Source organism: Mauremys reevesii, linkage group 5 (genome assembly GCF_016161935.1).
Source record: "Mauremys reevesii isolate NIE-2019 linkage group 5, ASM1616193v1, whole genome shotgun sequence".
Taxonomy (NCBI): domain Eukaryota; kingdom Metazoa; phylum Chordata; order Testudines; family Geoemydidae; genus Mauremys; species Mauremys reevesii.
The window spans coordinates 3,494,124-3,638,302 of NC_052627.1; the positions used below are offsets into that span (position 1 = coordinate 3,494,124).

The following is a 144,179-nucleotide window of genomic DNA, read 5'->3' on the forward strand; positions in this document are numbered from 1 at the left end:
CCCAGGCCATCACAGACCACCAGGTCAGCCAGCCAGCCAGAGCAGCGCGCTGCAGCTGCTCCAGCAGCAGGCCAGGCCCAGAGCGCGGCGAGGCCAGGCGCGGGCAGAGCAAGCTGGAGGAGGCTGCCGGGACGGAGGGGGGGGGGGCCAGGAGGGAGGCCAGGGGGGGAGGCAGGGGGCTGGGAGGGGGGGTCAGGGCTCTGCTCAGTGGCCACAGGCCGTGGGCTGTGGCAGCTAGGTCCTGGAGCTAGAGCAGCTCCCAAAAAAAGAGTTTAGATTTAAAAAAAATAAAAAATCTTTTTTTTTTCAAAAAAAGTCATTTAAAAAAAAGAAGCAAAATTTTTTCTTTTCATTGAAAATATATTCCCTGCTGAAGTTTCTCTCAATATTGGGCCAGTGTCTGAACAGTTTAACTCAGAAGTTTTTAAGCATTTGAAAATGGTAACCTATGAAAAAGTATGTCAGGAAATGTTAAATGTATATTATGTGGGAGTGCCAGGCAAAAGGAAACCTAAAACTTGCTGGCACCAATCTGGGACCTCTCCTGTTGGGGACCTCACCTCAGGCATAACCACCACTGACCAGGACAGTAGTGTCAACCTGATTTAACAAAGTCTCAGCCAGGTCAAAGGGCCTGACAGCAGCAGCAAGGGTCAAGGGGGGGCAAGCAGAAGTACAGCAAGGTACTGAGAGCCAGGAGAAAGGTCAAGTCAGGAGTAGGGTCAGGCTGGATCAGAGGAGGAGAGGTCCAAAGCAGGCAGGGAGGAGGGGGGAGGCAAGGTCCACAAGAGTTCAAGAGCGGGCAGGAGTTCAATAGTAGGTGTGGTTCAGGATCCAAGATCATCAGAGGGTTAATGGTTGTTTGGGAAACCAATTGTATGGTTTAGAAATCTCTCTGGGAATGCTGCAGAATGCTATGTATGTATGGTGGATCAGAATGGGAGGGTCTCTGTGGGTGCTGCTCTGAATGGGTTTGCAGGGGTTCAGTGTGGGTGGCAGTCCTGGGGTTCTGGAGGGCAGGTGTTTGAAGCTGATGCCTGGGGTGGGGGGTTTTGCTCAGGGGGCCCCAGGTAGGCTGCTGGAAAGCAGAGAGGCCAGGGTGGCTGGGTGGGCTGAGAAGGGAGACTGAGGGGGGTTGAGACACTTGGTCCCATGGTCCCAGTCAGGCCAGTGGTCTCCCAGTCTCCCAGGTCACAGAGGTCCAGTTGTCTGTGTTTCAGTCCAGTGTCTGACCAGGGATCTGTCTTGGTTGTTGTGGTTCCAGATTTGTGGTGTTGGTGGTGCATTGGCGTGGTGGGGTTGTGAGGCTAGGGTTGGCGACATAGGGTGTTGGCTGATCTGGGTAACACTTTCCTTATGGTGGGGGTCTGATTTTGCTTATGATGGGGGGGATATTAACTTATCTATGGAATTTGATTACCTGGCCAGTGTCATATGGTGAAATATATCAGTAAGTCAGTTATGGGCTGGGGATGGTGACGATGGTCCTTCTCAGCATTGGCTGTCAATGTCACCTTCCTTCTTCTTGGTCCTTTTGTTGTATTCTTCCTTTCCTTTGCTTGCCTTTATGTGCCTGTTGTCTTCCACCTCATGTATCTGGTATACTCTGGAGTACAGGTTGGTGGTGTGAGGGTGAAGCCACAGTTTGCATAAAACAGATTCTGCTCCATGAAGACATGATCAGCATTGCTGAATGCAAACTGTGCTTGGGGTAGGAGGCTCAACCAATTGTCTGGTTGGAAATTCATAAAGCAGCACAAGTATTGTTCTAACACTTGATTCTCTCACTTGGACTGACCATCAGTTTGTGGGTGATAGGCAGTGGATGTCTAAGGGCAGATTCCAAGCAATCATAGGGTTTCATTCCAAAACTGCAACACAAACTGATGACCCCAATCACTTGTGACTTGCTCTGGGAGTCCATGGAGACAGATGACATGAGTCAGCAGGAGCTGAGCCATTTCTTCTGCACAGCACAGGTGCTCCATGGGGACGAACTGGGCCATTTTTGTCAATTGTTCGACCATGGTGAGGACTCCAGTGTGCCTGGTAGATTTGGGGAATTCGACTATAAAGTCCAGGGTAAAGGCTGTCCAGGGTCTGGCTGGTGTCTCAGGAGGCATTATGGTGATGAGGGGTTTTGAGAGTGGCATCCTGGTGTGGGTGCATGTCTCACAGGAATCAACCTAAGAGTGGATTGTTGTGCACATTCGAGGCCATCAGAAGGAGCGAGTGGTCAAACTGAGGGTCTTGAGTGACCCATATGGCCTGCTAATGGTGGGTTGTGACAGAGCCACAGTACCTCTAATTGAGTGGGCCCCAGTGGAACATAGAAGTGGCTCCGCCATAGATCAAGTAATCCTGGACCTGGTGTTGGCCCTGGCAGGCTGCCTCAAGTTCCTTGGGAGGGGGCTCCTTCCCTGCAGCTGAGTGGATCAGTGATATGAGATCTTGGGGAATCGCAGTGTCCAGGAAATTCTGTGGCTTAAGAATTCATGGGGACTCCATATGGGGGGTAAGGGGGTTGCTCCTGGCTGGTGAGATATCCCGCTTTTCAGGACAAGGCATTGGCAGTTTTCTTCTGGGTCCCCGGGTGGTATGTGATCATAAAATTCAAGCATATGAAGAACAGGGGCCCTGCAAAATTGCCTCTGGTTCAGTGCTTTGGCTTGGCAGAGGTTCTCTTAAGTTTTTATGATCGATGTAGACCTGTACTGGGTATCAAGCATCCTCCAAATAGTGGAGCCACTTTTCAAAGGCTGCTTTGATGGCTAGAGGCTCCTTGTCTAGAATTCTGTTTGGCTGGAGTGAGCAACTGTGAGTAGAAAGCTGGAGTTGCTGGAGGTGCTGTTGGGGACCACATCTTTGGGAGAGTATAGCCTCATTTGCCACATTGGAGGTGTTGGTCTTGATGACAAAGGGTCATGGTGGGTCAAGATGGGCCAGAACTGGGCTCTGGTAAAGGTTATCTTGAGATGGGTCAAATGCTCATTGAGTCTCTGGAAACCAAGCAAAGGTGGTGCTTTTGCAGAGATGCACTGTCAGTGAGGCGATTTGGCCTCAAAACCGAGAGATGAAGGATCTTGTAGCTCCTTGATGTTTCAGGGTGATGGTGCCCAGGTCTGTAACACCTCCACCTTCTGGGGGTCTATTCAGAGGCTGTTGGGGGACAAGAAGAAGCACAGGAACTCCACAGAGTGGTGGTTGAAGCTGCTCTTTTCCAGCTTCGCATACAGGCCATGTTAATAGAGCCATTCCAGGACTGACCAGACGTGCTGAGTGTGTTGCTTGGGATCCTTAGAAAAGATGATATCATCCACGTAGACTACAATGTACTGGTCTAGGATATCATGGAAGACCTTGTTCATGAAGTGCTGGAATGGTGTCAGGACGTTCATAAGGCCAAACAGCATTACCAGGTATTTGTAGTGTCTATACCAAGTTTGAAAAGCTGTCTTCTACTTGTCCTCTGCTCAAATACAAGCCAGGTTGTAGCCCCATGCAGATCAAGTTTTGGGAATACCAGGGCTGACTGTATGTGGTCCAGTAGTTCCTGGATGAATGGTAGGGGGTATCAATTCCTGATGGTTACCTGATTGAGGGCCTAGTAATCCATGCATAGGTGCAGGGTTCCATCTTTCTTTTTGATTAAAAGAACCAGGGCCCTGGTGGGAGAGGTAGATGGTTAGCTGAAATCTTTGGCCAAATTCTCCTGGAATGCAGTCATTTCGGGTTCCAACATCACATAGATATGATCAAATGGCCCCTTGGCCCCTTGTTGCTGCTTGATTGGGCACTGATAATCCCAGTATGGTGGTAGGGCATTCTTCGTTTTGAAGATATCATTATAGTCAGTGTACTTCGGGGGGCAGGGAGGAAGAGGGCCAAAATCAGTTCTGGTGTTGATCCCACAGCCAGGGCCCAGGGTGGGGTGTCTACGTCCCAGGGTTCATCAGACAGTGAGCTTAGGGTGACTTGCTGGTGGAACTCAGAGTGGAAGGTAACCTGATGTTCACACCAAAAGATGTGAAGATCATGAGCTCCCAGTCACAAAATGCCGAGATTATGGGAAAGTCTGGTGAGCAAATTGTCCCAAACCAAAGACTTCTTGATGGCCCCAAGTGTCAACTTCCAGAGGCACCATCTCCTGTGTCATTGGCCCCAAGAACAGAAGTGAGCCATCTATAGTTTCCCCTAGGTTGGGGACAGTCCAGTTGTACCAGAATAACCAGGGGCAGCTCTAGCTTTTTTGCTGCCCCAGGCTGCCTTCGGCGGCTTGCCTGCAGGAGGTCCCCAGTCCCATGGATTCTGCGACTTGCCTTCGGGAGGTCCGCCGGTCCCGTGGCTTCGGCGTACTCACCGCCGAATTGCCACCGAATCTGCGGGACCGTAAGACCTCCCACAGGCAAGCCGCCGAAGGCTACCTGACTACCGCCCTCGCAGGGACTGGCAGGGCGCCCCCCATGGCTTGCTGCTCCAGGTACACACTTGGAGTGCTGGTGCCTGGAGCCACCACTGAGAATACCCAAGGCTTGGGCCATATCAGCATGTATGAAGTTATCTTCTGCCTATGAATCCACTAGTTCCCACTGTTGGGAAATTTGGTAAGACTCCCCTGGAACATAGAGGTAGAGACAGACATTGAAGTGGGGGAACCTGTGCCTGAGGCATGCCTCAGTGAAGAGTAGGGGAGTGTTACCGTATATTTGGGCATGCCCAGGCCAACTCCCTCTACTGGGCCTGGGACTCATAGTTTCCTGAACTGGATCATGCTGGAGCTCGTGATTGGCACTTGGTGAGAGTGTAGTTGGATCCTCCACAGTAGAAATACAGCCTGTGGCAGTGACAGCGCTCTTTTCCCTCAAGGCTGTGGGTGGTATCCAGCTGGATGGGTTTGGGGTTTGGGTTGGAGATGGGCATCAAGGGATGCAAGTTGGGTGGTGGCCTAGATCCCTTCCTTTCCTCACATTGCTCACAGAGTAGATGTGAATAATTAGGTTGACAAAGACATCTAGGTTGGTCAGGGCCTCCATATGAGCTAGCTCATCCATAATCTCTTCACATAGATCCCGCAGGAACTAGTAGAGCTTTGTTCAATGTGGTGTTGGAATCTAGCTACCAAAAGTAAGCGGAGTAGGAGGAGGCCAGTCCCTGCCACTGGTGGATTTTGTGCAGGCCAGCATATCCCTTGGCCCGTGCCGCTTCCCACAGCCCTCATTGGCTTGGAATGGCGAACCGTGGCCAGTGGGAGCTGCGATCGGCCAAATCTGCGGATGCTGCAGGTAAACAACTGTCCCGGCCCGCCGTCGGATTTCCCTGACGGGCCATGTGCCAAAGGTTGCCGATTTCTGTTATAGTCCATTCATCCAATCCATACTTTTTTTTAACTTGCTGGCAAGAATAATGTGGGAGACCATATCAGAAGCTTAACTAAAGTCAAGATATATCACGTCCACTGCTTTCCCCATATTCACAGAGCCAGTTATCACATCATAGAAGGCAATCAGGTTGGTCAGGCATGACTTGCCCTTGGTGAATCCATGTTGACTGTTCCTGATCACCTTCCTCTCCTCCAAGTGTTTTACCATACTGTGATTTCTGGGGGACTAATCACAGTGCATAAAGTTAAACACACACAAGTCTTTGCAAGATCAGGGCCTTATTGTGTGATTTCCTTAAACAGAAAAGTGATGAAAAACAATTTCTTTATGGTCAGGACAGTCCATTTTCTATAAGTAGGGCACTGATTGACAGTTATTTTCATGTAGTTTTAATGATTCAGCCTGTGCCAAAGCAAAAAACCAATGCAAAGAAAACCAACCCAACCATACAACCATAGTATAACCAGGGCAAGATTCCACTTTTCCCATCAAGTTTATGCACACTGTCAATAGCAATGATCATGTTCTCTTTATAGCCTGCTTTGCTTGGACTTAGCACTCTGGCACTCAATAGAAATCAGTTAATTATTTTCATCAAGAATCCCAACAATAAAATGAAGTTAAACTTTTAAGCAAAATTCATGCATAATGTAATGCAGAAAGGCAAGCTTAGCCTCTTTGGGAATTACTCAAGCATCGGACAGGAAAGCAGCAGTAATTAAAGACTTATCAGTAACACTTTCAATTGAGAGTCTAAAATATTCATTTAATTTAGAGTTAGATTTAATAGGAGAGCTTTTGTGTTCTCTGTTAAGTACTATCAATTCATTATTAAAGAAAATATTTGAGTATTAAGAGTGAGCAACTATGTCAGAAATGTGTAGAGAGTTGTTGATTGTTTTTCGTAAATCTTTAAATGAATGTTTGCACACAACAGACCACAGTCATCTGATATGTACGTTAACTGTCTTAACTCCCATATGTATGTTAGCTGACTTCAGCACATAAGTCGGAGATGGGGTTAGCCAGCTGTGAGAACACAGTGAGAGCAAGTGATTAAAAAAAGATACAAAACCTTTCACACCTAAGGAAAGGTTAGAAAAAAATTGATTCAGGAATTTGGGGCCAGACTATGTTTGTCACTGGGTCATGTCTCCAGATGGTATATGCTGGCATAGCTCCATTGAAGTCAGTGCAGCTACTTTGATTTACATCAGCTGAAGATCTGGCCCGATGGAAATATGTATGGAGTGCGACCAAGAGTATCAAAATCTGGCCCATAAAGATTTGACGTCTGATTCTCGATTGACTTGCACCATGTATGATCATTTGTGCCTGAGCAAAGCGGCTGCCAGCACCAGTTGTTCTGATCTGGCATTGTTTTCTATTTTGTGCAGGTATAAATAGACCATAGAAGGTGCAAGGCAGTGGAGAATCAGATCATAATTTTTGGAATTTTGCAGGATGAGAAAGCAAAATTTTGAAAAAAAAATTCTAAGCAAAATAAAAAAATCAAAAATATTTTTGGGCCTATTGAAATGTATTTCAATACATTTTGAAATGTTTTGTTTAGAATGTGATTCTTTTTATTTTAATTTTTTAAATATAAAGTGTAATGATTGATTTTCTATTTTGTTCTAATTTTATTTCAAAACAAAATTTCACTGAATTTTAAACTGATATTTTCACAATCAAAATGGCATTTTCAAGGGCCTTGTCTACACACGATTTGAGCACAGATTTATCTGAGAGGGTTTGAGTATGGACCAAGAGAGGAGAAGAGATGTTCAGAGAGGTGAGGGGAGGTTGTGAAGAGAGAGGGGAATGGAAAGGAGAACAAGGAGCTGAGAGGATGGGGACGAGCTGCAGAGAGGGAGAGCAATGAGCAAAGAGGCTCAAGAAACTGTGATTTGCAAACTAAAAAGCAGCCCTAATAAACTGTGAAGAGAGAGAGAGCAAGGTAGGCAAAAAGGAAATGTCAACAAACCAGAAATCTGGGTGGTAAATTTATGGCAGCGTTCAACCCCACATCACAACAGAGTAGCGTCCTCACTTAGCAACACAAAAGCACCTGCCGACACACAAAGCATGTGATGCTCTATTGACGCACACAAAGAAATACGAGGCTCTTTCAAAGACGTGACTTGTAAAGAAATTCAGTGAACCACTTAGAAGAATAATTTTTTACTGAACAAAAATGTTAGACAAGCCACTTTCTGGGCCCAACCATAGCATGCAAGAGAGGAGGTTTATGGCTGCATGGCTTAGTGCAGATGGAACCAGAGCAGATGGAAATAGAAGGGAGGGGAGCTCACCAATTGCAGTGGCTGCACATCATCCTGGGTGAATGTGAGGGAAGTGTCACTGCAGCATCTTGTGTGATGGGACATGGCACAGCGCAAGGAATGGGATCAAGGCCCCAGACCCTGTGAGGTCACTTAATCAACACCTCTAGCTTGCTGGTCTGATGTCAAGGGACAGGCCTGTGTTGTGTCACTGACTTATTAAACAACCCTTGAGTTCCCCACATGGAGAACAGGGAGGGGAAGGAAGCAGCCTGACAGGCTATCCTCCTGCCCTGGATCTTGGCTGGGGGAGGAGGGGTATGGTTCCCTTTTCCCCTGGAGGGGAGGGAGGGCTGGAAGTAGCAGGCTCCCCCCTTCTCTGCTCTGTCCCTGGGGGAGGGGTTCCAGAAGGGGACCGATCTCCCTGCAGGAGGGAGGAGGCCCGTACAGACTGCCCATGGGACAATTCTTCTCTGCCATACAGTGCTGCTCCCTCTGCTGGTAGGACAGGCTGGAGCCCCACGGACTTCCAGCCGGGCACCAGCACCTCTGACTTCCCCACTGAGTGCTCATTGGAGCAGCCCATGAGGAGGCCAGAAGGGGGGCTGCCCTTCGGGGGCTGAGCTCCCCCAGACCCAGGAGAGGAAGTGGAGCCCTCCCTCTGCTCAGAGCCCAGGAGTGGGAGTTGTGCTTTCTCTCACATAGCCCAACCCCTTACTCCAATGCCTGCTCCAGACTGCTGGGCTGATGCGAAGCCATGGGTCTCTATGAGACTACTGGCTCCCTCCCTGGGACAATCTCAGGACACAGGCTTTCCTGATGTCCTCGCTCAATACTTCTATCTTGTTGGGCTGACTCTGAGGTCAGTGGATCAGCACCTCTAGATTGCTGGGATGTAGTTACTGCCTGGCCCTCTATGAGGTCTCCAGCTCAGCACCTTTAGCACACTCTTCTGATGTTGATACAGGCCTCTGTGAGATTACCGGTTCAACACCTCTCGCTTGCTGGGTTGATGTCAAGGCCCAGGCTTCTGTGAGGTCACTAGCTCTAGCCTTCCTGGTTTATACTGACTGATATCAATGCAGACCCCTCTGAAGCTCCTGATTCAGGACCTCTTGTTTGCTTTTCTGATGCCAGGTCACAGGCCCCTGTGAAGTTATTGGCTCAGCACTTCTGGTTTGGTAAGAGTGTCTAGGAGCTGTGCGGTTACTAGCTCATAAAATCCACTTTTATTTCATACAGACGCTTTAGTAGGAACTATAGCTAATACTATTTGCAGTATTAAATAATAAATAGCAGAGATAAATCAAAGTGAGGAGGTCCCAGAGCTTCATGCAACACTTACTGTGACATCAGCAGGCAAAGTTTTATCTTCTTTTGTTACCTTTCATATTCTTGTGCTTCTATCTTTCCAGCTTTCACCTGGGAATGGAGGCAGAATTGCCAAACTGCTGCAGTGAAAGCTGTTTTCCTTCTATATTTACAGCCAAACTGGAAGAAAGAAGTAGTAGAACTCTCATGGGGAAGTTTGTTCTTTTGAGATTTCTCATCCAGTTCTGCAGCCCCAAGAGGCTGATATACTTCAGAAAAACTTTGGCTAAGTATCAAAGCTTTTGGTTTGTTATCTGAAGCAAGCTCAAACTCTGAACCACAGAGATTCACTCATCTTGTTAGATGTCTTCCTGTTAAAGAAATATATCAACAAGATGATGAAATCTTTGTGTGTAGTTTGTATGAAGTTAGGTATTTACTGCCATTGAGTTTTCATAGCGATTAATATAATCTTTCTCTGACTCAAAATATAAAACCCATTTTATCTAAGGAAAAGTGCCTCATTCTCACTGAATTTGTTAGTCCCTGTGGTCTGTAATGCTGCTATTGACTTGCACTGATGTATAGGACAGTGCTTGGTTTATGACAATTAGTGTCTTGTCTTAATCCCACAAAAGATGTGTTGCCAGAAAACTGTAAGATTTCTTTCCGAAAGGTGACAACCACACAAGGGAAATCATTCACTTCAATGGCAGCAAGATTTATAAGCTTCATCAGTTCTTCAGCACAACAAATTATAACAAAATACATAGCAAACAAGTGGAATGTAAATATCACTTAAGAACATATTCTTGTAAATGTCCATTCCATATTTAAAATAGTAGAATATTAACCAGCTATTTCCAAGCAGGACTAAACCGAGCTTCTGAAAGTGTGGAGTGCTGTTGCTACGGCTGGTTCAAGAACTGCAAAAGTCAGACATATTTTTAGTATTTTAAACAGGAGAAACCATGGCAATATTTGAACGCCTAAGACATTTTCTGTCATAAGAAATTATGAGACAAGTCCAATCAGCAGCCAATTTAAAACATTGAACAAAATTGAGTTAGTAATTTTTCCGTTTTCAAAGAGACAAAAATGCGGCTGGTTCTCCTTGGCATAGAAGCTACAGGAACGCCTCACTTAATGTTGTAGTTATGTTCTTGAAAAATGCAACTTTAAGCGAAATGATGTTAAGCGAATCCAATTTCCCCATAAGAATTAATGTAAATGAGGGGGTTAGGTTCCAGGGACATTTTTTTCACCAGACAAAAGACTATATTTCATATCTCTCTCTCTCTCTCTCTCTCTATATATATATATACACACACACAGTATAAGTTTTAAACAAACAATTTAATACCGGTACACAGCGATGATGATTGTGAAGCTTGGTTCAGGTGGAGGAGTCAGCAGGAGGGATATTTCCCAGGAAATGCCTTACTGCTAAATGAACTAGCAATTGACTGAGCCCTGAAGGGTTAACTCTCACAACACTCTACAAGGCAGCAGGAAAGGAGGGAGGGCAGACAGAGACACATACCCTGTGTGTGAGAGGAAAAAATGCGCATTTCCCCTTTAACTAGCTGACCCCAGGCTTAAGTACACTGCCTTGTTAATTAGATCAGCTTGCTGAGACCTGAGACAGCAGCAACTGCCTAGAAGCTCCCTCCCTCTGTCATGTGTCCCCCCCTGCTCTATGGAAGATGGTCTAAGTGGGGTGCAGGGGGAGACACCCTGATATTAGCCCCCGTTTTCCCCCCTCCCCCCATACAGCAAGCAGGAGTCTCTGGGAGCAGCTCCAAGACAGAGGGCAGGAGTAGCACATGGCAGTGGGAGGAGGGACAGCTGCTGCACAGGGAATTAAGGGGAGTGGGGAGCTGATAGAGGGGCTGCTGGTCCACCCTGGTTCCAACCACCCACCAGCTAGCTGCAACGGGCTGCTCTTCCTGCAAGCAGTGGACAAAACAGGCCGCTGCCAAACGACATTAGAAGGGAGCATCGCACAACTTTCAATGAGCATGTTCCCTAATTGATCAGCAACTTAACATTGAAACAACATTAACTGGGATGACTTTAAGTGAGGAATGCCTGTATTTGTCATATCTTATGTTCATTTAGATCCCCATACAGCAAAGTACTTAGAGGGGAGGGATAGCTCAGTGGTTTGAGCATTGACCTCCTAAACCCAGGGTTGTGAGTTCAATCCTTGAGGGGGCCACTTAGGGGTCTGGGGCAAAAATTGGTCCTGCTAGTGAAGGCAGGGGGCTGGACTCAACAACCTTTCAAGGTCCCTTCTAGTTCTAGGAGATTGGTATATCTCCTATTATTACCTTTTTTATTACATGTTTTACTTGGAACACACGCTTGAGTCCCATTGAAGTGAAAAGCAAAACTCCCATTGATTTCAGTGGTGTAGGACTGGGTGCAGAGACATTGCGGGAGGGGTTATGAATGATGTGTTTTCAAAGTAACTCTCCTGTGCAGTGGACACCACATTTGCTAAATGGAATCAGAAATAGTCTGTTTTAGCCACAGCTCCCTGGATTCATGCTTCAGCAAAATGCAGAATCGACTACTTAAGTTGTTGTGAGTGAATTCTCCCTCATGGAATTTGATCCCTTGATCCTTGCCAAGTCCTTTTGTCAATCTAAACCCATAAAGACAATTTAAGAGCTACACAAATCATTCTTGCTGCATTTCATTATTTCCCTCTGGTTCTAATTTCTTTGTCAGGGGCTTTGGTTGTCTAACAGAGTCTGGTCAGAATAGTCCCTTAGCATATGATATTACTTAGAAAATTGAATCCTGCACTTAGATCTGCAGCTCTTTTCCCTTCTCCACCCATTTGGATGAGGTGCTGGTTAATTTATGTGAGGATCTGTCCTCCCTGGTAATTCATTGCATGCTTAAATCCTAGTAGCAGTGTCTGACATTTGAGACACAATGAAATAAATTTTGCGTTGTCTGAGTCTAACCCTAAATTTTAAAGTGTCTTACCCTAACTATTCTATTTCCATGTTGGGAACTGAATTCTTCCCTAGATTTGGGCTGAGTTTTCAGGACAAACAGTAAAAGTGAGAGATGGGGCTAGCACACGATGAGAAAGGTTAGTCAGTCACCCTGCTTACTGCTACCGTACAGTATGTATGTAAAATGCACACACATCAGCTAAACTGCCTTGCTCATGTGCCGATCCACTCAGATAGAAACCTTGCAGGATGCCTGGCCAGACTTTTGCTGTCACAGTAGTCGATCATGCATATACTGCATAATATATTTTCATAAAAAACTCCATGAGAAGATTGGGAAGGCTTATGTGAGCAGAAGGATGGAAATTCATAGGTCACTTAAAAATATTTTGCTTACATCAATCATTGTTCGTAGCTTTTAAACTGAAGGGGCTGTTCCTCAGCTGGTGTAAATGAGCGTGGACTTCTATGGTGTCAAACTGACTTACAGCAGTATAGAATCTGACCCTAGATTGGGTTTTCCTGACAGAGGATGGCAAAAATAACCCATGAAAAGACAACCCAAATTATCATTTGTTCCTCAGGGAATTGTGATGAGATTCATTTGAATTTCCAGAGACAAACATTCGTTCCTAGACTGAAAGTAGGAGTTTATAATGGGAAAACTGCTTATTGATATAACATAACTCTATAACTCTAACAAAGCTCATGTGACTTGGAGGCATGCACTGTTGCACTTCTGCATTTGCAGTTACCACAACTGCACATGCAAATCAGGCAATTCTGGGCCCAAACAGGCATCTTGACACTGAAACCATTGTTAGTACATGCAACTGCCGTTTGTGAGATGTGTATGGGATGGTCTTCTCACATCCTTGCTTCGACATTTGGCCTTACATGCATAAATAATGTGGTTATTAAATTGTTTTAGAAAATCCTTAAGTGTTTTTAAAAGCACAAATTCCCTTCAGATTGGTGCATTGATTGTGTCTTCATTCGTTTTCCTGATGAAATTACCCATACATTACTAAGAACTCTGAACTGCGCAATGGTGCTAATTAACCATAGGGCTATCTGACTGATATACTCACTTGTACCTAAAGATTATTAAGTGCATTTTAGTGTATCTAACATAGTCAATGTAGCAAGAGAGAAATTAAAGCACACATCTATATGATGCTACAAAATCCCATTACATGATGGAGAGTGGGACATTCCAGAGGCTTTAATAGAGCTACTGTTGCTAGTCTGGACTGTGGCCCAGTGAACCTAATGAATCATTTGCCCTGTGCTCTTTATGTTAATGATAAGAAAAAATGCATAACTTCTTTCTATACAATTTCAGGAAATATCCTTCCCAAAACAGAACACCTGAGAAGAAAAACAGTGATGTTCTTATTCCTAGGTATTTTTTTGGCAGGGCAGGGGGGATTACAAATGGGAAAGGATTTCTTTTTCTAGTCTCCCTATCTCTCTTTTGCACAGCTTGAAGCATATACACAATAACTGGCTGTCCTAGTTGTAGACAGACAAAGTAGGTGATTTGCAAAGCAAGCACACCACATTTCGCAAAGTGGGTCACCCACTCCCATTATTGGAAACAGACTGCATATCTTGTGCTGTGCCTGGATCAGCCTAAGGCAGCTAAAGCAGAAGACATTTTGACTTAGGAAATGGCAATGCAGTTTTCAGATACAAGTTTGCCATTGTTTGGTGGGAAATATCTGCAATATCCACTGCCTCTATGCAAGTCCACTACTCACTTGCTCTATGTTCATAATGTCTTTAGCATACCTAGACTAGTCCATAATAATTAAAAAGAAGCTGGGTTCTAAGGACTACTCATTTGTATCAGATAGGGGTGTAAGTTAGCTAACACTATCACTGGAAGCTAATATATTATGGTCCCAGTTCAGAAAGGTTAAGCACATTTCTAGCTTTAAGTATGTGAATAGAGCCATTGACTTCAGTGGGACTGCTCACATGCTTGTGCTTAAATGGCTTGCTGAACTAGGAACTGAGTTCCACTAGGTTTTACTTAAGAGATAATGTAAAGCAGTGGGTATTTCTATTTCTTGTTTTGCAGAAGCATTTCTTGTTATTGATAGAATATTCACCAAATTCTTCTCTGCTGGAACTATTGCTCAAAAGAGGGCAGTATCTATGAATAAAGAGACAAATTAACTTAATACTTTCCCCCAGAACGAAACCCCACTTTACATTTGAAATTGTTATGTTTTGCAAAGCCCCTATTCAGAAGGACAGTAATGCTGCATTCAGAAGAATGTAATCCCCATACACAACATTTATAAGTAGGAAATATAAGCGCAGATGTGTTCTGTAATGGATTTTATGGTGCAGTGCTATCTGGCTGCCTCCACGGTAGCTGTGACTTAAAGCTGCACTAAAACAAGTTTATGAGACCTAGAGGCAAGCTCAGTGGAAAGATTACACTCAAATCTAGGGCTATATTACTGAGGTGTGGACACACATGAAAACTAACAATTGTAGAATACAGTCAGGATGCATGAAGAAATGCTTCCTTCTGGATCTCTTTGGATAATGTGTGTGCAGAATGTTTTAAGTGGACCACCTATTTGCAACCAGGTAGCATTAGTAGCCCAGCGCACAGTAGTGGCAATCAGTCTCAAAAGAAAAAAACAACAAGGAGTCACAAGGATGGGGGTTGCTTTACCAACTGTGAGTGGCTAAACATCCCCACTTTTAAAAAATTGATCCTTATTTCAAGTCTGAATTTGTATGTCCCATCGTATCTACAGTGCCCGAGAAAGAGCGTAATCAAATCAGGCTGCTTCCACTGAGAAACTAATTAAGTAAATCAGTTATTGTGTTGCTTTCATCATTAATTTGTCTATATTTTAATTGGCTGGACATTCTGCACCTTATTGTGGGTAGCCAAGAACTTTCTTTTTTTTTTAATGAAAAAGGACGAACCAATACAATTATAAAGCGCCGGGAAGGTCAGGTTGGTATCATACACCCCCAGCAGTCTTTCATAGAATGGCTGCATGATTAAAAACCCAGTTCTTGTGATCGAGATTATAACGAGAGCAAAAAATGAAGGCTGAGTACAATAAAATGAATACACAAATATAATGAACAAATGTCACAACATGAATAGTATCAGAGGGGGAGCCGTGTTAGTCTGCGTCTGTAAAAGCAGCAAAGAGTCCTGTGGCACCTTATAGACTAACAGACGTATTGGAGCATGAGCTTTCGTGGGTGAATACCCACTTTGTCGGATGAATATATTCTCATGGCATTGATTGCTAACCTAAAGCACAACCTAATGAATTATAATGACACACACCTAACAAGGCCTCTTTACAGTCTCACCACTGCCATCTTTTGTGATTATCTTGCGATGTCATTTGGCTGTCCTTTTTAAGGACCTGCCTTCCGTTTCATGCTCAGTGCTCCTTGCCAGAAACAAAGGACAATAAATCAGAACTTTGGTATACTTATTCTAAAGATTGAGGATAAGATTTTCAAAAGTCAGGGTCCTAAATCCTCATTCAGGCTATCAAACAAGAGATTTGATAGACTTCCTTGGGAGTCCCAGGTGCTCAGCACTCCTGACAGCCACATCACTTATTTAAGAGCCTAACTTTAGGCTTCTCTCTTTGACAATCTGGGCTAATGTCTACTGGAATGACACATCCTTTTCCAAGAATGGTTACACTCTGACTCCATTAAAGGATGCAACAGGTCAGCTGAGCTGATCCTGATTAGCAACTGTATAATAAAAATACTCTTGGAAATCCTAAAGCTTCCAAATTCTAGAATTTAAAGTGTTTGAAACCCTTTTTTCCAGTGAATCCCCAACCCTGTGTAAACCAAATAACCAGGAACCTTCACGCATGGAGTTCCTTCTCATCCCCAGGGCCGCCCAGAGGATTCAGGGGGCCTGGGGCAAAGCGGGGGGAGCTGTGGCACTTGTACTCACCCGGCAGCGGTCTGGGTCTTTGGCGGCATTTCGATGGTGGGGGGCCCTTCAGTCGCTCCACGTCTTCAGCAGCACTGAAGTGCCCCCTGCCGCCGAAATGCCGCCAAAGAACCAGACCGCCACCAGGCCAGGGCTCGCAGGGCCCCTGCGGGGCACAGGGCCTGGGGCAAATTGCCTCACTTGCCCCCCCTCTGGATGGCCCTGCTCTTCCCAAATAAATATCAGTGTTTACATTTTGAAGCGAGAAATGCTGTTGGTGAGCTATGGTTTCCTATGACACCTCGGTAAAATTATTGTGATGAATCACCATTGTCAATGATTTTTGAACGAGACAAATCCCAATCTAATCTGCTATCTCCAATCCAAATGTAGTGGTGTTATGGATCATAAAGCCTCAGAGAGAAAATATTCCTCCGTTCTGTAGCAGTCAATGAACAAAAGTGTTATTCATACTTTCCGCCACACAAGCAGTGGTGGAGAATATAATTAGAAGGTGGGGAAGGAACTGGCGAGAATGTAAAAAGCAAAGTGTATAATGTTTGGATTCAAATTCATTTCACAAAGGTGTCTGTTATTTTCATGTGACAGAAATCATTATGCACAGTAACTGCACCATTCAATTTCTTCAAATCCGTACTCTAACGCATTTACAGTGTATTTGAAGAGCATGCTGAGTTATGGATATAAGCACTAGAAAACCATGATGCACTGAAGAAAGTGTAATTTAATTGGAGCTGTAGCGCAAGTGTCAAATATCTGATGAGACAGTAATAAGTTAATGGTGAAAATGTAAGTGAAAGATCTGAGCCAATCAGAGTCCAGATAAACTAAAACTCATCGCCCTTAGAATATCCTTGTGGTTGATCTAAATTCCACTCAACTGTTTTTCAACACAAAAAAGTAAACAACAATTTAGGAGGTATTCTGTGAAGCAGGAAGATGTGATTGCTTCCAATGGGGATGGGTTGTTTCTGTCTTTCATACCCATACTTCCCTTGTCCTCTAACACTCGCAATCTCAGCACAGGGCTGAGTTGAACCAGGACTTATGCGTAGAGCTGGACGACATTTTTTGGACAAATAGTTATTTGCTGAAAAGTGCAGTTTCAGGTTGATTGAAATTATTTGTGAATTTGGATCAAATTCAAAAAATAGTTTCTGCTGGAAAAAAAATTGAAAAAGTTGAAATATTCTGCGCTGACATTTTTTAAACAAAAATTTTCAATTTTTCATTTTGAAACTATGTTTTATTTCAAAATTTAGCTACATTTATTTAAAAAACAAGCAAAAACAAACACAAAAACCAACAGCAAACAAAACTGGGGAGAGGGGATAAAAATACCCTAAAAATGAAATGAAAAATATTGAAAAAAAATCATTTGGGGTTGAACCAACTGAAAAAATCAATTATTCGCTCACCTCTATCTTTGAGCTTGATGCAAGAATCACTGTGTGTGGTTCTCTGGCTTGTGTTATGCAGGAGGTCAGACTAGGTGATCATAACTCACTTCTGGCCTTGAAATCTGTGAATTTGGGAAAGGAGAGGAGGTGAGGGAAATTTGTGGACAGTAGAAACACGGGCACAGCTGAGCTATTTGCATGTCCTTGGTACTCATGTCACTACCCTATTCTAAGAGTTTTTCTGCATTACAAAAATTACTCATTGCTGACAGCAGTGGATGCATTTGAACTGATGACGAGCAAGATTTAACTGCATTGGTAGACAAGGGAAAACTGAGTTCAGCTTTTTTTTTTCACTGTGGTTTCTGAGACAGCACTGAAAATGGCCTTCATTAGCAGCTAACCTGTGTTCAGCACCAAACAGTGCAGGTGCAATAACTGATGACAGCTGATGTCAGCAGCGGAGAGAACATTTGTAGTGGAGAGAAAATGTAAATGAAGGAGAACTGAGGACAAAAGGGTGTAATTAGACTGTGCAACTCACTGCCACTGGATGACACTGAGGCCAAGAATTTCACAAGATCCAAAGAGGGATTGGACATTTTTATGAATAACAATAATATGTAGAGCTATATCAGTTAATGCTAAACATTTTTGGGGGATTGGGATATGAAAACTCATGCTTCTGGGTTTGAACCAATGTCTGTCCATTAAGGATTAGGATGAAATTTTGTGGAGACTAAGATGGCCCTGTGCCCAGTGAGAATCCCTTCCCTGGCTAGAGGCGCCTTTTTAATTTTTACTCACCTGGCGGCGCTCTGGGTCCTCGGTGGCACTTCGGTGGCGGGTTCTTTGCTTGCTCTGGGTCTTCGGTGGCACTTCGGTGGCAGGTTCTTCACTCGCTCCGGGTCTTCAGTGGCACTTTGGTGGTGGGTCCTTCGCTTGCTCTGGGTCTTCGGCGGCGGGTCCTTCACTACCGCCGAGGACCTGGAGCGAGTGAAGGACCCGCCGCCGAAGATGTGGAGCGCCGCCTGGTGAGTACAAGCCCCACCATGTTTTTTTACATGGTTTTTTTTTTGTAGTTATCCCTGCCGGGGGCCCGTCGAAACTGTTTGAATTGGGCCCTGCACTTCCTAAAGCCAGCCCTGGCTGCAGGGATACATCACATCTCTCTATGTGAGACAGATGCATGTATATCTATTATTCTCTATAGCGCTAGAGAGAGAGTCATGTACCTTTATTTGCTATTTTTTTCACTGTCTCTGGGATAGTATTAAAATGGAAAAAAGTCAATGATGGTTATGAAGGAGATTAGAGAGACACAATGTCAGATAGGAAACAGTCAGTATGAAAGTTTTAGAGTTCACTTAAATAGCTGAAAGCTAAGAAATAAAAATGACACAAGATGACAAAGCGCCGGGTTTAATTTTTAAAGCAAATTTTACTTAACATTTTCTACTGATGCCCAGGCACATTTCCATCTATGCAGAGCCCATGTTAATGTCAGCTTTTGCCTTTTGGCCCAGCTCCCCTGGCCGGAGCCCCGCAACCCTGCTGCCCCGCTACACCAGCCAGAGCCCCGCAACCCCACAGTCCCGCTCTCCCGGCTGGAGCCCCGCAACCCCACGGTCCCGCTCTCCCGGCCGGAGCCCCGCAACCCCACGGTCCCACTCCCCCGGCTGGAGCCCCGCAACCCCACGGTCCCGCTCTCCCGGCCGGAGCCCCACAATCCCGTGGCCCTGCTCCCCCGGCCGGAGCCCCGCAACCCCACAGTCCCACTCCCCCGGCTGCAGCAAGGCAAGTCCCGCGGCTTCGCTATCCCAGCTGGAGCCCCGCAACCCTGCAGCCCCGCTCTCTGGGCCAGAGCCCCGCAATCCCATGGTCCCGCTCCTCTGGCCGGAGCCCCACAACCCTGCATCCCCGTTACCACCGCCAGAGCGTGGAAATCCGAAGTGCCGCCCGGAGAGTACATGCCCCACGAATCGGGCCCCGCACTGGCTAAAGCCGGCCCTGAGTGGGACAGTAGCATGTGGGATTTCATGTTTGTCTCTAAATGACTTCCTGAGTAAAAGGCCTTGCTATGACTTTTCCAATGACTAGATCTTTTTGCTAAGTTCTGGTCCTGCAAACACATCTTCAGAGCTGATAGTCAAGCTGGGGTTCCTCCTTTTTCACACATCACCTCCAGTAATTCAGGTTCTGCAGGCCAAGTTATGCCTTCAGTGACACGAGCACTGACTCGTTCCCTTCAGTGGGTCTGCAAGGGTGTAACTGACCATTCTGGTAATGAAGCACAAGAAGGAATAATTCCAGCCCACTTCCCCCATTGGTGTAATGGCTCTGCAGGGCAAACAAGAATATAAAAGGAGACCCCCCCAGGCACGAGGGTAGCCAATAACCCTGTGTTTAGGATAGTCATGGGAGATGGAGATTCAAGTACCTGCTTGGCACTGTTCAGAGAAGGGACTTGACCGTTGGTCTACGCTACTGGCTGTTGTTGGGTGGCTTGTGCTCTCTCTCTCACACTTTCATTTTCACTAGAAATTCCATCCTGGACCCAAGAAACCTTTTCAGACAAAATTTTCATTGAAACCGGTGCATTGTCACAAAAAGTTTCCCATGAATCAGCATTTTCTGATGAAAAAACATTTTAGCAAAAAATTCCTGACCAGCCCTTGATTTTACGGCTAAATGGAGCCAATTTGAGAAGGAAGATGCACAAGGATCAGAACAGCTGAGGAAGTAGGTGTCATTTTATGTACCTGCATTTTATTCCCTAACACAGTAATCATAGAATATTAGGTTGGAAGAGACCTCAGGAGATCCTCTAGTCCAATCCCCTGCTCAGAGCAGGACCAACACCAACTAAATCATCCTAGCCAGGGCTTAACAACCTCTAAGGATGGAGATTCCACCACCTCCTTAGGTAACCCATTCCAGTGCTTCACCCTTCTAGTGAAATAGTGGTTCCTAGTATCCAACTTAGATCTCCCCCATTCCAACTTGACACCATTGCTTCTTGTTTTGTCATCTGCCACCACTGAGAACAGCTGAGCTCCATCCTCTTTGGAACCCCCTTTCAGGTAGTTGAAGGCTGCTATCAAATCCCCCTTCACTCTTCTCTTCTGCAAACTAAATAACCCCACTTCCCTCAGCCTCTCCTCATAAGTCATGTGCCCCAGCCCCCTAATAATTTGTGTTGCCCTCTGCTGGACTCTCTCCCATTTGTCCACATTCCTTCTGTAGGGGGGGGACCAAAACTGGACGCAATACTCCAGTTGTGGCCTCACCAGTGTCTAATAGAGGGGAGTATCAGAGGGGTAGCCGTGTTAGTCTGGATTTGTAAAAGCAGCAAAGAATCCTGTGGCACCTTATAGACTAACAGACGTTTGGCAGCATGAGCTTTCGTGGGTGAATACCCACTTTGTCGGATGCAAGTAGTGGAAATTTCCAGGGGCAGGTATATATATGCAAGCAAGAAACAAGCTAGAGATAACGAGGTTAGTTCAATCAGGGAAGATGAGGCCCTGTTCTAGCAGTTGAGGTGTGAAAACCAAGGGAGGAGTGGGCAAGCCATTCACAGTCTTTGTTTAATCCTGATCTGATGGTGTCAAATTTGCAGATGAACTGAAGCTCAGCAGTTTCTCTTTGAAGTCTGGTCCTGAAGTTTTTTTGCTGCAGGATAGAGGGGAATAATCACTTCCTTCAATCTGCTGGAAATGCTCCTATTAATACAGCCCAATATGCCATTGGCTTCTTGGCAACAAGGGCACACTGCCCACTCTTATCCAGCGTCTCATCCACTGTAATCCCCAGGTCCTCTTCTGCAGAACTGCTGCTTAGCCAGTTGGTCTCCAGCCTGTAGCAGTGCATGGGATTCTTCTGTCCTAAGTGAAGGACTCTGCACTTGTCCTTGTTGAACCTCATCAGATATCTTTTGGCCCAATCCTACAATTTGTCTAGGTCACTCTGGATGCTATCCCTACCCTCCAGCGTATCTACCTCTCCCCTAAGCTTAGTGTCATCTGCGATCTTGCTGAGGGTGCAATTCATCCTATCATCCAAATCATTAATAAAGATATTGAACAAAACTGGTCCCAGGACCAACCCCAGGGGCACTCTGCTTGATACCGGCTGCCAACTAGACATTGAGCCATTGATCGCTACCCGTTGAGCCTGACAAACTAGCCAGATTTCTATCCACCTTATAGTCCATTCATCCAGCCCATACTTCTTTAACTTGCAGGCAAGAATACTGTGGGAAGCTGTATCAAAAGCTTTGTTAAAGTCAAGATATATCACATCCACTGCTTTTCCCATATCCACAGAGCCAGTTATCTAAACATAGAAGGCAATCAGGTTGGTCAGGCATGATTTGCCCTTGGTGAATCCATGTTGACTGTTTCTGATCACCGTCCTCTCCTCCAAGTACTTCAAAACGGATTCCTTGAGGACCTGCTCCATGATTTTGCTGGGGACTGAAGTAAGGCTGACCGGCCTGTAGATCCTTGGGTTCTATTTCTTCCCTTTTTAAAATATGGGCACTATATTTGCCTTTTTCCAATCGTTTGGGACCTCCCCTATTGCCATGAATTTTCAAAGATAATGGCCAATGGCTCTGCAATCGCATCAGCCAACTCCCTCAGATCCTTGGATGCATTAGATCTGGACCTATGGACTTGTGCATGTCCAGCTTTTCTAAATAGTCCTTAACCTGTTCTTTCATCACTGAGGGCCGCTTACCTCCTCCCCATACTGTGTTGCCCAGTGCAGCAGTCTGGGAGCTGACCTTTTCTGTGAAGACTGAGGCAAAAGAAGCATTGAGTACTCCAGCTTTTTCAACATCATCTATCATGTTGCCTCCCCCATTCAGTGAGGGTCCCACACTTTCCCTGACCTTCTTCATGTTGCTAACATACCTGTAGAAACCCTTCTTGTTGCCCTTCACATTCCTTGCTAGCTACAACTCCAATCGTGCCTTGGCCTTCCTGATTACACCCCTGCATGTTCAAGCAATATTTTTATACTCCTCCCTGGTGCCTGGTCATCTGTCCAAATTTCCAGTTTTTGTAAGCTTCCTTTTTGAGTTTAAGCTCACCAAAGATTTCACTGTTAAGCCCAGGGCCGCCCAGAGGATTCCAGGGGCCTGGGGTGTTCGGCGGTGGGGGGCCCCGGTTTGGCGGTAATTTGGAGGCAGGGAGTCCTTCCACTCCGGGATCCGCCGCTGAAGTGCCCCGAAGACCCGTAGCGGGGGCTCCCCACTGCCGAATTACCACAGAAGCGGGACCCACCGCCGAAGTGCATCCGGGTCTTCGGCGGTAATTCGTCGGTGGGGATCCCCGCCATGGGTCTTCTGGGCACTTTGGCAGCGGGTCCCACTTCCGCAGTAATTTGGCGGCGGGGGGTCCTTCCGCCCTGGAGAGGAAGGACCCCCCCCGCCGGCAAAGTCTGGGAGCGGAAGAAGCTCCAGGGGCCTGGGCCCCGTGAGAGTTTTCCGGGGCCCCTGGAGCGAGTGAAGGACCCCTCTCCAGGGGTCCCGAAAAACTCTTGTGGGGGCCCCTGCTGGGCCCGGGGCCTGGGGCAAATTGCCCCACTTTACCCCCACTTTTCTTTCTGCACATCGGGATGGTTTGTTCCCGGTTTGTAACCATCGCAGACGGTTGTTAGCAAATCTATCTGTTTTTTGTGCAACTCCCCATGAAATCCTGATGTAAGTTATCAATGGGAAGGAACGATGTGGTCTCCTCCCCATCTGTTCACTTCACACAGTTGTACACACACACACTGGGACAACTGTTAGTCTCTCCTCAGTGCCAACAGATGTGGGGCGGTAGGGGAAAATCCGAGGACAGCGGGAGGGCCATGGGTCAGCAGGGGCTGAACTGCTCTTTGGCAGGATCAGGCCACTGATAACAGACCCACACCTTAAAATCACCCACATATTTAAAAAGTAGAGAGACCCATATTGTGCCCGCCCGTAAGGCAGGCCTGCAGGACAATAGGAGTGAGTAGGATCACACACACACACACACACACACCCCTTGCAACCATTAGGGCTTTCCAGAGCCGTGCTCCTCAGGGCCAAGGGGGAGGGAGTAGGTGAAGCCATGGCTGAGGCTCCAGCCTTTCCCCATATGTGATCCAGTGGAGCTGGCCGGCTGTGCTGCACCCTGTGCTTGCACCGGTTCTCAACTTATTTATCACTGTGGGCTGCATATGTGGGCCACAGGTTGAGAACCACAGACCCTCCCCTCTTCTCCCACTCCAGACCCCTATGCCCAGCACCTCCCACTCAGAGACCCCTCCACTGAGTGGGGCCAGGAGCAGAGCTGGCATCCAGGACACCAGGTGTGGGTCCACGAGTGGAGCCCCATGTAAAACCTGGGATGCTGCAACACTTGTGTACACCCCTAGATCCTGTGCTTATGGTGCCCAGTGCCCCCGACTCCCTCAAACCTCCTCAGAGATCCACTCTCCTGCCCCTGTCCCACTCACTGGCCTGCAGCTGGCAGGAGCACTTCAGCAGGGCTGCCTGACACTGTCTCCACCTCAGCCAGCCCTGCCTCCTGCCAGACCAGAGTGGCAAACCTAGAATATTTTTAGCACAGACCTGGGCCACATGCCTGCAGGGTGAAAGCCACTGTCCTAAAGGCACAATGCCTGGTGGTATTGCCCTGAGGGCAAGGCACCCACAGACCACCCCTGAGAATATCAGGGTTGGAAGGGACCTCAGGAGGTCATCTTGTCCAACCCCCTGCTCAAAGCAGGGCCAATCCCCAGACAGATGTTTGCCCCAGATCCCTAACTGGCCCCCTTGAGGATTGAGCTCACAGCCCTGGGTTTAGCAGGCCAATGCTCAAAGCACTGAGCTATGCCTGCCTGCCTGCCTCAGGGGTCTCAAACACGCAGCCTGAGTTATTTCCTGCAGCCCACCACAGGCGCCGACTCCACTGGCAGCCAAGCTCCACTCACCCCCCACCCCTTCTCTTCTCCCCTGAGCGCGTCAAATGCCCACTCCGCTGCCTACCTCCCAGCGCGTCCCGCCTCCAAACAAACCATTTGGCGGTGCTTCGGACTTTCCAGGAGGGAGGGGAGAGGAGCGGGGACATGGCATGCTCGGGGAGGAGGCAGAGAAGAGGCAGGGATTTGGGGAAGGGGTTGGAAGAGGCAGGGCAGGAGTGGGGCCTCATGGACCAGACAAACGGTCTGAGGCATGAAGTTCAGCATGTCTGATTCTTTGCTGTGGGTAGTCAGGAAGAATGTTTGTTAAAAGTGGCAACGTATTTTGTATGAATAGTTACTTTAACAAGTTCCTGCCATTACCGCTATCTTGATAGTCTGCTAGAGTAGATCATCATCAATGTTACTGACCACATAAGGAATAGTTACAGGTGTTTATATTTTATTAAAACCCCTCTTCACATTACAGTTTTTAAAAAGTTAATACATTTTAATAGCATACTATATTAACAATTTTTTCATTTTTGACTTGACTTTTGTATCGTTGTATGAAAAGGTTTCAGTGATGCAGTCCTCAGGCCAATGTACTAGTCCTCATGTGGCCCTCGTGGTGATTTGAGTTTGAGATCCCTGCCTTACACAGGGCTGAAGCCAAAGGCACAATCAAGCCCCTAAAGAATATCAATGAAGCAATCAGCGAATGAAGAGAGAGCAGCAGCTTTCAGAGATGAGTCTGAACAAACTCCCTCTCCCCACAATCCAAGCAACCTTGAATGCCAGAAAACACCGGACGCAGATCCTAACATTGCAGCTCTCTAGAACTGACCAATATCCCATTATTCTGCAGTACAGAAACCCTCCTAAGGACAATCTGGCTCCCTGGAGTGGCGCAAATGTTGATGAGCTTATGATTGAATACGTAAAACTCCACGAGATACTGGCAGTGAATCTTCACAACTAAAGCTGCAAAACCGCTTCACCAGAGCAGGAGCCTCTCTCATTATATCAGATGACAAATGGATCAAGCTACTTTGAAGCACGTTGCAAATTATATCACATTCATGCATAATGGAAATAAATCTCAGTAACTTACTCTGATGCAATAGACAAGATCTGATCAAAACAAAAGTGGTAAAAAATCCAAGTTATAGGGAATATGTAGCAATTTTCTTTCCCTAGGATCATATCAGTCCAGCTAGATTACTGCCTGCTGTCTAATTAAATGAACATTCGCTCATAATGTACAAAATACATTTTGAATCAACCTGCTCAAAATGTAACTGTCGTGTGCCCCATGGATTTATTTTAATCTCTTTCTCTGGGAGAATATTAATGCCCTTTAATTGATAGGCTCCCAAAATTTCCTTATCAGTCAGCTACCTCCTTCTTAATCTTTTAAAAGGTATTTAAGCAAGAAAACACGACAGGGACTTTCTTATCACTCGTTAATACAGAGGTGTCATGCTTCTTCTGTGGAGCGGGCTGAATTAGATTTCTGTATCATAGATTGTGGGGCTGGGCTACAACAGTAGGGCCATATTCTGCCTTTGGTCCATAGCAGAACTCCCACTGCTGCCTGTTCAAGGGTGTCAAGGCTGATTCCCCACTCTGGCACTTCGAGTGCAGAAGGTGGGGTCCACAAGGATTCTAAAAATTAATACTGGCCACTCCAGACTGCTATTAAACTCCCAAGGTTACAGCTTTTCTCTAAACAAAAGAACGAGGAGTCCGGTGGTACCTTAAAGACTGACAGATTTATTAAGGCATAAGCTTTTTGTGGGTAAAAACCTCACTCCTTCAGATGCTTTTCTCTGACCTTGGATTGGTAGATGCTGCCACCACCCAAGTGCATAACCCCTCTGAGAGCTGAGGAAGGTGCACTTGGGAATTCCTCCCTGTGGGGTACCCTCAAGCCCTTTCACCCCCCACCGGGGAAGAGCTGAGAAAGAAAAAGAAAAGGAAATCAGCTGTTGCCACCAGCTGATTAAACAACACGTGTGCAAACTCTTAAGACACAAAAATCCAATTCCGTTCTTAAAAAAGGTAAATGTTATCAATAAAAAAAAGAAAGAGAATACATCCGGGAACTCAGGCTATTGCTAGATTTTAAAAGAGCAATTACAAGAATTAAGCACCAGGATTTGCTTTCTTGAGGTCCAGGTTAAAGGTTACAAGCAAAACAAAAGCACCGGAGGTTAGCACAGAGCAGTCCAAAAGCCATAACGAAATAAAAGGGATAAATCCAAATTGTGTCTTCCTAGACATTTCCTGATCTACTTACATATCTGGGGTTTTAAATGAGTAGTTTCTAGGTATGATACAGATATTTTTTCCATATATGGCCCAAGCTCTTACAGAATAACTGCTGTCCTGTTCACCTCTCCCTGGGAGAACAACAGATAGACAAAATGGGAGTCTTTGTTCAATTTTAAAAAGTTCTAGCCTTCCCATTGGCTTTTTTAGAAAGGGGCCCACTCACTTCCTTTTACCTCTGCAGAGCAGTTGAGACTTTTTAACCCTTTACAGGTAGAGCAATTAGAGAACAGCTACTAAGAGGGATTTTATAGCTACTGGCTGGCTGGGTGTCCATAAAAGGGAGCTCCCCCCTGCCTTCATTTATCACAAAGGGTAAAACAGGATCTTTGCGCAATAACTAATATTTTGCTTAGGAAAATAATTGTTGCATTAGTCGGCATTTAGTGGAAAACATGAAGACGGCTCCTTTAGGATCATTATTGTTTCTGGCCTTTGTTTCAGCTGCAGGCAGGAAAACCAGGAATGTTTGATAAATGCAAAGTAATATACAATGGGAAACATAATCCCAACTATACATATAAAACGATGGGGTCTAAAGTAGCTGTTACCACTCAAGAAAGAGATCTTGTTGTCACTGTGGATAGTTCTCTGAAAACATCCACTCAATGAGGAGCGGCAGTCAAAAAAAAGGATCAGAATGTTGTGAATTATTAAGAAAGTGATAGATAATAAGACAGAAAATGTCATATTGCCTCTTGTAGTGAGGCGGCCTGGCTCCCAGCCACACCTGAGAGGGCCGAGCCGGAACAGCCGCCTCAGTGGGCGGAGTCACCGCTGCCTGTCCCCACCCCCCCGGAAGTCAAGGGGCGGGACAGGAAGTATAAAGGCCCGGCCCCAGCGGCCAGTTGCCACCCGGCCGCTGGAGAGGACAGACGCTGATGTCCGAGCTCCTGTTGGGCCAAGCCTTCCCCGAGCCCGGTACCCCGAGGAGCTGCCTGAGCGTCCCCTCGCCCCGTGTCCTGAGGAGCAGCCTGACCTAGCCAGCACCCAGTGCCCTGAGGAGCCCATGGTGTGGGACACGGCGGAGGACGCCAGAGATGAGCAGGTACCCATGGAGGGGGAGATGGGAAGTAGCCCGGGGGTAGCCCGGGGGTAGCTGACCCCAGCTGACCTACAGCAGATTTTGAGCCAATGTGGGTGTGTTGCGGTCAGGACACCACCAACACAGCAGCAGACTAACTGCCGCTGCTAGGGCCCCGGGCTGGGGCACAGTGGAGTGGGTGGGCCTGTGTCCCCCCTGCCACCCCACTCACGGGTGGCAGTCTCCCCCTCACACCAACGCTCAGGCATAGAAGCCTGGACTTACCAGTTGTTGCTCAGCCCCTGCCTGAGGACCTGAGCCCCTGAACTGCTGCTTGTTTGCTCAGCCCCTGCCTGAGGGTCTGAACCCTCGAAGTGCTGTTTGTTGCCCCGCCCTGACCTAGGGCTTGAGCTTAAATTGCTGTTTTGTTTGCTCAGCCCCTGCCTGAGGGTCTGAGCCCAGAACTACTGCCTGTTGCCCCGCCCTGATCTAGGGCTTGGACTTGAGATACTGAACTGTTCACCCAGCCTCGTGTAGTGAGGCGGCCTGGCTCCCAGCCATACCTGAGAGGGCCGAGCCCCCACACTGGACCCTTACACCTCTATATAACTCCATGGTATGCCCACATCTTGAATACTGTGTGCAGATGTGCTTGCCCCATCTCAAAAAAGATATATTGGAACTGGAAAAAGTTCAGAAAGGGGCAACAAAAATGATGAGGGGTATGGAATGGCTTCCTTATGAGGAGAGATTAATAAGACTGGGACTTTTCAGCTTGGAAAAGGGACGACTAAGGAGGGTATGATAGAAGTGTTTAAAATCATGACTGGTGTGGAGAAAGTAAATAAAGAAGTGTTATTTACTCCTCATAACACAAGAACTAGGGGTCACCAAATGAAATTAATAGGCAGCAGGTTTTTCACACAACACACAGTCAACCTGAGGAACTCCATGTCAGAGGATGTTGTGAAAGCCAAGACTATAACAGGGTTCAAAAAAGAACTCGATAAATTCATGGAGGGTAGGCCCATCAACAGCTATTAGCCAGGATGGGCAGGGATGGTGTCTCTAGCCTCTGTTTGCCAGAAGCTGGGAATGGGCGACAGGGGATGGATCACTTGATGATTTCCTGTTCTGTTCATTCTCTCTGGGGCACCTGGCATTAGCCACTATCAGAAGACAGGATACTGGGCTAGATGGACCTTTGGTCTGACCCAGTATGCCCATTCTTATGATATTATGTACTGTATTGGATACACTGCTGCTCTTTCATACTCTTAAGTATAGGAAAATGTTGCTGTATCAGATCTCACTGCACACTATGGCCGTTCTTATGTTCTTATGTTATGTTAGGAATGGCTCCTTTCTCTCCTTGTAACATCCTCCCCCTCTATTCCTTCTCCTGAGCAGGTGGGAACAGACAGCTGCCAAGTGAACAATGCAATAGGAGTCAGAGAAAGGAAGGACATCACTGCAATGTGATCACCATAGGTGGGACATTTTTGTTGAGCTGGCCCACTCTCAGTGCTCTACTACCCTCACCATGGCATCCAGCAGCAATGTAATCACACGTTAGTGGAGGTTTCTGATAAAATTAATGTGGACATTTCAGTTATCAGCATTAGGTCTCAGCATTAACAGCTCACTCAGCAGTAAATTGGGCCAGATTACCTATCTCTTACAACTATTATTTCAGGATCACTTTTCAAATGTGCCCAACTCCTATAGGCTTCCAAGGGGAGCTGGGCACCTCGTTCCCTTACTCCCTATTAAAAATCCCAGTTTCAGTCTACCTACTGCAGAATCAGTCAGAGAGCATGGCACTGGTGCACATTCAGAAGATTTTCTTTGTAGCCAAGAGTGCTATAAGTTTACATTTCCTTTTAAATTAAAATTTGTGTTTTGCATAAGAACATAAGAACATAAGAAAGGCCGTACCGGGTCAGACCAAAGGTCCATCTAGCCCAGTATCTGTCTACCGACAGTGGCCAATGCCAGGTGCCCCTGAGGGAGTGAACCTAACAGGCAATCATCAAGTGATCTCTGTCCTGCCATCCATCTCCATCCTCTGACGAACAGAGGCTAGGGACAACATTCTTACCCATCCTGGCTAATTGCAGAATTTGTAACTGATGGGAAGACCAGAAGGCTCCATCAAAGGTGCTTGTTGATAGTTATAGTCAGGTAGCTAAGCATGCCCTCCAGCAGATATGCACTAAAGACCAATAACAACAGTATTGCGCATGTATACAGAAGTTTTTACTTGGAGAATCCCCAGATGTACAACAGCCTAGGACAAGAGGTGAAGAGGAACAGTGTAGCTACTGAAGTTTCAGGGGGATTTAAGGCCAGCAGGACGTAGGCAGCTGGTTGCAGTCTGGATAGAACACCAGAGCTATCCTCTCTGTACAGGGGGATCTTCATGCCAACTTCCATCCGTTAGGATCATTGTCATTTACATTACAGGTGCTCCAAGAGGCCTGTTGTACTAGACACGCTGTACAGTTTGACACAGTCACTGACCTAAATAGGCAATCCAGATTCAGGGTGTGTCTACATGGCAGCGGGCGGTCTAGTTTCCAGCTCGGATAGACATACACAGGCCAGCTTTGAGCTAGCTCACTAAGCATAGCACTGTGGCTGTGGTGGCCGAGGCAGCGGCATGGGCTAGCCACCCACCTACTATCCCATCTGCAATTGTAGGTATGCCCTCAGGCAGCTAGCCCGAGCTGCCATGGCTACACGGCTATTTTTAGCATGCTAGCTTGATCAAAGCTAGTGCACGCACCTCTTCCCAAGCTGGAGATTATACCTGCAGCTGTAGTATGGACGTATCCATAGGCAGGTGGGGAGACAGGGGCACAGTGAGAGGTGACTTGCCCAAGGTCGGTATCAGAGCCAGGAATAGAGAACCTAGATCTCCTGGGCCGTATCTCGGTGTCCAATGCACTAGGCCACACTTCCTCTCTAACTGTCAGTCAGCCTCAGACTGGCTCAACAGTTCATTCATTCTCCTGAGGGAAGAGAGACCCCAAGTGAATCCTTGGCATCACTCTTGCAGCACACTGTATTCCCATTGAAGATGTCCCATACTTTGTCACACTGGACTCTGCCTGACTCGTGAACAGTGACAAGCTCCCAACTTAAAGGAGAGTGATTGTAAGAGTGCACACCCTGGTGGGCCTGATGACAATGATTACACACTGCTTTCATTTACATCTATTTATTTTTAAACAATTCAGAAAGAGTTATTCCTTATTTTATTGAAATCACCCTGCCCAGGGCACCTGGAGAAACACAAGCAGAAGAGGAATATCATAATTTTAATACATTAATGTGCTTGTTAAAGGTATTTAAAACATTTCAGGCATTTTTAATGGACAGGCTATTATATAACTTGTGAAAACTGGCAACAGGTATTTCAGATGATGATTAACTTGTTACAAGGTGAATTTGCCAAAGAAAGGTGATGTAGACAAAGTACATCTTTAAAATGTACAATATTTCTTTCCTCCCTTAAAATGCACAGAAGCTTTAGGGTTAAAGTATTATCTAATGTTTGCAGTTTAGCATTCAATAAAGTTGTTGAAAGCAAAGTCCGTTTTGTTTTCTGTAATCATATGAAAGAGTACAGAACTAGTACCACTAATTTTATTGGCATCTCTTAGCCTTCACTGAGCTTCTACTCCCCAAAGGAGTAGAATTAATATTCAAGGACAGGAATATAATATTTTAGTGATGCTCAAGAGCAAAACCCATTAACAGTTATAGATTCTGCTTTGTGGCCCTGAACTAGGGCACAACCAGTGTGTGCTATTCTCGTACAGTATATCAAGACTTTCAGTGTTGCTATTGTTGGTGTCACTAGGCGTAGCTACCAGGTAACTCGGGGGGGGGGGGGTGGAAGACCACGAGTGTCGATGAAGCCCCCCTGCTCTGGGTCTAAGTGAGCCACAGGAACTCCATCTTGTGAACTTTAACCAACCTGCTATGCTAATAAAAAAAAAAAAAAAAAGAGCTCTTTTTTTGCAGCAGCAGCAGCCTCTCTCTCAAACTAGCAAAAGTAGAGGAGGAAGGGGAAGGGGGGGGAGAAGGCATGTGCTGTGCTGCTGCCACAGATAACCATAAACCATAATAACTTTTCTTTTTTAACAAGCTATAATATAATGTGTGTAGCAGTTAACAAGGAGGGGGGGAGGGGGAGGGGGAAAGGAACAAACAAACAAACAACAGCAAAAAGAAAATAAAAAAAGTTGTGTTTTTGTTTTTGTTGATACTTGTATTTGAGATACTGCTGCCTCTGCTTTGCTTTTCAAAAAAACTTGGTTTTTGTTTTTGGTGTCAATCAATGTGTGCAATTTTGCACCCACACACCCACCCTGCCTGCCCACCTCTCTGGCCGGGGGCCGCATTGCTATGTATCAGTCCTGTTTTCTATGAGGGTTTTTGCCAAGGCTGTATTTAAAATGTTATAGAGGTGAGCAGTAAAATCCAGTCCTTTGTGCCTTATCTTCTTCAGTTCCTTCAAAGGGAACATAGTTAGGCCAATGCTGGGTAGCTTTGAAAGCCACTCCTTAAAGAAGAATAAAATCATAGTTCCACCAAGACTTTATCTTTGTGATTCAACAAAAGAATTATGCTTTCAGTAGGTTAGTGGTGGATTTGAAAACGGTGTTGGAATTGTAGGCTGTCACTTTAATTTGTAAGGGGTTTTCTGGTCCTGCTGGCAGGGTAGGGTGTTCTGGAAGGAAATGTGCAGAATCAGTCTGGAAAGAACCAGCCTAGAACAAGGCAGGGGTGTGTGAATTGTGCCTCTGTTTTAGGGAGCAGTCTGCTTTCTCTCTTCTCTCTGTTTTTAGTTACTGTGTGTTATTGTTCTGGACTCTAAGGATAGAAGTAATGTTATGTTGCAGCCTTTCAGAACAAATATTTGATGCTTTTCCCTAACTTCTTTGTGTGTATGCCATGAACATAACAAAGCACAGCTGTTAAATTAATCTTTCCCATGAACAAATTGGGCCCAAATTTTTATCTCACTTCTACCAGGCTATATCAGGAATAACACCACGTAAATCAATGAGCCTGTGTGTGCTTAGTGCCCACCACTGTGTCACTGTAAAAGGACCACTCACGTGAAGGCCAAAGTGGTGTAAAGAGACCAGTGGGCAAGTGAGATTCAATCTCGACAGGTTGACAGAGGTGTAAAACTTGTGTGAGATCAGAGTTTGGCTCAATGTTTCAAATGTATCATCTGCTAGTAAGAGGACATATTAAAAAAGCAGAAGAACAGCTTCTGAAAATGTTGCAAAGAAATCTGTTTGCGTTGAGAAAGAAAAATATGCTGACTTTGCTTTGAGTTTGCTTCTTCAGGGCATATTCTAAATGGAGAGGGATATATCTCATAAAAGGGAAAATCAAAGCCACAGAGAACATGGATGTCACCAAAATGGATTCTGAGATGGAATCATTTGGAGTTTTGTTAAACTCTCATGGAAGATTTATACCAGATGTATCTACAGCAAGAATAGTCAAGTCTCCATTGCTATAAAAAACTGTAACGTGAGTGTGACCTGAAAAGCAAAATAAGGCTTTTGAAGAAGCAAAAAAGCACAAATGGGTCATACATAATATTCCCTTTATAAATAGTTTATAAAGGGTTAATAAATGATTAATAGGTGTTTTAAGCACGTGAGTTGTATGTGGCAGTATAGATGGTTGTAAGCCTATCAGCAGAATGTGTTATCTATAGCTATAAGCCATATTTATAAAAAACCTATTGTGCTGTCGGACTTTATAACAATTAATGGACCATCTGTTTAAACATCTGTTAATCTCTTATTAATCCTTTATACCTGGACCAGTAATATAAAGTGTGACTCAAACTGGTGAAAGTCAAGTACATTTTAATGCAGAGCTTCCCTTACAGTTTAACATGAGATGCTTCTCCAATAACAGGAAGAGCTCTTTAATTTTGCACTTTTGCATCCAGGCTTCTTACCTGAAGGACATTCACCACTTTTGAAAATCAGGCCACTTAATTATTTGATTGTAAATTCTAGCCTCCAAATACGTATAATAAAGAAACAATTTAAAAAAACATACATGAGCTTTAGTGGATGAGTTATTGTATAACATCATCCTGTAACTCATTCATATCTTTGAGGGCATCCTGTTCCTTTGTACAACATGATGTGCTTCTGAAAACACTGCATATAGTAAGGTGGCAATAATTTTAAATGTAAATGCCAGAAAATGATCAGGTCATGAATGCCGGTAAAATAGCAGTTTCACAGTGAAATAGATAAAGATAGAAATTCCTTCCTTCAATCAAAGCTGCAGGTTTTAAAATAATGTAAATAATATTACACACAAAATGCTATGTTAAAAAACATTAGTAATGTTGCAAAGTCAAGTTAAGAAATGTTTATTAGCCTCCGTTGGGTCTATGCATTCTGATACAGTCTTTAATTACATCATTGCTTATTATTTTGCCCACAGGTCTCCTCCTTGGGAATGAGGCATTTTCCAGAGGATTTCACGGATGTCTGCTGACAGCAGGGGGATGGTGAGACTCAGGACTCTAGTGAGCACAGACACTTCTGCTCATTTCCCCCAAGTTTGACCTCTTCTGTTCCTTCCCTCCAACCCTCCCTGCCCGGTCTCTTCCTTACCTCAGTCTCCTTCTCACCTATCCAGTCCCAGTTTCCTGTCCTCAGGCTTCTCATTCCAGTCCCAGTCTCCTTGCCCAGCTAGTCCCGGTCGTCTCCTCCCAGCTCCTCATCTGATCGGTCTCTTGCCATCTTCCCTCCTGCCCAACCTGCAGTGACCTGAAAGTCCACATTCCCTATCCGCATTGACTCCTTCTCCTAATCTCCCTCCCTGGGCTCCTCATCCAATTTCAGAGCCTCTCCACCCCTGCTAATGTCCCAGTCTCTTTGCCCAGCCTTTGCCAGTTCTCCCCCAACACCCCCAACTCCTTGTCAGATCTGTCTCCTTCCCACCCCACAACCCCTTTGTCCCAGTGCTTCCCAGGCCCAGTTTCCTTGTCCAGTCAGTCCCAGTCTCCAGCCCAGGTCCTCCTCACTCCTGCCAAATTTCAAATCTCTGGTTTAAAGCATGGGGGATTGGATCTGTTCAAAGAAAAACTTTCCAGAACTTTTTAACATGGGCAAAAGAATGTATTTTTCTCTAAACTCATTCTCAGAAATGACTGCACCTTTGTGGCTGAAATTTTCTCTGAAGATTCAGTCTGAGGCAGCCATCTGGCATGGAACATTTCAGCCTGAACACTTGAAGACTGACAAAGTTATAAGCAAGGGAAGACAGCAACTTATACTGAGTAGTGTTGAACAACCTTAATAGTAGGTGCCACCAGATCTGCCTGTAGTAACCAAAAATAACTTCTTTTTATGGGAAGGAAGTAAATTTGAGAGATAGGATAAAGAGATGTGTGTACATGTAATACTAGATATTGTTCACTTTCTAAATTGGGTGCAAAAGTTATTATCTAACACATAACATGGAGCTATTAAACCCTTTATTAATGCCACAAAAAGCAGAAAAAAAATAAAATTCTCTTTGTTTAGTACCATGGCAACCATCAAGACAGGTATTTTTCCACATTCTTATTTAATGGTCTGGCCTTGATAATGTTCCTTGGGGAAATGTGTTTGCCCCCACTTCCCACCCCTGCCCCATGCACACTCCATTTGTGCCTCTTTTTCACATACCTTGGTGAATGGTTTATTTTCATAAACCACGAGCTGGCAAATGAATTAGGGCCAGATGACAACAATGTGGAGAGCCATTAGGTTTTAATTGCATTGTGCTCCTCTGCCGCTCAGAGAATGGCTATGTTGTTCATTGGTTCCATTCAAAGCCGTGGTAGAAAAGACCTGACAGTAGTCAGTGTTGGTTATGCTTCCTATTGTAAAGTGAGTGCCAAGATGACAGGAAAGTGTCACCTTAAACACTGACATTCATTTCATTTCTCAGAAGTGACAAGCTCCTGGCACCACTCCCTCCCTCCACCAAGGACACGTACCATGGGATCTCTCACTCCACCAAGGCAGGCTCTCAAAACCCCCTCGGGATACCCTGTTTACTCTTCCCTGTGCTGATTCAAAGCCTATTGCCCTCAAGTGGGAGTCTTTCCATTGTCTTCAGTGAGCTTTGGATCAAACCCTGGCACAGGGTGGGTAGGCAACATGCCCTGGCCTTGGGAGGGGACTCAGTCACTGCAGGGGGGTGGTGTGGGGTTGTGGCATATAAATATAGATAAATATACAGACAGTGAGCAGAGGCAGAAAAGCATCTAAGAACTGGCAGTATTACTCCCAGTAGCAGTGTGGCCTAATGGAGCGGGCACTGGAGGAGAAGTCAGTCCTGCTGGGTTCTACTCCCAGCTCTCCTGCTGACCTGCTGTGTGACCTTGGGCAAGTCCCTTTGCCTCCCTGTGACTCTGTTTCCCTTCTCACCTGTTATCTATTTTGGTTGTGGGCCCTTTGGGGCAAGGGCTAGCTCTCCCATGTGTATGTAAAGGTAAATAAGGAAGTGTTATTTACTCCTTCTCCGAACACAAGAACTAGGGGTCACCAAATGTAATTAATAGGCAGCAGGTTTCAGACAAACAAAAGGAAGCATTTCTTCACACAACGCACAGTCAGTCTGTGGAACTCTTTGCCAGAAGATGCTGTGAAGGCCAAGACTATAACAGGGTTCAAAAAAGAACTAGATACGTTCATGGAGGACAAGTCTATTAGCCAGGCTGGGCAGGGATGGTGTCCCTAGCCTCTGTTTGCCAGAAGCTGGGAATGGGCGACAGGGGTGGATCACTTTTTGATTCCCTGTTCTGTTCATTCCCTCTAAATTTCCTGGCATTGGCCACTGTCGGAAGACAGGATACTGGGCTAGATGGACCTTTGGTCTGACCCAGTATGGCCGTTCTTATGTGCACTGCCCAGCACAATGGGGCTCTGAAATCAGTTAAGAAATAGAATAGCCACACAAGTTGCAATGCTATCCTGTCTCAAAGGTACAAAGGTGTTCTCTGCGACTGATTGTCCACAGCTTTACTTACAGAGAAGTTAAATGGAGAAAGTACTTCATTTTCCAGAGGTGCATACCAGCCAAGAAGCAGGAGAGATCTGTTTCTGAGCCGGAATTTCACAGTGAAAGTGGAACATATGATGCAATTTAGACATGAGAGGTCAATCCCCAACAGGAGTGCAAAGGCCTAAAACATGTTTTATAGATTCGAGTCCAGGGTTTTCTGTGCCAGAGGGAGATCTGGGGCAAACCACATGCACTTTAATTGCATTCATTGTAGGTCTGGCAATGAGGAGAGGTCATTGCCAAGGAACTTTACAGAATGTTCAAAGCCAGTTTTTATATTCACCGCTTTTTATTGATGCTATTTATTGATTTATAAAGGACCCGGCTAGATGCAAGGTCTGTGATGCTGCACAATAGTACATGAAACCAAACAAAACCCAGACAAAGTCACCTTTCCCTCAAGAAAATGGACAAAAGTCCAAAAGGGAAAGAGATGCTGAAAAAAAGGAAGCAAAAGCTGGTTAAGTATGAGCTGACCAGCCTCTGGGATTCAGCCTCAGAAGAGCACTGTATATAGCTGGAGTTCCTGAAGAAGGCCCTATTCCCATTCTAACCCCCATGCAATGTTGGATGGGTCGCGGCAAAACTCGTGCAATCTCAGTTGCCTTAGAAGGGTGTAAGAGAAGAGAATTTTTTCTAACAATATTTTAGAACCTGAAAGTTACTTAACTATATTGGTTCTGTTGGGCAAGTTGTTATTTTGTTGCTTAGTGAGCTTAAAATGGTTGGTGGTTGTTGAGTTTATTTTGGTTTTGAGTAAAATGAAAATGCGAAGTATTCAACCCTGAATTACACTGGTGTAAAGCCACTGACATCAACAGAGTCACTCCAGATTGACAATGGTGTGCCCGAAAGCTGAATTTGGCTGACAAAGTTTTGATCCACAGTCCGTCTGTGCCTCAGATTTAACTTAATATCAAAAAAGGCGCCACTCTGCTTATCCTTGACCAACTGTGGTGGAATGAACAAATATGAAAGCAAGAACCACAAGGAAATCAAACCTAGCTGAAGATAGGAATACATTCTCAACAATAACAATCAATGTGCATGGAATGTTAAGTGCTGGCCCTTAAAATCTTTACTGTGTGCTTTTAATTGCTCTTGTAGTGTAATAGGGCCGAATTAAAAGTTGTGCAGGTCAGACTAGATGATCATAATAGTTCCTTCTGACCTTAAAGTCTATGACTCTATAAAAGAAAGTAATCCTTACAGTTGCAGCTGGCTGTTGTACAGAAACAATTATGCTACATATGCTTGCTTCACACAGACATTTTTATTGTTACAACTAGATTTTTGCTTGTAACTCTAGTAACCATATTGAATCATGGAGTTGCTCAAATAGATTCAATATTTGAACAGAGAGGGAAAAATGCAAAATTAACATTATAATTGCCTCAGTGGAATGCAGGTGACCAGTGGCTGTTCTTCAGCTCTGGGCAAATGCCCGTGGAAACCCTAAAGCAGGTAACTTTGAAGTCTCATCCTACATTTCCCAGTGAACAGACACACTAGGTTAGATTTTCCAAAGATCTCAGCACCCAACAGCTCTGTTTAGGCTCTTAAGGGCCATCTTTTCAAAGGCTAGCCTTGCTGGTTCTGCTGCACTCCGCAAAGGGTAGGGGAGATGAAGGAATCTGTGAAGAAAATCCTTACACTGTAACATAAGATGAACCGGGAGCTGTATAATAAGACTCATTCAATCATTTGGAAAATGAGGAGAGTCCCATGTGACAATCCTCGATTTGGAAGCACCAAACACTCCCAGCACTGACGTGAATGGAAATGGAAGTGAGGTTCCTTGACCAAAACCATGAGATCTGTACCATGGTACAGATATTGCATGTTTGTACACTGCCTGGCTGGTAATGGCCAGAGGGCACTACAGCAATAGAAGTATCTAATACGAATAATAATTACAATGGATCAGCCAAATTTTTTAAGCGACCTTAACCCAAATCTTCAATTTTGTGGGGGAAATTTCACTTGCCCAATTAACTGAGGATGCATCTACATCTAGCTATCCAAGTTACAGCTGCAAAATTGGATTCTGCTCTTAAAAAAAACCTAGTCCAATTTATCAGCAATCTCCAATCTCCAGACAGGCTAACCCTGCACTGAACAGATAAATGCCCTGGGGCTGACTCAGTGCATTTACAGTGCAGACGCATGTTGGTGGAAGTGCAGTGTTACCCTGCAGCAGCTGGAGCTCTAGGAGGCACTGTTGCTCTAGCTGGAGTAATCTCTCCTGGGGCAGCACAGCTGATCTGCCACCTTTGAAGAGAGTGCAACATCTGTAGTATTTGGGAATAGCTGCTTTTGAGGCATGGCTCCTTTAAGAAAACACGAAGTTTTTTCTTGTTTGCATTTAAACGTGAGTTGTCTTCAAATGACTGGAATAGCACAGTGGTGATGAGACGTCGGACCCAACTGTGCCCCCAGCTACTGTACAATTCCCACTCTCTGTGACAGCACCTGCCGCATTCTGATGCCACACAGGAACCCACCCTTGCCATGGCCCAGGGGGTCTGGAAGTGGCACCCGAAGCTCACCAGCATGCACTTCTACTCCCTGTGCTAGTTACCAAAGGCTTTCGGATCTTCTCCACTCCGGAGATGGGCATGTGTAGTGTTTAGATGTTGCTTGAAATTATTAGAACTGGGAGCACTGGCTGTTGGGAGTCTGAAAGGACAGGAAACAGGAAGGAGGGGGGGAGGAGTTGAGGAGGCAGAGTGAGAGTTACAGAGGGTGCAGCAGCAGCTTGGTAAAGAGGTTTCCATTTTAAAAATAAAGTCCTGTTGAAGTTTGTTAGTACCTTGCTGCCTGGTTGATACAAAATTTTGGCAACGAGGACGGATCTTCTGCCTCTGAACCCACCTGCACCCTTTCTGCAAAGCCCAGGTGAGCCTCCAATGGCTTTTACTGTCTGGATCCATATGTTTGAGACTTCCCTGCTTGCAATCAGTGCTACAGAGATTTCTGAAGTAAGAAAGTATGCTCTGCTAATCCACTGCCTTGGAGCAGAAGGGCAGAATATATTTTACACTTTTTCCCTTGCAGATGATAAATATGAGACTGCACTCACTGCATTAAAGAACTTTTTTGTGCCAAAAGTGAATGTAGTAGCTAATCGGTACAGATTTCACCAGCGTGAGCAGAAACCAGGGGAGACTATAATGCAGTATATTGCTTCCCTGAGGAGTCTGATTGTAACTTGTGACTTTGGGAATATGGCAGATGAGATGATTAGAGACCAGCTCATTGAGAAAACAACCATGCTTCATGTAAGAGAACGCTTACTTCTAGAACCACAACTTACACTACAAAAAGCAATAACCATTGCTACTCAGCTTGAGTCAACTACAGGCGAACCAAAATAATGAGCAAGGATACAGGAGGCACAGTCCAGGCTGTGACTCCTTTGCAGAAAAGTTCACTATCACTGCAGACAAACAATTGCAAGAGGAAAACTAATAAAAAGCCACTGAATCAGCAAATTCAAAATACAGTAAAAGCTTTTGCTGTCGATCCCCACAACACCTTGCAAGCTACACAGGATGTCCAGCAAAAGTAGCTCAGTGCAATCATTGCAAAAAGATTGGGCGTTTTGCTAAAGTATGTCACAGTAGCCAGTTCAATCAACAGGTGCATTCAGTTACAATACCAGATGTTACTGTGCTGAGCATGGACAAAACCACTACTGCACATATTCCAGAACAGATAAAGTGCACTGTAAACATTTCCGCCAGACCCTCAGGCAAATCACACTCTATTCAGCTAATGTTGGACACTGGCTTAGCAGTAGCTATACTACCTGATTCCATCTATTTGCATTACTTTAAAGATGTGCCTCTTACTGAACCCAAACTTCAGTTGGTGTGCTATTTGAAAAACCATATTCCAGTACATGGCTGCCTGCCAGCAATAGTTACTTTTGGTGATTGCTGTGTAATTGCAGATTCTACATTGTCCACAAAGGCCCTCTTATCCTTGGCAGAGATTTATTGGCTGCTTTAAATCTCAGGGTAGTTAATGGACAAATTGATCTTCCTCAGCAAAGCAGTCTTGCGGTACACACACCAGTTTCAGCTGGGACCCAACATCAGGTTGAGGAGAAACTCGGCTGTGCTTATGGGTTTCTGCATAAAGTTAAAATGCGGAATAATGTGATGCCTATACGACAGAAATTACGGCGCTTACCATTTTCAGTCAGGGAAGCTGTTTCAGAGGAACTTAGAAAACTTGTTCAAAAGGACATTATTGAAGAGATTAACTCCTGAGAATAGGTTTCACCTATAGTGGTGATGCAGAAGAAAGGTGGAGGCATTTGCCTTTGTGTGGACTTAAGGGAGCCAAATAAAGCTATTGTGATTGACAGCCATCCTCTTCCTCACATAGAAGAAGTATTTGCAGAACTTTGTGGAGCAAAGATGTTTTCTACTCTTGATTTACAGAGCACATACCACCAGGTTATGTTGCATGAAGATAGCAGAGAACTCACAGCATTTATTACACATGAGGGACTATTTCATTTTAAACATGTTTCATACGGTCTCGCATCAGCCCCAAGTGCCTTCCAAAAATGATGTAATTGATTCTGAAGAATGAACATGGAGTTCAGTGCTATTTGGATGATATTATTGTGTTTGGAAATACTACTGAGGAGCATGACAATAACCTGCAGTCTGTACTAAACTGCATTAGTGAAGCAGGCCTCAAGCTCAATAGGTGCAAATGCAAATTTAGACAAACTGAACTCTCCTTTCTGGGGCATACAATTTCACAGGCTGGACTAAAACCTGATCCAGATCGTCTCCTGGCAATTTCAAATGCTCCTCCTCCAACAGATTTGCAAACCTTACGTTCCTTCTTGGGTCTTACCTCCTGGTATGCAAAATTCATTCCCAATTATGCTTCTGTCATTGAACCGTTACAAGAATTACTATGGAGAAGTTCAACCTTAGTGTGGACAACAGATGCACAAGCTAGTTTTGAAATGGTGAAAGACTTGATTGTACATAGTCCAGTACTTGCACTATTCAGTCCTGCATTGTCCACAGTTGTAACTACTGATGCTTCTGATTATGGACTTGGGGCTGTCCTCACACAACTTCATGAGGACAACACAGAGACGACTGTTGCATTTGCTTCAAGGACACTAAGTAACGCTGAGAGAAAATATTCTACAGTCCAAAAAGAAGCACTTGCTTGTGTCTGGGCTACTGAAAAATGGAGAACTTACCTGTGGAGCCGCATGTTCAAGTTGTGCCCAGACCACAGCCCTTTGACGACATTGCTCACCACGAAAGGACTGGGAAGAGCAGGATATCGGATTGCTAGATGGTCTGCGAGACTACTCTCTTTCAATTATGAACTGGAATATAAGCCTGGAAACAAAAATGTGGTAGCTGATTGCCTTTCTCGCCTGCCTTTGCCTTCACCAGATGGTCCACCGGAGATGAGGATGTAGTAGTTGTGCTTATTACAAGAACTCTTACTGCAGCTACAAGAGAACAATTTCAAGCTGCTTGTTCAGCATGTCCAATTCAACAAAAACTATGGGAATTTCTGACAAAGAGATGGCCCAGGAACCCTAAAAACCTTGACCCAATTTTGCTGCCTTATTTTACAGTTCGGGATGAACATTCTTTGCTTGATGGCTGTGTGCTACGAGGTACACACCGGCTACTTGTGCCAGAAGAATTACAGTCAAAACTTATACACCTGGCACACCATACTCATCAAGGAATTGTCAGAACCAAACAACGACTACGGGATCTGTATTGGTGGCCAGGGATGGACTCTTAAACTGACACACATAAAATCCTGTGTCACTTGCCAAATGCATGATAAGACAGCAGTGACATGTACCCCTCCATTACAGCTTGTTCCTCTTCCTGAATCTGCATGGGAAAAAGTGGTGATTGACATTGTAGGACCCTTTGATACTGCTCCAGTTGACTGTCGTTATGCCATCACTTTAACAGACTATTTCAGTAAATGGCCTGAGGTAGCGTTTACATTACAAATCTCTTCTGCTACAGTAATTAAGTTCCTCTCTTCAGTTTTTAGCAGGGAAGGTAACCCCAAAGAACTGGTTTCTGATAATGGGAGTCAATTTACTTCCCTGGAGTTTGAAACTTTTCTAGCAGAGAGGAACATTTTACACAGAAGGTCATCCCTATATTACCCTCAAGCCAATGGGGAAATCGAACAGAAGTTTGAGAGAGAGTTTGCAAATAGCTAAACTGGAAGGGCGATTGTGGATACCCTTCACTACGGATTTCTTGCAAGCATACCGGGCTACACAACATGCCACAACACAAAGATCACCAGCAGAGTTACTGCATGGGAAACAGATGAATACTAAACTGAACATTGCTGGTTTGCCCACAGCTTGAGGCCCCAACTGAGGATGATGTGAGAAAAACAGTTGAACAGAATGAAGCAAAGTATAAGGCTTTCCCAGACAAGCAGCGGGGTGCTAAGGAACCAAAGTTTGAGTGTGGTTCCTTCGTTAGAATACGAAAACCTGGAATCTTACGCAAAGGGGACCATAAATTCACAGCTCCTCTTCAAATCATAGTGAAGAAGGGACCTTACACCTTTCAACTTTCTGATGGGTGGGTATGGAATGCTGCTTATCTTGCACCTGCCTATGCACCAAGAGGAGATTATACCAACAGCCAGTCTGCATTGGATGACTTCACCATAGTATCAACACAACAAGACATTGCATTGGAACCGGGGCTTGAGAGACGGCCTGTCAGACCCAGACGACCACCTGTCTGGACTAGAGACTATGTTATGTAGTATCTACAGTGTTTTCAGTGTAATATTTCTGCCAATAGTATAGTGTCTTGTTTCCTATTTGTTCCTGTGGTTAGAACAACAATGTTTATTTTAATTGGGAGAGTTTCTTAAGAGAGGAGGGAATGTGGTGTTTAGATGTTGCTTGAAATTATTAGAACTGGGAGCACTGGCTGTTGGGGGTCTGAAAGGACAGAAAACAGGAAGGAGTGGGGAGGAGCTGAGGAGGCAGAGTGAGATTTACAGAGGGTGCAGCAGCAGCTTGGTAAAGAGGTTTCCACTTTAAAAATAAAGTCCTGTTGAATTTTGTTAGTACCTTGCCGGGTTGATACAACAGCACGTTGTAATAGGAAGCATTTAAGGGCACTCACAGCACATTTTCACCCCACACCCAATGCTGTGCTCAAACAATGTACAACTTCAGCTCCTGCATTCGCACACTTTGCCTTACGAGCCCCTACTTTTGTCATGAATGATGCCTCAGCTGTAGTTTTCAGTGCTGTGTTCTCCCAGATCCACCAGGGGGTGGAATAACCTGTGGCATCTGCCTCCCGAGTTCACCTCCTTGGCTGAGCAGAAATATCCGTCGGGGAGCGGGAGGCCCTAGCATGCATATGGGTATGTGAAAGGTGTCATTGTTATTTGTATGGCAGCACGTTCTCATTACACACCAACCCCCATGTTGTTAACACCATGCGGGTAGGGCACCGACCCCTTCATAGTTATGGACGGGCTGATTGCCTACATCAGAACTACACCATCTGGATAAACTCAGTCAGGTGGCTGGTCACCTGTCCTGGGCTTTACCTCACAAAGCCACAGAAAGGGGGGGTAATGAGCCAGGAAGAGGATAACAATGCCCTGACTGACCTCTCTCTCGTAACTCCCAAATCACTGTCAGAGGCACTGCCCCAGGATGTAGTGTTACCAGAAGCTCTCAGATACGTTCATCAGGACTGGCCAAAAACTGTTCCAGATTGTTTCGAGGCTCATGTTCATGTGACACATGAATTATTTCCATGGGGCGTTGTACTTCGGGGCACCCCAGGGATGGTAACAGAGGCCATGCAGGCAGTGGGGTGGCCTGCACGAAGCAGAAGAGTCACACAGTGTTATGGTGCCCAGGAATTGACAGTCACATTGAAGAGTTGGTCAGAAATTGTGAGTCATGTTTATTTAGTGGTAAATTGTATAAGCCAACCAGTGTCCCTATCATCACTATCCTGCAGCTGCCTGGGCCATTGCAGTGCATACAGCTAGACATATGTGGAGAAATAACCCCTGTCCCCAGAGAATCAGTGGTTTCTGTTAGCAGCCTACAACCGTTTTTCCAAATGGCTGGAAGTAGCAGTTAGCAACCTAGTAACAGCACACGTCGTCTGTGATCATCCGGAGGAGTGGTGCTCTAGGGGGGTTATCCCTGCACAATAATTACTGATCATGGACCTCAGTTTGTTTCTGCTTGTTTCACCCAATTCCTAGTGGATAAAGGGATCTGGCACGTCTGTACTCCGAGGCTAATGAGGTACAGAGTAATTTAATCTCAGCTTGAAGAATGGACTATGGGCTCGTCTGGCCCAGCGTTTGCCCTTTCTGCAAACTCTCCACTCAATATTACGACGTTACCAGGCGGCTCTTCAGAGAGTGACAGGTCAGTCCCCAGCTTTGCTGATGCTGGGTTGAGAGGCGTGCTTGTGATTAGACGTATTACGTTCCTTTCGTGAGGAGCCCAGGAACGGTCTGCGGGAGGTTCACAACCACGTCTGGAAGTGTCAGGCATACTCCAAAGGTTCCAGCAATGGCAAACGGAGGGCTGGGGTGCAGGTCCTGGCAGCGGAGTAATTGGTATGTGTACACAGAGCATGCAGGGGGCCCAAGTTTGGGTCCCAGCTCTCAATTCCAATGCAGGGTATGTGGCATCTAGGAGTGGTAATGTACGACTTGCACAATGGGTTCCACTGGCATATCAATAATTTAGCGCAGGTATGGGAGCCCATCACAGGTGAGCTGGGTCTGGAAATCCCCACTGCACCATCAGCCGCTGAAGAGGTACTGCTTGCCCCAACAGGGGTTTTTGCCTGTTCAGGCAGTGGTTCCAATTTTGCTTCCAGACCTGCCCCTGCTGTCCCAAGGGTGACACACAGACTTTTTGCTCTTGTGGGCCCCCACACTGGCTGAAAGACTTTGTGTGTAACATCCAAAGGAATGACTGGGATTGTGAAGGTTTAAACTGTATCATTCATTACCAGAAGGGCGTATAAAGAAAGTGTTGGAGAGGGAAAATGTAGTATTTGGGAATGGCTGCTTATGAAGCCAGGCTGTGGAGCCGGGAAGGGGAAAAGGAAGAGGCCCAGAGGTCATGGAGAAAGCTAGAGAGGTTTCAGTAAGACCCTTGGAATAAATGTGTTCTTCTTTGCATTTAAACCTGAGTGGTCTTTGGCACCAGATCAGCACTGTTAGCTGGTGTAGAAGGGAGGGGTCATTGCCGTGGGCCTGCCTCTGCCAAACCCCTTTTACCAGGAACAGCATTGACAGTGAGCAGCCCAAGGACCATCCTGTGCCTGGTCTTTATGCCCGAGTGCACAATTGAGGGCATGCAGGGGTGTAGAGCTCTTTGCACCTGACTTCTCCCTCTTTCACACCCACCTGGCCCCCAGAACTAACTTGTCCTACGTGCTTTTTACTGTACTGTTCCCCAAATATGTTTCCTTTGTTAAAAGACAATCACAGTACGGTACTGGAGAGGCATGTGGTCAGTGCAGCACCCACCATGGGGCAGAGCAGCACATTGCAGTGGCAAAGCTACGATATCCGCCAGCTATGCAGAACCAGTGCATCCTACTTTGATGCTTTTATTGCCTGTTGTGTTCCACTGAATGGAATGTTTGACATGCGGTACCTTATAAGGGATGGTCACAAAAAGGAATTTCTGCTCCATGGGACATTCTGATATTTTGAAATCTGTTTTCATTTCAAAAATTGATATTCTAAATTTTCCATGAAATGGAAATTGTGAAAATTTTTGATTCAGAACCACTGAATCTGACAATGTCAAATCCTGATGTTTGATAATGTCAAAACACTGTGCTATAATATAGAATATGACATAGGTTTAACATTTTATTATATATTCTAATACAGGGGTGGGCAAACTTTTTGGCTCAACTGTATGGAGGGCTGGGTAGGGAAGGCTGTGCCTCCCCAAACAGCCTGGCCCCCGCCTGCTATCTGCCCCCTCCCACTTCCCGTCCCCAGACTACCCCTCCTCAGAACTCCAAACCCATCCACCCCCTTCTGCTCCTTGTCCCCTGACAGCCCCCTCCTGGGACCCTCACCCCCTATCCAACCCCCCGCTCCCTATCCCTTGACTGCCCTCTTGACCCCTATCCACATTCCTGCTCCCTGACAGACCCCCTGATAGGCTCCCTGGAACTCCCACTCCCAACCCTCCCTCTGCCCCTCCTTCCTGAGTGTCCCCCAGGACCCCTGCTCCCCTACCCAACCCCCCCACTCCCCGCTCCCTTACCAGCAGCAGGAGCTCGCAGCTGCGACACCCAGCCAGAGCCAGCTGTGCTCCCCACGCTGCCCAACGGGAGCAGTGGGTCAGAGTGCGGCCCGCACGGCGGCGTGGCTGCGAGGGAGGGGCCGGGGACTAGGCTCCCAGGCCGAGAGCTCAGGGGCTGGGCAGGACAGTCCCGCGGGCTGCAGTTTGCCCACGTCTGTTCTAATACACAAGTGTGATATAGTAAAATGAATAGTGTAATATAAACTTTAATATGAAATAAAACAAAACTATAAAGTCAAAAAGAAATGTTTTACCTGATCAAAATGAAACATTTCAGCATTATCCAAATGAAACAAACAAACAAGAAAGTTAGTTCTGATGAAATTTTTTGATGTAAAAATGTCTGATGTAGTCCCACAAAACATTTTGATGTCAAGAAAATTGTATTTTCTGATGGAAAACTGTTCATTCAAAAAAATTTCTACTAGATTAGTTGGGATAAATTTGGGAATTAGCCAGAATGTTCTTGCTTCAGCTTTATCGTGATAAAGCATGCATCATCGTCTAACTTGCCTTCAGGTTCTTAATAACCATGGTTTCTGGAAGACCTTAGTTTCTGCTACTGCTCAGCCTAGATTTACCCAATCACCTTCAAATATCCAAAGAGAGATAGAGCCCTTCATATAACTAGGGATTAGCTTGAGACAAAACATTTGGATGCACACGCTGAACCCAGCCAAAATTTGGATCCAGGGTTTGGGTTCAGGTCTATCTCTAGTTCTTACCCTTCTAATTCTGTTGTGTCCCATTTTTACTGGTAGCTCATGTTACAAAGAAGTAGAAAAATATTTTTATGTTCTTTTCTGGAGTAGCAGAAATGTATAAGTTTAGCTCTCTGACTCTTCCTCGTCTGCAATGAGAATTTTGAGAAGTGTGAAATCGCTACGGAGAAATGGGCTGATTTCTACGCTTGCACCTTTTAACTGGGTAAGAAGATAGAGATCCCAAATGCAGTCTGTCAGTGATTCAGGGAATTGGATTAAATACTCACCAAACAGAGGGAAACAAAGAGAAATAGACAGAGCAAAGCCAGCAGGACTTCTCTTAAATCATTTATAATAAGGACTGTGTTTTTTAAGTAAAAAAAAAGTTATTTGATGATGGATTTCATTTTCTTTGACTCTCTTTTATCATGGTCTTCAAAGGGAGATTTCTCTGAAGTGCATCTTTGCTGTGACATAAAAACATGAGTTGGCTAAAGCCGACAAGCTTGTTGAGGTGAGTTTATTGAGGTGTAGTAGGCAACAAGGGGACTTCAAGCATAATGAAAAGTCTGTAGCGAAAGCCCTCCTTCTCCATACACAGCTGTTCCTTTTGTGCTGAGATAACTAGGCTGATCATCCAGCCTCTGAACTTCTCGCTCTCTTATCAAAAACCAGAGGGATGTTTCCATAGTATGAAGTCCAGCAGAAAATCGACAAGAAAGAAAATTGAAATTTGAAGGTCAAACTCCAGTTTTGATTATGGAAATAAAAGGCCCTGCTGGGGAGAGTTAAAGAAGCAGAGCCAAATTCTGCTCTAAGATTCACTTCTACAACAGAACTGGCTTCACTGGGATTGGAGGAGTATAACTGAGGATTGAGTCTGACCAAATGAGTGCATTTAATTTCCATGATTAAAAGAAACATTTTATGGAAGGCTATAAAAAATGTACTCTTTACCACCACACTCTTTTCAGAAATAGGTACTTGGGTGTGTATATGTGAAGACCAGCTGCACATATAGACACCTAAACCAGAGTTTGCATGACCTTTTAACTGAAGCATGCCATCAGCTTTCATTGCATCATTGGATAAGGACGACTGGTTGATTCCGTGACTGCATTCAAAGAAACATCACCTCCCCAAGGAAAGGATGAAAGAACGCAGGACCTGATCCTTCTGTGACATCACATATTAAAGCCAATGGAGTTATTCTGCTGTAAAATACGGTACGTTATATCAGATTCAATCCCATAGTGTTCCCTCCAGCTTGGAATGCTTAGCAGTAACTAGGGGATAGAGCTCAGCTCATCTTCTGATGGCAGCATCTTGTAAGTATAATGCAAGCATCCAGGTTATATTAGTGCAATAAAGGCCCAGCTCCACTTGCCAGAGGAATACTTGTTTCAATATAATATATCTAAGATCTTCCGGTCTGGGGTTAGACCTGGATGCAATTTTGCACATGAAAACAATAGTCCATGGAAATTTGGCTTTTTCTAAAATGGAATTTTTTTTGTGAAAACAAAGTAATATTTTTTAAGTCTTCAATTTTTTGAAATTATTCAAAAATTGTCAATGGAAACTTTAAGTGGGAAAAAAAAATCAGCTTGTCGACAGTCAAAGAAATTGTTGGGTTTTGTTTCCTTTTTCGGGTTTCTGATTGTTGCAGTGTCACTGTTAGAACTTTTGTTTGTTTGGCTCAGCCACATGGTAGGATTTTTTTTCCAAAACAGGTAAATTTTTAAAATGAAATTGTCTGATTTTGAAAGTGGAAAATTCCATTGAAAACACCCAGGAAAATATAGAAAAAGAAAAGCTAGTGTGTTGCAAATGTGATTTCAAGATCACCGATTCTGCAGTTGATCCTGCCTTTCTCCATTTTTGACCAGTTCTGAATGGGATTTAGCTGTGACCAAACCCATTTAAAAGTCTCAGTTGGCATGAGCCATCTCTTCTCTGTCTTGGAATAAATCATCAGGAATATAGAACTACAGGGTACAATGGGAAACCAGCAATATTGTCTGTGATTTGTTGCTTGACATATGCATTCCCCCCAATAACTATCTATCTGTGCAAGTTTATTAATGATTAATGACGTAGCTCTAATTCCTCATGTAAATCATGCCCCACTGGCCAGTACTCAACACTTCAGAGCTTCCTAGGAATGCATGAGCCAACTGGCCAACAATACATATGGGGAAGAATCCTGACCATATGCTCAACACAGCATGAGGTCTGTTTTCCCTTCTCACAGCTGAATCTTACGTCCATTGTGCTTCCCATTTTCACAACTAGCTTCAATCAAGTTCCTTGCAATCCTCCTTATTGATTACTAGCCAAGATTTGCAGATGTTTAAGGCCAGAAGGGACCATTAGTCTGACCTCCTGCATAACACCAGCCAGAAAGCTTCCTCCAGTTACCCCTGCATGGAGCCCCATAACATAGTGCCATTAGCAACTTTCACCAACTCTCTGTGCATTGGTCTTAATAACCACACAGAGGAAGCCCAACAATAACTCTGCTGCACTTGGTGGAGCAGCTGTTTGCTATAGGCTAATTCTATACCCACCCTCCATACTAGCCTTAAAATCCAGTCTTGGTGCAGAGGGGCTTCCCCAGGGTCTGAGAGAGAAGGAATTAACCCCTTTCCCTCCTCACCATGCTGCACACACTCCTGCCCACATGCCTATGCACCTGCTCTGCAAGGTGGATAGCCAGTGGCTATGGGGCAGATTATCCTCTCCAGCCCTATTCTTTCTCTCAGCCTGTCCTGGCCCCATCCCTCAAACATGGTTATGTGAGCACGCACAGATAGGGCCTAAGAGGCTTGTGTAGCAAGTATGCACTACTTGTTCTGTCCCCCAAACCCTGAGTTTTTAAACCCATGCCAGGACTTTGCCAAGTACTCATGCACCTTGTACCATTAGAACTCATCCACTCAGAACCTTCATACATCTGCCATATATGTCAAGGCATCAGCGTGATTAGTCGAGTATTCTACCTTTCTCTGAGTGCCGGCTGGCAGAACTGCAGCTTAAGCTGAAATCAATAGGGAAAATAACATTTCCTGGCTGTGTGCTCAGGCTGAGGAATTCCCTTCTTTTGAAGAGAAGCTCACCTTGGGCTACTTGTTAGAATTCACTTTTTCTGTATAAAGCTTGTTAGTGCTAAAAGGCTTGTTATTGTCGGATGTGCTTTTTTAAACAAGCCTTTCAACTCCGAACTTGTACCTGCTGGTAGTTTTCGGTGTATGTTCATGTCCTGAGTTTTGATTTTAATGTCTGTTTGGCCCAGGGGTAGGCAATCTATGGCATGGGTGCCAAAGGCGGCAAACAAGCTGATTTTCAGTGGCACTCACGCTGCCTGGGTCCTGGCCACTGGTCCGGGGGGGCTCTGTATTTTAATTTAATTTTAAATGAAGCTTCTTAAATAGTTAAAAAAACCTTATTTACTTTACATACAGCAATAGGTTAGTTATATATTATAGACTTATAGAAAGAAACCTTCTAAAAACGTGAAAATGTGTGACTGGCACACGAAACCTTAAATTAGAGTGAATAAATGAAGACTCGGCACAGCACTTCTGAAAGATTGCCGACCCCTGGTCTGGCCCTTTGTGAAGTTCTTTGAAATGAGTCTCTCTCTGAAACAAAATGAACTACGGGTTATGAGTGGGGCCAGTACAGGGGCCCGTCCACCATATACATCCCTCTCTGAAATCAAAGTAGAGGTATCCAGATATGTAATTCCAACTGTGGAATGGAGACCTAGACTAATTATTCCCAGTTAGCATAAATGAGCACCTGGTACATGTTGCCAGTCTAAGAAGAGCACAGAACCTTTCACAGCAGTGAATTTATGAATGGAGCAAGCTACGTTGCACTAAAATTATTGTGATGGTGATCAATGTCCATTTATTTCAGCCAAAATGAGACTGCCCTCTATATGTACCAAAAACTTAGTGATGTGAAAAACAAAGAAAAACTTTGAGTTGTCCGGGGGGTGCTTGTCTTGTTTTTAGAAGGAACATTTCACTGGCCAAATTTGCAAAGGGTTTCTTTTTTTGTGTGCAGTGCAGACATAAGAACATAAGAACGGCCGTACCGGGTCAGACCAAAGGTCCATCTAGCCCAGTATCTGTCTACCGACAGTGGCCAATGCCAGGTGACCCAGAGGGAGTGAACCTAACAGGCAATGATCAAGTGATCTCTCTCCTGCCATCCATCTCCATCCTCTGACAATCAGAGGCTAAGGACACCATTCTTTACCCATCCTGGCTAATAGCTATTTATGGACTTAACCTCCATGAATTTATCCAGTTCTCTTTTAAACCCTGTTATAGTCCTAGCCTTCACAGCCTCCTCAGGTAAGGAGTTCCACAAGTTGACTGTGCGCTGTGTGAAGAACTTCCTTTTATTTGTTTTAAACCTGCTGCCTATTAATTTCATTTGGTGACCCCTAGTTCTTGTATTATGGGAATAAGTAAATAACTTTTCCTTATCCACTTTCTCAACATCACTCATGATTTTATATACCTCTATCATATCCCCCCCTTAGTCTTCTCTTTTCCAAGCTGAAGAGACCTAGCCTCTTTAATCTTTCCTCGTATGGGACCTTCTCCAAACCCCTAATCATTTTAGTTGCCCTTTTCTGAACTCTACTCGACATGTGCGTACAAACAGGGTTTGCACATGGAGTGGGCAGGTCTTTGTGCAATAACTCTGGACCAGATTCGTATCCCCTTACTCACAATGCATAGTACTGTACTCCAGGAGTATTTCACTGACTTCAATGCACTGCACAAAGACAAAAATATAGGGCCAGGCTGATAATCTGATAAGTGCTTTTGAGTAAGGTTCTACTCAGTGTAAGATTATCAGAATCTAGCCCAGTATTTGCAAATCTATGTGCAGAGCAGTGGCTTTGTGCGCACATTTTGCGTGTACACACACAGCAGCACCTATGGCTCTTATGAGCATAATACGTACAAGTGATCAGAAACAATGGAATTAGGTAATTAATAGTGCTGCCAGCTGGCAAAATACACCATCAATAATAAATGCAGTGATGGAAAAGGACTGCAGATAACATCACTTCTGGTTGTTAAATTTGGCTCTGGTACATGTGAGTTCCTTCATCTCCTATGCCAGTGTCTTACCAGCCATGGGTAATGTTATTACAAATTATCTGAGATGTTATGTGGCTGTGTCTACTTTGGATCAGGGCCCCACTGTGCTAGGTGCTGTACATGAGCTTACAAAACAAGAGACAACCAATGGATACAGACAGACACAGGCAGCACAACATACCAATGTGATTGTGACAGGTTTGGTCACAGAGATCTCCTTGTTACTGTCACCTGATGTGCTGAATTTACCTCTGAGCCTGTTTTCCCTGCCAGCTTTGGGCTCCAAAACTCTGCCTTGTTGATCCAAACATGCTAGCCTGCTGCAACACAGACCCAGGTCTGGTCCACACCCCCAAAGCTGCAGACTTTAACCAAAAACTGCTCAGCGGGTCATCTATCTCCAGCATCCAGACACCCAGTTCCCAATGGGATCCAAACCCCAAATAAATCTATTTTGCTCTATATAAAGCTTATATAGGGTAAACTCATAAATTGTCCACCCTCTATAACACTGATAGAGAGATATGCACAGCTGTTTGCTCCCCCAGGTATTAATCACTTACTCTGGGTTTATCAATAAACAAAAATGATTTTATTAAGTATAAAAAGTGGGATTTAAGTGGTTCCAAGTAATAACAGACAGAACAAAGTAAGTTACCAAGCAAAATAAAACAAAACACGCAAGTCTAAGCCTAAATCATTAAGAAACAGATTACAGGGAAATCTCACCCTCAGAGATGTTGCAATAAGCTTCTTTCACAGACTAGACTCCTTCCTAGTCTGGGCCCAATCCTGTCCCCTGGTACAGTCCTTGTTAGTTCCAGCAGGCATCTTAGCTGAAAAGCTGGGGTGTTCTCATGACTGGGCCCCACCTTGTTCTGCTCCACCCCCTTTTATAGCTTTGGCACAAGGTGGGAACGCTTTGTCTCGCTGGATCCCCACCCCTCCTGCTAAATGGAAAAGCACCAGATTTAAGATGGATTCCAGTATTAGGTGACATGGTCACACGTCACTATAAGACCTCATTTTTCATTGCCCAGAGGCTGCCCTACACATACACAGGCAGGCTTGCGGGTACACAGAGCCATTTACAGTCAATTGGCCTAGTCAATGGGAGCCATCAAGATTCTAAATCACCATTAATGACCCAAATTTTGCATAATTTACAATAGGACCCCAGAGTTATACTTCATATTTCTAGTTTCAGCTACAAGAATGATACTGAATATATTCATCCTATTTGTATGAATGTATTCAGTAGATTATAACCTTTGTAATGATACCTTACAAGAGACCTTTTGCATAAAGCATATTACAGCTCCATCATATTGACATTCATAAAGCATATGGAGTGCAACATCACAGTGATGATACTGCTTAGCAGGAAAGGCAGCAGTCTCAGCACACCAGCTGCCTAATGGTAGTGGACTTTTTTGTAGGGATCACAGTAAAGAGGAGCAGAAGGAGGACAATGTGGTGGCTTTGCAGATATTTATAGGGAGCACCTCCCTTGGGTGAGGGGCTACATGGGAGAAAACGGAAGGTGAAAATCAACCTCTTGTTAGTGATTAAGAGGTGACAAGCAGCGTGGGGACAGGCTGTGAAGCACCATGCTTGACACTGAAGACAAGTAGTGTGTGTACGATGACCAAGAGAGGGCGGAGCCAGTGGAGGGATGCAAAGAGAGGGGGACCTTGTGGAAACTATGAGTGAGGAAAATGATCTTTGCAGCAGCATTTCCAATGGATACCTGCGGGGCAAGGTTGCATTTGCCAAGGCCAGAGAAAAGGTTAGAAAACAGCAATACCCCTGCTGAAGAATACAGTTTACCAGACACATAGCTCTCATTCAGTGCAACACTTTTCAATGCTCGAGGCAATTCAGAAAGAGGAAATAAACCTCACAGAACATACAGTTGCTTGGTGTCTCCTTTAAAGTCTTCTCCTGTGCTCGTAATTGCTTTCTTCTTCCCCTCTTCTCCTTAAACCATGTCTTAGCCCCCTTTCCTTTGCATAGCCTTCCTACCGTCACACCGTCTTGTATCCGTAGTGCAGTGCTGTGTATTGCATTTGTCTGAGTTGGGGACTGCAAGCTCTTTGGAGCAGGGTGTGTGTCTGTTAAAATGCCACATATATTGACAGTGCTCTGTAACTGACTGGAAGTGACCCAGAGCAAGCATGCAACCAGCAACAAGATGAGCCAGATTAACTCTGGTTTGAACACTAGTCAGGAGAAAAGCTGGACAGCATCAACCACTCTGGAGATGCTTCTTAAAAAAATAATGATTAAAGATGGTTTGGGTTTCACCACAAAGCCGAGGGCCACTTGGGAAGGCATGGTGTGTGGAGGACACATGCAGCCGTCGTAGTTCTTCCCTCAGCATGGGGACAATTCTCTATTGTGAATAGAAAGCAGAACTACAAAAGGCAAGAGAAGATGGCTTCAGCTCAGGAAAGGAGCTGTGTTATGCCACTACATCTCTGCTGAAGCTCATTGCATTTGATGGCTGAAGCAGTGGAATTCCGAACTGAAGGAGGCCAGTGCTGTATTCTCAGGCATGCCTCTACTGTGAAGTCAGAAGTCAGCTAAAGGGAGAGCTGGCTCTAGGATTCTACTACATATGAAAGCAAACAAAAAGAAGGGGTGATGCACCTGCTAATGGAAAAGGTGGAGCAAGTTTAGAGCTGCTGCTGTCTAGGATCTCTAACACAAGGTGTAAAAAGACATTATTCCACAGATGGGTGGAAAAGATCTTTGATGGTTCAGCTTCAAGTTCTTGCAGCTAAGTGGGAGAGAGATAGGCAGGCCAAAAGGCCAGGTTTGTTTGAGCATTATTTTAGTCTTGTGCTACGAATCTGAAAGCCAAAGGCAAGAAGTGGAAGTGTCTGAGGGAGAAGGATCTGACCTGTTGAGGAAGTGGGTAAGTAATGGTTGAAAGCTCTGGGGTATTTAAGAAATTAAATGAAGCTCCCAAAGGGGTGGCGCTTGGGATATGAACAGGATTTGTCAGGCTCTGCAGGATTCTTTGGGGTGCATGGTGGAGGGGGCAGGGCTGAGGAGTCCGTAGGCACCAACGTGTGTGCGAGTGCATCATTTGGGAGTGCAGGAATGGGGCAGCTGTGGTGTTTCAAAACAGATGTGTTAAAATGTGGAGTCTCCTAGAGGCGGATTTCATTGACGCTAGCCCAGGGACTGCCCTGAGATCACCAGGATCCCTGCACTGCAGGAGGAAGAACAAGCAATCACACTGCAAGGCTTTCTGCCAAAGGTATCGTGCTAGTCTCCAGCCAGGTTCCCAGAATCAGCACATTGTCCAGACTCCACGGCTTTTCCTCCTTCCCAGCCAATACTGCCACATTTGGGTAGCTGCCCCCTCTCACAGCAGGGGGGTTCGTGGCAGTTTTCTTCTGTCACAACTTCCCCACCGTCCTGGTGGGTATATATTCCCACGCTGGCATGGAAACCAAGGAGTGAACGCAAGAACTGCTGGCCAGCGCTGATGGGCAACCTCACACCAGTTGGGGAAATAAAGAATCTGGGAAGCAGAGGGGCAGGGCGGCTGCCAGAGAGGCAAGGAGGCTGGGGACTGAAGCTCCGGGTGCAAAGCTGCCCCAGAGCACTTGGATGACCAGATCTACAGGTTGGAGAAGGCCATGGAGCCCAGAGAGGTAGGAAGGCGCACAGGGCCCAGCAGGAGGAGTTGTTGGGGGCCTGATTGCATCTGCCTGGTTGAAGGTCCCTGAGTTGGAAGCCAGTGGAGTGGGCAGGCTTGGGTTCCCCATCAACCCCTCAGAGACTTAAGGACCAGACAGATTTCCAGATCCCTGAGCATCAGGACCAACTGACCCCACCAAGTAGAAGAGGAAACCCCACATACCCCAGTGGGACTGAGACGAACACTCTTCATGGCCCAGAATGGGACTATCGGAGAGACTCAAGCAAGCTGAGCTGACTGACTGCCCCACCAGACTGAGAACTTGGTGCAATGGTCTGTCTGACCAAAGGAGACAGTGTCGCATCAGCCCACCAGCCCACACCCACATGCAGCAGATTTTCTACCATTGGGTTCATCACGTTGGATTCTGCTGGGGAAAAGATGAGATGAAGCCCAAAGAGTATGGGATTTCTAATTTAGTTCTGTCACTAGTGAGCTGCAGCCTGGAATTCAATGCATCTCTAAAGACCTTATGCATCTAACAATTCATAGTGTTTGTGCATCGTTTAATGGTTACATTGACCATTCAGTCATTTCTGTTTTCATGTGCTTATGTTTATTGTCACAGAGTTACAACTTATACTCCATTGGGGACATGTTTGCAGCTTGAAATTACAACCCAAAGTATTAGATGTATGCTTCAGTAACTCAAAAATGGTCAAACCAAATCTTCCCACAAAAAGGCACCTGTATGTAGTGTTCAAGCATGTGAAACTTGAAGCCACATGAAAAAGTCTGACATAGTCACAAGAACAGTAATAACTAGTGGTCTCACACTCGATTTTTTTACTCTCAACCATAATTTTGAGGGAGTCAAAGTCTGATTTTCTGAAGTTCAGGGTCTGTATTCTGCTGCTCTTCTTTCTTCCTTGTGTCAGGATCCTGAACTTGACCATCTCATGGTCACTGCCTCCCAGATTCCCATCCACTTTTGCTTCCCCTACTAAGTCTTCCTGCTTTGTGAGAAGCAGGTCAAGAAGAGCTCTACCCCTGGTTGGTTCCTCCAGCACTTGCACCAGGAAATTGTCCCCTACACTTTCAAAAAACTTCCAGGATTGTCTGTGCACTGCTGTATTGCTCTCCCAGCAGATATATATATATATATATATATATATATATATATATATATATATATATATATATATATATATATATATATATTTTTTTTAGATATCAGGGTGATTGAAGTCTCTCACGAGAATGTTTCTACACTCTCCCGTATCATCTCCATCCCTGAGGTTATTGCAGATTAGAAGGTGAAAAAAAACGCACTCGCCATGACATGTTTTCCGAGATTATGCAGTCCTCCCGCACTGATAGGGAACAGCGTAATGCATGGAGGCATTCAGTGGTAGAGGCCAGGAAAGAATTAAGTGAGCGCGAAGAGTGGAGGCAGGACGCGATGCTGAGGCTAATGGAGGAGCAAATGGACATGATGAAGCATCTGTTGGAGCTGCAGGAAAGCCAACAAGAGCACAGACCCCCGCTGCATCCACTCTATAACCACTTACCCTCCTCCCCAGGTTCCACAGCCTCCTCACCCAGACGCCCAAAAACGCGTGCGGGGGACGCTCTGAGCACTCAGCCTCTCCACTCCAGAGGATGGCCTAAGCAACAGAAGGCTGTCATTCAAATAGTTTGATTGCTAGTGTGACTACAATAAGCAATGTGGCCTTGTCCTTTCCTCCTCCCCCACCCCAACCAGGCTCTCTTGTCTGTTATCTCATTTTTAAAAAATTAATAAAGAAATAATGCATGGTTTCAAAACAATAGTTACTTTATTTCAAAAGGGGGAGGGTGGTTGGCTTACAGGGAATTAAAATCAACAAAGGGGGCGGGTTTGCATCAAGGAGAAACACACACAACGGTCACACCGAAGCCTGGCCAGTCATGAAACTGGTTTTCAAAGCCTGTCTGATGCGCAGTGCGCCTAGCTGTGCTCTTCTAATCACCCTAGTGTCTAGTGCAAAACGATTGTCTGCCATTGCTTTCAGGGAGGGAGAGAGAGAGAGAGGCGACTGACGACATGTACCCCAAACCACCGGTGACAATGTTTTTGCCCCATCAGGCATTGGGAGCTTAACCCAGATTTCCAATGGGTGGCGGAGACTGTGGGAACTGTGGGATAGCTACCCACAGTGCACTGCTCTGTAAGTTGATGCTAGCCGTGGTAGTGAGGATGCACTCCGCCGACCTACTGCGCTTAGTGTGGACATACGCAATCAACTGTATAAAATCAATTTCTAAAAATCAACTTCTATAAAATCAATCTAATTTCATAGTGTAGACATACCCTCAGATCTAATGAAACTGCACCTAAAGCTCAAATGGCCTGTTTTATCTCCTGCCATTTGTGAAGTGCACACGTATTGTCCAGAATTCGAGTTAGCAACTGAGCCTGGGACCAGCTAGCGGCACCCCCCTAGTGAGCAACACAGGATTTGCAGTTGAATCACCGCCGGCTTGCAGCAGAATCACCCGGTTGCCCAGACTGGCTGGCTGGCTGGAAGAGTCAGCAGACGGGGTCTTAAGCCCAGCAGCTGCTCCAAGCATTTGCACACTGCTGTGATAGCTCCTGTGCCTGCTTGTTCCCAGCCCTGTTCCGGCCTAGGATCCAGCACTGCTCCGGCCTTGCCTCACTCCAGATAACCCAGTCCCGACCCTGGGCACCGATTCCTGATTTCTGACTCCTGCTCTTCTTAGGCGCATCCGCCCACGTCCTGGTGACTGACACTTATGCACTACAGGCTAAATTCGGATGGCTGTAACTCCATTGACTTCAATGGTGTGACACCCTTTTACACCTCATCTAAATCTTGCTCAGTGGGATTGCATGGGGATGAGTGAGCGCTCAATTGGACTGGAGAAGTGAGCACCTCTAGACTTCAGACACATTTTTTACCTCGTATGTGCCAAGTCGCATTTTCAGTGGGGACAAATTTCATACTCTGAGCAGGTTTCAGAGGGGTAGCCATGTTAGTCTGTATCAGCAAAAACAATGAGGAGTCCTTGGGGCACCTTAGAGACTAACATTTATTTGGGCATTAGCTTTGTTAGTCTCTAAGGTACCACAAGGACTCCTTGTTGTTTATACTCTGAGCATGATCCTCTGAGGTGCAGAACACACTCAGCTCTGACTAAGTTCAGTGGGAACAAAAGAAGCTGAGCCCCAAACAGGATCAGGCTCTGAATCCAACTTTAGGATAAAATCCTAGTCCTACTGAAGTCAATGGGAGCTTTGCCATTGACTTCAATAGGGCTAAAATCTCACCCTTAGGGTTCTTTTAGTCTTTTCTGTGCATATAATAAAATGGGTGACCAGAACAGGAAATATTGTGTCTTTCCCCATGGTCTGATAACTAAAAATGAAGCAAAGCAATTCCTTCTCTCTCTCTTTTTTTAAAATCACCTTTGGTCTTAGACCAAGCATGGAAAGTTTAATGTCACAAGGAGAATTCTTTGAAAACGTATGGTAAGCTGAAGACAGACGGTCATAAGAATAACTGTTTTGAGATTGTAACAGTATGCACAAGCGATGGATGTTTTAGTACATATCTATAAGGCGATCTGACAATACAAAGAAGCCAACAGCCAGCCCACTTATGAAACTGAAATAAGCATTGATCTCTAAGGACGCAAATAAACCAAACACAATACAGTTATCTTCTATACCATCCAAACATGGGAAAGACCCTGCTTATGTATTGCATCCCTTTTTCTTTCACATTGCAAAATGTTCATTTTGCACACAGGTTAGGAAATTGTGAACAAGTCCATCACTATTGTAGGCAGAATAAACAAACAACTGGATCATTAAACCACAACCCTCTATGCTTTCTGACTCAGACTCCAGAACAAATCCAAGACCACAGGGTTCTCTTAGCAGCTTAATGGAAATCTTACCAACAGGTTTCACATCAGCAAGAGAGAGAGAAAATGAGACCTATGTGACAATTGTTTAAGAAAGTCTTTTCTCATTTCTCAGAGGGGTAGCCGTGTTAGTCTGGATCTGTAAAAGCAACAAAGAGTCCTGTGGCACCTTATAGACTAACAGACGTTTTGCAGCATGAGCTTTCGTGGGTGAATACGAGCTTTCGTGGGTGAACACTTCTTGCATCCGAAGAAGTGGGTATTCACCCACGAAAGCTCATGCTGCAAAACGTCTGTTAGTCTATAAGGTGCCACAGGATTCTTTGTTGTTTTCTCATTTCAGTTGTTTTCCTTTTATTGGCTATCAATAGAGCAAGTAATCTTAACTACTTTAAGGGGAGTATGTGAGTGTAAATAAAAGCACTATTGCAGAGTGGTTATAGAGTTGCTGGTATTCCACTGTTACTAGAGAGGACCAGGATGTGATGTAGTGGGAATCTTAACAAATGAGGGAATTTCCTGGCTAGGGAGTTCTCTAGTTGTGTCTTAAAGCATGGTTGTCATTGTTTATGTCCTCACACTACATGGTGTCAAAAGTTCATGAATCCCTCTCTTTAAATAAGGAGTCAACTTCAAAAAGACCTACCACCATACTGCAGAACCAAAATGACCTTCCCATGGCTGATGGCCTGCTTCTGGAAAGGACACACATGCATTGCTGTAGTTGATTACTTCTCCAGATATATTGACTTGGCTATACTTACACAGATGTCATTGGCACAAGTCATTCAGAAACTAAAGTCGATATTTGCAAGCATGGAGTTCCTTAATTCCTCATAGCTGATCATGGGCCTCAACTTACCGCTGAAACCTCCCTAGCATTTACACAGGCATTTGACTTGGAACACAGTACGAGGAGTCCACATTATCTCCAGAGTAATGGGAAGGTGGGAAGAGCAGTGCAGACTTTAAAAAGAGTTTTGCAAAAAAATCGGTGGATCCACAGAAAGCACTCCGGGCATATTGGTCAACATCACTTGTGTCTGGACTATCTTCAGCAGAATTTCTGATGGGAAGATGACTAAGGAAGCCTTTACCTGTGGCACCAATACAGATTAAACATAAGTGGCTGGACCTGAAAGAATTTAAAAAATGGGCTGCTGAAATAAAAATTCAGCAACAACAAGACTTCAGGTAGTTCCATTTTTCTGTGCCAAACACTGAACTGAATCCAGGGAACAAAGCTCCCTGCAAGCTCCTACCTAGTGGAGACTCTAAAAGGACTTATCTCGAGGAACTGGGTTCATCTTCAGTATTTCCCAACCCAATGAAGAGAGGATCTGGGACTTACGGGTACTCTGTCAGAAGAGAGACCCTCCACAGGGAACTTCACATGAAACTCAGAGTGAGAACACAGTATGGAAGACTGATCAGACCTCACAAAGACTTGATCTTTAGAATACCACTCAGAGCTATTTAAATGCAATTGATAAGGGGACATAGCAGTGTATGCAGTTTTAAGGAATTTGAAGTTTACGTTGAATTGCTTGCTGTATATACATTTATATACAATTTAAGTTGTAACCTTTTATTACAAAGAAAGGGAGATGTGGCATGGTTACAGAGTTCCTGGTCCTCCACAGTTCCAGAGAGGAGCAAGATGTGTTGCAGCAGGGAGCATCATAAACATAGGAACTTCCTGGTTAGGTGTGAGGCAAACCTGCAGCCAGACTAGGGCTGTCCATTCAGCTGCCATGACTCACCCTTCCAAGGGAGTCTGCAGTGACTCATCGCTCAGGCATGCTGCAGCAGCCTGTCCCGGAGAGGGCCTGGGTCAGATGATTGCAAACCCAGGTATTTCACTGCCCCCATCAGAGCTGTGCCCTTGATCCAGTTCCTGGTCTTGTTCCAGTCCACTTCAGCCTTGTCAGTGTCTGATCCTGACCCCGCTCTGGCCCTATTCCTGCACCTGCCTCCTGATCCCCAGGACTCAACCTAGCTTCAACCTTCAGGTTCCATCTAAAATCCTGATTTGGCTTGTCCATGCTGTCTGACCCTGTTTCAGCACTGCCCTTGGCCTGGTCCTGACCCTACATCTGGCTTCGACCACTGCTCCAACCACCAGGCCTGGCTGCCTAGAACCTAGAGAGTGACATTAGGGAGTTCTCTAATTGCTTCTTAAAGCATGGCTCATTGCATGTGAAATTCCAAGGGAAAAATCAAATCTACAATGCCCTGATCACCAATTAACTTAGCACTGGGAATATTGCTGTTTTTGAATCTTATGTGATAAGTGACCTAATGTTCTTAGGTCACTAAGAAGCTAATATTACTTCAGTGGAATCATGTTAAACTGGGACTTAAAACTAAAGCTGTGCAAATAACTGATTTTTTTTTCAGGTTAGAGGCGAACCAACATTTTTTTTTAAAAGTTAAAAAACAGTTCATTTCAAACCCAAAACTGATTTTTTTTCTCATCAAAATAAATTTTATTTTGGGTAGAAAAACACCTGAAATGAAATTTTAAAAAAAGAAACAACATTTTTGTTTGTTTTTTTATTTAGTTTAGGTTTTGGGCTGTTTTTTATTTGAATTTTTTTTTCAGTTAGTTTTCAGGTTTTTTAACCTTCTTTAAAAAAAATGAACTAAATTGTGAAATAAGTCAAAACATTTCATTTTTAAATAGTGAAAGTGAACTGCTTTTTGAGTTATTTACTCCTTTTTTTTTAGCTGAAACTACTTGCCAAATTTGATCCAAATTTGCAGATTGTTTTGGTACTTTAGAAATGCATTTTTCAAGAAATTTACTATTTGCTGGAAAAAATTAACACGGCTGTACTTGAACCTGCAAAGCCTATCCTTTGTATGTGAAAGACAGGCTTCACTCCTGCAAACACTCAGCCACAGGTTTAGTTTTACACTCTGCATATGCGTAAAGTTAAGGAGGTCCAGAAGCATTGGCAGGTTGGGTCTAACTATATAATAAGATTCCAGGATTATGCAATGACCTGGGCGTGGGTGGTTAGGCCAAATGTTTAGAGTCCAGTGCTAAGCCAAGATCAGAGCTAGGGATAAAGTCAGGTGCTAAGCAAGGGGTCAAAGCTGGAGCCAGCACCAGGTGCGTGGCATAGGAGCAGGGACTTGGATTGTGATAGGAAATCAGGAATTGGGAACAGACAGGGGTTTAGGATAAAGAGGACAGGAGTAGATAGGAATGCAGGGTTCAGGTAGCAGGCAAGTGGGAGGGGTCCATAGGGATTCCTTTGTTGCTCAGACACCTTCCTGTGCCACTTCCTGGTTTAAATAGAGCTCCTCAGCCAATTGGGGCTGCTGGATGTTTCCCCAACTCAGGAGCTTCAGGGGCAGGGCCCTCTGCAAGATAGCACTTCACTAATTCTCTTAATTGGTTGCTCAGGTGGGCTGCTGGGTGGCAGTTGTGGCCTGAACACTACCTGTGGGCCTGGGTTTGAGGCCTGTGAGCCCTGACAGATTGTCACTCTGAAGCCTCCAGTGCCTACTGAGTTGGTGTAAAGTGTCAGAAAGAGGTTCAAGCATGGCTAAGAGTTCTTTTTGTTCAGAACACTACCAGGTTCCGTCATCTCACTGCCCCACTACAGACAGAGTGGTATCCCTCTAGACTCAAGAGCGAGGGAGCACTACCCTCCATCTGCTGGGCAGAGCCAAACCTGGCCCATTACCCTCACCAGAAGTACCAGGGCAGGGCAGAAAGTATAAAGGGAGGGACCTGCAGCACAGTTATGGATGCATCAGGGAAAGAAATGGACATCTCTTCTAGGGAGTGGAGCCTTCTGGGGGAGACCAGCACCCTACAGCCTGAAGACACAGAGGACAAATATTTGAAGTGGTCACTGCCCAACTGCGAGGCGGTGAGACGGAACCTCAGATTGATGGAGCAATGCCAACTAAGTGGGATAGGAAGTAGCACAGTGGAACTAGTCTTTGGTCAAATTGTGATGCTGGGAAGTGAGGCAGCGTATTTTGGTTCTCACCACTAGTAGGACCTTGGGCTAAGCCCCGGTGGAGTAAGGTGGGTCTAGGACCCCCTACCCCCTTTGCCGCTACTCCACATCTGGGCACTTCTTAGTTCAGAAGGCCTGTGCCTTGATTGCTGTCTACCGTAGCCAGGAGGCTCAGGGATAGAGATTACGTATTGCTCTGCCCCGCCCAAAGGGCCAGAGCCCAGACTGTTGATTGCTGTTAACCCAGGCCTGGAGACTCTGGGCTAAAGTCTGCTTGCTGCTCTGCCTCACCCAAGCTCCAGACTATTAACTGTTTTTTGCCCCAGCCAGTGGGATCCTCCCCACTTGAGAGTGAGGGACCACTACAGGTACCAATGCAATTTTTAAGTTCTTATCCATTTTGACTTCATGAATTACACCCATGCAATGGCAAAAAAAAAATTATCTATGCCATGCCAAGAGCCCTAGACCATTGTGATATCAGAAGTGACTCAACTCAACCAACAACCGTACTCTACAGCTAATTTGCATAAAATAATTTCATTGGTTATACGAGGGAGACTACCCATATGGTGGATTACTTGTCCCAAAGCCATAGTTTTTCAAAGCCACTCCCACAACACCACAACTAGCAACATAACTGTAAGCAGAGTCAGGATGAGCTCTACCCTGACATCTGGTGGTGAATTGTGGTGAGTGTGGAAAAGAACTTCATGGGCTGATCTGGTTTGCATAGGCACACCCACCCTGCCTAGCATGAGCCCACAGCAGCCCAAAATGGTCACTTTGAAAGCTGTGGGATCCCCAGTTTCTCTGTTATTGGGGCAGGAAGAATAAAGTGTTGTTACCCTGATTATGTGAACGAAGGACAATGACACTGTTTTATAACAGAGGGTCTCGCCATCAACTGAGTAGCACTTGCTAGACAAGGGACATGGGTTCCAACACCCAGTGAACTGAGATAGAGAGAGGCTGGGGACAGGTATTTGTTCCTGATGGCATGCGCCCCCCCCCCTTCTTGAGGGCTCCAACCAACCTGTTGAATAGCAGAGCTAATTTTGATTATATTAAGGGTCTAGTTACAGGCTGCTGGGATTTTGGGGTGACCTTTTGGGTGGTTGGACTTAAGACCTTGAGGAGAAAAGGACACTGCCAAACTAACTTGGGGATGGGTTTTTGCTCATGGTTTGTGTCATGAATCCTGTTTCTGGGGTTTCCCCAACATAATGACACATTGTTTCCCTCCTTTATTAAAAGGATTTTGCTACACTCAGACTCCATGCTTGTGAGAGGGGAAGCATTGCCTCTTAGAGGCGCCTGGGGGGTGGTATGTAATTGTCCCAGGTCATTGCGTGGGGGCTTGAGCTGGTTTTGCATTGTGTTATCGAAACAGAACCCCTAGATACTGAACCCGGGCCTTGTTGATGCCAACTCAGACAGGCAGAAGGGTTACATAACCCCAAACAAACATAGGCCCTTATCGCAGCACACACCCATATTTGCCACCCTCACAAATTCATATAATTCTCCCAGCACAACACAACCCACACAAATCAACACATCCACCACAAGCACACATAACAGCCCCCATCACTCTGAAGCATAGAAAGTCTGTTGAGTCAGTGTACAGTGACAGAAACAGATACAAGTATGTCCGAGAGCTCTTTTTGTTCAGAATATCACCAGGTTTAATCACTATTGTGATTCGCTGTTTGTTACCATCCAATTTGTAAGTTTTCAGCCATTTTTGGTCTTTTTACAGACAGGCCTTTATGAGTTATACCTGTGTGGGAGCATGGGCTTTCAGCTACTTGTATCTTATATCCTGGCAATGAACTAATTCATTTAGCAATAAATTCACACATCAAACTAACAGATTGCAGAAGTCCTACATTCCCTTGAGAAAAATGAATCAACATCGAATCTAGAAAAACACTGATTATTCATGCAGACTATAACTGGTCTGAAAAACTGATCCACCTATGTATGGAAAGTTTCTCTGTCAGTGGATTTGTCAAGTGATTCATGTCTTGCTTCCAAAAAAGAAGTCCCAGATCAGTGTGAGCATACAGACAATGTCATAGCACAGGTCATGTGTTCCCTGGGGCTTTTTTCTTACTGCTTCCTTTTCAGACCTTATACAAGATGATAAACGATTACATCAGTCACCTCTGGGAATCAATTATGTTTTGCTGTGGGTTCTACAGGGCAATGAGTAAATGGACTTTCAACATATAATATACAAGTGAAACCAAACAGAACAGAACATTAACTTACAAATGAGAGTAAAGTGAAGGACGCTAGGGGAAAATATTTAACCTCTTCTGCATCAAAATTTGTTTGGGAGATCAGAAAAAAGGTCTATAAAATGGATATTTTTAAAATCTGGCAGTTTTAAAGGATCTAATTTTTTCTTTTTACTATCAGCTAGATTTTTATCTCTAAGTCAAAACCTAATTAGCTTCAATTAAAAAAAAAACTGTGTTGCAAACTTCTTATGGGATAAATTAGAGTTACAGTCAATTCTCCTGGAGGTGGTAACTACTAAAATTACACTTTGCACAAGGTAACTAATTACATGTATATCGCCCACCATTGCACCTACTTCGAGCTAGCAGTCAATGGAAGGAGTGGCTGATAAAATGCCCATTATTCTTTCTTCTGTTCCTCTCTAGCACTTAGTGTTTTGACTTTAAAAAAAGCAATTCAGAAACAATGGATTATGTGCCATTTCCTGTTTCATAATGACCCTTTTTCTATTTTATTTACATTGCATTGTATTATTTCTACTGTGAGAAACATTTGAACGATAATTAGTTTAATTCATCCATGTCCATTAATTCAGTTAGGCGCAGTAGAAATGTTTTCTCCTTCCTCGTGTTTCATCACATTCTGCTCTGTATTTATACAATTACATAGAGTCACCCTCTATCCACAGACTAAGGTCAGTTTAAAGATGGTCTAGAGGATACAGGAAGGATGTTTTTGTGCCTACAGCAGAGGTCTAGGGGTGAGGAGACCAGGGTTATATCATTGAGTATTGGGCAAGTCATTCAGGCTAACATTTCCAAATCTGGTTGCTTAAAGTAAGGCACCTAAATAAGTTACCTAATTTCTCGCGAGGAGATGAGTGCCCACAACTCCTGTTGAAGTCAGTGGGTGATTAGGGGCCTAAGACTGCAGAATAATGTCTGCACTGAGCAACCACCATCTTCTGCTTTGGAGCAAAACTGATGGTGAGAGCCTCCAAAGATTTGGAGTTTCTGTTCTGGTCAGACAAAAACATGATACTACAGTACTTTGCAATATTGCAACACTTCCAGTATTTCCTCATTTTGCCCAGGCAATCTCTTGGATCACCATTTCCTGCTCGTGATCTCAAACCAAACTTGGAGAACCAGTATGGGCAACTGTTCCTCCACTTGCACAGCCTTCATTTGCATATTATATAAAGCCTATACAAAGCCACTGGGGAAGCTGGCGAGACAGCTTGGGCTAAAGTGCCATCAGGACACACATGACACCCAGATCTACATGTCCTTTACAGCAAAGGTAACCAGCACAATATCCCTGCTTTCTCAGTGCCTTGCTGAAATCAGCATCTGGTTGGAGAGCTGTTGGCTGAAGCTGAACCCCGGTAAGATTGAAGTGATGCTGGTAAGAAAAAAATACTCTGAAAAATTGCCCCTCTATAACATTCCCCACAACCAAGGGCATCCACCAAGGGTAAGTTGATCTGCAGTGTGGGGGTCTTTTTGAACATCTCTTTGCTCTTGGTGCTCAAATAGCCATAGAAGGCAAAACTATCTGCTTCTGTCTGCTACTGGCCAGAAGATGGTGCCCCATCCTAACTGATACAGGCCTGGCCACAGTGATCCCTGCATTCAGGACCTCCAGACTTGATCATTGTAGCTCATTCTCCTAAGGAATATACCCACCAAACCTGAGAAGGCTCTAGCTGATATAAAACACAGAATCTTGCCTGCCCAGCAATAGTCTGAACATCCCCTTGGCGCTAAACTCCCTGCACTGGCTCCTCATGGATCACAGAATCCAGCACAATGTCTCTATCCTGGTATTCCAAACCCTTCATGGGACTGCATCCAGTTTAGAATCATGGAATCATAGAATATCAGGGCTGGAAGGGACCTCAGGAGGTCATCTAGTCCAACCCCCTGCTCAAAGCAGGACCAATTCCCAACTAAATCATCCCAGCCAGGGCTTTATCAAGCCTGACCTTAAAAACCTCCAAGGAAGGAGATTCCACCACCTCCCTAGGTAACCCATTCCAGTGCTTCACCACCCTCCTAGTGAAACAGTTTTCCTAATATCCAACCTAACCCTCCCCCACTGCAACTTGAGACCATTGCTCCTTGATCTGTCACCAGGTACCACTGAGAACAGTCTAGATCCATACTCTTTGGAACCCTTTTTCAGATAGTTGAAAGCAGCTATCAAATCCCCCCTCACTCTTCACTTTGGCAGACTAAATAATCCCAGTTCCCACAGCCTCTCCTCATAAGTCATGTGCTCCAGCACCCTAATCATTTTTGTTGCCCTCTGCTGGACTCTTTCCAATTTTTCCACATCTTTCTTGTGGGAACAAAAACTGGTCACAGTCTCCAGATGAGGCCTCACCAATGTCGAATAGAGGGGAATGATCACATCCCTCGATCTGCTGGCAATGCCCCTACTTATACAGCCCAAAATGCCGTTAGCCTTCTTGGCAACAAGGGCACACTGTTGACTCATATCCAGCTTCTCGTCCACTGTAACCCCTAGGTCCTTTTCTGCAGAACTGATGCCTAGCCATTCGATCCCTAGTCTGTAGCAGTATGTGGGAGTCTTCCCTCCTAAGTGCAGGACTCCGCATTTGTCCTTGTTGAACCTCAGATTTCTTTTGGCCCAATCCTTTAATTTGCCTAGATCCCTCTGTATCCTAATCCCAACCCTCCAGCGTATCTACTACTCCTCCCAGTTTAGTGTCATCAGAAAACTTGCTGAGGGTGCAGTCCACGCCATCCTCCAGATCATTAATGAAGATATTGAACAAAACCGGCCCCAGGACCGACCCTTGGGGCACTCCGCTTGATATCGGCTGCCAACTAGACATGGAGCCATTGATCACTACCTGTTGAGCCCGACGATCTAGCCAGCTTTTTATCCATCTTATAGTCCATACATCCAGCCCATATTTCTTTAACTTGCTAGCAAGAATACTGTGGGAGACCGTATCAAAAGCTTTGCTAAAGTCAAGGAATAACACATCCACTGCTTTCCCCTCATCCACAGAGCCAGTTATCTCCTCATAGAAGGCAATTAAGTTAGTCAGGCATGACTTGCCCTTGGTGAATCCATGCTGACTGTTCTGATCACTTTCCTCTCCTCTAAGTGCTTCAGAATTTATTCCTTGAGGACCTGCTCCATGATTTTTCCAGGGAATGAGATGAGGCTGACTGGCCTGTAGTTCCCCGGATCCTCCTTCTTCCCTTTTTTAAAGATGGGCACTACATTAGCCTTTTTCCAGTCATCCGGGACCTCCCCCGATCACCATGAGTTTTCAAAGTTAATGGCCAATGGTTCTGCAATCACATCCGCCAACTCCTTTAGCCCCCTCGGATGCAATGCATCCAGCCCCATGGACTTGTGCTCGTCCAGCTTTTCTAAATAGTCCTGAATCACTTCTTTCTCCACAGAGGGCTGGTCACCTTCTCCCCCTACTGTGCTGACCAGTGCAGCAGTCTGGGAGCTGACCTTGTTCATGAAGACAGAGGCAAAAAAAAAAAAAACTATGATTCTATGATTCTAGCTTTTTCCGCATTCTCTGTCACTAGGTTGCCTCCCTCATTCAGTAAGGGGCCCACACTTTCCTTGACTTTCTTCTTGTTGCTAACATAGCTGAAGAAACTCTTCTTGTTACTCTTAACATCTCTTGCTAGCTGCAACTCCAAGTGTGATTTGGCCTTCCTGATTTCACTCCAGCATGCCTGAGCAATATTTTTATACTCCTCCCTGGTCATTTGTCCACTTCTTGTAAGCTTTTTTTGTGTGTTTAAGATCAGGAAGAATTTCACTGTTAAGTTAAGCTGGTCGCTTGCCATATTTACTATTCTGTCTACACATCGGGATGCTTTGTTCCTGGAACCTCAGCTTCTTGAGATCTGCCATTCCTCCACAATCCTGATCTCCAGCATTAGCTACATTCCACCAGAATCACAGAACTGTCCACCAGTGGTGGGAAGATCATGAGTGCAGGAGAGAGAACTGTCACAGGGGCTGCACTGGGAGAGCCAGATCCTCAGCTGGTATAAACTGACCTCAGCGGAACTATGCTGATTGACTCCAGCTCAGGAACTAGCCCAGGACATGGAATAGCATCTTGCAGGAGGTAAGAATGAACATGGACCTTGCCATTTTCACAACTGCGGACAAAGCTTTTTTCTTCACGTTAACTCTCCATCCATCCATTCTTCACACCTGGGCAAATACTGCACATCATTTCCCCCCTCCCCAACATAGGGTACCTCTACAGTACAGCTGGAGATGTCATTTGCAGCACAGGGACATGTACATGCAGTAGCTTTGATCAAGCTAGTGCCTAAAAATAGCTTCTGTGGCCACAGCAGCATGGGTAATAGTTCAGGCTAGCCACCTGAGTTCAGTTCCATCCCCTATGGTTACAGAACTAGCTTGAGCAATGTAGTACATGCACATCTACCTGATTGGCAAATTACACCTTTAGACATACTCATACAGAAAGCTGGGCAATCACCTACGTAGAGAGAAAATCACAAGCATACCCACTTTGGGGGACAAAAATCTAAGCTCGTTCTCTTCTAAATGGACTGAATATGGCAGCTCTCACTCAAGCAAAACTCCCAGAGTTTAGACTTAGAGTGTAAATAGTCAAATAGTCAATCAAATCACATGCACACTGTATATGTAAAAGAGACTCTAATGTATTTAACACTATTTAGAGTATATGTAGGTTAGTAAGACATATATTAAGGGGAACAGTTTTCACCTTTGCTTGTGTTGATTAGTACAAGCAGTCCCGCAGATTTGAATAAATTGGGCCTACTCTTAGAGTAAACTGCTGCTCAGTGTGAGTAAGGGTGGCAGAATCTGGCCCTTCAGGATTTGCTTGTCACTAGCTAATACATAGGCAGATAGGACAATGCCTTCCTTGCACAGGGGACACCCCAATATGGAGAAGTATCCAGATCATCAGTAACGTAATCTTGGAAATCAACAGAGGTCTGGTGATTAAAATCAGCTCAGGATCCAATGTAACCTGCTGAGTGGCCATTTCTATTCATGTAATTTCCAGCAGATGCAAGTTTCTGTGGAATGGTCATGAGCCAAGTACAAATATCCCAAGGATATTTGTATGCAGCAGACAAAGAGTTCCAACCTGGTAACTGTATCTGAAACCCTGGAATTTAATGTTGATGTTTTACCTTCATTAGTTTTAATAATTTTTCCGAGGCTGTTTTCCTTCAGAAAGGGTCACTGGAGAATAGTTGTATGCTTGATATCACTTGCTGGCCAACTTGATACTGCACTGAGCCTAGAAGAAAGAGGTCTCCCTGTTACAGCAGACTGGAAACAATCTTCTGCTTTTTCGTAGGGTTCCTAGATATTAAGGCCAGAAAGGATCATTAGATCATAGTCTGATATCTGTAGCAGACAGGTCATAGAACGTCACCCAGTTATTCCTGCACTGAACCCAGTAACTTGTGTCTGGCTAAATCAGATCTTCCAGAAAGGCATCTAGCCTTTATCTGAAATGGAGATTGCAACACTCCCCTTGGTAGATTGTTCCAGGGGGTTAATCTCCCTTGGAACAAACTACCAAGATATTGACTCTATTGGAAGAGACATATTGAGCAGATTAATATCATGGCTCAAATCCTTGGCTGTAGTGCAACAGAGAAGATGGTGTGCAAAGGAGACTTTAAGCCACCACTCGGTTTCCTTTGTTCTAAATTCAGCTGTGCAACGGGCTGGCTCCCCAGCTTAAATTAGAGCAACCTGAGGGCTATTCTAACTTGTGTTGGATACCAGTGACCCCAAGGGGATGCTGCATCAGGGAGAGATGAGTAGGTATAGGGAAGCACTCTACCCCAGAGATGAATGTACATTCAGGGGCCTAGCTCCCCAAGGAAAAGGGCTAGAAACTTGGGGTTTTGGTAGGCATCTGAAGACAGCACAATGAGCCATGAAGCCACATTCCAAATTCCAGTCAATACATCCTGCAACTGGAACTGAATCAACTAAATCTTGGCAACATGGACCAGGTCTCATCTAGGGCAGTCCAGTAAATGCTCTTTTTTCTCTCCCTTTCTTTCTGTTCTTTTACTAAAAAGTAAATAACGCAAACTCGAAGATATTCTGAACTCTGAACACCTCCGTTTTTAAGTTGCCATAATTAGGGGAGCACTTCTCTGATTTACTTCGAATCTTGTGAAAATTCTATTAATCTAGATCTATAGATTTAGCCCTAGTTCTAGGCTACCAATTTGGAAGCCTAAGATCCTTTATGCTGGATTTTACAAGGAGACCAAATGGGGCTTGTCATGGAAATTCATATGCACCCTTAGTCAGCAGGCAGAGACTGCCACTCCATTATTAATGAATCTTTATGCCTGCTTGGAATCCCATTAGCTTCACATTTGTCTCCAGGGTGGCATGCGCAAATACAAAAGTGTATATACCACCAGCAATTAATCCTGAGTTACAGCAAGAGACCTGATGAGCAGATGGTAAATATTCAGATAATAAATAATAATGCTACAGACATGGATTAAAGATTTTGCCGTATACAAATGGAGTTATTCCTATTCTGTTTGCATTCCAATAGCACCCAAAGACCCAAGCAAGATCAGAGTCCCATTGTGCTAGATGCTTTACAAACATAGCGAGAGATGTTCCCTGCTCCAAAGAGCTCAACATCAAAATAGACAAGGTAGGCAAAGGGCGGGATGAGGAACAGGGGCAGAGGGAGGTGAAATGAATTGCTGAAGGTCACACTGCAAGTTAGTAATAAAGCCAAGAACTGAAACTATCTCTTGAATCCTGCTCCAGTGGCCCATTTGTAGGACCAGGCTGTCAAGACAACAATGCAGCTGTTTGCTGTTAGTGTGTAATAACCCAAACCACCACCACAACATGAAACATGAGCAACCACTCTTTGTCTCTTGGTTATCAAGAGACAGGCAGATGCTAAGAACTTGGCGATACTCCCAAGCATCACACTCAGCTGACAGCTCAGGGAGGAAAACTAACTCAGCCTTTCAATAATGGCATCTTGGAGCTCCACCTAAGTGAGTGAATAAAATGGACTGCTGTCTTAAAGACGGCAATGATAAAAGTGGTCAACAAGCTAGCAAATTAACAGCAAAGAGGCTGTGTCAAGGGGAGATCTTTGGGATGTTCACAAGGGCAGTCTCTTGGAGGTGACATCATGCAAAAGCTTACATTGAGGGAACAGCTGACGTGGAAAGAAACTGACAAGTGAACACTACAAGCTTTGATTATGAAGTTTGGGAAGCTTGCCAAAGAATGATCTGAGAGTCTTTCCGGATGCATACAGTCATCTGAAATGAATGTTTTTATGCTCATGCTAATTAACATTGCTTTATGGCTTTGTAAGCTTTTACCCAAATGGTGTGGCACTAATAAGTGGGGAAACAATTCTGTTTTGTGAAACATATCGAGGTTTCAAATCTGTTTTTGTTCTGGAATGAAAATTAGTCCTTTCAAACATTCTTGCATGACAGGAGAGACTGACTCTTTATAGTTCAGTGGTTAGCACCAGACTGGGAGACCCGTCTTCAGCTCCCTGCCTGATCAGAGACAGACAGATTCTCTACAGCCTGGTGCTTAGAGCAGTGGCCTGTGGAGGGCCAAAGTTTATATTCTGTGTGATTGGGCTGATTAATCTAGAATGAAATCACTTTGAATCAGACAGAGCAGGGGGTTGAACTAGAGACTCCCTCACTGCAGTTTAGTGACCTAACCACCAGGCTATAAAGATGTATTTTGTTTTAAAAATAAAAAACTATGGGCCGTCTTCTAAAGACTGCAACATTAAATGTTGAGTTCTTTTTACTTGCCTTCTGGTTTTTGAGCCTTTAAGGGTCAGATTTTCCAGCTTTTCTCCATAACCACAGGGACTAGAAACTTAACCTTTCTAAAAATGAAAGCTGAGAGTCTCACCTAATCACATGACTACAGGAGTCGGTGCTTTAAGAAAAACACTGAATAAAATCAGGACAGTTGGCAACACTGCACCCTTAAAGCTTTATGGACCAACAAAGAACATTTACTGAAACCTTTTTTTTTTCTTTATCTTAGTGATGGCATTTATGTGGTTTTACCTGGAGAAATGTGCTACACACATCACTGATCAGTCACATCGTTCAGAGGTGGGAGAGTAGCACATTGAGAGTATTCACCCATGCTGGGCCAAAATAAACTGTCTCTATTTCTGCTGCACATAAAGCGATTAGTGACCCCTTAAAAGGTGATGGGATCCCTTCCTGCTGACTTACGAGACAGAACACCTGTGTGAGTCTGGTTTGATTGGCATGGGGTGCACACAGTTTGCCCTCACTAGTCAGCCAGGGCAGAGGAGGGAGAATTTGATCTGGACCATACACACACACACACACACACACCTTTTTCTTCTAGCCTTAATCCTTGTTCTCCATTCCAGTCTGTCTTGAAGCAGTTCCTCGGAATTACACAGCTAATCAAATCCTTTCGTATAACACCCATCCAGCTAGCTTTGGGTATTCCAATCCTTCTCTTGCCCTCCATTTCTACATTTAGCACCCTGTTTCCTGTATATTTTTCTGATCTTCTTTTCACATGCCCAAACCACCTAAGCCTGGATTCTCTCAGTTTTTCTATAATTGGTACCACCTTCACATTTCCCCTCACAGGATTAGCCCTAACTAGACAGGTCTCAAAACACACTTGGAAGGAATTGTAGGTGAATATTATTATCCCCATTTTACAGATGAGGAAACTGAGTTACAGCGCGATTAAGGGCTAGTTTATACATAAAAGTGTTACTGCTTTAACTACACTGGTATAGAAGCAGTACAACAGTTCTAGTGTGGCTGTGGTTCTATTGGTATGAAAGTGCTTTCCCCAGCATTGCTTAGTCCTGTATGGGAAGGGGAATAACTATGCTGGTGTAAGCAATAGAACTGAACCAGAGCTAGCCATGGTGGGAAATTTGCTAGAGAAAAAGACTTGTGTAGACAAGGCCTGAGGCTTGTGTGCACTATTGAGAAGGCCTACATATGTGGGGAGGGGCCGAAAGCACAAGGAGCTATGGCACATGCCTGGGGGCAGGGACCAGCACTTAGGAAGCCAGAAATGGATTTAGCCCCTGGGGGATGCAGAGACTGTGAGTATCTGGTTCCAGGCAGGAAACCATTGGGTGGGTGCTCTGCACATCACATAGGGCCGCCCCTTCATTTAAGTGCCTAAATGGGAGCTGAGCTCTTCCGAAAATCCAGCTCCACTTGTGGAAGCTGGGCCCTGTTGAAGTGGTGGGCTACTTATTCTGCCTCTATTACCCCTCCTTGGTGGGTAGATGATGAGCAGTACAGGTGGTCACAAATTTTCCGACAATGTTTTCTTTTCAGAGGCTCCTGCCTTTCGACCAGGAACTTCTTCAGGGTGAATTTTTTTTTCTTTTTCCAATGAAAAATTGGGAAGTGAAACATTTCACTTTTTTGTTGAAAAATTTAATTTCTGGGGGGGAAATGTCTCACTTTTCTCCTCCCCCCACTTTTTCCTAGGGTAAGAAAGTGAGATAGATTCCTTCCCCCCCATACTCAACACAATGTTTCATAAAAAATGTAATGGAAAATTCTGAACAAAATGAAAACTATTAATTTATTTTGAAGCTTTTCACAAAATACTTGCCTTTTTCTGACCAGCTTCAGTGAGCAGGTAGAAGAAGCACATCTCCTCCTGCCAACCATGCACTTCCCTTCTGCATTTATAAATAGTAAATAGCCCTATGCTGAAGTGTCCAAAGATCACTAAGCTTGATCAGTGCATTGCTAGTTATTAACCATGCAAGATTAATTACCTTAAAACCCACAGATAAAATGAGTTCAACAACATTTACTGTACCATTCAGCCATTTACCCTTTCTTCATCAATCCCTTTAATGCTATCTGAATAACAATTGCAGCCTGGCTAATAAATGAAGAAGCTAAATTTTTCAAGCTGCTTCTATTAATGAATTAACTTTTCAGGTACTTATTAAAATGACAAATGAACAAGTTGGAAGATAATAAATCTATCTACAATATTAAAGAAGAGACGGATTGGCTTCCAGCTGTTCCTTTAATTTCCATTTACCTTCATGGTGAGCATGCACTATAGATCAGTCAGGGGAGAGAGAGGAGACATTCTGAAAATTTACATCAACAATAGAGGGCACCACACATGGCACTAGCTGCTTCCATTTCTGACATTTGGAAGCTTTCATGATTTATTGCTAACAGTATACGGAGGAGCAGATCTTTCGAAAGAATGTGTGGGTGTTTGCGCGAAGATCACCTGATGCCTTCAGGAAAATTTTGAAAAACATTCTAATTATAAATCAAATCTGCTTCCACAGACAAATCACTTTTTAAAGACTGTGAAGGCCATTTAGTTGGACACATTCTTTGATTATTATTATTGTATTGCAGTAGCCCTCTCAGCCCCAGCCAAGATCCAAGATGGGTGCTTTCAGTGGTAGTTGCGTGCAAACTTCCTAGCAAGAAACAGTTTACAATCTAAATGGACAACACAGGCAAAGAAATGAAGTACCATTATTATCATTTTACAGGCATGAATATGAAGCTGAGTGGGTGAAATGCTGGAGACGTTGAACTCAATGGTAAAACTCACATTAATTTCAATTTGACCAAGAGAGTTTTGGTGACTTGCTCAAGGTAACACAGCAAACCTGTGGCAGAGCCATATACTGACCCTACATCTCCTGAGTCCCCATTCTGTGCCTTAACAATAAGTCTGTCCTCTCTCTCGTGTTTATCTTCTCTTTTAGTTCACCTGTCCCTGCTGCTTATTTTTCACCTTGCACACATTATTGTACCACACAAATGAACTAATTAATCAATCTCAACTTCACAATGCTCTAGCTGACGTCCCACTCTTTTCTATTATGATGATGATGAATTAATTGCATTGCAGGAGTGCCCCCAATATGTCAGGTACTTCTGCACAGATGCACCATTTTACAAGACAAGCAACAGATGAATGGCGGGAGAGAGAAATAAACACAGTCAGTATTAATTATAAAAAAAATAAATAGCCACTGCCAGCTCTCACCAACTGCCACACTTCTCCCTCACTGTGATTAGCTCATTGTTTATCAGCATAGCAGTGGGAGTGGGTCATCTGGAGAAGGGACTTAAAGCAGGAGAGGGCAGCAGGCCCTATTATGTGAGGAAGCCACCTCTGGCTGGATTTTAATAAGAATGATTCTGTGTATCAATGATGGTTATATATACACATGGCTCAGCAGGGCCTACTCCTGCTCCTAATGACACCAATGACAAAAGACTTAGGCATCAACCCTTGAGAGCAGAACTACAGAAAGGCAGTTTCCGGGAGTTCTCTTCAGGGCACCTGGTCTTAAGGATGCTTGAAAAACATCTCAAACCATCAGCCACACTGAATTTCTGTGAGAGAGACAATTTCCCATTTTCCTTTCTGTCATCTGGTTTACAGTTAAGTAAAGAAACAGAAAACTTTTAAATCCATATTTCGTATGTGTGTGTGGACTTCAGGTGTAAGCTCTTAGGGGCAGGGACTGTCTTTTTGTTCTGTGTTTGTGCAGTGCCTAGCACAATGGGGTCCTGGGGAGGGCAATACAAATAGGTATAGATATAATTTATTTGTATAGATACCATGATTATACACATATACACAGACACACATAAAATATTCATTTCACGCACTAGTCAGGGGAGATAATACTGAAATAACCAATTGACTTTATAACAGGAGATATTGATTGATGAAAAGTTTTAAAGTCACTTTATATAATGGCAATGTGAGCTTTACAGAGATTCCCCTGAATGACAATGGTCAGGTTACAAGGCAGTTTGGTGTTGAAAGACCATTACCAGGAAGGATGAGGTAATACCACAATAATAATAAATTATTTACAGTTACAAAACAAAGCAGGGGAAAAGAGCGGACATTTCAACAGAAAGCTTCCTTGCTCAGAGTTAGGTCTCTAGGAAAACCACTGGGGTGATGATTATTATTTGAGCACCAACAACTGTGCTTCTGCATCTTCATCACGATAAATCCCCAAAGAACATAGCCTCCTTGCAGATTGAGCACCACCTGGATTGATGTCCAGTTATGTCCTCAAGACAGTCTTGTTGGATGTTCAATCTATATCTGCCATTAGCGAGTTTATCGCGCCATGCATGTTTTTGGCACCTATGTGATTCCTGACCAGATAGCAGAATTCCTTGGTAAACACACTTCATAATGCATTGGTCTTCCAGCTGCTGTGCTTAGTGAGGTTCAAAATACAAAACTTGGCATGCCTACCCAGCAGCTGAGAGCTGTCATTCCTATTGGGTAAATGACACACACACAAGCTCTGCTTGAGCTAGCACCTAAAAATAGAAGCGTGGCTGTGGCAGCAGAGGCAGCAGCTCAGGCTAGCCATCCGAGTACATACTCAGGGGACCGGGGAGTGTTGTATTTGGACAACTAGCCCAAGTTTCTGCCTCTGCCACTGTGGTCACGCTGCTATTTTTAGGTGCTAGCTCAAGCAGAGCTAATGCGTGTATGTCTACCCAAGCTAGGAATGACGCCTCCCAGCTGCTGTGTAGATGAACCCTCTGTCACCTTTGAGCTCCCTAGGACAGATTCTCAGCAGGTGTAAACTGTCAGAGATCCACAGCAGTCGATGTATCTATGATATCTGACACCAGCTGAGAACCTTCTCCAGGATTCTGGGCTGGGCCATTCCCCTAGCTAAATTAGAGCAGCATGAAGACTGCTCTTACTTGGACCATCTACCAGCGGGTCGAAGAGATGGATACCACAGCTGGGATCAGTGAGGGATTGGGAAACACTGGTCATGCCCTTTACTCATCCATACCCTGCTTTAGCAGGGCATCACTTTAGCAGGAAATTGAGTTAACTGGTAGTGAGAAGATAGCTGAAAAAAAAGCATGCATGCCTAGGGCAATGGAAGACCATTAATCTTTCAGGTAACACATGATTTATGATGTCACATGCAATTGACAACTTAGCGAAGACATCAATGAATTAATTACTGAGTTAGGAGCTAAAGAATTTATCTCTGTTTTAACACTCGGTTAGAGTAACATGACTTATTTGCAAGTAACATAAATGCTTGTTGAGAAGCTACATTCTGTTGTGTATATGACTGGCAAAAATGAGGGAGAAATGTATTTTGCAGTGTACAGCCAATACACAATGTTACATAGTCACTATTGTATAAAGATTTGCATTTCAATGCCATTACAGCGCTGCACATTGAATCAATAGCTCCCTGTATAAATAACAGGACATTTCATTGCTAAGAAGGCTGTTCCTAATGATTATTACAATTCCAAATTCAGGATTAATAACATGCAGGGGCCAGTTACACACCAGATGTACTGTAAAATATTCTGAGATGCAGTTTTCATGAGTTATTGACAATGACATGCTATTAACAGATTATAAAGCGATGGAGGACCAAATCCTTGGCCTTGTCAGGTGTGTAGCCACATTCAACTCAGAGATCCTACTTATCTGAGTAAAGTGAATATGATTTCATGCTGAACATATTCATTCTGCTCTGGCGATTGAGAGAAGTTACAAGGCTCAGTGAAAATGATCTATTAGCCATTTTTTTGCATTTTAGTTCCTCTTTGTTGTTTTAATATTACAGTTAAAGAATTACATCAGGGACTCCTGCCTTCGAGGAATGGCTTCCTATTAAGCAAAAGGGTCAGGCATAGCAGTAAACAAGAGCTGCATGCACAATTTGGAAAACCCATTTATTTTAAAACAATTCTGCCTTCCAGATCTTATTTCATTCTCTGCATTCATTCCCTCTCTTATTTTCTAGGACACTTACACTATAAGGCCAACTTTATTTCTTAAGGGTTCATCTGCTCCAGCTACTTATTCCCATAACTGAAGTTATAATACTGTATTTTTGACATCATAATTATTTCCACAGCAACCAACTGCTATTTTGCAGATTGACCTCAAGTAGGGGAATAAGCAGCAGGAACAGATGAGCCCTTAAGAAACAACGATCCTGCCCTTGAAATCAGTGAATGAGGACAAATCACAGCACAGAATATGATCTTTAAGCAGAATTATCGAAAAATATAGCGCTAAAATTTTCTTCTTAGCTGCCCTGGTGTAAATCCAGAATAGCTATTGAAGTCAATGAAGCTATTGCTGGATTGACATTGGTGTAACTGAGCAGGATTTGACCTAACTATGCCGAGATTCTTGATTTCCTATAAAGCAGCAGTGACAACTACAAACAGATTATGAAAACCCTTCCCTCCATCACACAGGACAGCATGCAAGCAGCTTTAGCTGAACTGTCCTTTAGCCACACACGTGCTTCCAACAACCAGTCATTAATGATTCTGCAAGAGCTAGATTCTGAAAACCAGCACTTCAGAATTCGACTCGGGTGTATTTCTCAGCAACAAGGCTCTACAGGCAGTGCACTCCTTGTCATTGTAGCATGCCTTGGGTGCTGGTAGAAAAGGCACAAGGTTGAGTGACTTTAACAACCATGGAAATGCAATAATCACTTTGAGATGCACCATCCAGAGTTTTATTGAAATAAGGAAATGGAATTTATCAGTAACATGAAGGAAAGCATTTATTGTACTAGGCAAAAGCCTAGAGGAGGAAAGGGTTAATAAGCTTCCTTGGCAGGGAGGAAGAATATCTGCAGCCATCCTAAGGGATTAAGATAGAACTGTCAGCCCTGGAGGGAGGGATGGCTGGCTGGGCCTTGGAAAGGAAGTGCTGGGGCAGGGTTGAGGTCCTTGCTCCCTGAAAGCAGAATGCTCAGGCTGGACCAGAGGTGGAGAGGATGCAGCCCATGTGCTCACCGCTGAACAGTGGAGGGAAATGGGCTCTGACTGTAGCCTGTTGTGGGACTCTGACTCTGGCTGGAGCATTCCCTGAAGAATTAAGGCTGTTCTCTAGCGAGAGAACCTTCCAGGGGAGTGAGAAAAAAAAACCTCTGGGCAAGACCTATGACAGTGATATGCCTTTGGTGTTTGAAATGTGAGAGTCCATGCCACAAACCCATCACCAAAATAAGCTCCTCTTTACGGTGGTACACACAGCTATGTACATGTAAGGTGCTACTGCACCTTTGAGAGGACAGTGGGCTCTCTAGCTTGTCTGCAGGGGCGCTTCCTGGGAGTTAGCTCAAGACAGTCACATGAGCAAGTCACATGATTCTTTTTTACCTTCTCTTTCTTGTTTCCTTTACTCTGAGTCCCCATTACTCAGGGCCAGATCTTCAGCAGGTGTAAACTGATGGAACACCACTGAAGTCAGTGTCACTGTGTTTATTTACACCAGCTGAGGATCATCTAGCCCTGAAAGAAGACTCTTGCGCTCAGTCTGTAGTAAAACATAACATGCCACCTTTAAATACAGTAGAACCTCCATGTTACAAACACCATAGTTATGAACTGACTGGTCAACCACATACCTCATTGGAACTGGAAGCACGCAGAGACAGGAGAAGCAGCAAATACAGCACAGTACTGTGTTAAACATAAATGACTAAAAAAACATAAAGGGGATGTTTAAAGAAAGATTTGATATGGTAAGGAAACCGTTTCTGTGCTTGTTTTATTAAATTAAGATGGTTAAAAACAGCATTTTTCTTCTGCATGGTAAAGTTTCAAAGCTGTGTTAAGTCAAGGTTCAGTTGTAAACTTTTGAAAGAACCATAACGTTTTGTTCAGAGATACAAACATTTCAGAGATGCAAACAACCTCCGTTCCTGAGCTGTTCGTAACTCGGAGGTGCTACTGTGACTTTTGTCATGACTAGGAGGAACAGAACTTTAAAAATAACAGAAACCTCAATCTCTATGTAAAAAGCCTATGTATATATATAGTGGCAAAGCTCCAAACTTGTCTCAGTGGGTCCCGCACTTCCAGGCAGATTATATTACCTCAGAGACTCACTGTGACCCTCCACACAGCCCTTCTCTCTTTAGGGGCCAGGGTCACAGCCTACTGAGCCATTTTCATCATAAGCCAGCAAGGGAGGTGGGAAGAAGCTACCCTCCCTCACACAGTCTCTGTTGCTTCACAGTCTCTGTGATGAATTGGAGAGAGTGGAGGAGGAAAGGGGGGAACCCAGGCCCACCTTCTACTCTGGGTTCCAGCCTAGGGACCCTAATAGCAGCAACCCTCGGTAGCTGATTTTGAAACAGGATGGGTACAATTTCCTGGGCCACTTCCCTGCAGCAGCCCCCCTCCTCACTTCCTCACCATCTACTTCACCGTTACTTCAGGGCCTCCTTCCTTGTGCCTGAGAGGGTTTGTACTGCCCAGTTTTTCCAGCAGCATGGCTTCCTTCTACAGCTCCTGACACGTGCACCCACCTGATTAACTGGGAGGCTTTTAACTAGTTTCAGCCAGCCCCTGATTGGCTTCAGGTGTCCCAATCAACCTAGCTGTCTTCACTGCTTTCTGGAAGGATTTTAATTGGCCCCAGGTGTCTTAATTGACCTGGGGAAACTGCCATTTACTTACCCTGGTACAGGGCTGGCTTTAGGAACCGTGGGGCCCGATTTGAATACCGGTGGTGGTCCGGGTCTTTGGTGGCAATTTGGTGATGAGGGGTCCTTCACTCATTCCGGACACACCCCCGCCGCCAAAATGCCGCCGAAGATCCGGGGCGAGTGAAGGACCCCCCGCCGCTGAAGTGCCACCGAAGACCCGGACTGCTGCCGAGTATGTAAGAAAAAATAAAAAATTAAAAAGACGCCTAAGGCGCAGGGCCCTCTTAGACGCAGGGCCTAATTCCAGGGAATCGGGGAAATCGGTCTAAAGCCGGCCCTGCCTGGTAACAAGATTTGTTTAGCCTGGGGCTAATATATCTGTCTCCCACTACTTTCCTATACACTCTTCATGTCCTGACCCTCACATCCTGCCCTGACATGGCAGGACCTCCTGCCACCTCTGGAGGGTGAGGAACCCCATGGGGCCAGCCTATATTCCACCCTGGTTCTGAGGCCCACTGGGGACATCAGCTGGAGGCCCCTTCACAGAGCTGTGAGCATGGGCATGTACTTGGCACAGTTCACTCCCCTCCCCTCCTAGACACCTACCCCTCTTGCAGCATGAGGGAGACCCTGGCACACGTATACCTGGAGTGCGCAAGGTTGCACCCTATTCTGGCTCCTCTTGGATATATTATTACATTTTTGGTTGCACTTTCCCCCTCACCTGTTCACCTACACACTCCCCATTCGAGGCCCCACAAAGTCACAGGACCTCCTTGTCAACCTCCTCCTAGCTCTAGCCAAAATGGCCATCTACAATGCCAGGGAGCGGAGGTTGGCTGACGGGGTTTCTTGTGACTGTGGGGCCTATTTCCACTCCTCAGTCCATTCACGCATCCGGGCAGAGTTCCTCTGGGCGGCGTCTGCTGGCTCCCTTGACACCTTCAAGGAGCAGTGGGCACTGTCTGGGGTTCTCTGCTCAGTGTCCCCATCAGGTTCCCTCCATTTAGCCCTGTGACCTCACTCCCATTCCTGTTATCTCCTTAGTTGCCCCCCGCAATTATTTGGAATCCTGGACCTGTGGATCCTCCCCTTAGGCTGGGGGGAGGTCCTTTAGCAGTGCGCGGGCTTCCACCCGCCCACTTCCCGGATCCCAATAGGACTACTTTCCTATAGCCATCTGGCCTTGCCCCATCACAATACATATATATATATCTATATATATACCAGAAACACCATTGAGAGAACACATGGAAAAGCACAGACTACACCAGTCTCAATTTAGCAAAACTATATTGCTAGCACTTGGGCAGAACCTCAGTTAGTTCTGAGTTTGGCTCAGATTCATAGCTTTGTAGATTTTAAGGCCAGAAGGGACCACTAGGTCATCAAGTTCAACCCCCTGCACATCACAGGCCATAATATTTCACTCAGTTACCACTATATGGAGCCCAATAACTTCCATTGTCTAAAGCATCTCTTGCAGGAAGGCATCCAGACATGATTTGAAGACAAGAGATGGAGAATCCACCACTTCCTTTAGTGATGGTTAATCAGCCTCACAATTAAAAATGGGCACCTTATTTCTAATTTAAATTTGTCTGCCTTTTACTTTATATTTGTGCACTGCCTAGTACAACAGTGACCTGATCTTGGTTGGACCCTCGGCATTACCAGGATAAATATAATAAACACTAATAATAGCTCTGAAATACACAGTGTGCAGCAAACTGGCAAAGAACAATCTTTCCCCTCAAATATCACTCCTGGGATTTATTCTAATGTGTGGAATTGTGATAGCATTTGAAAAGATCGCTCTCTGGAAATTATTGCAGTTGTTGTCTGTGACCATTTCTTGTCTGCCAGAAAAGAATATCATAAAATCAAATACTACACATAAGCAACCGGAAGAATTATTAGGCTTGGTCTACAACAAAAGCAAATGTAACCAGTGGAGTCGACAAATTAAGCCAAGGATGCAGATGATTCAACTTGAGTTGAAAATAAACTGTCTTCTGCTATTTACAAAATTGACCCAGAGAACTAATTGTACAACCTCAGGGTAAATGTCAATAAATTCAGCTGCATTTGAATAGAGCCAGGAGGGAAATAAATTGCTGGGGTGCTAGCTGCACTCATCTGAATCTGAGGTCTCTGTCTGCCGCAAAGTGAGATGACCACATTTATTGCACAGAGGAACCATGCATAATTGGTTTACTCTGATTTCATATTCGATAAAAACCCTTTGCCAAATTATTCCCATCTTTAATTACAAGCAGAATGGGGTGAAGCACACTGCAGGTTTATTTCAGAGCCCTGTATTTTAGTAAATCTTGATGGATACATCTTGATTTTCTCTATCCCAGCAGTCGCCAAAGAAGAAGTTGCTGTATTTCTTTTACCTCATTGTTTTAGACTGTCCAGCCTCTCAAGATGGAGAGTTCAAATTCCTTTGAGGTTTCATTTAACATCACAGCTCATCGCAGCAGTTTCTCTCAGTGCCTCTGAAAAGTTGATCTGATTTGACTTTTGCCACTTTTTACTATTTCTGGGTCAAGAAACCCATGATCCTTCAAGAAGTTGTATTGGTCAATCAACCGGGGTTGCTCCTTCTTCCTTTCCTAGAGTTAGAAGGTGCTGCTGTGTTGTTAGTGAAAACACATTTGGCACAAGACACAACTCTGAGATCTTAAATGCTGATAGTTATTAAAGCTCCCGTAGCACTTTGTATAAGAATGGGGCAATTACCAAGCTCTAACTTGAGTAACTACATTCAACCTAAGTTTTAAATATGGTTCTAAGCTTGTACTTGTACCTGGTACTTTATTAAACCAACACAAATAAGTAAAAATCCAGCCACACAATTTCAGTTAAATACAGAATTAATCATTTCCTCATCCTAGGTACCAATTAAGCAAGGTGCTTAGGTATGATCTTAACCTTAAATGAGTCATTAATTCATTTGACCTCAATGGAACTACTCATGTGCTTAAATTTAGGAATCCTTATAATGTTGTGTGCTGTTAATCGTGTGATATATTTCACCCCAGAGATGAAACATTTCAACAGTAGATTAGGCTCAATATAGGGGTAACTGAGTGAGTAAGATTTTCTGTCCTGGAAGGAGGTCAGACTAGTAATTTTATAGTTTATTCTGGGCTTAAAATTTCTGAATGAAAAAAAATCTATGAATCTAGATAAAATGAGTCTCACATATAAGCCTCATAAAGCATTGCTGGAGCTGGGACAACAGGAAATGCCCTATAATTTGTAAACTGGCTTTCAAAGCTCTTTGAGATTCTTCCAGTTGAAAGCTTCATTGGAAAAGCAAATGATTATTAGAACTGGTGAATATTGTAAAAGATTTTCATTAACACTCATTTGAACTTTGGCTACATTCATGCCTTCATGTTTTCCTTTCTGCTACCATTCAGGTGATTTTGAGTTCTAACAGCACAAATACTCAGCAAAAGTAACTGTAATGCTTCCACATTTGACTATGTGCACAAAGCAATTTCAATTTCAGTAAGTGTTGATACCAGAAACCTGACTGTGAATCAAGCTCATTCAATCAGAGAATCAAAACATTGCCATGTGATCAAGTCAGACTAAAGCAAGGGGGCTCAGTTTCAGATTTCAAAAGGCAAGCCAGAGGATTGATGAAGTTTATGAAAAAAAAGTTGTCAAATATTTTGAATAGAAAACAGATTTTAAGAAAACTGCAAATTTGCTGCCATACAAGCCACAGAAAAGAGATGATACAGTGTTTGAGTAAATTATACATTATGAATTATTCACTTGATTCCAGTCATCGTCATTATTCCAAAGGAAAAACAAAATAAAACAATTTATTTTTTCAAAAAACCAGTCAAAGCTGCTAAGCAACAGGTGAATGATTACCTATCACATTGTTACCCAAATCTAAGCACCTAAAAGAAAGAAAAAGATTAGTTAAGGGCTTCATAAATCTCACACAGCTATTAAAATAATAAACACATTATTCTTAACAAATATAAAGAAATGCATTTTTCATTACAACATACTTAAAATATGTATTTCTTTATACTTACTAGCAATGTGTTTTATTATTGTGTAGGGAATGTAACATTTATGATTCTCTGAATTTTATTCATTTCCCTGCTTTCAAGTGTTTGTGCTATGTAAATGATGTGATTGGTGATTACATTTGACGTCACTTAGCAACCTTCATTGATTTTTTTTAATATAGTTTCTTGGAATATCCCATGGCTTTTTTCAACCCCAAGTTTGCCTTTTCTTGAGGTAAATGAATACATATATTTTCAGAGGGTAAATAAAAGAATGGATGGGTGGCTCACCAGATTATAACATGGAAGGAGTCAGCGGCATCTGAGTCCTACTTTGTGCAATGTACACCTGCAAACATTTAGGCACTGAGTGAGTTTAGGCACCCACGGGGTTTTGTGAATCCCGGAGGGCCTGATTCTGGGATTTAGCTGCCTAAAATAGCAGTTAGGCAGCTAAATCCTTTTGTGAATCTGAGTATAACATTATGTATCTGTCTACATGTGGGACTCACAAAAAGTTACTTAAGTGCCTAACTTCCAGTAAACCTGAAGGAGCCTAAATACTTTACTGAATCCCACACTAAGACTGCAGAGTGTGGGGATGAAGCTAGCCTTGAACATATGTTCAGCAGAGCATAAAATCATGCCAAATTTCAATAAATAATGCTAAAAAAATGTATAGCCAATTAAGCATCAGCCCCGAGACTCAGACACTGATAGCCCAGTCAAGACTCTTCCAGCCACGTCATGGACTCGCTCTGTGCCTCACTTAACCAATAAGAGAAATGGGATATTTTCAAAGACTCTCCAAGCACTGCACAAAGGTGGGGTAAGCATTTTGGGCCAAACTCTTTTCTGGTATGCACTGGCAGAGCTCAATTGACTTCAGCAGAACCATGTCTATTTACAGCTGCAGGAAACTTGGCCAATTCTCTCTGTGGGAGAGATCCCAAGCTGAATGAAAACAAGAAGAACCTTTCTATTGACTTTGGATCAAGCCCAATACTATATATGGCCTAAGTACAGAAAATCAAAGCAATCTGTATGAGAACGACTGTGGTTTTGTGGATATGAAATTTGGGGGGCCTGCACCTCAGAATTCTTTGAGTTCCCACAAGTCTGGAATGTAACCCTTTAGTACAGGGGTCCCCAACGTGACAAGTGACATCATCGAGAGGCGTTGCCGCGGAAACGCCGCAGAAATTCGGCGGCATTACGGCGGATGCTCCTCCGCCGCCACGGTCCTTCGTCTGGCGCCTGCCAGACGAAAAGGTTGGGGACCACTGCTTTAGTAAGTGTCTGGAAATTAACACAGTTTAATGAAGTGCCCACCCTCACATAAAAGGCAGATTTTTGGCAGAGAATTCACAAGATTCTGGAACTTTATTTCATTTTTTTGAAAAGTTGCCCAGGCAATTTTTGAGGTGATCAATGAAAATATTCTCCTTGGCCCTGTTTTATTTTTTTCTCCATCAGCTTCTTTGTGAGTTGTGTCTAATTTCCAAATAACATCAAGTTTTGTGGCATAACATGTTTGTATTGTGCGGACATAGGGACACAAAGGAACTTTTGATGCTTTCTTAAAATGTAAATAGTAAATAATTTAAGCAGAGCTGGTTAAAAATAGAAAACATTTTTTGCACAAAAAGTTTTATTCCGTATGTTTTGAAAAGTAAAGACATTTCATGTATATGAAATTTTCATACTATTTTTAATAAAAACATTCATTTTTAAAATGTATGTTTTTTCTCCCATTCACTGTCTTTTTTATTTGTCTATTTTGCCATAAAAGTTGCGGGAAATAAAGGGGGGAAAGGGAGAGAAAGGAATGAAAAAAATTGGGGGGGGGAGGAAAGGAACCCAAAACACAGCTGCATTTATTGTTTTCCAATTTAATCAAAATAGCCACAAATTTTATTCCCCCCTTCCCCCCCCAAAAAAAATCTTTTGAAAATTTCTGATGTTGAAAAAGGACGAATTTGAAATGAAAAAAAAAAACTGTTTCAAAAATTTCAACCAAGTTTCATCTGAAAACCTTTAATCTCAAAACCAGTCACTGAAATTGGTCAGCTGATAGGTACACCTCCCAGCTGGCCATGAGACAGGCATGGGTGGCAGGTATCATAGGCCGGGGAGGCTGTGCCTCCCCAAAGAGCCTGGCATGGCCCTGCCCATGCTCCGGCCCCAAGCACCTTCCCACAGTGCAATTCCTTCCCGCTCTTCTGTGGGAGCCCAGGCAGAAGGGGAGGGGCTGGGGGCTAGCCTCCCCCTACAGCCAGTTCGCCGGCCACCCACGGACACAGGCCCTAACTCTTCAAAGAAACTGGATGATATGGGGGCTTGGGTTTTTTTATTTACCAGAGTTTCATTAAGGGGGAAAATTAGCCTGACAACAGGACCTTGGTTACAGCTCTGAGTACAGCCAGGCCATGAGCAGAGCCCACTCCCGTGAAGCCAGGCTGGCACCCTGCTCCTCGGGCTGCAGCGACCAGCCCTTTTCCAGGGAGCAGGAGGGGAGCACTAGGAGCTCCGCTGAGCGGGGCAGGGAGTGTGTGCAAAGTGCTATCCCTACCAAGCCTGTCATGACGAGCACCGCATGGAGCCCATGGTGCTGGGAGAGGGCGGCCTTTGCCAACACACCCTATTACCCTGAGGGCCCCATTCTAACCAGTAAGGTTCCCACAACCCCTGTTCCTTAAAGTTCCTTAAAGACTGTTTCCAGGACATTGGTATCAAAATAGCCTTTTTATTTAAAAGTGCACTTTTTCTCACATTGAAATCGCAGTTTGAGGAATAGTTTAGCTCCAACAAACCACTGCCTAGACTGCTAAAAACAACACAGTCTTTCTTTCATCTTGAGATCTATCATCACTAACCACAGGATGTCTTTTCTCAGCTTTTACCTGAATACGTGTCATGTTTTTGCAATGAGCTGCAATATCATGAGCATCTCTCTGGGTCCCTGTTATCTTTGCAGTTTCTTATCAGATTAGACTGTGTGTGCAATGAATGCCAGTCTTTCACAAGAGTTCTGGGGAAGTTCAGACCTGGTCAGGAATTTTCCATCAAATATTTGCAGGATAATGTTAATTTGTCCAGATTTTTTCAATGTTCCATCATCCAAACAGAAACATTTTGGTATGTTGAACTGAATCAAAGCATTTCATTTTGAATCAGTTAATATTAATCTGTGTCCACCTACACTGCTGCAGTGCCTCAGAGGAGGTGTAGTTTAGGAGCCTCGCACCTCCATTCTCCCTATGGGCTTGTCTTCCTGGCTGGACTACATTTCCCATGATGCACCACGGACTCCGATGTGGCTGAACTGTCATGATGCGGTCTGGCCAGGGAGCCCAGCCCATACTGAATAGGGGCAGGATGCATCTGAACTACAACATCTATGAGGCACTAGGTCAGCTCTGGCAGAGGCAATTCAGTGTTGAACCACATTGAAATAGAATGTTTCAATGCTTCCAAATAAACATTTATTGGAACTTTCCATTCACCCAGATCCAGGTCAGATTCTCAAGCACCCACAACTGGTTTTCAAAAGCGCTGACTTCTGATTTAGTCAGATATTCCAAAGTGCTCAGTACCCCACAGCTCCCAACATGCAGAGCTCTTTGGAAAATCTGGCATTAACTGGATTCTCGAATTGCATGCATTTATGGAATTATGGACCTTTGTGTCCCTTGAGATGCATATTCCTATTTATCCTGAATTAGGGATAGTGTTTTCCATTTCAACCCTAGATCATTATTTTCAGCTTTTGTCACCAGGCTGGCCCTGTTTCTTGGGCTTCACCTAAACTATTTTTTTCCACAAGGGCTCTTTGGTATGAGAGGTCTGCACATCTACCATTACTTGGATGAGTGATTACTTCAAATTTATTCCTAACCAGAATCTATGATAACTGGATAGAGTTTAGCATTACAGAGCTACAATTGTGTACTGAAGAAAACTAAGAAATATCTTCCCGTTACATAAGAACATAAGAAAGGCCATACTGGGTCAGACCAAAGGTCCATCCAGCCCAGTGTCCTGTCTACCACCAGTGGCCAATGCCAGGTGCCCCAGAGGGAGTGAACCTAACAGGTAATGATCAAGTGATCTCTCTCCTGCCATCCATCTCCATTCTCTGACAAACAGAGGCTAGGGATACCATTCCTTAACTATCCTGGCTAATAGCCATTAATGGACTTAACTTCCATGAATTTATCCAGTTCTCTTTTAAACCCTGTTATAGTCCTAGCCTTCACAACCTCCTCAGGCAAGGAGTTCCACAAGTGGACTGTGTGCTGTGTGAAGAAGAACTTCCTTTTATTTGTTTTAAACCTTCTGTCCATTAATGTCATTTGGTGGCTCTTAGTTCTTATATTATGGGAACAAATAAATAACTTTTCCTTATTCACTTTCTCCACACCACTCATGATTTTATATACCTCTATCATAACCCCCCTTAGTCTCCTCTTTTCCAAGATGAAAAGTCCTAGCCTCTTTAATCTCTCCTCATATGGGACCCATTCCAAACCCCTAATCATTTTAGATGCCCTTTTCTGAACTTTTTCTAATGCCAGTATATCTTTTTTGAGATGAGATGACTTCCTTTTACAGAAACCACGTTGACTTTTGCCCAACAAGTTATGTTCTTTTATGTGTCTAACAATTTTATTCTTTACTGTTGCAGTCTCATCAGTATATGTCAACTTAGAGAAGGGAAATGCAAGTCAAGATTTAAGACAAAGTTACCTGTCTTGTTCACAACAGAACAGTAAGAGCTTCTCATTTTCTACAGGTCAGCTATAGCTCTTAGTCTCTTGCCTATTCCTATAATTTCATACAAGGATCCTAGAACTACTTCCTTAGGACCACTGATCCAAAGAGAATAGGTGTCTGAAGGGGTGGGCCATTCATGTCTAGAGCCATTCATTCAATCTACAGCAGGTTGAATTGAAACAGTTTACCACTTTATAGCTGTTTGGTGGCTTTTGTGAAATGAGTTAGCAGTCTTAGTCCAAATTTTCTTGGGCATATGTTTGAATCACAAAACCTACCATCATACTGGCATTTATTTGTACCCTGCATAGTAAGTCTCCTCTCACAGGTCAAGGAGACTGAAATATCCTCTGACCATCCCACCCTCCCACCTCCCTTCCTACCTGTGTTTCACTAAAGTTTACATGAGAATATGCTATTTAAACACAAAACAAAGAAAAATGAATACAAAGAACATTGTTTTCAATGGCAAAATGAGCCACATAGTCTGTAGGCCAGGGTTCTCAATGTTTTCAAGTTGGCAATTCCTTATTCAAAGTAAAACATTTTCAACTCCCACCCCTCCCATTTACTATAAAAGAAAAGAGTAAAAAAATGTATTAATGATAACAATGCTAAGCCTATATAATTGATTTGTGTGCGTGTTTTGAGAGGTTGACAGAGGATACGTGACCTTGAAGAGTCAGGTTGTTCAGGGAGTAGGGGAATAAGATCTTTGCTTAAGAGCGTAATGAACTTTTCAGAACATTGTGACCCCTCCCACCCCCCCCCCCCCACCAATTGCCATTTGTGACCCTCCCCCCGCCCCCAGGCTTGCAACCCAACGCTTGCGGAACATTACTCTAGACCATGAACCCCATCTGCCATGCCTGCCAGGATATTCAGTAGGCCCCAAAGAAACAGCATTACCCATGTAATTTTCACCTAATGGAACTATGTATGAAGCTCTATCACACTTTTTAAAATACACTCTGCCTTGCAGATGCTGTTATGTGCTGAAAGATATTTCATTGTTTACCATACTCTGTTTACAAATATATTCTCAGTATATGTTGGCTAACAATAATTAGTTTCCATATTTCACCGAATGTAATTCAGGAAAAAAAATGTTTATTTAACACATTAAGTAAATGATAAGAACGCAATTTAGGATTTGCATTTTCTGTTCTGTCAATATTTTTTGTTATAATTTGGATTAACTGTAGAAAGAATCCAAGCACAGTCTCTACATAAATTGCAGAGCTTTGCTTTAGTGATGATATAACAAAGTTTGTCAGGAATGTGGCACAAACATTTAGAGAAACTGAAGTGGAAATAAAGAATTGATATGCACACACCTGCAGGCCTGACTCAGTGCTCGAATTACAGGAGGGCTTAGGAGAGAGGGTTGGCCCTGTTATCACATTTCAGACTTACGGCCCCCTTACTTCTCACTACTGTTTAAATTAAAGCAAGCCCCTTGATAGTCAGGACCCCCTATTTTTTCCCCATAATTCAATCATTGGCCTAACTGAACTTGCAATTGCATGTTGGAAAGGAGACAAGAAAGACAGGATGTGGGGAGAAATGCAAAGACACCACCGCTGGGGGCTGGGGGAAGTGCCAAAAAGGGTTTTAAAATGATTTTACAAACAATTTCCCTTGGTTTGAGAACGCATTTTTTGTTTGTTTCCTTCTCTTCCCAGTTGTTGGATATTTACATTACAATATGAATATCATGACTCATGACAGCACTACTCCTGCTTCCAGAGTTCCCCCCGAATGAGCTGAAGGGAAAGAACAGTGGCACTGGGCCCTAGGTCATTCTGGGAGGTCCATATGCCCAGTGCAGCTTCCAGCCAGTAGAGATCTCTGTGACACCCAGGGTGAAATCCTAGCCCCATTGAAGTCTATGGTAGAACCCCCATTAACTTCAGTGGGGCCAAGATTCCACCCTGAGTGACCTGGAGAAAGCAGGGACACCCAGAGGACTGAAGGAATCCGGGCTAACAACTGTGTGTCAAGCCAATGAACTGGCTGAGAAGGAAAGCCAAGTAGCAGACACTGTGAAAGCTGGGACAGGGATGGTGATGGAGAAGCTGGGAGCCGAGTGGGGAAGCTGCCTATTTCTAGCAGGGGGCCAGCAGTATCTGCAGCAAAAGGACATGGGGCGAGCATCCTGCAGAACAGGAGCTGTGAGAGAACTGTGTGTTTGGACAACAGGAAGACAACATAGAAGGGAACAGTCAGAAACGATCATGATGGGCAGCAATCCATGAACAGTGGTGCAGATTGCAAAGGCATGGGAGAGTTTTCAGCTGCAAAGAGAAGAGATACATCAGAGACAGAACAGAAATTAGAGGAGGACTAGAGATAACTTACCTGACTTGGTTAGGTGGGGAGATCTGTGCCTGCGCTTGAAGACCTTTCCAAGGGAAATTTTCCAGGCAAATCCACAGGGAATTTTGTACCCAAAAAGAGTGGAGCATGGGGCCCTTTGACAGGATCGCAGCACAAGTTGGTACAGGTAAAATGGACAAAACACCTGCCTCCCAGCAGGTAAACCCCTAAAGAAATGATCTCTTCCTACTGTAGGGGGTATGGGCCCTGCAAGACATTGTATGGTAGCTCCTACTTGGGAGGGAAAGGCTCCCTGCACCTTCTCTCCACTACACTCACAGGCAAAGCAGACATACTATGGCTCATAAACTGTAGTGTTTGTTTACTTTAGATCCATGCACCATCCTATTCATTAATTGTAAAGGACAAATACACACAAGAAGCACATGTCTTAACACCTTATTCTGATTACTGAAATAAGTTTATACATCCTTCCCTGTAAAATCTCCTTATTCACTACACCCTGACTATAGCTTTCTGATTTCAGAGCTACAATCTGAAATGTAGTCCCTCACCTTCCAACACACCTGCATGTATCTGGGGCTCAGCTGGTACCAAGCTACTGTTTGCTTGTAGAATGTTTGCAGATTTGAGTCCTGCCCACAACTCCAATTAAGGCAAATATTTCTCTTCACTATGGGATTTGCACTGCATAACTGATTGCCAAGTGCATCATGTAAATGGCTCTTAGAAACGGCAAACAGCCTAAACAGCCTGTGATGTAGAATGTACCTTATTAATAAAGGTCACATTAGAAACTCATCCTTGTAACTAATCTCATCAAATGTACAGTGCATCAATAGGCAGAGAGACTGGTGAACGGTGTTTTCCAATTAAGTGGAACTGTTTGACCTTTTGAACTATAAATAAACTGCAGCAGCAACTCTTGATGAGGCTTAAGCAGGCTGACTTTCACTGCAACACAGTGCCTCAGAACTCAAGCCTACTTACAGAGCTAATTCTGGAATGAGTCAATGGACAGAGTGAAACTTTAAGCGCTAATGCTGCAGACAAGATTGCCTGGAATTTCTGCAGTGCTGGCAGAATGAATGTATTTGAACTGAATGCACCCCTCTGAATAGATAAACACATACTGGGAAATGTGTCCTTTAGTGTAGCTGTCTTCACCTGAAACAAACCTATTTTCCTTGTTCAAACATTTAGAGGCAGGGGATTTTCTGCAGCAGCTCAAAGTACTGTCAGTTGCTTTAGTGCTTAAGAATAAGTGGAATACAGTTTTCTCAATTAAAATGTCATTTAATTAAATGTAGACTCCAGATTCTTAGTTTTCAAAGAGTTGCCCGGAATGGATGTTTAATCACATGAGTCCAGTTGGCTTTAATGGGGAATGTGAAGTGAGGCAGCTAACAGGAGAGCTTCAGAGACTGTCTCCGCAGATTCTGTGCTTGGAGGTAGCAGGATTTGGTGAGTGGTGAGAGGCAGCTAATGGGAGAGTTTTGGAGGTAGTTGAGAGAGGGATTATGAGAGACTTTCATTTCAGATCCAGTTCTATGTTCAGTTTCCAGATGGCCAGCAAGGGAAGAGTGGAGTTGACCTGCAATGGATGTGCCATGTTTTCTTCCCTGCCTGAGGCCAGAAGGGACTTCCTGTGCATGAAGTGCAAGCTGGTGGTTTCATTGTAGGAGAAGATTCTTGGACTGGAGCAGCAAGTAGAGATGCTATTGAGAATCAGAGAGGCTGAGGAGCTCCTAGACAGCTAGGTCAAGGAAACATCACTACTGCATGTTCAAGGAAGAAAGAGAGCTGGCTTCCAAAGAGTCAGAGAGAGAGGGAGTCAGAGAAGAGGCCAGGCAGTTTGTAACTGCCAGAGGCAAGATGTCATGGTGGGATAAAGAAAGACAATGATAGTCTGTGGCCAGCAGAGACAAGAGGACCAGGAGGAATTCCACACAGCTAGAAGTTTCCAGTCAATACCAGGTTCTCAGTGTGGAAGCTGGATGTTACCTCTCAAGAGCCAGCTGGTCCAAGGGAACAGAGAGATGTACGGAACACACCTGTGGATGGCAGCTTGGCCCAACCTGTAGGAAAATCAGGTTTGCCCACAAAGAGTTCTCCAACCATTCAAGGAATTCAGACGATCCTTGTTGGAGGTTCAATACTCAGAAGAATTGAAAGACCATTCTGCAAGGGACAGTGGACAACAGGATGGAGGGCTGTCTTCCTGGAGCCAAGACACAAGACTTTACTCTAAGATTGAATAAGCTGTTGAAGTTAATGGGGCAAGAATTCATTAGTGATGGTTCATATTGGCACTAATGACACTGCATTGTGGGATAACTCATAGGTAGGAGATGTCTTCAGAGAACTCGGAAGTGTGCTGAAGAAGAATAATGTCCAAACAATCTTCTCTGAGATCCTTCCTGTCACAGGAGCAAATGAAGAAAGAAGGCAGAAGATTCTGGACGTGAACGGCTGCAAGGTAAGTCGTGTAGGTTTGAAGGTTTTGGTTTTGTGGAACATTGATCCACCTTCTATGGGGATAGTGGGCTGTATAGTTTGGATGGCCTTCTCCATAGAAGGGGGACCAATCTCCTCAGGGACAGGCTGGCTGGAATAGTCAGGAGGGCATTGAACCAATAACAAGAGGAGGGTAAAAAGATGGAAGATATGGCATGTGGTTGGCGAGATGAAGGGAACTGCGAGACTGAAGGAGCTGGCCCGCTGAGTTCGCCAACAGAGGAAGAGAGTTAATAATTGAGCAGGACATTAATGCCTATTTTGTTTTCATTTCTATCCTCTTTGCCCCACAGGTCCAAACACTTTTACTAGCATTTCAGTCACCTCAAAGGAGACTCAACTTCCATTCCACAGCAAGGCAAGTTTTTCAAAGATGAGGGTGCCTGACGTTAGCCTCTTAAATTCATATTTAGACATCTAAATAAGAGGTTTGATTTTCAAAAGTGCTGAGTTCAATATGGATGAGTGGGTGTTCCACACATTTGAAAAACAGGTTCCTGAGTTGCCTAACTGGGTATACAGGTATTGCCTGGGATTTGAGGGGTTTGTGCACCCCAATTTTGATCACGCTAACTGCAACCATATTGTGTGCATTCAGCCACCATGAATTAAAAAAAATAGACCACCACATAGTTAATGGTTAATTTGAACAAGCAGGGTGTTCATAACTCTGAAGTTCTACAGTTTTTCAAATGTGCCTATCCTCTGGTAGCACCCAGAGGGTAATTTACATCTGATCTGGCCAGCACATTGTTAATGAACTATTCAAGTTGATGGCCCATTAAGGAACATTTAACTCTTATCATAAACCATAGAAGAAGCTTGTCCCTGGCCGATGAGCCTTCCTGTAGACACATTAGCCAAAATATGGGTAATGGCTACTCCCATGAGTCATGTGACTTGCCCACCTGACCCTGGACTCTATCTTGTGTCTGTAATTTTCCACAAACTGAGACTGAGAGCATTCCCTCCTCACGGGAAAAGGTATAAAAGACCCTGAACATATCTCTATTTTGCCTCTTTCCTGCTCTGATCTCTGGACAATGACTTACACTAAAAGGGGCATATTGACTACGGACTGAGGACCTTCCAAACTTTTGGAAGTTACCAGAGACTTTACAAGCCAGCAGTCTGTAACATCACTGCTACAAACCTGATTGAAGAACTCTGCAATGATTGTATGTATATGATTCCTTTGACAGTTTTAACTTTCTCTTCTTTCTTTTCTCTTATAAATAAACCTTTAGATATTAGATGCTAAAGGATTGGTAACAGCGTGATTATTGGGTAAAATCTGAGTCATATATTGACCTGGCTGTGTAGCTGATCTCTTGGGATTTAAATAATCACTCATCACTAAGTCTAGTGTCTGGGTGGTGAAACAAGGGCTGGAATGCCTAAGGAGACCGCATTTCTGACTTCTTGCTAGCCAGTGTGGTGAGGCAGAAGTTTACTTTTGTTCTTGGTTTGGTATATATCTTATAGAAGAATACCCATTAGGTTGGGGGTGAGTCTGTCCTAGTTCTCAGCAGTTTGTCCTGAATCTAGTATTCTCAGTTGTGACCCACTGAGGCACAGTGACAGCATATGTAGAGCATTCATGATAAACATCACAGTTTAAAGCATAATGGACTTTTCTACTTCACCTATATTGCGGAACATTGTAAAGTTGGGGTTATGGATATTTGAAAGGCAAATTTTGTTAAACTTAGCAAACATACTTATCACTGAAAACAATGAACAGGACAAAATGCAAATGCTGTGTGAACTATCTTGGAAAGTATCAGGGGGTAGTCGTGTTAGTCTGTATCCACAAAAACAAGGAGTCCGGTGGCACCTTAAAGACTAACAGATTTATTTGGGCGTGAGGTTTTTTACCCACAAAAGCTTATGCCCAAATAAATCTGTTAGTCTTTAAGGTGCCACCGGACTCCTTGTTGTTTTTATCTTGGAAAGGTGCAGCTTTTTTTTTTTTAATTTTATTTTTTTAAAACAGGGGGAAAAAACCTATGCCCTCCACGACTCAGCAATGGCTGAACAGGTTTTGCTCAACACTAAAAAAGAGGAAGAAATCAGCTTTCATGAGAAGCCAAGTATATGGAATTTTAGCCCAAAGATAAATGTTTAAAGAAGTTATAGGCGAATGAAAACTGAGCTCCGTAATGGAAACTATTTTTGCAACCTTACCTACAGTGTGTTTTACCAAAGTAAGTCCTATAGTAACATAATTGCAATAATTCTGCTTCAGAATTTCTTTCTGTTAAATACTTGTGAACTGTAATTAGCTATTACCTTAGCATTAGCCAAGTTACCTTTTATTAGCAGTGTTCCAAAGCTAGAAATAAAGGCAGGCATGTAACGAACAGAAATTAATGAACCACACTGCACTGCTGGTAATTTACCAGCAGTTAACTTTCTCCTCTGCACGACGTGCAGCTTCCTTAGCACCGTGGGCTTTGACCCAAACATCCTTACTTTTGGCAGGCATACCAGAGCTCTGAAATCTGTTACTCACATGAGAACACACACACGGGAAAGGTGCTCAAGAGTTGGAGGGAAAACTTAAGTGGAGCAGAACCTATGTGGAACTGAGCTCTTTGAGATAGAACTTGCCTTTGCTTCAAATCAGACCAGAACACTGGAAGCTATGGGAATGTGGGCTCTGAACCCCTGAGGGGCAGCATTGAAAAGGTTCACTAAGAAGAGTAGAGTTTAAACTTACTCCCATGCTCTGGGCCACATGGCATGGCCTCTGATTTAAACCAAGGGTATGTCTACACTACCCGCCGGATTAGTGGGTAGTGATCGATCTATCGGGGATCAATTTATCACGTCTACACTAGATGCGATAAATCGATCCCTGATCACTCTGCCGTCTACCCCTGTACTCCACTGAGGGGAGAGGCGGAAGCGGAGTCGACAGAGGAGTGGCGGCAGTCGACCCCATGCCGTGAGGATGCGAAGTTAGTCGACCTAAGATATGTCTACTTCAGCTATGCTATTCTCGTAGCTGAAGTTGGGTATCTTGGGTCGAGCCCCCCTTCCCCCCAGTGTAGACCAGGCCCAAAAGCAGACTGTTCGAGCACTGGAATAGACTTTAAGTCAAACAGCCTTCAGCATGAGAACAAAAGCAGGCACTCACACAGTGCTTTCCAACACAGCTGTACTCTGCAATCCATCCGTTAGATAAAACCATCTCCGGCTCAATAGCAGCTCACTTCATAATTGTTTTACCTTGAGGCCTTATTGTTCTCTGAAATAAAGACCGAGGGGCAGGCCGGCATAGTCCATTGAGCATAAGAGCAACTGCTCTTGCTAACTGTGCCTCCTAGGTATGCAGATTATCAAAATGTTTACTGAAGGATGCCCATTAATTAATCCGAGGACATTAAAATGCCTTTCTGTTGTCTCTTCTTTCCAGTTAATAATGCATGAGTAGGAAGGGAAGCAAAATTGCAGATCAGAAAAGTGTATTTGATACTCAAGTTGAATGGTCTTGTGTGTGTTCTGCTACAATATTCCCAGTAGGTACTGCATATCTAATGTACCCTCTGAAAACGTGCTAATAAGCAAGGATGGATTGGACCTTTTGGATGCCATTTTATTGCCATCACTGATTTTGAAAAATGAAATCGGCTGTTCCAGCCTTGGAACCTATCATGAAAGCAAAAAGAAAATCAGACTATAACATTGATATTTATATCATATGGCATAGCCTTGTCTTAACATATTACTGCAGGTGATATTCTCTCTCATCTAAATTGACTTGGATAGTGGTTGTTCTGCTGTTTTCTTTAGTGTAGCTCATACATTTTTAGCAGGATGCTTCGTCTTGGTGCTCACTTGTGTTCTTAGTAGGTGTTGTATAGTCTAAGGGAGAGCCCTAGAAATAGCTAACTCCATGCTTTAATGTTTTTTAAGCAGAAAAAAGCCTGATGATTCTTAATGATGTGACTAGAGAGGGTTAGAAATTCCAAAGGAAAATATGTAGCAGGATATTATTATTGCTTATGAATTATTTGTATTGCCATAGTGCCTAACAGCCCTAGTTAAGGGCCAGGACCCCATTATGCTAGACACTATGAGAAGAGGGTCTCTACCTCAAGGAGCTTACAATCTAAGTATAAGGCGCAAGAGAACAGATAGATACAGTCAGATTGATGTGGAAGGAACTCCCTGTCAACAGCTACAAAGCCACTGTGGCGGGGTGTACAAACCCTGCACTGGAACTGAAAGGGTTAAGAAGCAACTCTGGGCTCAAGTGACCACACCTAGCCACAGGTGTAGAATGTGCTCCAGCTGGAGGCATTGCTTTAAAGGGAGCCAGACAGCCCAGGAGGGTCTTGACAGGGCCGGGAGAAAGACCTGCCCTGAGAGCTCCTGGAGAAAGGTGCTGAAGAGATCTCCTCCCAGAGATAAAGAGCCTATCCCCTGAGCCCAGAGACGCTGACCATTCAATTATTATTTTTTCCTTTCCTATTGTGAGAAAAACTGTAAGACTTTGGCAAAAGAGAGGGTGGTAGGAAGTGGGCCAGGGAGGCATTCCTGGGTTCTGGACATTGGTACCTCTTACAGGGCTGTGGGCTGGAGCCCATTGGAGTAGGAGGGCCTGGACTCCCCTATCAACTCCTCTTGTTAGGAGGGGCATGCACACTAAACAGTAGGGGCATTACTGCTAAACTCTCAGTAACGACATTTGAAAACCCCCACCTGAGAATGGACACCGGCAGGGTCAATATCTTCCCTGGCACCCTGTCCCACTGGGGAGAGATATGACTGATTGGTGACCTTAGCAGAGGGTTGGGTGGATGCCCATCAAAAGGCAATACCCCACATGGTATGATGGTGGCCCTGGGGCAAGATCAGAGTTGTGGTGAACAGATAACACGTAGGCGACACCACCATCGACACCATCCATCATAGCCAGCTCATTATCTTCCTTCTAATCCCTCCTTAAAACCTCCTCTGACATGGTAACTACAGAAAACTTGCCAACAGTTAAGCTGCTGGTGTACCGAGACCACCGCCTATCATACTGACTAGTATTGTCTCAATGTTTCCTTGGGCTCCCCCCATCGTATATATATATCTCTCGTCATACCTATTGCCAGCTCTCTCACGGGCCACCCACTTTTTTGTTTGTACAGTGTACAGCACCAGCAGAATGGAGACCTGGGGTGGTTCTGAATGGGGCTCTAAGGTGCTAAATAAAATAAATAAACTAATCACAATCAGCATAGCTGAGCCTCCAGAAAGCCACCCAGTTATGGAAAGTCTGATTCTGAGGTGCATTTACACTTTTGCTATAAAGATTTCAGTGACACAGGCACTCAGGCCCAGATTCTCAAGGAGATTTCTGCATTGCTTGGCTGACTATTCAAGCCCAGTGGTTAGGACACTCCCCTCGGATGTTCGGGAGTGAGGTTCACATCCCTGCTCCAATGAATGTTTAAGTATCTCTAAAGGGGAACAGCTTCAACAGGAGAGATTGAGAGCACAGCATCCCAGAACACCTAATAGCCGAGCGGATATGGCATTTCCATATAACATGGATGGAAATCCCTGCTTGTAATCAGGCAGAGTGGGAGTCTGAATCCGGGTCCCCCACATCCTGGGTGTGTTCACTAACTGCTGAGATGCAGAGTATAAGTGTTTGTGTGTGTGTGTGTGTAGTGGGGAGGCGGGGGGCTCCTCCTGCTTTGCTTTTTTTAAGGAAGGATGGAACTGGCTCAGATTCCAACTCCAGCAAAGGGTTCACAGCTGGGAATACTGTGTGTGGGCGGGCGTGGGGGGGGGGGAGAAGCGCCTCCCTCTGGCCCAGACTTAGTTACCTTTAAGGGGCTGGTCTTAGGTCACACTCCTCTCTTCAGCATTTCCTATTGGCTAGCTTAGGCAGCTAGCCTGGTTGGTTTCTGTGCTTTCTCAGCAGGCTGGTTTCTGTGAATCCCATTCTTGGGCAGTTAACTCTCCCCACGGGCTGTGGATTTCAGGGTGCCTAAGGTTAGGCACTGCATTGTAGAGCCTAGGTCACCTTTGTAGATCTAGCCCTAAGTCACACAGGCACTGTGGAAAATTTTAGCTGTTAGCAACACGGGCAGATTTTATGGCACCTGAGAAATAAGGATGTTATCTGAGGGAATTTGTGTTGCAGACTATCTGGACCTGACATCAAGCCCAGGGTTCCTAGTCGGACATAGTGTAACACACACCCCTCCAGGGTGTGGTGTTCTGTCCCATCGAGACCTCTTAGAGAGACAGATTAATGAATCTGCTCTACAGCTTTAGTTAACAGGCATATGGCTTTTAGCTCATGTGGTAGAGGCTCATGTGATAGAGGTTTATGCCCTAAGCTCCAGCGATCCCAGGTATGAGCCTGCCTACCGATGACCAGGGTCTGTAGGTGTTACATGAGCAATAGTGACAGTGACACTGATCACCGAAGAAGGGTCTCTTTCAATCAAATGAAGCATGAAACAGCTGCAATTGAGATTTTTGTCACTACACCAATACTAAGCATTTTCTGTTTGCACACATATCAGACCCTGAACCTGAAGTGAATAGAAAGTTTTCTTTTAAATATATCTTGAGTGCAAGGTTTCTTTAAAAAAACAGAATTAAAGTTCACAGTAGAAGTTGTAGATTGGGAACCTTGATGCTCTTCTGCTAGCCACCCTGCTAACTGGCTTTGAAGAGGTAGAAACCTGCTGGGCAGCATGCCTTGGTTTCCACAGATTTCAAACAAGGCACTTTCAAACGGAAGCGTATTCCTTTGCTGCACTCATTAAGAAGGGAGAGAGACACAAATGCTGCCTGACAGCATTCATATAGCCCTTAAAATTGCTCTTTGAATATTTCAGTAAACTCAATACATCTTTCTGCCAAACACAACAACAACAACAAAGAGGGGGACAACAGGCAAAGAGAGGGACCAACAACACACATGGGCGGGTTGCCCACAAGGGTGCCTAGTGTAGTGGTGATTTTTTTTCCTGCTTGGTAACGGGAATTGGATTAAAGCGGTCAACTCATTCCATATAACCCTGTATATTAATTATGCTGCTGCTCCATACAAACCAATAATTGTCCAATTAGAATAAATGATTGCATAAAGTGAAATGTTACAAAGAGTTCCCATTGTTTCATGTGCATTTGCATTCTCTCCTGCACAAGCATTGCTGGATCACGGTTCTAAACAAAAAACCATGACTGTATGGAAACTGTGATCATGGAGATTCCACTACAGTGCTCTGAGAGCATATTCCAGAGCTCCACCATGTTTCTATTCCATGCTTACTTGTTTGACACATGGAGTTTCCCCATGCACATCCACCTGTTTGGATGTGTGAATATATTGTAGATGTAACTTAGATATCTATTTTTGAAAATTTGCTTCCTACAATGGTGCCTTTTCCTAAATAATGCAGAGATACCAGAGACCAATACAGCATACTCCTTCATGGCATCTTTCTGCACTCAGAAGTCCAATGTAGCAGTTTATTAGGAATCTCCCAGTATAAAAATCTATCCAGGGGAAAAAAAAGGCCTGAGACCCAGGCTGTCATTTTCTTGTATTTTCAGTATTGTCACATCTTTTCTCCAGTAACTGTGCAATTTTTTTGCTTAATGTTTTCCTACTTTCATTTGCTCTCAGAGATGACAAATGAAAAACCAAGCAGGTTAGGCACTTCTCTTGCAATTGTACATGTTGGTTTATTGTTCAGACTCCCATTCTGAGAACATATTGATGATTTCAAAAGTTGTGTGGGCAATAGACATGACTTTTTCAAATTAAGTTTGTCTCATGATATTAAAGGCCCTTTGGGGCATATTGCCTACTAAGCTACAAAACTAAATCAGTAACAGTCTTTTGCAAACAATGCACCTAAATAGTCATGTTTAATTAATCAGATGACTAAATCCACTATGTGACTGGTTTTATGGCTTTGCAATTAAGAATAGACAAAAGAAATCATCAGCTGATTACTTCTTGGGAGAACATTTTTTGATTGAGTTTATATTCTGCAGAGTGGTTTTCGTAGACATCATCCATAAGAACAAATTTTTCACATTTGCAGTGTGTTGAAAACCATTTTCAATGGAGAATTTGCAAGCCCATGAACATGCCTAATGACTTCCCAAGTCTTTAAAACACTGTGCACATGAGTGAGGTTTCTTCAATGCTGTCACTTCTATGAAGTATTGCACTTTGGCCTTCTCTGGGTATTTGCTAAGAAGTGAGCAGAAAGGCTTTATTTTAATTGGTCTCGAGGCCTCTGGAAGTTGTGCTCAGTTGAAAGAACACGTCACTTTAGTTCATCTTGCAGCACCATGCACTGATTCAATCAGGCTTAACGGCAATCATAAAGTATCTGGGTCAATAAAACTGACCTGAAAAAACAACTACGTTGCTGTTTTCCCTCTTTGGATTATAGCTGTGCTGTCTGAAAGGTGATTATTGGAGGTGCCTCGCAATAGGGCTCCTCAGTAGGTTTGTCAAAGAAGTTTCTGAATGAAGTTGGATAAATCTGAAAACAAAGAGGGGAAAGAAAAAAACTCCAACACTTGAGGGAAATGATGGTCTTGGTGTTTCATATTCTGAGCTCAGAGTGTAGGAGTCTCTATAGAGAGAAGCTGTTTCTCTGAGTACTGCTGACATAAAGATGATCAAGGAAGAAAAGTTTAAATAAGTAATTGGGCTGATCCTTGTCTCACTGACATCTGTTCTGTACCACTCTATCTGCATGGACTTTGGTGGAGTTATCCCTTTTTTATCAGGGTGTGCATGAGAGAAGGCTCAGGAGTCAAAGTATGTCCTTAAAGTATAAGAATTAAAACTGCTTCAAGTGTACAGAATGTTGACTTTTTTTGTTGAAAATTTATTTTTGGGGGTTTTTTTTGGTTTTATTTTGTTTTAAACCCAAGCTCTACATCTGGTTGCATTTTTTCCAATGATTGAAAAAAATCAACATTTTGATATTGCAAAATTCTAACAATTTTTAAAAAAATAATTTCTGTAAAAGTTTAACTGATTTTCATCCAGTTTTCCTCCAGGTCTCATGTGAATATCTGCCAAAAATGGGTGCCATTTCATGGGTGCAGCTCCAGTTGATTTAAAGGACATGTCAATTTACATGAGAGCAAAATAGAAGCACAGGTTAAAAGCAGACCAACAAAAAATTGTTGTTGTGTATTGCAAATGGCTTCCTATTTGTAGCTCTTTAAATCAGAAGCTCCAGCATCATCTCTTTTCAAGCTGTTTGCCATGAGCATGCTTCTGCTGATAACAGACAAGGTAAAATTAAGCCAGAGATGAAATTGTCACAGCAGAAGTAGAATTTTCTATTTGATGTTAGACATCGTTGCTTCCCTCTCATTGTGCTCAGGATAAAGCAGAGGTGCTGGCGACAAATGCTTAATGCTTTGAGTAGTAATCAGCAGAATACCTACATTACTCCTATTTAATTATTTATACAAGACAGAACAGCGTCAATGGGAGAGCCAGAGAGACCCAGCCCAGAATAGCCTTAGCCCCACTGTCTAGGGCACTCACCTGAGAGGTGGGAGAGCTGGGTTCAGATTGCTGCTCCACATCAAGCAGGGGGATGATTTGAACCCACGTCTCCCACATATCCCAGGTAAGTGCACGAAGCAGTGGACTACACGTTATGCACTCTTTAAATATATCTGAGGGATAAATACCAGGGAAGGAGAGGAATTATTTCAGCTCAGTGCTAATGTGGACACGAGGACAAACGGATATAAATTGTCAGTCAGGAAATTCAGACTTGAAATTAGACGAAGGTTTCTAACCATCAGGGGAGTGCAATACTGGAACAGCCTACCGAGGGAAACAGTGGGGGCGAAGGACCTCCATGACTTTAAGATTAAGCTAGATAAGTTTATGGAGGAGATGGTATGATAGGATAACGGGCTTAGTCAATAGGTCAATTAAGTGCCACACTGGTAAATAGTACAATGGGTCAATGATATGATATAACCTTTTCCAGAGGGTATGGCTGGAGAGTCTTGCCCGCATGCTCGGGGTTCAGCTGACCACCATATTTGGGGTCGGGAAGGAATTTTCCTCCAGGGAAGATTGGCAATGGCCCTGGAGGTTTTTCGCCTTCCTCCGAAGCATGGGGCAGGGGTCGCTTGCTAAGGAGTGGGTGGATCGGCTTATGTGGCCTGCATCTTGCAGGAGGTCAGACTAGATGATCATAATGGTCCCTTCTGATCTTGAATTCTATGATTCTATGAAGAGGGTGACAGTAGTGCCTACTCCTTTTTTGTGAGACAATGTTTAGGTGCCAAAATCCAGGAGAAGGCTCATGGCTGTGAATCCTAACCAAAGGGAGATGCCTCCCCCCAGTCCAGACTTCGGCACCTAACACTCCTTTTGAGTGCTTAGGCACACCTCTCTACTCATCATTTCCTATGGCTAGCTTAGACAGTTCCCCACTCAGTTTACTGGTTTTGGCGAGGCCCATTTTTAGGTAGCTAACTCTCCCCCTGCATCATATAGGGAGTCTGGGTGCCTAACTCAAGTCTGCAGACTCCAGTAGGTGGCAGGATGCCTAAAGTTAGGTACTACCGTGGTGAGATGAAGCCCCCTTGTGGATCTAAAGCCAAATGACTTGCCTGAGGTCACACAGGAAGCCTGTAACAGAGTAAAGACTTGAACCTGTGATTGCTGAGGGCCAAGAACTTCCCACAAGGCTTCCATGAGAAACCCATGTGGCCATGAGACCTAGTCACTAGGTGGAATTCTCCCTGTTGAGTCATTACAGCACCAAGACCCCAGCACAGTACCAGGGAGCACAGTTCTGTTACAGTGCTGTCTGTAGTAAGTAGGGTGACCAGACAGCAAGTGTGAAAAATCGGGACAAGGGGTGGGGGGTAATAGGGGCCCAAATAAAAAAAAAACCCAAATATCGGGACTGTCCCTATAAAACCGGGACATCTGGTCACCCTGGTAGTAAGATGAGGCCCTGAAACATACACCCTTATCAGAGGCCCAGTATGAGGCCTAAGGCCTGAACTAAAGTAATGGTCAAGACTTTGCTAACATAAAGCAAAGTTAAGCTGTGAGCCAGAGGCAGGCCCTGCTCACAGAAGCTGGCAAGGAAGGGCGGATGCTGCAGAAAGAGACATACCTAAAAGGTACTGGACACCAGATATCAGAACATTCGCATACTTGTACATTCCACACAAATAACAAGGAACAGGCTGACCCATCCCAATGACAGGGCAAAAAGGGTAATATGATGGATAGAGTTGTTTTGTTCGAACCAACATGTACAAGGTGAGAGGCGGCACCTTACTACGTAGAGGGGTTGTACCTTGCTACGTAGAGGGGTTGCACCTCAATACATCAGGAGTGATGTGTAACTTGTTTGTACCTGTGTATAAGAATGCATCCCTGGGGTGGTGTCTTTGTCCAGCCTGGGGGCAGTGGAAAGTCCTGCCACTGACTGAGCTGAGTCCATTGCCAGGGGGCACATATTCGTAGTATGTCCTGTAGAGTAAAGTCTAGAGAGAACTATCATTGTGCTTCGTTTGACAATAAACCTGGCCGAAGTGCCTTCGTACCTTACTAGAGTCTGTGGTCATTGGGGGTTCTCTCGGGGTCTGCTGTGTCAGCTATCTGCGCAGAGCTGGGGCAGCACACAGAGGGAGCATACGCATGCAGCCGATTGATATCAACATTGAACAGAGCAGAGCACCATACCGGGAGCATCTGACAACACTGTCCTTACAGGTGAGTCATAAATGTGGCAACTTGACCATTCATGATCATTAAACCTCCGTTTATGTGTCTTTAAAGTCAGACGTTAACCCCAGTCTCCTGGCCAGATAATAATGGAATATGTATATTTCTTCCTATTTAAAATCCACATTATCTTTTGGGATAAAAGGTCCTACATGCTAAAAAATACAAGATAGTTAAAATGTAAATTAACAAGACAAGCACTTAAAAAACCAAAAACCAAAACCAAAGGATTAGTTTCTGCTCTTCTGAAAAATGTCAAAAAGCAAAAACTGAAACCAAATCAGAGAGAAGAGCTCTTCTGGAGAATTTATGGATGTGGTTCAACCGGATGGTCATGGCTTCCCCAGACAAAAGATATGAGTCAATCTATAAACACTTCAAGAGAGATCTAAAAATGCTACATGCTAGAATGATCTATTCCCAGAATAAGTATTTTCACCGAGCTTTATCTTGCCAGTCATGTGCGACACGTAACAACAAAGTATGACTATTAGGATGAGAAACATTTCCAATATAACATTAGTGTCCCTGTGTGCCATTTCCCCAACACTTTATTGCTTTTCCAATTCTGTCCAGCATAGCTGAAGGATTGTGAGGCTAGCTGTATCCCGGATCTAGCTGATCCTTCCAGTGGGATGATAAAAGGGTAATTTACTAGCCATTCAGATAATCTGACAGAGTGGCTTCTGAGCCACACAACATTCATTTAAACACATTTATATGTACTTATTTGGGTAGGGCAGGGCGGCCTTTGAATTTGGTTTCCTTGGCTACAGAAGCCAAGCTTTCCATTCTTCAACAGCACAACAGAAGCAGGAAAAAAAAAAGTGTGACTTATTTCTTTCCTTTTTACAACTGAAACATGCCTTGAACTGATTAAAGAGAATAGTTTGGTGAACAACTCCCACAAATAGTTAATTTGGTGACTAGATAGAGGAACAATGGCTCAATGATTAGGGTCTGGGCCTTATGAGACCCAGGGTCAAAAGTCTGCCCTGACACAGACACCCACAGAAATCAATGGGTGTTAGGCACCAGTTGGCTTTGCAGGAGTGCCTCAGTACCTTGCTGCATATTTAGGTATCTAAATAATTTTGACAATCTGGCCCCCTGTGTCTTAGTTCCCTATCTGTACATAAGAACATAAGAATGGCCATACTGGGTCAGACCAAAGGTCCATCTAGTCCAGTATCCTGTCTTCCGACAGTGGTCAATGCCAGGTGCTCCAGAGGGAATGAACAGAACAGGGAATTATCAAGTGATCCATCCCCTGCTGCCCATTCCCAGCTCCTGGCAAACACAGGCTAGGCACACCATCCCTGCCCATCCTGGCTAATAGCCATTGATGGACCTATCCTCCATGAACTTACATAGTTCTTTTTTGAACCCTATTATAGTCTTGGCCTTCACAACATCCATTGGCAACAAGTTCCACAGGTTGATTGTGTGCTGTGTGAAGAAATATTTCCTTGTGTTTGTTTGAAACCTGCTGCCTATTAATGTCATTTGGTGACAATGGGGATAACAGCAACGTCCTACCTCACAGGGTGATGTGAGGCTAGGCGGATTGTGGGTGCTCAGATACTATAATAGTGCAGCCATATAAATACCTTGGATATGTAACCTTGTTTTGTAGAAGCAGCAAAGAATCCCGTGGCACCGTATAGACTAACAGACGTTTTGCAGCATGAGCTTTCGTGGGTGAATACCCACTTCTTCGGATGCAAGCAGTGGGTATTCACCCACGAAAGCTCATGCTGCAAAACGTCTGTTAGTCTATAAGGTGCCACAGGATTCTTTGCTGCTTCTACAGAACCAGACTAACACGGCTACCCCTCTGATACTTGACAACCTTGTTTTGCTCATGAATTATCTATAAATAGACAATGATTCTTACAAATGTGTTCACTGGTTGGTGAAAACTTTTGGTGTGAATACATTGCAGTGGCTCATGAACTATTGCCCTCCAATACTCATTATGGCGATCAACAGATGGCTCAGGCAGTGGTGCTATAAGGAGGGCTTTGGGATGTATGGCCACTGGGAAGCATTCATGGACAGAGGACTGTTCTGTCTGGATGGACTTCACCTGAGTAGGGAGGGAAATGGACTTATAGGATGGAGGCTGGCACAACTGATTAAGAGAGCTTTAAACTAGGAATTTGGGGGAGATGTCCAGGTAATCTCCACACCGGAATTTAACATTGAGAATGAAGAAAATGAAGTAAGAAAAGATACAGCCCTGGGTATGAGAATGGACATAAGGAGGAAGGGTAGTGTCGATACCAGTCTAATAGGTGATACTGGTGGTAGAGTGTCTGTGTCAAATTGGGTAAAGAATGTCAGTGAAGCCAAACAGCAAAAATTAAGATGTTTGTAACACTAATGCAAGGAGCCTAGGTAACAAAATGGAGGAACTAGAGGTACTGGTGCAGGAAGTGGGATAACAGAAACATGGTGGAATAGTAGTCATGACTGGAGTACAGGTATTGAAGGCTACGTGCTGTTTAGGAAAGACAGAAATAACAGCAAAGGTGGTGGAGTAGCATTGTATATCAATGGTGAGGTTAACTGTAAAGAAATAAGAAGTGATGGAATGGATAAGATGGAGTCTATCTGGGCAAAAATCACATTGGGAAAGAAAGCTACTAGAGCCCCCCCTGGGAGAGTGCTTGGGGTGTGCTACAGACCACTGGGATCTGATTTGGATATGGATAGAGACCTCTTTAATGTTTTTAATAAAGTAAACACTAATGGGAATTGTGTGATCATGGGAGACTTTAACTTTCCAGATAGAGACTGGAGGACAAGTGCTAGTAATAATAATAGGGCTCAGATTTTCCTGAATGTGATAGCTGATGGATTCCTTCATCGAGTAGTTGAAGAATCAACAAGAGGGGATGCCACTTTAGATTTGGTTTTGGTGAGTAGTGAAAACCTCATAGAAGCATTGGTTGTAGGGGACAACCTTGGTTCGAGTGACCATGAGCTAATGCAGTTCAAACTAGATGGAAGGTTAACCAAAATAGATCTGGGACTAGGGTTTTTGATTTCAAAAGGGCTAACTTTAAAAAATTAAGGAAATTAGTTAGGGAAGTAGATTGGACTGAAGAACTTGTGGATCTAAAGACGGAGGAGGCCTGGAATTACTTCAAGTCAAAGTTGCAGAAACTATCAGAAGCCTGCATCCCAAGAAAGGGGGAAAAAATCATAGGCAGGAGTTGTAGACCAAGCTGGATGAGCAAGCATCTCAGAGAGGTGATTAAGAAAAAGCAGAAAGACTACAAGGAGTGTATAGACAAGCCAGACTCACCCCTGCGGCGCCTCCTGCTGGTTATCCTGGGAATTAGCTCATTCCAGCATCCAGAGCACCCTCTGCAGGCTGGTGATCCACCTGTCCTCTTGGCCCCCCTGTCCCTCCCTGGACCCCGGTGCCCTATTAACTGGGGTGCTGCCCCCTGATAGTACCCCATCAATCTGGGTCTCCCCTCCCTGGGGAACCCCCAACCCACTATCCCCACTTTGTCTCAGTTTTGGCTACTGCCCAGTCTCCATCTAGCCCCCGTTCACTGGGGCAGACTGCAGTATCAGCCACTCGTCATAGGCAAAGGGGTTTGGACCTGCTGCCTTGGCCTACCCCTGGGCTGCCCCCTGCACCCCCCAGTATCTGATGGCCTTGTGCTAGGCCGCAGCCTGGGGCTTTCCAGGCTGGAGCTCCCCAGCTCCTCTGCCTTTCCCCAGCCCTGCTCCCCTCAGGTACCCTGGGACTAACTCCCTGCAGTCAGGCCCTTCTCCCTCTACAGGCAGAGGGAGACTGTTTGCTCCTGGCTTCCCTGGCCTTTTTATACAGGCCAGCTGTGGCCTGATTAGGGTGTGGCCCAGCTGCGGCCGCTTCCCCAATCAGCCCAGCTTTTAGAGCTGCAGCCTTCAAGCCCTCGCAGGCCGCTTTTTAAACCCCTCAGGGCAGGAGCGGGTAACCAACCCACTACAGAGTGGAAGATGGGAGGGATCAGCAAGGAAAGCTAAATTATTGAGGTCAGAACATGTAGGGATAAAGAGAGAATGGCCAAAAGCCATGTAGAGTTGGACCTTGCAAAGGGAATTAAAACCAATAGTAAAAGGTTGTATAGCCAAATAAATAAGAAGGAAACAAAGAAAGAAGAAGTGGGACCGCTGAACACTGAGGATGGAGTGGAGGTTAAGGATAATCTAGGCATGGCCCAATATCTAAACAAATACTTTGCCTCAGTCTTTAATTAGGCTAATGAGGAGCTTAGGGATAATGGTAGGATAACAAATGGGAATGAGGATATGGAGATAGATATTACCACATCCGAGGTAGAAGCCAAACTTGAACAGCTTAATGGGACTAAATCAGGGGGCCCAGATAATCTTCATCCAAGAATATTAAAGGAACTGGAACATGAAATTGCAAGCTCATTAGCAAGAATTTATAATGAATCTGTAAACTCAGGGGTTGTACCATATGATTGGAGAATTGCTAACATAGTTCCTATTTTTAAGAAAGGAAAAAAAGGTGATCTGGGCCTGTTAGTTTGACATCTGTAGTATGCAAGGTCTTGAACAATTTTTAAAGGAGAAAGTAGTTAAGGACATTGAGGTCAATGGTAATTGGGACAAAATACAACATGGTTTTACAAAAGGTAGATCATGCCAAACCAACCTGATCTCCTTCTTTGAGAAGGTAACAGATTATTTAGACAAAGGAAATGCAGTGGATCTAATTTACCTCGATTTCGGAAAGGCATTTGATACGATTCCACATGGGGAATTATTAGTTAAATTGGAAAAGATGGGGATCAATATGAAAATTGAAAGGTGGATAAGGAACTAGTTAAAGAGGAGACTACAATGGGTCGTACTGAAAGGTGAACTGTCAGGCTGGAAGGAGGTTACTAGTGGAGTTCCTCAGGGATCGGTTTTGGGACCAATCTTATTTAATCTTTTTATTACTGACCTTGGCACAAAAAGTGGGAATGTGCTAATAAAGTTTGTGGATGACACAAAGCTGGGAGGTATTGCTAACACAGAGAAGGACTGGAATATGATACAGGAAGATCTGGATGACCTTTTTAAACTGGAGTAATAGTAACAGGATGAAATTTAATAGTGAAAAGTGCAAGGTCATGCATTTATAGATTAATAACAAGAATTTTGGTTATAAATTGGGATGCATCAGTTGGAAGTAACAGAGGAGAAAGACCTCGGAGTGTTGGTTGATCACAGGATGACTATGAGCCACCAATGGGATATGGCCATTAAAAAAGCTAATGCGGTCTTGGGATGCATCAGGGAGGTATTTCCAGTAAAGATAAGGAGGTGTTAGTACCATTATACAAGGCACTGGTGAGACCTCATCTGGAACATTGTGTGCAGTTCTGGTCTCCCATGTTTAAGAAGGATGAATTCAAACTGGAACAGGTACAGAGAAGGGCTACTAGGATGATCCAAGGAATGGAAAACCTGTCTCATTAAAGGAGACTCAAAGAGCTAGGCTTGTTTAGCCTAACCAATAGAAGGTTGAGGGGAGATATGATCGCTCTTTATAAATATATCAGAGGGCTAAATATCAGGGAGGGAGAGGAATTATTTAAGCTCAGTACCAATGTGGACACAAGAACAAATGGATATAAACTGTATATCAGGAAGTTTAGGCTTGACATTAGATGAAGGTTTCTAACCATTAGAGGAGTGAAGTTCTGGAACAGCTTTCCAAGGGGAGCAGTGGGGGCAAAAGACATATCTGGCTTCAAGTGTAAGCTTGATAAGTTTATGGAAGGGATAGTATGATGGGATAGCCTAATTTTGGCAATTAACTAATCTTTGATTATTAGTGGTAAATATGCCCAGTGGTCTGTGATGGGATGTTAGATGGGGTGGGATCTGAGTTACTACAGAGAATTCTTTCCTGGGTGCTGGCAGGTGAGTCTTTCCCACATGCTCAGGGTTTAGCTGATCGCCATATTTGTGGTCAGGAAGGAATTTTACTCCAGGGCAGATTGGCAGAAGCGCTGGAGGTTTTTCACCTTCCTCTGCAGCGTGGGGCACGGCTCACTTGCTGGAGGATTCTCTGCACCTTGAGGTTTTTAAACAATGATTGGAGGAATTCAATAACTCAGACATAGGTTAGAGGTTTGTTACAGGAGTGGGTGGGTGAGATTCTGTGGCCTGCATTGTGCAGAAGGTCAGACTAGATGATCTGGTTCTCATGGGAGACTTTAAACACCTTGATATCTGCTGGGAGAGCAATACAGCAGTGCACAGACAATCTAGGAAGCTTTTGGAAAGCATAGGGGACAATTTCCTGGTGCAAGTGCTGGAGGAACAACTAGGGGCAGAGCTCTTCTAGACCTGCTGCTCACAAACAGGGAAGAATTCATAGGGAAAGCAAAAGGGGATGGGAACCTGGGAGGCAGTGACCATGAGATGGTCGAGTTCAGGATCCTGACACAAGGAAGAAAGGAAAGCAGCAGAATAAGGACCCTGGACTTCAGAAAAGCAGACTTTGACTCCCTCACGGTACTGATGGGCAGGATCCCCTGGGAGAATAACATGAGGGCGAAAGGAATCCAGGAGAGCTGGCTGTATTTTAAAGAAGCCTTATTGAGGTTATAGGAAAAAAAAAATCCCGATGTGTAGAAAGAATAGTAAATATGGCAGGAGACCAGCTTGGCGTAATAGTGAAATCCTTGCTGACCTTAAACACAAAAAAGAAGCTTACAAGATGTGGAAGATTGGACAAATGACCAGGGAGGAGTATAAAAATATTGCTCAGGCATGCAGGAGTGAAATCAGGAAGGCCAAATCACACTTGGAGTTGCAGCTAACAAGAGATGTTAAGAGTAACAAGAAGGGTTTCTTCAGGTATGTTAGCAACAAGAAGAAAGTCAAGAAAAGTGTGGGCCCCTTACTGAATGAGGGAGGTAACCTAGTGACAGAGGATGTGAAAAAAACTAATGTACTCAATGCTTTTCTTGCCTCTGTCTTCACAAACAAGGTCAGATCCCAGACTGCTGCATAGAGCAGCACAGTATGTGGAGGAGGTGACCAGCCCTCTGTGGAGAAAGAAGTGGTTCAGGACTATTTAGAAAAACTGGACGAGCACAAGTCTATGGGGCCGGATGCACTGAATCCGAGGGTGCTAAAGGAGTTGGCGGATGTGATTGCAGAGCCATTGGCCATTATCTTTGAAAACTCCTGGCGATCAGGGGAGGTCCCGGATGACTGGAAAAAGGCTAAAGTAGTTCCCATCTTTAAAAAAGGGAAGGAGGATACGGGGAACTACAGGCCAGTCAGCCTCACCTCAGTCCCTGGAAAAATCATGGAGCAGGTCCTCAAGGCATCAATTCTGAAGCACTTAGAGGAGAGGAAAGTGATCAAGAACAGTCAGCATGGATTCACTAAGGGCAAGTCATGCCTGACTAACCTAATTGCCTTCTATGAGGAGATAACTGGGTTTGTGGATGAGGGGAAAGCAGTGGATGTGTTATTCCTTGACTTTAGCTAAGCTTTTGATACGGTCTCCCACAGTATTCTTGCCGGAAAGTTAAAGAAGTATGGGCTGGATGAATGGACTATAAGGTAGATAGAAAGCTGGCTAGATTGTCGGGCTCAATGGGTAGTGATCAATGGCTCCATGTCTAGTTGGCAGCCGGTATCAAGCGGAGTGCCCCAAGGGTCGGTCCTGGGGCCAGTTTTGTTCAATATCTTCATTAATGATCTGGAGGATGGTGTGGACTGCACCCTCAGCAAGTTTGCAGATGACACTGAACTGGGAGGAGTGGTAGATACGCTGGAGGGTAGGGATAGGATACAGAGGGACCTAGACAAATTAGAGGACTGGGCCAAAAGAAACCTGATGACGTTCAACAAGGACAAGTGCAGAGTCCTGCACTTAGGACCGAAGAATCCCATGCACTGTTACAGACTAGGGACCGAATGGCTAGGAAGCAGTTCTGCAGAAAGGGACCTAGGGGTTACAGTGGACGAGAAGATGGATATGAGTCAACAGTGTGCCCTTGTTGCCAAGAAGGCTAACGGCATTTTGGGCTTTATAAGTAGGGGCATTGCCAGCCTACGTGATCATTCCCCTCTATTTGACATTGGTGAGGCCTCATCTGGAGTACTGTGTCCAGTTTTGGGCCCCACACTACAAAAAGGATATGGAAAAATTGGAAAGAGTCCAGCAGAGGGCAACAAAAATGATTAGGGGGCTGGAGCACATGACTTATGAGGAGAGGCTGAGGGAACTGCAAAGTGCTCCACTTAGGAAGGAAAAATCTGTTTCACACATACAGAATGGGAAGAGACTGTCTAGGAAGGAGTACGGCAGAAAGGGATCTAGGGGGTATAGTGGACCACAAGCTAAATATGAGTTAACAGTGTGATGCTGTTGCAAAAAAAGCAAATGTGATTCTGGGATGCATTAACAGGTGTGTTGTGAACAAGACACGAGAAGTCATTCTTCCGCTCTACTCTGCGCTGGTTAGGCCTCAGCTGGAGTATTGTGTCCAGTTCTGGGCACTGCATTTCAAGAAAGATGTGGAGAAATTGGAGAGGGTCCAGAGAAGAGCAACAGGAATGATTAAAGGTCTTGAGAACATGACCTATGAAGGAAGGCTGAAAGAATTGGGTTTGTTTAGTTTGGAAAAGAGAAGACTGAGAGGGGACATGATAGCAGTTTTCAGGTATCTAAAAGGGTGTCATCAGGAGGAAGGGGAAAACTTGTTCACCTTAGCCTCTAAGGATAGAACAAGAAGCAATGGGCTTAAACTGCAGCAAGGGAGGTTTGGGTTGGACATTAGGAAAAAGTTCCTAACTGTCAGGGTGGTTAAACACCGGAATAAATTGCCTAGGGAGGTTGTGGAATCTCCATCTCTGGAGATATTTAAGAGTAGGTTAGATAAATGTCTATCAGGGATGGTCTAGACAGTATTTGGTCCTGACATGAAGGCAGGAGACTGGACTCGATGACCTCTCGAGTTCCCTTCCAGTCCTAGAATCTATGAATCTGTGAACTGGGATTGTTTAGTCTGCAGAAGAGAAGAATGACGGGGGATTTGATAGCTGCTTTCAACTACCTGAAAGGGGGTTCCAAAGAGGATGGATCTAGACTGTTCTCAGTGGTAGCAGATGACAGAACAAGGAGTAATGGTCTCAAGTTGCAGTGGGAGAGGTTTAGGTTGGATATTAGGAAAAACTTTTTCACTAGGAGGGTGGTGAAGCACCAGAATGGGTTACCTAGGGAGGTGGTGGACTCTCCTTCCTTAGAGGTTTTTAAGGTCAGGCTTGACAAAGCCCTGGCTGCGATGATTTAGTTGGGAATTGGTCCGGCTTTGAGCAGGGGATCAGAATAGATGACCTCCTGAGGTTCCTTCCAACCCTGATATTCTATGATTCTATGATCATAATGGTCCCTTCTGACCCTAAAGTCTATGAGTCTATGTGACTATGTAATATTTGTGATTTGATATTTGTGCTGTGTGACTTGTTGTCTAAGTCACATGATATCATTTCTGATCCCTGACTGATGACCTTCCAGCTTACTGCCCCAGAGAGATCTCAAGATGGCCCTGTGAATACTTCCAGCATGAAAATGCTAATGCAAATATATAGTCAGTTACTCATTTTGTACACATGTACAATTGTCATGGCACATGTGTCTGCACAAAGAGCCCACAGTTGTGTGTGAGTGTCAGTTAGAAGTGTTTAATAATCCATTTGTGTATGGAAATATTTGCTTGTGTGCATAAAAACTGCTTTGCGCATGTGCAAAACCAGAGACCTTTTAAAAACTTGCCTTTAGAAACACATTTAGTCTCAGAGGACAGGCCAGAAAACATATGGCATTGACCTATATTCTGCTCCTCTTTAATCAGAAGCTGTACAAAGATTTTTGGCCCATATTCAGTAAGAGATGAGACCACAGAAGGGAAATGCAGACATTAGGCTTATCCCCTTTTCCACTAGGGCAGCAAATACCGAACTATAGCTAGTCATTGGTACTCTTTTGGGCTTGATCCATGCATGTCCATGGAAGGGTTCCCATGGACTTCGATCCAGATCTTGAAGACAAACTCCTTTTAAATCATCCTTTGACTCCCTAGACATATGGACTCGCAAGCACTTTTCTCCAGAGGCTACCTGAGGTTTTTTTATACCAAAGGCGAACAATCTCCTATTAAATGTAAAGGTAACACACCATGAAAGGTCATCATTTAAAGCCAAATTTTGCCTTTGTCTAGATTCACCTTGTAAGATAGTGAACTCACCAGCTGTAGCATCCCTTTGTCTCACAATGAAGTGCTTCAGGGGCTTCTCATCTCCAGAACGTCCTGCTGGCCCTCTGCTTCTCATTTGGTCTTCTATTGCTCAGCCCTCTGGCCAAGTGACAAAGTTCAGACCCCGTCTGGGGTAACAAAAGCGGTAACTGAAAGTCCAAAATAAGTCCAGCTAATAAGTCTTCTGTCCCTCTTGGGCTCCACTGAAGTGTTCTTACTGGCCTTTTCTCATGGCCTAATCTATTGTAGTCAACGGTGCCTGCAGCTGAGCTTTTCCAAAAAGGTTTACAGCATATTTCATCTGCATAATGAAAGTGCAAGCCACGAGTTAAATATTTTTTTAAACAGCAAATGCCTGCAGCATGACCCAAACCCAGTTTACCTTGGTGTGACATTGGTCATTGACATGCCATAACCACCTGAGGAAGACAGCAGCCAAAGTTACCACTCGGAACAACTTGCTCAGAAAACTGGCCAGCTCAACGTGGGGTGCAAGTGTCTGGACGCGTAGAAAATACTCCATTGGCCTCTGTTATTCAACAGCAGAGTACTGGGCTCCTGTCTGGTGTCGCTCATCTCACGCAAGACTGGTCGATGTAGAGCTTAACAAAGCTATGTGCACTGCTACCAGGACTTCATGTGCAACTCCCTTGCCATGGCTGCTAATACCTAGTAACATAGCACCGCCACATATTCACCATGGGGGAGTCTCCATCATGCTCCTGGGCCAAGATCAGTGAGAACAGCAACTTGCCTCTGTAACCTCTTCAGCCACCTGCCAGTTTGCTTGTCTTCTAGACATCTTTTATGGTCACTTATGCCACTACAGGACATGATGATGGAATCTGCTTGGCATAACAAGTGGTCAGTGATGATAGTCATTAATCACTCTTGTCACCGACCCAACCATGTGTCCACCAAGTTTTGGCCTGCCAAGGCACATGTGGTCATCCCTCAACTGGTTTCGAACAGGACAGAGTAATTGTGCGGCCAGTCTTTTCAAATGGAGTTTATCTAATGACCCACAATGTAGTGAGAGGGCCTACTCACTTCTTGTCTTACCAGGTTTTCCCTCACTGCCTCCTTTCCCTCAGGGACTCTGGAAGCTTGCCTAAGGCTTTCCCTGCTCCTGGTAGGCCCTAGCTCAGGCAGGGCCGCCCAGAGGATTCCGGGGGCCTGGGTTCTTCGGCGGTGGGGGGCCCCCGCTTCGGCGGTAATTCGGCGGCAGGGGGTCCTTCCACTCTGGGACCCGCCACCGAAGTACCCCGAAGACCTGCGGCGGGGACCCCCCCACGGCCGAATTACCGCCAAAGACCCAGCTGCACTTCGGCGGCGGGTCCCGCTTTGGCGATAATTCGGCGGCAGGGGGTTCTTTGCCCCGGAGCGGAAGGACCCCCCGCCAGCAAAGACCGGGAGTGGAGGAAGCTCCGGGGGCCCGGGCCCCGTGAGAGTTTTCCGGGGCCCCCGGAGCAAGTGAAGGACCCTGCTCCAAGGGCCCTGAAAAACTCTCGTGGGGCCCCTGTGGGGCCTGGGGCAAATTGCCCCACTTGCCCCGCCCCCCGGGAGCCCTGAGCTCAGGGCTTACCCCACAGGAGTTTATGCTGCTCTGTGTAGACCCTCCTACCTGACTGTTTAAGCCCTACCTCGGGGGTCCCACCCATAGGAGCCTGACCCTGTTCCGTGTGGGTTCTCCTACCTGTAGGAGAGTCGTTCATTTTCTGCAGTCTTCTCCCCCTTCAGCCAAGCTCTCCACTCTTTTCCTAGCCCTTTCCCAGCTGTGGTCACTAAATATCCTTAAATTGCCATGCCACCTTCAGCTGGGGGCTAACTGCAATGTCCCAGGCAAGGCTGACCCTGGCTTGCCTTAAGTGCCAGCCAGCCAGCCTGAGATCGACCCGCACATCTTGTGTTACTCTTCAGATCTCTCTGTGGGTTGTCAGACATGTACTTTCCCCAGGATGAAAATGCATCTCTCTGCTTGAATGGGATTAAAGTCTTTGGCTTTTTATTTAGCCAGCCATCTTTGAACTGTGTGAAAACCTGCATTTACCCCATAATATGGCCATAGCTGACAGCAAATCCCATAGTTGATATGGCTGCTTTGTTAGCCCCAATGTCAAACATGCAACGGGTTTCAATCTGGGCCTGCTTTTACAATGGTAAGGAGAATTCAAGGCCCTTTCATTTTATATGAGATTTTTTTTTTTTGAAAAAAAGCAAATACATCTTTCCAATATACAAGTTATAGGTCAGCATTGATATGTTACAGTCTATTCTAGGCCATATTCATCAGGACCCACACCCTAGATGTCCTCCGAGCTGTTTTATACCATGGTCAATTCAAGAATCTCTCATTTCACTATTTTTCTTTCACTGTGACAAATCCCTAACATCCACGTGTAGGTCATTGCCCAACTCTTTATCTGGGGGCTGCCTTTGTACCCAGACTCCCCCTTTGATCCTTTGTGGTTCCTGCCAATCAGAAGGACTTTTCTCCTGTCAAGAGGCATGAATTATGTGTGATTGGAAGGTCACAGGAGATGCTGCTCTGTGAATTGGTCAGCAGGGAGTGTGAGGAGTGCCTGGCACCTCACAGGCTTCTCCAGGAGCATGTGTCTAATTGCAACTCACCATGGGTGTGAGAGAGGCTAGGGGGCTGAGGCCCCAGGCTGAACCCCATGAAAAACAGCACGACTTGTTCAATCTCACGCTTGGGTCATCACTCGCTGAAATGTTTGAGAAGCCAGTCATTGTGTTGCCTTGGAGCAACTAACAATGGCACGTGTCCAACCCAACCTTTTAGCACTGATTGACCAATAGTTTGGCTACCTCCTGTGTGTGCCACGCTTACAGTTGTCATAAAGATTGTTACATTCCTGCTATCCAAGAAGAAGCTGCACTTTTGTGTGCCATAGCAATGCTAAGAGTGTCTTTGTCAGAGAAAGAGGCAAGTTGTAGCATTTTAATTTTACACTTTAGAGATTTCATCTTCTGATATAATCTATTGTGTATGCTGACTAATACAAGGATATGTTATCTCTCATTACCACCTTTGATGTTCCTCTCAGCAGAAAAAGGCTAATGTCACTATAATCATTAAGCTTCAGGAGGGTTCCCTACTGGCTTCCTTTATAATCACAACGTTTTCCATTCTCTAGGAAGTGTGGAAAATATTTCTTTAGCCTGATTAACAGAACAATAAAATATCATGGAAATGGATGCAAGGCACGAGTGAACAGCCCAAGTTCACACTCTCGGTATAGTATGGCTAACATTCACAGCTGTGACTAAACCGTACTGGAATGACAATGCAATCAGATTTATAAAAATCTAGGGCATCATCTCCTTGCCTCTAGGGAAAGGTGAGCTCCTCAAGAGAAACAGAGAAAATAAGCCATAATCCGAGTTCCTCTTTACTTATATCACAGCAGCACAATTAAGGATAGTTCCCCCCCACACCGTCATGTTTAGTTTTTAAATCAAATGTAAGAATGGGAATGTATTTCAGCCAAAGTGTGTGGAAAGTCTTTTGTTATTACAATTAAACGCTGATATTAAAATTAAAAGGCACCTAAATTCAATCTTTTCAATCTCTATTTAACCACCTAAGTAAATGGCCTGATTCCAGAATTGCCGATAACACAACAGCTCCCACTGAAGCGTACGGGAGCTCAGCACTTTTGAAAAATCTTGTTTGGGTGCCTAAATATGGACTCCGGATCTTAATGTTGGGCCTCCTTTTTAAAAAGTCTTGACCAAAATGTGTAGGGTATAAATCAGTGGGGAAAAATTGAACTGCCTTTTTCAGATACATCAGTTGATTACTCGGATGAGCTGTTGCTTCTGAAGTTACTTTTTCAATACCCATTCCATCCTGGTGCTACATTGTCATCTTAAGAACCACCAGAGACCAGAAACACACATTCTGTACTCATATTCTTCACTAGAGTGACTGAAAGCTGCAGATCCCTTGGGGTAGGGGTGGGCAAACTTTTTGGGTGGGGAAATTGTATGCAGGGCCGGGACAGGGAGTTGGGGTGCGGAAAGGAGTGTGGGGTGTGGGAGGGGTTTAGGTGTGCAGGAAGGGGCTCAGGGCAAGGGATTGGGGCAGAGGGGGGTACGGGGTTCATGAGGGGGCTCAGGGAAGGGGATTGGGGTGCTGGAAGGGTGCAGAGTGCAGGAGGGGGCTCAGGGCAGGGGTGCAGATTGTGGGATGGGGCTCAGGGCAGGGGCTTACGGTGCAGGAGGGGTGTGAGGTGCAGGCAGGGGGCTTAGGGCAGGGAGTTGGGGGCAGGGTGCAGGAGGGCTCCAGGCTGGCAGCAGTGTGCACCGGGTCCAGGGCAGGCTCCCTGCATGCCTGCCTTGTCCCCAGCCCTATGCCGCTCCAGGAAATGCTGCAGCCCCTGGGGGTTGGGGGGCGGAGGTCTCTGCATGTGCTGCCCTTGCCACACCTCCAGGTACCTCCCCTGAAGCTCCCATTGGCTGCGGTTCCCTGTTCCTGGCCAATGGGAGCTGCAGGCGGCGGTGCCTGGAGGCAATGCACAGAGCCCTCTGCCCCCCAGCCCGGGGGCCACAGAGACATGGTGCCAGCGGTGCCCTGGGCCGGATTCAAAGCGCTGAGGGGCTGGATCTGGCCTGTGGGCCATAGTTTGCCCACCCCTGCCTTAGGGTCAATAGGGAAAAAGGCTTATGTTCATGAGTACCAATAAAGACACAAATCAGGTTCATCCTAAAAAATAATGTCCTTATTTATAACACAGTGCTGGGCCCTCCCCCACCTCTTCACAGGAATGTGCTGGAGATCTCACTTTATTCATTTACACTGAGGTCAATGCACTATTAGGTACATCCAGTACTATAGCGCTTGAGCCAAAGCCCACTCAAGTCAGTGAGAATCTTTCCATTGACTTCAATGCGCTCCAGCTCAGGTCCATAATGAATGGTTCCATAGCTGACTATGTTTGTTTACTAAATGGAAACTCAGATCTACTCAAACGTTCACTCTCCTTATTCAAATCCCTTGTAAAACTCCACTTTTCCCATGAGACAAACAGAGCTACCCCTCACTGGAACATCCTCATGTCACCGGTGAGATGAAGTGAGTTTACTATAGACTATAAACAATTCACGACATGGAATTCTTTGTAAGGCTTTGCTCTGATCACCCTAAGCTGAAACTGTACATTTCAATCAGCGTGGAATTGGATAATTTCTTCCTCTAAGGGACAAATATTTGATATTGTATCAAGAAATTATGGACACAATATCAATGCACATAAAACTATGAGCTCATCATGCTGAATGTCTTGCCAAATTGAATGATGGGCGTCCTTTCCCTCTAAGAACAGAAAACAGGAAAAAAGTAAGCCACCATCAAAGTAAGGGGACAGCTGCAGAATCCAGTCATGGCTGTGGAAAGCTGCAGCAGTAAAATAACCTGATACTTTGCTGTTATGTAGTGCAGTCCATCAGTAGATCTTAAAATGCTGCACAAAGGAGGTTGGTGTTATCCCCGTTTCACAGATGGGGAACTGAGGCACAGGAAAGAAAAATGACTTGCCCAAGGTCACCCTAGCAGGCCAGCGGCAAAGCAGGGCATAGAACCCAAGTCTCCTGCATCCCAGGCCAGCGTTCTCTCCTCCATACAATAGGATCGGCATCCTCTAGTTCAACACTGCTTTCTAAAGTGTATATAGACCTAGAATTTCTTTACAAAAACCAGCAGTGTTGCAAGCACAGAGTCTGCGGGGTTGCAGTTACAACTTGTAAGAAAATATAACTAAAAATGAACTCTTGCCAATTGGAAACTGTCCCTGGCACTAAGGTTCATGCAAATAGCCTTATGGAATCTGTAAAACTGTAGGAATCAGCATGGGAACCATCCGTTCAACCATATCAAAGTGGTTTAGTGTGGGAGTGCAGTGATAGGCTATTATTCAGCCTTTTAGAAATCGTTTCTGTAGATTAAAAATAGTTTTGTGATACGATCTGCTTTGTAATTACCATGCACCTTGGTCTAATGCCCCAGAGGAAGGAGGCATCAAAGCTGGTTGTATGCTGCCCTTTCACATCTCAATTCGGAATCCAGCTGTCCCCTAGTGTAAATTAGAGCAGCCCCCGGGGCCTGTAGTGGCTCTCTGGGGATCCAAACAATAACCCTGAATAACCACATGCAGAGTGCTCTAGCCACACTCCTACCCACCTCTGAAATGTCAACTCCCAACCCAATGCCACAGACTGACAGGGATGGTAAACGGTCATTATACAGGCCTTGAACTTCACAGGGAACCCTTCTGTGCTAGTAGGCTTCCCAGCTGGGCGATCTGCCCATTGCAGTCCAGAACTGGGATCAAAGCCTACATTAGACAGTGGTGGTTAGCCTCACTTTTTTCCTGATTTGTGTGGTGGGTTGGGGGTAGGAATGGGCAGGTGAAAGTTTGTGCTAGAGATGCTTTGGGAGCTAGAGGAGGTAAACTCATAACTGTGCTGCGCTTAAATTAGTCTGTTGCATTAGCACACGTATCTACTGTCCTGAATTGTGGACATACCCGCTTCCCTGAAAATGTCCGATGAAACAAGTCAAGTCTTTATTTCTGGGCTTGAGGTGTAATTGTGATAGAGGACAATTTTCCTATAATACAATATTTGTATTTTTATGCAATTACTTTTAACAAGACTGGAGATCTGGATTTAAAACAGGGAGGAGAGGGTTAAACAGAAAAGTGGCAAATCCCTTACATTACAAAGCCATTACCGCAAAAACATGAAAAAACATGGAAAACTTTAAGAGCATTAGGCCCCTCTATAACAACTGGCCCAAGAGCAAGTCAATGTGTAAAATGTTAAGACCCCAATAGCTACCTCTGGGCCACAGCGACGCTGAAAGCACAGCAATGTGTAAAGCATATGACATGGGGAAAAAACTGTCAGAATGTGGAAAGCTAAAGATGCTAAATGTTGGTATATGGTCAAAACATTAACGGTATTGGAAGCAGCTGTTACATCAAGAAAAGCAAAATCAACATAAATCCATTCTGTTTAGGTACAAAAGGCCACTGAAACTCTTTCAGTACAGCAACTGGCTCTAAATCTGGATCCCAAATAGCCCATCAGCTGGTGTGCATGAAAACAATACGAAATCTGAGCCTTATCGGCACATACAAGAAGTTTAGAAAGGAAAGGAAAGAGAATGAGACACTGCTACTTAGTGACAATTAGAGAATCCATTGAAAGTTTTCTTAGAATAGGAGCTAGGAGGAAAATATGTTTCATGTGACATAAAACTACCCACTAGACAGAAGAATTTACAATAGCAGCAATTAAGCCTGAAATAGAAGGAAAGATGCTAAGGGAAACCGGAAGGAATTGGGTCATAAAGGACAAATAGTTTGACCTTAAAGGTCAGCACACAAATATCTTTAGAAAACTTTAAAAGAACAATAAAGGAGAAAAAACAGAACAAGATAAAGAGCTATCCTGAGAGTCATCATGACCAAATATTTCTGAAACTTGCCAATTTTGTCTGAGAAGAATCTACAGCAAAGTTATCAGGCCCAAAACCAAACTGGTTACCTGTTGCCTAAAGAGAAGTATTGTGCAAAGAATTAAAAAACATTTTAAAATCTCCATGAGTTATGGGGTAATTCTGAGGCCTCGATCAATTTGTACTAGGCTCTGTATAGTGTACTTGAAACATAGGGAATGATCTGTTCTTTGGGGCAGAGTAATGCAAGATGTACCAGTGATACTTCAAAGGCCTCTGATCTGCATACACTGGTAGTAATAGAAGTGCATCATTATTATAGGATATTTTATATCTTTAGCCATATAGAAAACTAGCAGCAGTTGGAGCAGGTCAAACTCTTTTGTTGGAAAAAATGGGGAAAAATATTCCTTTGGACCAATGTTTGGAAATGATGCTTCAGAAAAATCATACAAAAATAGTTGGTTTTGATTGAAGAGGCTGACATTTGTCATTTCAACATTTCTGAATTGAAATGTCTGAACTTTTCATTCTGTGAAAACTTTCAATACTTCAACTTTTTGGCCCAAATCGGAATTTCCTATGGAACAGAAATTCTGCTTTCTGACCACCTCCATCAGCAGTGTATTAAGCTTGCCAATATTTCACACATTGCTCTTGTTAGCTACGAACTGCAGCTGCAGACTGCAACAGAGAAAACAAATGACAAACCTGATCTTTCTTTGGATTAGGACACAGTTTTTCATAATATCCTTTGTCCCCAGATGTTGGGTTTTGAGCAACTTTGATGCATCATTCCTTTTCTGCTGTGTTTCATGTCTAATATGCCTCAACAATACAACAAAATGTGCTGCATACACAGAATATGCACATGTATTTCTTTTAAATTATAGAGCCAGATTCACCTTCACCAGAGCCAGATTCTTCACCCAATACCTTCCTACAAGTGAAATCCAAAATCCCAGCTGATAATGGAAAAATTTGGGGAGAATATTTTCAAGTGAGTTAGGTACATAGGAACATAAGTTCCATTAAAGGCAATAAACCGGTAAGATGTTCAGAAGTGATGAAACATCCTAGGTGCTGCACCACTGGTGTGGAGAGAGAACTATCAACTTCCTGCTCCCAGAGTTGATGTATTTTTGCAGTACACAGATTGTCACTGCTGCCCCCTAGCTGCGTTGGGAAACTCTCAAGGTGTGTATCAGGGAATAAACACCATGGATTTCAGTGGAGTCAAGCCAACAGAGATCCTGGACCACAGGCCTTACAACACACTTCAGAGAAAAGATGTTGTAAAGAGCTGGATGCCATCCTGGAACAGACTGGCAGCAAGCACAGAGACCATCCTGGGGAACATGCAGCTATTCAGGTAGTTTCAGGAACCCTGGGCCCTGCAACGGACTGAGGGGCAAACAAGTCCTTATGGTACCCAGCGCAAGGCAGAGCAGGACACAGACAATGGCTGGGTAACTGCCTGAGTGATCAGCTAGGTTGGGGAGGCGTACTTCAGTTCTCACCAGCCTCCTTCATAGCCTTGAGAGTAGCCTGTTGACAAAGGGTGAAATTTACTCCTGTGCAGAGCTTGTGCCAAAGGCTTAGGCATCACTTAAGCTCTTGAAATAGGGCTTAAGTAGGATTTACAGGGATTGTAATCATGATGCTGGTCTGCTCAGGGCTGAATTTCACCCTAATCTAATGGGGGGGGGGTAGGGGGAGAAGGGGGAGTTTTAGAAGAATCTGAAGGATTTTGGAGTGCAAGTGCTGTGGATCCTCAATGGGACTTATCCTTTTAAATCCTGTAGGAGGTTTTGAACATTTTCCCCAGTATCTTGCATGAAGTGAAAATCCCTGTTCTAAACGATGCATCTAATGGGTACATCTAGCTACCTAACCATGAGCATAGCCATTTAGAATATCTCTGCATCACCTAGATGCTGTGGTCCACTTCTTCCTGAACCTTGCAATTGATGCTTCTTGTATACATTGGCCTTTACCCTTCTTTGCAGCTCTCTGCCGGTACACGGAGTGAATCCAACACAAAGTTACTTTCGCCACCCCCCATCCCAACCCGAAGCAGCTTTCCTTTGCCGCTGTGAAAGGACCTGTCTGTCTATTTTAATCATCTTACCTATGATAATGATAATATCAAGAGGGTGGACAGTGGGGTTCTGGTCTCCTGAGTCCCCATAGGAGGCATTTGTGATGTTCTGTACCTCGGGGGAACACCCTACACCCCCACGTTCATCTTTATAAAATGATTGTATGGTATCCAATGCAAAGGTTGTCATGTTGGGTGTCTTTGGAAGGCTCATGATGCACTGAGCATGTTTGTTATAGTGATGTTATAGTAATTGTTACAGTAATGTTATAACAATGAGGAGTACTTTTGGCACCTTAGAGACTAACACATTTATTTGGGCATAAGCTTTTGTGGGCTAAAACCGACTTCATTGGATGCATGCAGTGGAAAATACAGAAAGAAGATATATATACATAGAGAACATGAAAAAATGGGTGTTGCCATACCAGCTATAACGAGACTAATCAATTAAGGTGGGCTATTATCAGCAGGAGAGAAAAAACTTCTGTATTGATAATCAGGATGGCCCGTTTCCAACAGTTGACAAGAAGATGTGAGTAACAGTAGGGGAAAAATTAGCATGGGGAAATAGTTTTACTTTGTATAATGACTTATTCACTCCCAGTCTTTATTCAAGCCTAATTTAATGGTGTCCAGTTTGCAAATTAATTCCAAGTCAGGAGTTTCTCATTGGAGTCTGTTTTTGAAGTTTTTTTGTTGGAGTATTGTGACTTTTAGGTCTGTAATTGAGTGACCAGGGAGGTTGAAGTGTTCTCTGACTGGTTTTTGAATGTTAGAATTCTTGACATCTGATTTGTGTCCATTTATTCTTTTGCGTAGAGACTGTCTGGTTTGGCCAATGTACATGACAGAGGGGCATTGCTGGCACATGATGGCATAAATCACATTGGAAGATGTGCAGGTGAACGAGCCTCTGATGGTGTGGCTGATGTGATTAGGTCCTGTGATGGTGTCCCTTGAATAGATATGTGGACAGAGTTGGCAATGGGCTTTGTTGCAAGGATAGGTTCCTGGGTTAGTGTTTTTGTTGTGTGGTGTGTGGTTGCTGGTGAGTATTTGCTTCAGGTTGGGGGGCTGTCTGTAATCGAGGACTGGCCTGTCTCCCAAGATCTGTGAGAGTGAGGGATAATCCTTCAGGATAGGTTGTAGATCCTTGATGATGCACTGTAGAGGTTTTAGTTGGGGGCTGGAGGTGACGGCTAGTGGCGTTCTGTTATTTTCTTTGTTAGGTCTGTCCTGGAGTAGGTGACTTCTGGGTATTCTTCTGGTTTTGAAAATCTGTTTCTTCACTTCAGCAGGTGGGTATTGTAGTTTTAAGAACACTTGATAGCGATCTTGTAGGTGTTTGTCTCTGTCTGAGGGATTGGAGCAAATGCGGTTGTATCATAGCGCTTGGCTATAGATGATGGATCATCTGATGTGGTCTGGATGAAAGCTGGAGGCATATAGGTAAGTATAGTGGTCAGTAGGTTTATGGTATAGGGTGGTGTTTATGTGACCATTGCTTATTAGCACTGTAGTGTCCAGGAAGTGGATCTCTTGTGTGGACTGGTCCAGGCTGAGGTTGATGGTGGGATAGAAATTGTTGAAATCCTGGTGGAATTCCTCAAGGGCTTCTTTTCCATGGGTCCAGATGATGAAGATGTCATCAGTGTAGCGCAAGTAGAGTAGGGGCGTTAGGGGACGAAAGCTGAGGAAGCGTTGTTCTAAGTCAGCCATTAAAATGTAGGCATACTGTGGGGCCATGCGGGTACCCATAGCAGTGCTGCTGACTTGAAGGTATACATTGTTCCCAAATGTGAAATGGTTGTCAGTGAGGACAAAGTCACACAGTTCAGCCACCAGGTTTTCCATGACATTATCGGGGATACTGTTCCTGATGGCTTGTAGTCCATCTTTTTGTGGAATGTTGGTGTAGGTTATAGGTTATAATTTCATGTATATAGTTATGAGGCTGAAAATGTATCCTCATAACTTAAAGCAAGCTGTAGCGACGTGGGATCACCCCTGCGACGCTTCCTGCTGGTTGTCTGGAATTAGATCTTCTCCAGCCGTTGGAGCGCCCTCTGCAGGCTGGTGTCCCACTTTTGCTTGGCCCCCGTGTCCCTCCTGGACCCAGTGCCTCATGTCTGGGTGCTGCCCCCTGGCTGTAACCCCTCAGTCTCAGGGTCTCCCCTCACCGGGGAACCCCCACCCCCTATCCCCACCTCGCCTCAGTCATAGGTTACTGCCAGTCACCAACTAGCCCCCGTGCCCTGAGGCAGACTGCAGTGTCAGCCACTCATCATAGGCAAGGTTGGGTCTGGACCTGCTGCCTCTCTCTGCAACCCAGTGCCTCTATGGGGCCTGGAGCTCCCCAGCCCCTCTGACCTTTCCCCAGCCCTGCCTCACTCTAGGCACCCTGAGCTTCCCAGCAGCCAGGCCCCTCTCTCTCTGAAGGCAGAGCGAGACTTCTGTGCTTCTGGCCCACTGGCCTTTTTATACAGGCCAGCTGTGGCCTGACTGGGGCGTGGCCACAGCTGTGGCTGTTTCGCCAATCCGCCCAGGCTTGCTGCTTTCCTAGCAGCAGCCCTCTCGCTGTCTCAGCCCTCTCCCAGGGCTGGTTTCAAGCCCTTCGTGGCAGGAACAGGTGACCACCCTGCTACACAAGCTCATGCAAAAACTCTCCAAGAACAGAGGGGCAGTTCACACCTCGTTAGGGCATGGATGGGACAAACCCAACCCGGCCTCACAGGAACAATGGACACTGGCTTAGGCAGCAACAAAGGAATCTGTTAGACCCTCAAGGGAGTCACCCCCCTTCTTTGGGCAGTTTGGGACTGCAACGAGGTGATGCTCACCTGACTCTGAAGGTGAGCAAAGCCAAGAGAAAAGAAAGGACATGATAAAAGGGAGAGACATTTTTCCATGCGTTCTCTCTTCCACCTACATCTACAGATACGACCACCACCAAGCGACTGAAATGCTGATCAAAGCGAAGAGCCTGAGTGAAAAGTAACCAGCCGGCCTGTGGTAAGAAGCATCTAAGGACACTGAAAGTTTTTAAGGACACTGAAAGTGTTAAGATCAGCTTAGAATGCATTTTGTTTTTATTTCATTTGACCAAATCTGACTTGTTATGACCATGTTTAAGAAGGATGAATTCAAACTGGAACAGGTTCAGAGACGGGCTACTAAGATGATCTGAGGAATAGAAAACCTGACTTATGAAAGGAGACTCAAAGAGCTTGGCTTGTTTAGCCTAACCAATAGAAGGTTGAGGGGAGATATGATTGCTCTTTATAAATATATCAGAGGGATTAATATTAGGGAAGGAGAGGAATTATTTAAGCTTAGTACCAATGTGGACACAAGAACAAATGGGTATAAACTGGACACTAGGAAGTTTAGACTTGAAATTAGATGAAGGTTTCTAACCATTAGAGGAGTGAAGTTCTGGAACAGCCTTCCAAGGGGAGTAGTGGGAGCAAAAGACATATCTGGCTTCAAGACTAAGCTTGATAAGTTTATGGAGGGGATGATATGATGGGATAGCCTAATTTTGGCAATTAATTTTGGCAATTGATCTTTGATTATCAGCAGGTAAGTATGCCCAGTGGTCTGAGATGGGACGTTAGATGGGATGGGATCTGAGTTACTGTAGAGAGTTCTTTCCTGGGTGCTGGCAGGTGAGTCTTGCCCACATGCTCAGGGTTTAGCTGATCACCATATTTGGGGTCGGGAAGGAATTTTCTTCCGGGGCAGATTGGCAGAAGCCCTGGAGGTTTTTCGCTTTCCTCTGCAGCATGGGGCACGGGTCACTTGCTGGAGGATTCTCTGCAGCTTGAGGTCTTCAAACCACAATTTGAAGACTTCAATAACTCAGACATAGGTTAGGGGTTTGTTATAGAAGTGGATGGGTGAGATTCTGTGGCCTGCATTGTGCAGGAGGTCAGACTAGATGATCATAATGGTCCCTTCTGACCTTAAAGTCTATGAGTCTATGAGTCTCTGACTTATAATCACTTAAATCTACCTTTATAGTTAATAAATCTTTTTGTTCGTTCTACCTGAAGCATTTGGTTTGAAGCGTGTCAGAGCCTCTCCTTGGGAGAACAAGCCTGGTACATATTAATTTCTTTGTTAATCTGATGAACGTATATAAGCTTGCAGCATCCAGCGGGCATAACTGGACACTGCAAGACGGAGGTTCCTAGGGTTGTGTCTGGGACCGGAGATATTGGCTAGTGTCATTCGCAAGTAGCTGGGAGCAGCTTACATGCCAAAGGCTGTGCGTGAACAGCCCAGGAGTGGGGTTCTCACAGCAGAGCAGGGTAAGGCTGGCTCCCAGAGTCAAGAATTGGAGTGACGTAGCAGATCACCAGTCCACACATAACACCAGAGGGGAATGTCACAGCATTGCCTCTCTTTCAGAAGTTGTTGCTTCTTCTCTCTCTCTCCCCTGCTGCCGTGTAGCATTAATAGGCAATGCATGTTCTCTGAACTGTAGAGCCGCCTTCTCTCCTAAAACTGCAAACCAAGTTTTGCAAGAACTAATTTGCTTGTCATACCATTATTTGAATTGCACAAACACAGGTGGGATTTCACAACAATTCCCATCTTAGAGGCAATCTCTAAATACAGATAATTTAAGTTTTCCCATCCACATGTTCTAAAGGGAAAACAGATGTGCTGCCTCATCTTTGAGTCTTCGGCACATGGAAATTATGTCAAGAAAAAAATGCTGTGAAATGAGCATTCATCCTGCAATGCTACTGCCATAACTATGATGCAAAGAAGTCCACTGTGAGTTACTGTATGGAGATTAGACATTATCTATGAGAAGTCATAATTGTTTCCTAGCTGTCTAAAATGAACATACCCAAATACATGTTGTGCCAATAATAAAGACTGTAGTTTTTCATCTTTTTGGCATTTCTTTTAATAAAGGATAATGCTTTCCTCAGTGTGTATTTCCCAGGGTAAAGGTTATATGAAAAAACAATATAGAAGATACTATATCTAATTAGAACCAAAGCCCTACATGAAAATAATATTGCAAGAGAGATCAAAAACCAGAGAGGCTGGGAAAATTAGTGTTAAGGTTGATACACTGCATTTAAATCACCACCTTAAGTCTCACTGTTGACTAGTTCCCTGTTTCTGGTATGAAATAGTTTATTTTCTACATGGAAAATACTGCATAGATATAAAACAATGGATAATTCTTTAACTGAGGAACAATCAGGTTGAGAGGAAGAGATTTAGATTGGTTCAGATTCCATCTGCAAACTCAGAGCCCACATGCCAGTGTGACTCACAACACGATACCCTTGCAACAGCAACTAAGAAGAACAATCGAGCGGAGTTCCAATGATAGCAGGAGGGGCCTGACTGAACCGGGTAGTAGGAAGCTCTCTTCCTTCCTCCCATGTTGAATGGATGGATTCCTAGAAACATGCAGCCAGACTGAGGCTACATCTGCACTGCAATCAGGTAGTGTGATTGCCATGCATGTAGACATACCTGATCTAGCCGCACAGGCAAGCACCACTGCCTATGATCCTAGGTACATACAAGTGGCCGCCGCCTGTATTGTCATGGCTTGATTGCTATTGTTACTCTTGGTCTATGCACATTGCAAACTGCACCTCCCAACAGCAGCATAGACATTCCTTGAGCACACAGAGGGTGTAATTGCCCAAGACCAGATTAAGGCATATGGATTATAGACTGTGCCTAGGGCTCCAGTTTCCGGAGTCACATGATTACTTCATAATATCAGCTTTCACTTAAAAAAAAAGTTATGGATGAAAACTTGGCCTTACTGAAATCAATGAGAGTTGATGTCAATGGGTCCACAATTTCACGCTACGTTTCTAGCCCTTCTGTTTGTGAAAGGAACTTTGAAAGCATGACCCAAATAACTGATGCAGTGTCTGCAAGCAGTCTGGAACAAGAGAGGGGGAAATACTGCCCCATGCATGTCAGTGGATTGTTAATCCTGAAACCCTGCTGCTCAGGGAGACCCCACCAACAGATTCTGATGAAGGACCCTCCTCACCACCACCCCTAGTCACCCTGCTGAGGAAGAGCCACATTGGAAGGGGTAGGACCATGGTGAGGGGGTGTGGCCATTATATGAGAGTGGGGCCAAAGGAGTTCCATGTAGAATATGCCTAGGGCTCTGGATTACTCTGGATCTGTTTGCCAAATATTATTGTTGTATCTGGAGCTCAAAACAAGAGTGTGTGAGAAGATCTGGTTTCCATTTTTACCTCCCATCCACATTTCAGTGCACTCTGCCATGAATCTACTCACTGTGCTTCTCAGGAACAAAGGGTAAGGATTGATCCTCAGCTGTTAGAAACTGGCATAGCCTAGCAGGGTAGGAAGGGACCTCAGGAGGTCATCTAGTCCAACCCCCTGCTCAAAGCAGGACCAACCCCCAGACAGATTTTTGCTCCAGATCCCTAAATGGTCCCCTTGAGGATTGAACTCACAACCCTGGGTTAGGCAGACTAAGGCTCAAACCACTGAGCTATCCCTCCCTCTAGCAGCTCTGGCAGTTGCTCAGTATCTTCAACTTCCATTGACTGAGACAACCATCCTGCAAGAAAAAAATCATCTATGATTATATAATTCCTGACTGCACTGAGATGCCTATTTAACAGAGGGCAGAGTTAATGTTGCACAGGCAATTTTAGCATTGGCCTTTTCTCACTTTTGAGTGCTTCACTTTGCAGCCTTCATGTTCTTTATACATAGTGGGGAAGATCCTCAGCTGGAGTAAATTGCTGTCACTCCACTGACTTCAGTGGAGCTATACCCATTGGGATTTAGTTTAATGTTTCTAATGGATGCACATATAAAAGGACATGCTGTCTGCACTTTTACTAAATGTTTCCATTTACAATAATTATATTTTCATGTCTAATGTCAGCGAATACCATTCTCAAACATTGATTGCAATACCCTAAATGCTGTAATATACAATTAAAGAAAGAGAATGGGAAAAATAACTCGAAAGGCCTCTTGTCCTTGTGCACACAATGCTGATTATATGAAACAAGTGAATCCATCTCCTTCATGCCACATTTGGCCAATTTTCTTTCATGATCTCTGCCAACCTCCAAAGCATGTAATTTATTATAGATTGGATAGTAATCTAGTTTAACTATTCAGTGGTTTAATTAACTGGGCAAATAAGGATGGTAACTAAAAATAAGAAATTAGCTTCTCAAAACTTTTTTCAGCCTTCCATTCCCCATAAACGTTGTCATGCTGGGAAATAAATATTCAGCTGAACTAAGGGGAATGGCTCCCCAAATCACAACACACAGGCTACTGTAAAATAAATGGTCGTAATAGTAGCCAGGAGTTTAACTTTAAGTACCTGGTTAAGCCCCACTGAGACTTAAGGCCATGTTTAAAGTTAACCTTGGGCTTAAGTTCGGTGCTGTTAGGGGTAGATTTATGAATCAAGACCCTGCACTCAGCTGGATGGAATTTCTCTGTCTGCGTGTAAAAGAATTTTCAAAAACCACATCCAATCAAATCAGAAGTTTTGGGGAATGTTCTGGGTATCCAGAGGCAAAACCCTTCCGATTTTGCTGAAAGAAACCCAGACACACCTGATTTGCACTCAGATCAGGCCCACAGAGTGTCACAGGGGCAGCCCTCTAGCATACTTGGCCACTGCCCACACATCTCACAAGCAGCAGCTTACCAGAGGGCTATATGCCTCCTTGCTTATGTAGGCCAAACTGTACAGCCAGCTGGGTCCCTCGCCCTATTAGGGGCATCATCTGCTTCCCTGAGCCAGGCCCTCATGCCCACTCGGGCTAGGTCCCCCAGCTACACTCAGGCCAGCACCCCTCCAGGCCCTTTGTACCTCCCTTCCCCAAGCCCGGCTCCTCCAAACAAGGCTCTGTTGGGACAGGGCCAAAGTATTGTGAATTACTCTCACTGATATGAATAAGTGTGGTAAGCATGAGTTTGGTATGGCTTGGTACGTCTCAATTTGCTAGAACATTCTGGGAGCAGGATTCTCTTAGCACTAGATAGATGGTGTGGAAATTGACTGGAAGTGCTGAAACTGTACTTGAATGGTTAATAAAGGCTCTATCTGTGCATATATTTCAACATGCAACTTTGGAATACGTCAGCCGGAGGACCAGCTCACCAAAGTAAAGACGACATAAAAGCATGTGATCAGTTACCTTGGTATAGGCTGGCCCAGGTCAAAATGACCCCTCTGGATGGCATCACGCTAAGAGCTCAAGTGAATGATTGATGAGAGGGTAAATGTTGATTGATCTTTGGTCAGTCTCCATTTTGCAGCCCTCCTTTCCAAAATATTAATTAGAGAAAACCAGTAACGAAATGCCCACAGAGCATATTTCTGGGACATGTGACTCCTTTGAGAACAAATGGAATAAATGCTAAGCAAAGTAAATTAGTTAGTTAGTTCCCCAATTAACATCTAAAGAGGTCTGTGATGCTGTGAGACAGAAGCCCTTTGGGTAACCTAGGCACTGCTCCGGAGACATTTCACAGACCAAGTACCTAAAGGGGAAAGAAGAGAAGAGAAGAAGTCTCTATCTAGGACTGGTAGCTATACCTGCTTTGTTTGCCAGTCAGGATACTGTGTAAGGCCAACATAGTTACTGAGGGTTTATCCTTGGGGAATTGAGGCTTATTAGGGAGATGTGTATTATGTAACCTTTACTGCTTGTATGATTCGTTCTCAAATAAATTATTGTGTATTAAGCATATCGTACCCAAATTTTTCACTGGTACCTGTAATTATCTGCCCATCTGTGGGCCATTAAAGATCAGTTTCAACAGCTTCCACTTGCTCTAAAAAGGTTGCCTAACACAGAGCTCCGCCTTCACAAACAGGAAAGCATGTGACCCTCAGTCCTGAGCCTCATGGAACCACAGCCTTTTCAGGAGGCAGGTGTTACATGATGCACCACCTCAGAGCACCCCCTCTTGACAAGATCCAGCATCACATCTCTCAGACTCAGGTCCCCCACAATGACCACCAGCATACTCCCACCACAGAGGTGACTTTCTGCAGGGACCTGGCCCTCTGGAGATGTCATTACCTTGGAAGGGATGAACTTCTGTTATCCAGGTCCAAGACACACAACACAAAGTCTCTTCCCTAGTCTCAAACTGGGCCCAGCCCCTCCTTTCCAATGGGTCAGTCTTCTCAGCTATGTCAACGCTCTTCTGCCCACTCTCTGGGTTCAGCTTTTGCCCTTATTGGGCTCCTTTCCATCTCCCCACAGCCCCGCCTGGGCTCCTTTGGGTTGCTCTGCTCTTCTTGAAGAAGCCACTCCCAGGCCTCCCTGCCTGGAGTTTTCCACAGGCCTTTGCCTGCTTTGTGCTCCCCTCTGGTTCCCCACAGCCTTCTGTTCTGCTCCCCAGCCAGCCCTACCACAACTGGGCTTCCTGCCTCTTAAATCCAGCACAGGTGAAGCAAGTGGGTAATTGATCAGGGCTGACCGGCCCAAGGCCTCCTGGCCCTTAAAGGAGCAAGCAGTCCTCGTACTGCAGGCATTTATATGAATGCTCTTTTGGGTTTCAATCCTCATGTGCTTATGCCTTCTGAATTTCACCTGTCCCAAGCACTTAGAGAGAAACTCAGTCAAGGTTGCCCGTGTTTTGTCACTATCTGGTGTGTCAGGCCAGATCCATTTGAAACTGGTCCCAAGTTCTGGATAATTCAGGAACCTCATAGCATGGTCATAGTGCAGTCTTTCCATTGACTGCAGTGGCCTTGGGACCAGGCCCTGAGGTGACTATTTTGACAAACTGGGCTAAGTTTTGCATTTTTGCTACACACCAGGAAAGTTTCTGGTGTTTATGCATTTTGTACTGCTCTAATTTTTCCCAGAGGTGGGTGCTGCTTGTGATACTTATGGGCATTCAAGTGCGGCTGGATCTGTTGCAAAAACATCTGGGTACCTCAAAGAGAGACGTGGTCCTGAAGCCCACAGTTAGTTGGATGTAGTTAGGACTACTTTCCAAAAGCTCACCCAGACATGGGGAAGGGAGTCATAGAATTTAAGGCCAGAAGGGACCATTAGATCATCTAGTCTGATCTCCTGAATGGACTATAGGGTGGGTAGAAAGCTGGCTAGATTGTCAGGCTCAACAGGTAGTGATCAATGGCTCAATGTCTAGTTAGCAGACAGTATCAAGCGGAGTGTCCCAGGGGTTGGTCCTGGGGCTGGTTTTGTTCAACATCTTCGTTAATCATCTGGATGATGGGATGGATAGCACCCTCAGCAAGTTCACGGATGACACTAAGCTGTGGGAAGAGGTAGAGACACTGGAGGGTAGGGATAGGGTCCAGAGTGACCTAGACAAATAGGTCCAAAAAAATCTGATGAGGTTCAACAAAGACAAGTACAGAGTCCTGCACTTAGGATGGAAGAATCCCATGCACTGCTACAGGCTGGGGACCAACTGGCTAAGCGGCAGTTCTGCAGAAAAGGACCTGGGGATTACAGTGGATGAGAAGTTGGATATGACTCAACAGTGTGCCCTTGTTGCCAAGAAGGCTAACGGCATATTGGGCTGCATTAGTAGGAGCATTGCCAGCAGATCAAGGGAAGTGATTATTTCCCTCTATTCGGCACTGGTGAGGCCACATCTGGAGTATTGCATCCAGTTTTGGGCCCCCCACTCCAAAAAGGATGTGGACAAATTGGAGAGAGTCCAGCTGAGGGCAACAGGGGGCTGGGGCACATGATCAGGGGGCTGGGGCACATGACTTATGAGGAGAGGCTGAGGGAACTGGGATTGTTTAGTCTGCAGAAGAGAAGAATGAGGGGGGATTTGATAGCTGCTTTCAACTACCTGAAAGGGGGTTCCAAAGAGGATGGATCTAGACTGTTCTCAGTGGTAGAAGATGACAGAACAAGGAGTAATGGTCTCAAGTTGCAGAGGGGGAGGTTTAGGTTGGATATTAGGAAACACTGTTTCACTAGGAAGGTGGTGAAGCACTGGAATGGGTTACCTAGGGAGGTGGTGGAATCTCCTTCCTAAGAGGTTTTTAAGGCCAGGCTTGACAAAGCCCTGGCTGGGATGATTTAGTTGGAGCTGGTCCTGCTTTGAGCAGGGGTTTGGACTAGAAAATCTCATTTTCTCATCTTCAGTCATAGAGTGTAAGGCCAGATCATCCAGTCTGACCACCTGTATGTCAGAGGCCACCAGCACCACCCAGCATCTGCACACTAATCCCAACAGCTGAAATTAGACCAAATATTACAGCTCAGTTAGACACTGAACATGTGAGCAAGAACCAGCCAGCCAAGCACCACAGAGAGAGAGCGAGACAGCGAGTGATCATTGCCACTGAAGTGCCCTGGCTCATCCTGTCCTGTGTCCCATCTCCATTTGTGGCCAGCCCTGATGCTTCAGAGGAAGGATACTGTGGGATTAGAATGTGAGATACTGAGCTGATTATGCTGGGAGTGATAATTACCCTATGGGTTATAGCTGCAGCTGTGTTGATTTGATTAATCAATTAGCAATTGATTGTCTACCATATTGTATATAAGAGCATGCTGGGAAATGAATAAAGGAATGTGCATACACACACACGCTGTCTCTCTCTCTGCTTGGGCTCTGTTCCTGCTCGAGTGCGATGCAACAGGATACAAAAGCAAAAACCACCACACAAACAGAATACACGGGGAGAGGGGGATCTCTTTTAGATTCCGGTTGGTGACATGAGCTTTTAGGAACATCAGACATAAACTGAAGGGACCCCAGGCTGCTGAATGCTTCCCCCACCATCACAAGCAACTTTTTCATACAATTCCACGCAGAAATTGGTCTAACTCTCTCTTCAAATTCATTAAGTTTTTTGCCCCTCAACAACTCCTGTTGGGAGGCTGTTCCAGAACCTCACCCCTCTGATGGTTAGAAACCTGTGTGACACTGTACCCCATATTCTTCACAAAGATGTTTTTAGGATATGATTATGACATAGCTATGATGTATTTTATAAAAGATAAGTCATGGGAGATGTCATTGGCAAGGTTATGATTTGCTGGATCTGATTATCCTATTTGTATGCATGTATCATTTTGTATCTGGAATCATGAATATTGACTATGTATCTGTATTTCAATGTAGTTACAACTAGGTAATGCCCACTAGGCAAGATGTTTTCATTCTAGACAGTGGGTGGGGAGTGGACCATTAGGAAAACAATAGGCCTTAGAAGAAGCTTATCTCCCACCTGGGGAGCCTTCCTGAAGATGCTAGATAGCCTCTGAGTAATGGCAGCTATGAGTCTACAAACACATATGATGTGACCACATGACACTAGACTCCATCTTGGGATGTCAGTATTTTTCCACAGACCGGTCTGGGCACTAAACTTTGAAACAAAGAGTTCCCACCCTGTGCAAAAGCTACATAAGGCAGGGAGTGACATCACCTGGTGTTCTTCCCTCCCCCCACAAAGAGACTCCTGGAAACACCTGAGGAACAAAGACTGAACTGGAGGAAATGCTGGACCCAGGCTAAAGGGATTTCTAGCCTGTGAATGGAACACCTGGGGATTCCAAGCTGTAAGCAAGTGCAGCTTGTCCCTTCAGAATCTGCAGCCTGCTGGTGTCATCCCTTAGGGTGAGAATCTGCTATTCATAACCAATCTGTTTAGTATGCTAAGTTTAGTTTGCATGTTTTTATTTGCTAGGTAATCTGCTTTGATCTGTTTGCTATCACTTATCACTTAAAATCTATCTTTTTAGTTAATATATTTGTTTTTGCTTTATCTAAACCAGTGTGTGGCAATCATAACCCAGGGGCAAATGTTGTTGCATATTCCTCTTCACATTGAGGGAGAGGGTGAATTTTATGAGCTTGTGCTGTACAGTTCCCCGTGCAGCGCAAGCTGGTATAATTTTGGGATTACACTCCAGAGTGGGTGCATGCCTTAAGCCCTGGGAGGTGCCCTAGCTGGAGCCTTCCCAGGCAGGGGCTGGTCAGAGAGCAGCTGGATGTTTCCCTACCTGTATGTATGGTGGTGAAAGTGCAGGTGAGAGAGAGGGTGTTGCAGCTTGTCACAGCAGTAGTGTAAAAAGGAGCCCAGGTTGGTGGGTCAGGGGGCTCACTGGTACCCCAGTTCCAGGTGGCACCTTGCGGGGAACCTGTCACAACCTGTTTATAATTTCCAATCTGAATTTGTTCATGGTCAGTTTATACCAATTTGTTCTTGTGCTAACATTGTCCTTTAGTTTTAAGAGCTGTTCATGCCATCCGCCCTGGTGTTTACCCCTCAATGTATTTATAGAGAGCAATCATATCTCCTTTCAGCCTTCATTTTGCTAGACTAAACAAGCCAAGCTCCTCTCAGAAGACAGACCCTCCTCTCCCCTCATCCACATGAGGTGTTATCAGTGCCTTGTTCACCAGCATTAATACTATGGACTAGTATTATATATCCTGGGAGAAAATGCAACTGCACCTCTGAGATCTTGTTTTTAATCTTGTATTCATACACTTGCATCTGAATTCTGGAGAGACCTTAGACTCTGGCACTGAACACCTGGAAAGTTTGCCCACGAGTCTCAAAATACAGTGAATCCTTTTTCTAATTCACTTCTCAGGAGAGGGTAGGTTTTAATTTACATAATTTATCATAGTGATTTCTAGATATTAAAGTTGCTTGTGGTTTCTAAAATAGGAGTTCTAATAATTTGCAAGTAATTTTGATGACTGTCTCCATGTGTGAGCATGAAAATGTGCAGACTAATAAGCTGGTAGAACATTACTCAGGTAGTTTGTTAAGTAAAAAATTCTATATCTATATTAGGGTATATCAAATGGGAACAGATTTTCCAAAATTGGAGCCTACATTTAGGCTCCTGTATCCATATTTGGGCCTGATTTTCAAAATAAAAGCAAACATGAGTTTGTAAGCTAGGCCAGAGTGAAGAAATAATGCGTCAGAAAAAGGTTAAACCTGTTTTGAAAAAAAATGAATGACAAGGAAATGTTGGTACATCATAAGCTGAACCTCTCCTCTTCTGAAATTATCAAAAAGTTCTTCCTAGGTTGAAAACTTCAGTGTGATCAGTTTCTTTTCAAGGAATTTGGGTGGCAGGGAATTAAAAAAAGTCAAGATAATTATGGGAAGCTGGATTCAGACTTGACTATTGAGCAGCTCTCCCTATCGTTCCATGTTATAAAACCTGGGACATTCCCATTAACATTCAAAAGAAATAATCATTGCTCACCTCTTCAAAATGCCCAAAGGATGCTGTCTTGAGAAAGGAACAGTTAACTGGACCCTGTCTTTGAGTCTGCTGCCATATGTTATTTGCTGGATTTCCAATTCTGGGGCTGCTCCTGCAGATGAAGCAGACTCACTATCTTTCAACACGTGTGGCCTTCTGCAAGGGGAGATAGGAACAATTTTTCAGTGGTTTGAACAATTTTTAAAAAAAAGACTCTTCTCCCTACTGCAAGAACAGGAGAAAGACAAGGCTCTAAGACATGCAGGCAGATTAGCAAAGAAAACATTTTCCACAGCAGCTCATGCAGGTGGCATTTGTGTTTTACAGTTCAGAGGGTTCTCTTCTAATTACAAAAGTCTAAACATATCCGTAAAAGACTTAGTAATTTCCTCACTGAGGGAAAATTGACAGTTAAGGCTCAGAGAGCAGCAAGATTTCAATACCTTCTCATTGTGATCTTATTGTTCTGCTCTGCCCCTATTTACTTTTCAGCAGTCAAATTATTTTAGCCCTGATTATTAATCCTTTTATAGAATAAAACAAGAGACAAAATCAGGAGTGTACACATACTGGGTTGGATCAGTCTTATTTTCCAGAGAGAGAAAGTCACTCTGAGGGCTTGTCTTCCCATACAGTGTTGCAGCTGTGCCACTGTTGCACTTCAGTGAAGACACTCCTACACTAACAGGAGAGTATCTACACCAAGAGGTGGTAGCGATGCAAGCAGGAGACATAGCGCTGTCTACACGGGTGGGTGGGCGCACGTTAGGTCGGTATAATTATGTTTTCATGGCCCCTGCATGATGTAGTTATACTGATATAGGTGTGTAGTGTGGACCCTGGCCTCAGTAATGCCTGGATTGCACTGTTTCCGTGCTCTGTAAGTGGGTGCTGGCCCACAGGAACCAATGTGTGCTGCATTCCTTATTTACTCAAGGTCTGAGTTTGGCCCAGTTTCTCATTTGTAGGTCAGTGCTGGAGGACACAGAGTATAGGAAGGACATAACTCAGCCTCTGGAATCTGGGCCGTAAAACTCAGGAGAAGAGGCGTTGTCTCTGGCTCTCTGGCACTTTCACTTCCTGATATAGGGATGATCCACTGGGGTGGGTGAGATCACAAACACCAGGCCTCTTCCTGTGAGCGCTTGACAGGTACTGAGTCCTTCAACACACACAGGAGTTAAAACCACTGGTGGGGTGGGGTGGGTGGGCACTCACATCTCTGCAGGGTCAACCCAGCCTAGTACCTCCAAGAGAAACAGGCTGGAGGGGGTGGGATGATTGCTAAGGA

General features: G+C 44.5%; 2 long non-coding RNA genes across 2 annotated transcripts; both read left to right on the forward strand.

The window, feature by feature from the left end:
• Window positions 1-8,724: 8,724 nt before the first annotated feature.
• On the forward strand, window positions 8,725-25,503 carry LOC120406743. The gene is made up of 3 exons (XR_005599540.1): window positions 8,725-8,847; window positions 12,022-12,086; window positions 24,833-25,503. It is a non-coding gene; the product is annotated as an uncharacterized LOC120406743 (long non-coding RNA).
• An 18,939-nt stretch (window positions 25,504-44,442) lies between these two features.
• Window positions 44,443-92,118, forward strand: LOC120406744. Its single transcript, XR_005599541.1, has 3 exons — window positions 44,443-44,695; window positions 73,361-73,465; window positions 92,036-92,118. It is a non-coding gene; the product is annotated as an uncharacterized LOC120406744 (long non-coding RNA).
• Window positions 92,119-144,179: the final 52,061 nt, after the last annotated feature.